The sequence below is a fragment of the Oncorhynchus gorbuscha genome, linkage group LG05 (assembly GCF_021184085.1).
Source record: "Oncorhynchus gorbuscha isolate QuinsamMale2020 ecotype Even-year linkage group LG05, OgorEven_v1.0, whole genome shotgun sequence".
Taxonomy (NCBI): domain Eukaryota; kingdom Metazoa; phylum Chordata; class Actinopteri; order Salmoniformes; family Salmonidae; genus Oncorhynchus; species Oncorhynchus gorbuscha.
This window is the reverse complement of record NC_060177.1, coordinates 54,524,254-54,655,334: the sequence shown is the minus strand read 5'-3', so window position 1 is coordinate 54,655,334 and position 131,081 is coordinate 54,524,254. Positions and strand designations below refer to the sequence as shown.

The 131,081-nt window shown below is 41.9% G+C and overlaps 4 protein-coding genes across 16 annotated transcripts; 1 reads left to right on the top strand and 3 right to left on the bottom strand.

Annotated features, from left to right (window-relative positions):
* Positions 1 to 17,341: 17,341 nt before the first annotated feature.
* carnmt1 (carnosine N-methyltransferase 1) lies at positions 17,342 to 33,121 on the bottom strand. The gene is made up of 8 exons (XM_046350216.1): positions 32,938 to 33,121; positions 31,199 to 31,394; positions 30,557 to 30,723; positions 30,197 to 30,337; positions 20,911 to 21,089; positions 20,433 to 20,546; positions 18,081 to 18,184; positions 17,342 to 17,897 (listed from the first exon to the last, which is right to left on the bottom strand). The coding sequence occupies exons 1-8, from the start codon at positions 33,084 to 33,086 to the stop codon at positions 17,712 to 17,714; spliced, it is 1,236 nt and encodes a 411-aa protein (XP_046206172.1). The 5' UTR covers positions 33,087 to 33,121; the 3' UTR covers positions 17,342 to 17,711.
* A 10,875-nt stretch (positions 33,122 to 43,996) lies between these two features.
* Positions 43,997 to 75,187, bottom strand: LOC124036076 (alpha-1-antitrypsin-like). Of its 9 annotated transcripts, none has more exons than XM_046350206.1 (11): positions 75,144 to 75,187; positions 65,389 to 65,479; positions 64,505 to 64,553; positions 64,114 to 64,273; positions 63,908 to 63,979; positions 63,662 to 63,768; positions 63,413 to 63,496; positions 45,502 to 46,221; positions 44,933 to 45,200; positions 44,662 to 44,809; positions 43,997 to 44,424 (listed from the first exon to the last, which is right to left on the bottom strand). In XM_046350206.1, the coding sequence occupies exons 1-11, from the start codon at positions 75,170 to 75,172 to the stop codon at positions 44,227 to 44,229; spliced, it is 1,926 nt and encodes a 641-aa protein (XP_046206162.1). In that variant the 5' UTR covers positions 75,173 to 75,187; the 3' UTR covers positions 43,997 to 44,226. The 9 variants fall into 9 exon arrangements, with proteins under 9 accessions (XP_046206162.1, XP_046206161.1, XP_046206163.1 ...); XM_046350205.1 differs by lacking the exon at positions 75,144 to 75,187 and adding an exon at positions 71,714 to 71,843; XM_046350207.1 differs by lacking the exons at positions 64,114 to 64,273; positions 64,505 to 64,553; positions 65,389 to 65,479.
* A 633-nt stretch (positions 75,188 to 75,820) lies between these two features.
* LOC124036077 (osteoclast-stimulating factor 1) lies at positions 75,821 to 86,432 on the top strand. Its single transcript, XM_046350215.1, has 10 exons — positions 75,821 to 75,977; positions 82,509 to 82,555; positions 82,652 to 82,702; positions 82,949 to 83,012; positions 83,446 to 83,499; positions 83,737 to 83,844; positions 84,049 to 84,098; positions 84,427 to 84,505; positions 84,851 to 84,949; positions 85,327 to 86,432. The coding sequence occupies exons 1-10, from the start codon at positions 75,944 to 75,946 to the stop codon at positions 85,383 to 85,385; spliced, it is 645 nt and encodes a 214-aa protein (XP_046206171.1). The 5' UTR covers positions 75,821 to 75,943; the 3' UTR covers positions 85,386 to 86,432.
* Positions 86,433 to 92,329: 5,897 nt separating this feature from the next.
* LOC124036074 (calphotin-like) lies at positions 92,330 to 116,407 on the bottom strand. Of its 5 annotated transcripts, none has more exons than XR_006838847.1 (12): positions 116,193 to 116,401; positions 112,423 to 113,001; positions 103,258 to 103,305; positions 102,895 to 103,149; positions 102,587 to 102,628; positions 102,181 to 102,279; positions 96,883 to 96,987; positions 96,656 to 96,760; positions 96,458 to 96,528; positions 94,280 to 94,450; positions 94,081 to 94,153; positions 92,330 to 93,973 (listed from the first exon to the last, which is right to left on the bottom strand). XR_006838847.1 is itself a non-coding variant. In XM_046350201.1 (12 exons), the coding sequence occupies exons 1-11, from the start codon at positions 116,235 to 116,237 to the stop codon at positions 94,091 to 94,093; spliced, it is 1,587 nt and encodes a 528-aa protein (XP_046206157.1). In that variant the 5' UTR covers positions 116,238 to 116,400; the 3' UTR covers positions 92,330 to 93,973; positions 94,081 to 94,090. The 5 variants fall into 5 exon arrangements, 4 of the variants coding, with proteins under 4 accessions (XP_046206157.1, XP_046206159.1, XP_046206160.1 ...); XM_046350201.1 differs by having other exon boundaries at positions 96,458 to 96,532; positions 116,193 to 116,400; XM_046350203.1 differs by lacking the exon at positions 102,895 to 103,149 and having other exon boundaries at positions 96,458 to 96,532; positions 116,193 to 116,407.
* Positions 116,408 to 131,081: the final 14,674 nt, after the last annotated feature.

The window sequence follows — 131,081 nt, the reverse complement described above, 5'->3', positions numbered from 1 at the left end:
TTCTTCTGTCGTTGTTTGTATCATTACTCAACTCCTCTGAAACCACATTAGGGGAGAGGATTGGAGGTTCCTCCCGTTGGGCCTCCTCCTCTGATGCACTTTGAAAGAGAGGTGAGGAATGGAGGAAACAAGGAAAGAGCCGCAAGGATTTGACGGCTAGTGGGTGGGTAAAATGGAACATAACCATAAAGAAAGCATAGTGATACAAACGTTTGTTTGTTTGTGTGTGTGTGTGTGTGTGTGTGTGTGTGTGTGTGTGTGTGTGTGTGTGTGTGTGTGTGTGTGTGTGTGTGTGTGTGTGTGTGTGTGTGTGTGTGTGTGTGTGTGTGTGTGTGTGTGTGTGTGTGTGTGTGTGTGTGTGTGTGTGTGTGTGTGTGTGTGTGTGTGTTTATCGCTCCTACCTGTCATCTGTCATTTTAAAGTTCAAAATTTATATTGAATTTACCATTTTCAATCTACTGATATGCACTCACACACATACTTGTATCAGAAAGGGCTTTATAAAATGCATTTGATTGATACAATATACCAACAGGGCTCAAATGGAATCCAGGGTTAATTGTTGCTCATTACATCTATCTAGTGGAATTCAAGAGATTACAATTCAACTTCATTAAATAGGCCTTTTTCTGAAATGTTGATAAGAACCCTGAACACAATTGTTTCTATCAATACTGATGAGTTTAATGTCTGCATAAGTGAGAGCATGAAAAAGATTGGACATTTCCAGAATAATTTTCTGCACTGTGGCACAAGAGACAGGTGTGAGGAATATGTGTTAGGATGACAGGGTCTGTGTCCCTTGATAGGATAGAGCGGAGAGACCTGTACAACTTGTCTCATGAAAACCCTGTGGTTGCACATCTTGCACAACATGATAAATAGGTTACGTTCCATGACATTCCCTATAATGAATGATAACATGTCAGAAATGGACACAACAATTCAATAGAAAGAGGAAATAATCTCCACAATAATGTATTAAATGGGTCTTTCCTATAATAATAACTCAATCAGGGGTCTGGTCCTTACTGCTGAAACAGCAGCTGTATCTGCTGACCACATGGACAAGGGGGACCTGATCAGTTATCCTAGATCAGCGATGCTACTTTGAGACACTTTGTGAGTACAGGCCTCAATCTTCTGTAAATGTTAGGTGTGTGAGTGAGTAAGTGACAGAAAGGGTTGGTGGCAGGGAGAGGAGTGTACTGCAGGTGTGTGTGTTGGCCTGGCTGGTCATTTGTGGGTGGTCTTTATAGTCTCAGGCCTATGGGTCTTAATCTAAATCTCTCACCCAGCTCTCTTCACTGTCAATCTGTTGAGTGATATCATTATCTGACCCCTCCACTCTCCTCCTTCCCTAAACCCATGCTCTTGAGAGACAGAATAGAAACACCAGCAGAGCTACAGTACCCGTCATTCTGAAACGACACTTCTTCAGGATTGATATAGTCTACGGTGGTCCTTCTGTAGCTCAGTTGGTAGAGCATGGCGCTTGTAACGCCAGGGTAGTGGGTTCGATCCCTGGGACCACCCATACGTAGAATGTATGCACACATGACTGTAAGTCGCTTTGGATAAAAGCGTCTGCTAAATGGCATATATTATATTATTATTATTATATTCAATCTTAGTCCTGTATTGACACTTTGCCTGTTTGATGGTTCGTCTGAGGGCATAGCGGGATTTCTTATAAGCGTCAGGATTAGTGTCCCACTACTTGAAAGCGGCAGCTCTAGCCTTTAGTTCGGTGCGTATGTTGCCTGTAATCCATTGCTTCTGTTTGGGATATGTACGTACAGTCACTGTGGGGACGACGTCCTCAATGCACTTATTGATGAAGCCGGTGAGGAGTGCCGCTTCTGGATGAGCATTTTCTTGTTTGCTTATGGCCTTATACAACTCATTGAGTGCGCTCTTAGTGCCAGCATCGGTTTGTGGTGATATATAGATGGCTACGTATATTATAGATGAAAACTTTCTTGGTAGATAGTGTGGTCTACAGGTTATCATGAGGTACTCTACCTCATGCGACCAATACCTCAAGACTTCTTTAACATTAGACATCGTGCACCAGCAGTTATTGACAAATAGACAGACACCCCCACCCCTCATCTTACGATAGACAGAAAAGCCAGCCAGCTCTATATTATCCATGTCGTTGTTCAGGCACGACTGGGTGAAACATAAGATATTACAGTTTTAATGTCCCGCTGGTAGGATAGTCTCGACCGTAGATCCTCAAGTTTGTTTTCCAGTGATTGCATGCTGGTAAACAGAACAAATAGTTATGGCAATTTACTCACTCGCCTACGAATCCTAACAAAGCATCCCGACCTTCTCCCTCGGTTTCAGAAAAGCAGAAAAGCATTGTACTTCTCTCAATTTCCTCGACCTTACTATTTTTTAACTTGAAACTACACTTGAAACTAGTATTTTTCGCAAACCTCTCAGTTGGAACAGGCTCCTAAGGTATTATAGTAATCGTCCCAAATCTCTAAATGCAACATTCCTACTGGTCAATTCCTTAGACTAAGGTGAAACTGCAGCAAATCAAATGATTTTGAGACTAAAGCTGAAGTAATGAAAAAGAGGTTCCTTGAACACGGCTACAGTGAAAGTCTCCTCAACATGGCTGATAAGCGAGCTCGGGGGACTGATAGAGACGCCCCCCTCACCAAAAAAGAGAAATGCAAGAAATCTGCCAGGGTTTGTTTTTCCACTGAATACAGACAAAAAGCATGATCCTCAAACACTGGCACATTCTCTAGTGATCCCTCGCTCAAAGACTTTGCGTCCAACCCTCCCCTGCATTGCTTTATCAGAGACCGTGTGGTGCACAGTGCTCTCGAATCCTGCACCTGCACCCTCTACCTGGCTCCCAGGTGCCCCTAATGATTTCCACCGCTGCAGTCATTGTACACATTGTTCCAACTCAAGTGAGACAAAAGTATTCTATCACCCATGCTCGGGTAAAGAACACAAGATAAATTACTTCATAAATTGTAGTACAACACATTTAGTTTACATGCTCAAATGCCCAGGTGGGCTAGTTTACATTGGTCAGATGAAATACATGCTCAATTTAAAAATAGCTGAACACAAAACAGCTATCTGCACCAAAAATATTGACTATGCGATCACGCGACACTATGTGAATGCCATACATAGCTCAGCCTCAACCGTGAAATTCTGGGGAATTGAGAAAGTTCTGCTTTGTTCCAGAGGGGGCAATACTTTATCAAAGGGGTACAGAGGTGTAACAACAAATGCTTGTTACCATGTTTGTTACAACTGGGCAAGTTTCACTAAATTCACCAATTTTGTGTTTTTTTTATTCTCAGCTGCATCCGATTCAGTAACAACTGTCACAAAGTTGTAATCTCTCTTGAACAGATGCACTTGGTGTCCAACATTAAAAGGGTTGGGGACTCAATACAGTCTTACTGCCAAGCCTTGAATACACACTCTTCCAAATAACCATTCAATGCTGTTGCTAGCAGTTGCCCCCCAAAAGTGTATCATCTGGGTTAATTTGGTTAAGTTTACAAAAATAGATCAGGTATAGGTCAACCTCACTGACTGGCGTCTACCATACAGGTGTCATCCCAGATTTGTTTTATTTTTAAAGACATAATTAATGTGTATGTTGCCCACAACCTGAACCTCCTTGCCATCCAAATGGGAGGATAAACCCACTTGTACACCACAGAGTGCATGTACCATCTGCATAAGATTTAGATAGTTAAAATGAAGTGTATCTTGAGGGGTACCTATTTGTAATTAATGTGTACTTATATAGTACATTACCCATCCTGACAACCTGCCATCCAAGTGGGAAGATAAACACAATAGTACATGTAATATCTGCCTATGTACAATGTAATTACTAGGTGTTACACATGATTTAGCTAGTTAAAATGAAGTGCATCTTGAGGGGTACATACTTGTAATGATTGTGTACCTGCATAGTATGTTATCTACATATATATAGTTACCTATGAGCAAATACCATATACTTACTTAATACTCATTACCAAGTGAAAACAAACAAAATATGAGCTTGTACTTTAGACAACTTTATTGCAACATGTAAAAATACCTTATATTTCGTCATCCATGATTCATAATATTATATTTTGAAAGAGGAAGCTAAATATTTTAAGCATATGTTTTCTTTTCAGTCTCCTCCATTTCCACTGAATGATGTTAACTGTATGGAATTATTTCTTAATAATAATAATATTAATGTATTATTAACAAATTTACAGAAAGAACTGTGTGAAGGTCAGCTTACAGAAGAGGAACATTTTGAGGCAATAAAATATTTTCAGCCTGGAAAAACACCAGGGCTTGACGGTAATACCAGTAGAGGTATACCAGACTTTTTTTTATATAATCAAAGATTGAACATTGAAGATATCAGGCCTGGTCTTCATAGCAGATTTTGAAAAGGTGTTTGATAAAGTACGACTAGAATTTATATATAAATGCCTTGATTACTTTAATTTTGTTGAATCTCTAACACAATTGGTTAAAGTTATGTACAGCAACCCCAGATGTAAAATCGTAAATAATGGTTACTTCTCAAAAAGTATTGAGCTTTTAAGAGGAGTAAAACAAGGCTGTCCGTTGTCTCCATATCTATTTATTATGGCCATTGATATGCTAGCTATTAAAATTATATCCAACAAGAACATCAAGGGGTTAGAAATCCAGGGGATAAAAACAAAAGTGTCAATGTATGCTGATGACTCCAGTTATTTCTTAAGCGCACAATCTGGATCCCTGTACAGTCTCATTGAAGATCTTGATCCCTTTTCTGGCCTCTCTGGACTGAAACCTAATTAGGACAAGTGTACCATATTACGTATTGGATCGTAAAAAAATTGTGTTTACACTACCTTTTAGTTTACTAATAAAATGGGTGGATGGTGAATTAGACATACTTGGTATTCACATCTCAAAAAATATTAATGAACTTACCACAATCAATTTCAATAGAAAGTTAGCAAACATAGACAAGATTCTGCCACCATGGAGAGGTAAATACTTGTCTATTTATGGAAAAATCACCTCGATTAACTCTTTGGTCCTATCTTACTTACTTATTAATGGCACTGCCTACTTCAGACGGCTCGTTTTCTAAATCGTATGAGCAAAAAATAATTAATGTTATTTGGAATGTTATGCCAGACAAAATTAAACATGCCTATTTATATAATGAATATGAGTTTGGGGGGGCTAAAATGATTAAATATTAAAGCTTTAAACCTCTCACTAAAGCTTCACTCATACATAAGTTATACTTAAACCCAAACTGGTTCTCCAGTAGATTATTCAGAAAGGCTCATCCTTTGTTCAAAAATGGCCTTTTTGCCTTTATACAGATTACAACTTCTCATTTCCGACTAATTGAAAATTAGGTTTTAAGAAAAAATAAAATAAATCGCCCATTTTCAAGCATTGACGTCCTTAGCTACTGTTGCCTTCCAGGTCAAATGCACCGTTAAATAATTCAACAATTAAAACACACAAAAATGATATAAATCCCCCATTTTTGCCCTATCACTCATAAGCTTCCATGCATTAATTTAAAACAAAAGCTGTACCTGGGCCTAGGCATCAGACTCCAGAGTCCTTTATAGCAGAGTTGTGTCAGAGGTGGTTGTTTTTCAATTGGCTAACACTTATAGCATGGTTTGTACTGAAGAATGTTGAGTCCGAATGCTATCAGAAACTTGAACATTTGTAATAAGCATGATAACAAGCATTCGATGTCACACCTCTGTAATTACAGACTGCAATTACCACCTGTTACATGTTGTATTTGAGATTCTTCAAATTTGTCATCCTTTGCCTTGATGACGGCTTTGCACACTCTTGGCATTCTCTCAACCAGCTTCATGAGGTAGTCACCTGGAATTTTCAGTCTGAGAAAGTTATTTCGGAGTTCCCCGTCGTCGTAAATGCACCATCACATACAACTTTAGATATGAACCCGGAAGTATCATCTGTAGCACCACCCATTGACCTTTCGTTATTTTGTGCAAACGTTAGCTATGTAGCTAGCATTTGGAACAACTAATTTGGAGTAAACTTGAGTGCACCGTAGGCCTATGCATGTATCAATTGAAAAGTCACCTGAAGCTTGAGAGGAATGGGAGATGCAATAGAGGACGACTGGTAAAGACTGAACTGAACTGTGTGTGTGGTAAGCTTCCTGGCGCCCAGAGCTGCTGAGGTATCACCCGTGGGTGTCATACATTGTGAAGAAGTCCAGTGGCCACACGACTCAGACTGATTCCCAGGGTAACTAGCCCCCCACTGGGCACACACTGGTTGAATCAACATTGTTTCCACATCATTTAAATTAAATTACATTGAACCAAGATGGAATAGACATCTGTGCCCAGTGGGTCTCTACAAGATTGTCCCCAGACTCCATCTTCATCGACCATCCCCCTGACCACCTTCCTCTGATCAAGCCATGATCAACTGCCCCTCTCCATCTTTGGAGGATGCTGCATGCACTCAGACATGGCATTTATTGGTTGACGTAGCCAACTATAGCTAGGCTACTCATGATGATGTGTTACTAGTTTGTTTTTTGCTTTGAGATAGTTATGAAAAGCACTACAGAAATGTAATCTTGTTATTATTATTGGTTTACTTAGTTTAGTAGAGCGTAATCTTCACACAAAAAAAGTGATACATGCAAGAGCAGTCTGCGGGTTACTTTTGTCTTTCAACTTAATTGTTACCATGCACCTTACACAAGATAGCTCTGATGTGCGAGTGCATTTTTTAAATGTTGGAAGTAAAACACACCAACAGTAGATGTACTGGTATCAATTTTTTATTCATTACAAACAAACACTTTTCAATGAGAAAACAGAAATCCACTTTGAGTTTAAAGGACTTCACCAAAAACAGAAGAACAGAAGAGATGATGACCGGTGGGGTGATAGAGTGAGAGCCCCTGCAGCGCCTCACCCATCCCCGCATACCACTTCCAGGATGTGCTGACTCCGGTGGGGGGAGCTTTCAACACCTGAAAAATATGGTAAGGATAGCTTTCAGCATCAAACATACTACATGTAAAACCCTGTAAAAGGTATTATGCCAATTGCAGTACATTTCTCTGGAATACGTGCACATTTCTAGCATGCATATTTTCACACTTACATGAATGTGCCAGTGAAGCATAGGAAATAGATGGGAAAGTGTTGTTGCTTCAGAGAAAAGGGGAACTTTATTAGCCAAGCACAACAATAAGTGTAAGTATTTTGCTTCAGGTCCTCCCACTTCTTTTTCACCCATGCAGGTGATAGCTGCCCCTCCACCTCCTTCACAAAGATCGTGAAAAGACATAAGATCAAGTACAACATTAACCAAAACATGAGCAAAGTAGAGTTGTGTGAACTTTCTGTTGCTGGACTGCCACATACTTTATCAAATTGCAGTGCCAAGGTGAAACAGTACACTCTTAGGGAAAAAAGGTGCCATCTAGAACATGAAAAGGTTATTCGGCTGTCCCCATAGGAGAAACCTTTGAAGAACCCTTTTTGGCTCCAGGTAGAACCCTTTTGGTTCCCAACCTGGTCTCAGAGTATTTCGCATTATTCTGTATGTAAATCTGAGTAAGTAGCTGAAAAGTTGCTAATTAGCTAAAATGCTAAAGTTCTCCATGATGGTATTCGAACTCGCAAACCTTTGGGTTGCTAGACATTTGCGTTATATGTTCACCCATCCACCCTGACCAACCATCCTACTTTAGTTTTTCATTAAGTAAGCATCTGTCTTATGTAACCATATGGTATGTAATTTATCATACTAAGTTGACCCCGGATATACATTAACTTTGAGACCAGGCTGTGGTTCCAGGTAGAACCTTTTTGGAATCTATATACCTGGAACAAAAAATGGTTCTACCTGGAACTAAATAGGGCTCTCCTATGGGGACAGCCGAATAACCGTTTTGGAACTCTTTTTTTCTAAGAGTGCCACGAGAGCAGCTTACCATTACTTTCACCATAACAGGTTATGTGCAATGAAACTAGCTAGCTAGGCTAATGTTAAATATGAAGTCGTTGCTCAACAGCAAGTAAACTTGTAACTAACATTACTGTTCTAAAGCTAACTTCTAATCCTACTAGCGAAAGGCACGGCAGGCTGCAAATCTGCTTTCAAAGATGTAGCTACAATGAAAAGGTCATGATCATTTTAAATAACAAAACCTACTTACATTTGAGAACCACCGCAGAGGCTTCGGTATTCGCAATCTTCCAAGTTGCTTTGTTGTTTACTTGAAGAGATCTAGCTATTAAAACTTGCTGCCCCATTCTTCCAATGCATTGTGGCTGTGAAATTCCCTAAAAGTATGCAACGAATCCTACTAAATGAAAAGCCAAAATGAGTATAACATCCTGGCATTTAAAACATATTCGATATTGGAAAATTCACATATTATAAAACTTAATTCTATCGCAAACTCAAACAGGCTACTATTTAGGATGTATTAGGGGCATTCGGACACAGCCAAAGAGATTTACCTTCATTATGGGCATCTCAACAACTCCCATGTCGCTCATCATTTATGCAGTGCACACACTTCAAGCTTTTGTTTTGCACACCCCACGTTTTGGGTTACAATTTTTTTTCTTTTAAATCGCATATATAAACTTTGACTTCAGGTTTAGAGTTACTTAACAATTATAATTTTTCACACCTTTTTGATTTCCGTGTACTTATATAATAAGCAATTGTATTATTATCTGATAGTAAAGACTAATTCAGAATCATTTGAGGACTCATAACTTTATCCAAATGAATTTAAAAAGGAAAATAGTGCCAATTTCAGTTAGGCTACAATTTTGCCATTTCATACCACTGATATTCTAATTAGATACTAATTCAACATTTCTGGCTATCATCACCTTTTTTCCAATTATCTCTTCGCATTGTAGCCTCCATAATTTGACAACTGGGCTATCATAGAAACTTGCTAATGAACTGCCTTGCTTATAGGAAGATAAAATACAACGTATTTTTTTACTTACCATTGTAGGAGCTGCATTCATATTGGCACACAAATGGACCTGACGTAGGTCCACACCTTTACCTGACATAAGTGACCTACAAAGTGGGCGGATTCGATTATAATTTGCCACGGGGCACCGGTCTATGGCCCATGACAGGAATGGACTAAAGTCAGTGTTTCCTCTGGAAAGTTTTGTAGCAGTGGGGGGAAAAGGTAGCGGAGTGACTTTTTAAAACAACATTCTACTCCAAAATAAATTAAAATAAAATTATCCTGACACTATCTAAAATATAATTTCCACCTCCAGAAATGAGCCCAATGAACATATTGGTAAAATTGTTTGTTAAAATTATTTTTAATATTGGACCATGCATAACCTATGCATGGTTCAAATGGTCAGGTATGCTATTAGCATTCAGGTGTGTGCCTGTGTGTGTGGGGGGGGCTCCTTTACCTAGGTTGGTAGAGACACAAGGGACCTCAAGAGTTAACCAACCCTGTGAGAGTGTTTTGTGCCTCATACTTTAACTGGTGCAGCATAGTGGCTATAAATAACGTATTTTATTTAACCAGGCAAGTCAGATAAGAACAAACTTTTGTTTACAATGACGCTCTACTCCGGTCAAACCCTAACCCAGACGATGCTGGGCCAATTGTGCGCCACCCTATGGGACTCCCAATCACGGACAGTTGTGATACAGCCTGGAATTGAACCAGGGTCTGTAGTGACACCTCTGGCACTTAGATGCAGTGCCTAAGAATGCTGCGCCACTCAGCAGTCCCAGTGTATGGTGAGCATTGTGAAAGTTTGAGTTTTGCAGGCCTAGCTGTTTTATAGTGTCGCCATGGCTTACATGTGCATTGGTGGGGAGCAGAACCACCCATATGTCTACATTGTATAGATTTATATCGATCGCTCTGATGGGCAGTGTCTGTGGCCCCCTCTTGCATAAGAGTTCCATGGTGGGTAGATACTCCATGGCACCAGAGGAGAAGTCTTTGGCAGGGGGTCGGTTCTCCATTTGGTCCAGAGAGGTTCCCACTCTGCAGAAGTAAAAGGTCCAGCTCTGGCAAAGGGACCCTCCAGTACTGTAATGAGTTAAAAGTGCATAGGTCTTTGCCATCATCAACTCCATCTTTGTGTGTGACCTTCCGAGCGAGATTAATTCACTCTCACACAGTCACAGAGTATCTGCACATGTGCATAGGTTTGCTTCACGCTGTTAGAGCGTAGTAGGTACTAGACCAAAACACCAGAGAAGTTTAGCCTCTCGCTTCAACCACTGAGGTATAATAAGAAATGGAGACTGCGTCCAAGATGTCCGATTGTTGTTTTCAAGATGATCTACTTACGTTCGCATTCGCCGATTCATGGACGGTCTATATGACATGCACACTAACACTCATTGTGCACAGGGAGCAGTGGCGACGTCATCACTTCATCCAAAAACACGACAGACATTGGATGAATATAAAATGTTAATGATGGGGGGGGAAATGGCCTCAGCGACAATTATTAGAATAATTAAATGGATGATTTGTGCATAAAGGGGATGATTAAAGTGTCTTATTAGGAATGTTCAAATTTGACTGCTCTATGTGGCCGTTGATGGTAATTGTCTTTGTGGGCCGTGTGTCAGATAAACTGCAGTACCGAAGCAAAACTGTCGGAGCAGTAGAAACTGTGCTTCTCGACAGGAACCCTGGCCCAGTAAATCACTGGAGCCGAGCTCCCTGCCATGCAGGATTTCTATTCCAGGCAGTGTCAGAGGAAGACCCTAAAAATTGTCAGACTCCAGCCACCCAAGTCATTGACTGTTCTCTCTGCTACTGCACGGCAAGCAGTACCGATACGCCAGTGGTGGAAAAAGCACCCAATTGTCATACTTGAGTAAAAGTAAAGATACTTGAGTCATTTTCTACGGTAAAAGTGACCATTTTTCTGTCCTGCTAAGCATTCAAAATGTAATGAGTACTTTTGGGTATCAGGGAAAATGTTAGGAGTAAAAAGTACATAATTGTCTTTAGGAATGTACTGAAGTAAAGTAAAAGTTGTCAAAATTATAAATAGTAAAGTACCGATAACCCCAAAAATACTTAAGTAGTACATTGAAGCATTTTTTACTTCAGTACTTTATACCACTGCGATGCACCATGTCTGGAACAAACAGGGCCCAGAAACAGCTTCTACCCCCCAAGCAATAAGACTGCTAAATAGTTAGTTAAATAGTTAACCAATAGCAACCCGGAATATTGGCATTGACCTTTTTGCACTAACTCTTGACTCATCACATACGCTAATGTTATTGTTTATTATCTATCCTGTTGCCTAGTCACTTTATCCCAACCTACAGTATATGTACATATCTACTACCTCAATTACCTCTTACCCCTGCACATCAACTTGGTACTAGTACCCCCTGCATATAGCCAAGTTATCGTTACTCATTGTGTATCAGAGAATGGCGCCGGAGAGGATGGCTGACTTTTTACGGGCTCCTAACCAACTATGATATTTTGTTACTTATTTTTAACATAATGTTGCTGCTACCATCTCTTATGACTGAAAATAACTTCTGGACATCAGAACAGCGATTACTCACCTTGAACTGGAAGAAGCTTTTTCCTTTAACGAGTTTGACGCAAATTATATACTGCTTTCTCGGGAACAGGCCCAAATCCCCATAATTTGCATGAAGAAAAGACGGAGAAAAAGGGAACGGAGGCTTTCTGAGAATTTGTAGACGAGCGAGTAAACCCCCACTGCCATCCGTTCTATTGGCCAAAATGAAATCATTGGAAAATAAAATCCATATGATCCATATGATCAAGATTATCCTACCAACAGGACATTAAAAACTATAATATCTTGTGTTTCACTGAGTCGTGGCTGAACAACGACACGGATAATTTAGAGCGGGATGTCCCATACACCGGCAAAACAGAGAATCTATGTCTGGTAAGACGAGGGGTGGGGGTGTGTGTCTATTTGTCAATAACAGTGACTCGCTCAATACAGAAGTGGTCAGATGACAAGGATGCTACGCTACAGGACTGTTTTGCTAGCACAGACTGGAATATGTTCCGGGATTCATCCAATGGCATTGAGGAGTATACTACCTCAGTCATCAGTTTCATCAATAAGTGCATCGACGACGTCGTCCCCACAGTGACTGTATGTACATATCCCAAACATAAGCCATGGATTACAGGCAACAACCGAATCGAGCTAAAGGCTAGAGCTGCTGCTTTCAAGGAGCAGGACACTAATCCGGATGCTTATAAGAAATCTTGTTATGCCCTCAGACGAACCATCAAACAAGCAAAGCGTCAATACAGGATTAAGATTGGATACTACTACATCGGCTCTGACGCTCGTCGGATGTGGCAGGGCTTGAAAACTATTATGGACTACAAAGGGAAACCCAGACGCGAGCTGGCCAGTGACGTGAGCCTACCAGACGAGCTACAGTGGTTTGTCCTTTAAAAGTTGCAGCATAGCTTGCATGGTGCCGCAGAATTCAATGGAACGTTATTTAAGTGTCAGCCATTGTAACCATTAAAGCTAGTTAGTGCTAATTTGACCACCAGAGGGCATCTTTGAGAAGCATTTGATAGCCTTCAATAGTGGCTGTACTAGAGATTTTAAAACCTTTTTTTGTAAGAGCATAGTATATGGGACTGATTTTAAGAAGTTTTGCTTAATTAATTTCATTAATATTATGGTGTTTCTATTCGAAGAAAGTGTTTCCGTTAGGATGGAATGGAAAATATGACGCTGTACAATGTGACGGTCGGGAGTAGGAGCATAACACTAAGAGCATAACATTTCCACACTCTAATTGTATAATTGTAGTCTAACCAATACTCAAACGGAGATTCAGTGAAAATAAAAATCGAATTGATTTATCAAGACCAGTCCCCATGCTTGTCTCAGAGCAGCGCGAAACAGTGCTAAAATAGTTACTACAACGGGTAGGCAATTGCTTCTAACTTCAATATGCTCTTCAAATAAATAAGACCTACACCACATTACTCAACACTTGTGAGTCTCATGTCAACTAAGGTAGGCCTACAGTATATCAATCGCAAATAATTACATATGGGTCTCCCAGGTGGCAGCCGGCATGGGTATTGAACCTGCATCTGTAGCAACACATTTTGCACTGCGAGGCAGCGTCTTAGACCACTGCACCAATCGGGAGGGCTATTATGATACTGTACATGGTGTCCAGGTCAGGATAACCAAAACATTTCTTTATTAAAGACTATCAGAAAGAATGTTGGTACTTATTTATTTTGATCCAAAGCCATGAATGAGTGAGTCACTCAGGTTTATGTAAGTGCCGGGCTATATGATTGTGCCATCAACTTGATAATATATAACAATATTTTGGAGTGTACTTCGTTTTCCAAAAAAACGAGAGTGATCGATTTTAATCTGAATAAAGACCAAACGAATATTTGTAAAGGCCAAAACATTTATTTCTGTTTTTAGAGGGAAAGAAATGCTGGGCCAATTGTGTACCGCCCTATGGGACTCCCAATCACGGTCAGATGTTACACATAATAATAATAATAATAATAATAATAATAATAATAATAATAATAATAATAATAATAATAATACTTTGTTGTATTATTTGTTTTATCTTTTCTGGTGGATTAATCTGAAATTGCAACCAATCACGGCCGGTTGTGATACAGCCAACCTAACTAAGAAATACATTTAACAATAGAATTATCCCCCTACCCTCCACCTAGGCAAGTCCACTGTCCAGCTACCTGCTAATAGCCATAATGGTGCTGTACAACGTGACAGTGTGTGGTTGAAAGAGTATTTTCCAGTAAGCAACAATATGTTTACCTTCATTAGACAACTTTGTTCCAATATTTCTGTAATTCAGGAATATTTATTCCAATAGTAATTCATTATGGATCCATAACTAAATAAACATCTGCATTTTGAAAGAGTATTTTATATATTTTTTTAAATAACCAAAGCATAGAGATGCTGATGAAGAAAGGCAGTACTGTACAGTAAATGCTTTTACATTTAGATAATAAAGTATTTAAAGCATTTTGAAGATATAAGCCAACTGCATTTGTTTATTAGGCTACTGTGCAGTCTGACAAGTAAACATAGCCTTCAGTAGATACTGTAGTAAACATGTGCCTCAAGTACTCATTAACTCTGTCTTTAATGCATTTTCGAACATCGGGTGAGAAATTGTTGCTAATTTGTAAATAAAGCTAGTTTGTTATTTAGAATGATTTATTTCTGTTTTTAGAGGGAGAGAAAACAGACCCGACAGTCATCTCATGGGTCTCCCAGTGTGTATAATTACATATGGGTCTCCCAGGTGGCAGCCGGCATGGGTATCAAACCTGCATCTGCAGCAACACATTTTGCACTGCGATACAGTGTCTTAGACCACTACGCCAATCAGGAGGGATATCATAATACTATACATGGTGTCCAGGTCAGGATAACCAAAACATTTCTTTATTAAAGGTCACTTAGAAATGTCCTTATTTTTTAAAGAAAAGCACATTTTTTGACCATTAAAATAACATAAAATTGATCAGAAATACAGTGTAGACATTGTTAATTTTGTAAATGACTATTGTAGCTGGAAACGCCAGATTTTTTATGGAATATCTACATAGGCGAACAGAGGCCCATTATCAGCAACCTTCACTCCTGTGTTCCAATGGCACGTTGTGTCCCAGATTTGCTGCACCTGTACTGACCTCATGGCTTGGTTTTTGCTCTGACGTCAACTGTGGCACCTTATTTATGTAAACAGTTGTGTGCCTTTCCAAATCATGTCCAATCAATTGAATTTACCACAGGTGGACTCCAATCAAACATCTCAAGGATGATAAATGAAAACAGAATACACCCGAGCTCAATTTCAAGTCTCATAGAAAAGGGTCTGAATACAAACCTGTTTTCGCTTGTCATTATGGGGTAATGTGTTTAGATTGATGAGGAACAAAAATCTATTTAATCCACTTTAGAATAAGGCTGTAATGTAACAAAACGTGGAAAAAGTCCATCTCTGAATACTTTCCGATTGCACTGTATGTTGTCCTTGTCTGTTTGTATACTTCTTGTATGTATACTGGTGTTCTCATCCTCAGACTGCCAGGTAAAAACCGTGTAGACTTCCAATAATTAACAGGTATCAATGCTTTGACTGAAAGTTACTGTAAATTGTACACACACCCGGTCTGTCCAATGAGAGGCTGTATCTGTCCTCTTTTCCCGCCCACCACTATCAAGAATCTTCTCCACCAACAGCGCCACATGTCGGTTGCTTGAGGAAGAGTAATTGAGATAGCCAGATAGGGTGTTCATTCCAATAGGTAGGGCAATCATAGTCAGTGAATCATTTAATGTATGTACTGGATCTCCCTTACATATGCTGTGTGTTAACTGGTGTATGATAAGGGTTCACCACTGATGTCTGTATCCTCTGTAACCAACTGTGACTCTCAGATGTACCTGGCTGTATGAAGACAGTAATTGACAAAAGGGGAGTTGTTGCATACTTTATAACATTGACCATCATTAGGCATAATGCTCCAACTTATTGCAGTGTATAACTTCAAACAGAGGGAATATGAGATTCATATTTAAGTGTTGTTAGGTTTTGTTAGGCCCGAGGCGCCTTCGAGGGCACTATCACTTTTATACAACAGGTAACCAACATATTCTAATAATGATTGACATATTTTCATAAAAAACATCATTTTGATTAATTTATTCATACTATAGTCCCGACACAAATCTAGTGTTGCTAGAGACGCGACCCAGTCGTTCAGTCTTTTTGTTCTGTATATATGGGCGTGACCCCATAAGATACAGAATGTGCCATTGCCATACTTACCGGCAACATTCTTATAACTGGCATAGAAAATGCGCTCACTCGTCAGGACACTGTTGTTCAGAGGATCTAGCCAACAACACAGCTACAGTAACACAATCACTTCAAACTGAAGCTGGAAAGATTGCAAATTAGCTGCGTTTCGTTTGACCTTTTTTCAACTGGCCTTTTTTTTGTATAGATCCATAAAAATAATGCCAGCTGATTCGTGATTTCAACTGGCTGAAAAACGCTGCCTGCTTGTCTGTCTCGTCACGTTCATTACTATGCGATAGCAGGAGATCAAATTTAAATATTGAAGCAATGCTGCAAATGTCGGAGAGACAGACAGCATGGTTTATACAAATCCCCAAAGTTGAAAAACGAAATATTAGTCTAAAAGAAATGTGAGAGAATGTCTAATAGAGTTTTTAATAGAGTTTATAAATTGCCTGGCTGGGCTGGTGAGGTGTATATAGAGGTGCATATAATACTTTTTTTTTTAAACATTGCTTTCACCTAATTTTAACATTCTGCCACAAAGGGCACATATTCTACTTAATAAAAAACTAGTTTTCCCGTCTCAAGGTCAAATTTAAAAAAATGACTAGTAAGTGTCAAATAAAGTAAACAATGGCTTCATCTTAAATCACCCTTTTGACAGAATGGAAGCTTGTGTGCAACTGGGAGTGGCAATTGAATGCAAGCTTCACAAACATGTATTTATTGTTAAATGATTTCTAGAATGTCGATCTATAGGTAACAAGGTTGACGTGTTATTCTCGATCCGCTCAGTTTTTCTCCACAAAACACCAGAAAATGAGAGTTCAGTTTACGTGACCTTAAAATGAGGGACAGACGTAGATGAATCACTAATCACATGAAATCAATTATAATCTTCAGAAATGACTGTCAAAGCAACACAATAACTAGATCTTTACAATTATTGTGAAAGCTTAGAGAAATGTTGGGGTTAAGTGGGTTAAAATCATTCTAGAAGTCACAGAGGGTGTACAGAGAGATTTAAGGAACATGAGTAAGTCTTTATTCATATAAGAAAAATCAGATTTATTGAATTCTCAATGTGGTCTATATTAAAGGGCACTTCATTTAAATATCAGTTTTTTTAAATGCAATATTGGTGCACAATTAATACTTAATATCAAAGGCACTTTTCATGGAATGACCCTAAAGACACTATTGAGTTAGGAAAATTAGACAATCCCTCTCAGTCAATGAAACGTTTTCTTTTTTTTAAAGAATTGTTTTTCTTTATTATGTGAGACAGTAACTAGATCCAGGGTGTAATGCTGAAACTCAATCTGTGTCCAATCATACAATATAGGTTAAAATAACCAACTCCAGCCACTTCAGCAAATTATTTTAAGTGATCATTTTTTTGTTTTACTATAAATAGCCAGAGTTGGTAACTGTATTTTACAAAATAAATACAATGGGAAGACGTAGAGGCGGGTCTCTGACACGCATGCAACTACATCAGGTCACCATGGAGATAGAAACGTCACTTTGCCTCTTTAACTGAAGACAAACAGTCCTGTGCTGACAGATGTAGTCACTTGAGTTCATAATAGGCATCTGTCTCAATCTCAAAAGGCTCAGGGGAGGAAGGAAGGTGATTTGGCAGCTCTGGCGATGAGACAATATAAAGAAGAAGAAACATGAAAGCAAACCTGTCCATTGACTTGTGTTTCTGTCATCTTACAATTTTTTTAATGCTCTTGGTGGTGGCCAATTGCGTTTTTTTTCCGGTTGTTGCTCTGTAATGTCATGACATGTCACGTCAGACTGTCGCAGCTCTCTCGTCGTTGCGACACTTCCGGTCTGTTCTTATGGACCACCTGGTAACCGTTGGCATACAGATGGTCAGGTTTCCTTGCCACAAAGAAAACACAGTCGTACAGGTACTTCAGCATGGACTGATCGTTCTCCGTGTAGGTGGTGGGGACAGACTCTCTCTCCACCTGCAGTGAAAGACAGGATGTTTTAGGCCCAAGGAGGATAGTTAAAACAACTGAAACTGAAAACAATGTTTATACTTTTCTTTTATTTACTGTAAACTGTAATAGTTGTTCATCTTATTCCTCCAATCTGTACACCTGTTTTATATAAAATTTCAAAAATTTAACACAAAAAAACAGCTTTACCTCCAAATGGAATCCATATTTTAAAATTGCTGCCCTGACGTCCTCGTAGCTTAGCTCGATGGAGAGCTCGTTGGCCATGTTCTCAAAGTGGTACAGCAGTGGGCCTATAGACAAGGGAGGAATCGCAGCTTTGGTAAAAGTATTCATACAGTAGTGGAGGCTCCTCAGAGGAGGAAGGGGTGGACCATCCTCAGTGAATTTCATAAAAATACAAATAGTGAAACAATAAAAAAAGTTATACTATTTAGATAAAGCTATTCTAAATATATTCACATTTTGCCAAATAATTGATTAAAACACACTGTTTTGCAATGAAGGTCTACAGTAGCATCAACAGCACTCTCTGGGGTAGCACCAAGGTGTAGCCAGAGGACAACTAGTTTCTGTCCTCCTCTGGGTACATTGACTTCAATAAAAAACCAAGGAGGCTCATGGTTCTCACCCCTTTCCATAGACTTACACAGTAATTATGACAACTTCCGGAGGACGTCCTCCAACCTATCAGAGCTCTTGCAGTATGAACTGACGTTGTCGACCTAATCAAAGGATCAGAGTATTAATCTAGTTCTGAAAAAATAAGCTACAGCTAGCTATCACTGCAGTGCATAAACTGTGGTGTGTAGTTGACTCAAAGAGAGAGAAAGACAATAGTTGAACAGTTTTGAACAAATGAATGTATTAAAAAATGAAGGAGACACAAGAGAGAGCTAGCTGTTTCGTTGTATTTTCACTTCAACTTACCTAGCTAACGAATGCAGCCAGTTAGTTTAGCCTACTCAAATACCCGCTTGCTGTACACTGTACTACAGTGTACTACATTTACATGATTATAGCGGGTGTGGCAAACCGTGGGGTGTTGGGTTGAGCGTGCAGAGATTAACACAGAGATAAGGAGGTTCTAGTCAGAAAACTCAACTTTACTAAGAAACAAAATAAACATAACTAAATAACACGCTCTGTCCTTCACAGGTTTTTCTCCGTGTCCGTCTCGCTCTCTCCCCTCGCGGCAAGCCACGGTGCTCCTTTTGTGGCCTGCACTGCTGGTTGGCACTCTCCCCTAATTACCTCTACTTGGAGCCATCAGCGGCGGGGTGCCTAGCCCGTGTACTCTCAGCAGAGGGAGCCAAAGTTGCGGCACGTACCTCCCTTCTATCACCAACCGGGGTAGACCTCCCGGGATACCACACGTGTTTATTAACAAGTTAGTTCTAGTAGCTAGCTATGTTGACTATGACATTAGTTAAAATGGTGACAAATACGTAGGCTTTGTGTAGCGGTTATGGTATGAAGGTTTGGGTTGGAAAGGTTTTTCTTGTCTGGTCACATACAGCTGTTGTATTGTGCACTGAAGTCCAAAAACAAAGGGAAAAGGTGAGAGGAGGACAGCACATAGATGCAAGAAGGAATTATACATGCTGTTTGTATACTGAACAAAAATATAAACGCAACATGCAACAATTTCAAAGATTTTACTGAGTTACAGTTCATATAAGGAAATCAGTCAATTAAATTAATTAATTAGGCTAATCTATGGATTTCACATGACTGGGCAGGGGCGCAGCCATGGGTGGGCATAGGCCCAGCCAATCAGAATGAGATTTTCCCCAAGAAAGAGCTTTTTACAGACAGAAATACTCCCGTAGGTGAAGAAGCCAGATGTGGAGGAATAGCGTGGTTATGTCCAACTGGTTGTTTGGCCTGTTGGACATACTGCCATATTCTCTAAAACAACATTGAAGGTTGCGTTTATATTTTTGTTTGAGTATATGTGGCTGCTATGAAAGTGAACTGTTTGCGTGTGATCAGGGGTGTATTCATTCAGCCAATTCTGTTGAAAAACATTTCTTAAACGGAATCAAATGGAACGAAACAGGGATAACATACCTGAATTTGTCCAATAGAAAGTAGAAAGTATGCAAAGTCTAGTTTGCAACTGTTGGACTAACGATTACACCCTAGATCAGCTAGATGCAGTCAAGAGTGTGCAAGGCGGTATTAAATGTGTCACTGTCTGTCACCTTGATTACTCAAATGTTTCTGTCGACGTGTGCACCTATGCTGTAAACTTTCATTCGTAGGCTATGTTGTAGCAACCTCATGATGGGTATAGGGACAATTTATGGATATAGGAAGTATCATGTAGTAGTCTAAACCGATGTTACATTGAGCTGGGTGAATGTAATATTAATGACAGTCATCCAATAGAAATAAGGACATGCTCGCCGATCGCCACTGACATACAGTGTATCATACACTACCAGTAAGTTTAAACAGGAACTACACCAAAAAATGTGTAGAGAACCTCTATCACTGGTCAGGAAAGGAGCTCCGTTGAACAGCTCTGTCGCTCACCAAGATTGATCCACACGCCTCCAGGCTTCAGAATGTTCCAGATGGTCTCCACGTAGTCGATGACATTGTGCGCCGTGTCGATGAAGAAGCAGGTAGCCACGCAGTCCCAGGTGTCTGACAGGGAAGACCACAACGATACTCGTCTAACCAGTCTCACATTGTTGCTAAAATACCAACCAACACAGGTAATAAAACAATGATCTGTGTGTAGGACAGAGTGCTCACTTTCACCATTGACTGCTCAATATGTGGCCAATTCACATAACAACCTGTCACTCAACAGAGAGACGAGGCCTGTGTCTAAGAGCAGGAGTGCTGATCTAGGATCAGTTTAGTCTTTTAGAACATAATGAATAAGACAAGGTTGGACCTGATTCTAGATAAGCACTCCTACTCTGAGACGCTTTGTGAACACAGGCCCTGATCACTCATTGCTCTTGTTGATCTTCATACAGCCTGTGTGAAGCTCACCACTCACTAGGCTCTGTGTAGACCTCCTGGAAGTCCCCAGCCACCATGGAGAAGTCCGAGTTTGGAGGCAGGCTCTGGGGGTTGACGTCTGGGAAGCTGATTGGCCGCGTCTGGTCAGATGACCTCTTGTTGTTGCTGAACTGGTGGATCCAGGGGTACAGGGTCATGGAGTTGACCTTTTCACACCTCAGGTGGGACAGAACAGAGCCAAGGTAAGTTAAGCTGAACAACAGTGGTCCGAAGAGGATTGCTTTGGGATAATTTGATATGCTAGGCAATTGATTTGGCCCGTGTTTTCAGGCAGCTAAACACCAGACATTTCAACATTAAATGACACACATATGCAAGGGCTGAATTATTGCATCATACGCAAGGCTTGAGTTAGGGCCAGGGGTGAAAGTAAGGCGGTACGGTCCGGTACGGTGTCACGGCAAAACAAATAGTGCGGGTACGCCATATCGGTAAAACATGAGCCTTTCACAATAATTAAAACAAAATGTAAAGAAAAATAAAAGGTGTAGTAGCCTACAGTTATCATTGCTGTATGTTAGAGAAATGCAAAATGAGCGAATGGACCTGAAAACAGATGGCGACAGAGATGGCCGCCTCGCTTCGCGTTCCTAGGAAACTATGCAGTTTTTTGTTTTTTTTACGTGTTATTTCTTACATTAGTACCCCAGGTCATCTTAGGTTTCATTACATACAGTCGAGAAGAACTACTGAATATAAGATCAGCGTCAACTCACCATCAGTATGACCAAGAATATGTTTTTCGCGACGCGAATTCTGTGTTCTGCCTTTCAAACAGAACAGCGGAATGGATCCCATGCTGCGACCACAAAAAACGACTCCGAAAAAGAGGGAAACGAGGCGGTCTCCTGGTCAGACTCCGGAGTCGGGCACACCGTTCACCACTCCCTAGCATTCTTCTTGCCAATGTCCAGTCTCTTGACAACAAGGTTGATGGAATCCGAGCAAGGGTAGCATTCCAGAGGGACATCAGAGACTATAACGTTCTTTGCTTCACGGAAACATGGCTCACTGGAGAGACGCTATCCGATGCGGTGCAGCCAACGGGTTTCTCCACGCATCGCGCCGACAGAAACAGACATCTTTCTGTTAAGAAGAGGGGCGGGGGCGTATGCCTTATGGCTAACGAGACATGGTGTCATGTAAGAAACATACAGGAACTCAAATCCTTCTGTTCACCTGATTTAGAATTCCTCACAATCAAAAGTAGACCGCATTACCTACCAAGAGAATTCTCTTCGATTATAATCACAGCCGTATATATCCCCCCCCCCAAGCAGACACATCGATAGCTCTGAACGAACTTTATTTAACTCTTTGCAAACTGGAAACCATTTATCCGGAGGCTGCATTCATTGTTGCTGGGGATTTTAACAAGGCTAATCTGAAAACAAGACTCCCTAAATTTTATCAGCATATCGATTGCGCAACCAGGGGTGGAAAAACCTTGGATCATTGTTACTCTAACTTCCGCAACGCATATAAGGCCCTGCCCCGCCCCCCTTTTGGAAAAGCTGACCACGACTCCATTTTGTTGATCCCTGCCTACAGACAGAAACTAAAACAAGAGGCTCCCACGCAGAGGTCTGTCCAACGCTGGTCCGACCAAGCTGACTCCACACTCCAAGACTGCTTCCATCACGTGGACTGGGATATGTTTCGTATTGCGTCAGTTAACAATATTGACGAATACGCTGATCCGGTGTGCGAGTTCATTAAAACGTGCGTTGAAGAGATCGTTCCCATAGCAACGATTAAAAAACATTCCCTAACCAGAAACCAAGGATTGATGTCAGCATTCGCGTGAAACTGAAAGCGCGAACCACTGCTTTTAATCAGTGCAAGGTGTCTGGTAACATGACCGAATACAAACAGTGCAGCTATTCCCTCCGCAAGGCTATCAAACAAGCTAAGCGTCAGTACAGAGACAAAGTAGAATCTCAATTCAACGGCTCAGACACAAGAGGCATGTGGCAGGGTCTACAGTTAATCACGGACTACAGAACGAAATCCAGCCCCGTCACGGACCAGGATGTCTTGCTCCCAGGCAGACTAAATAACTTTTTTGCCCGCTTCGAGGACAATACAGTGCCACTGACACGGCCTGCAACGGAAACGTGCGGTCTCTCCTTCACTGCAGCCGAGGTGAGTAAGACATTTAAACGTGTTAACCCTCGCAAGGCTGCAGGCCCAGACGGCATCCCCAGCCGCGCCCTCAGAGCATGCGCAGACCAGCTGGCCGGTGTGTTTACGGACATATTCAATCAATCCCTATACCAGTCTGCTGTTCCCACATGCTTCAAGAGGGCCACCATTGTTCCTGTTCCCAAGAAAGCTAAGGTAACTGAGCTAAACGACTACCGCCCCGTAGCACTCACTTCCGTCATCATGAAGTGCTTTGAGAGACTAGTCAAGGACCATATCACCTCCACCCTACCTGACACCCTAGACCCACTCCAATTTGCTTACCGCCCAAATAGGTCCACAGACGATGCAATCTCAACCACACTGCACACACTGCCCTAACCCATCTGGACAAGAGGAATACCTATGTGAGAATGCTGTTCATCGACTACAGCTCGGCATTCAACACCATAGTACCCTCCAAGCTCGTCATCAAGCTCGAGACCCTGGGTCTCGACCCCGCCCTGTGCAACTGGGTACTGGACTTCCTGACGGGCCGCCCCCAGGTGGTGAGGGTAGGCAACAACATCTCCTCCCCGCTGATCCTCAACACTGGGGCCCCACAAGGGTGCGTTCTGAGCCCTCTCCTGTAATCCCTGTTCACCCACGACTGCGTGGCCACGCACGCCTCCAACTCAATCATCAAGTTTGCGGACGACACAACAGTGGTAGGCTTGATTACCAACAACGACGAGACGGCCTACACTGTAGGCCCTACAGGGAGGAGGTGAGGGCCCTCGGAGTGTGGTGTCAGGAAAATAACCTCACACTCAACGTCAACAAAACAAAGGAGATGATTGTGGACTTCAGGAAACAGCAGAGGGAACACCTCCCTATCCACATCGATGGAACAGTAGTGGAGAGGGTAGCAAGTTTTAAGTTCCTCGGCATACACATCACAGACACACTGAATTGGTCCACTCACACAGACAGCATCGTGAAGAAGGCGCAGCAGCGCCTTTTCAACCTCAGGAGGCTGAAGAAATTCGGCTTGTCACCAAAAGCACTCACAAACTTCTACAGATGCACAATCGAGAGCATCCTGGCAGGCTGTATCACCGCCTGGTACGGCAACTGCTCCGCCCTCAACCGTAAGGCTCTCCAGAGGGTAGTGAGGTCTGCACAACGCATCACCGGGGGCAAACTACCTGCCCTCCAGGACACCTACACCACCCGATGTTACAGGAAGGCCATAAAGATCATCAAGGACAACAACCACCCGAGCCACTGCCTGTTCACCCCGCTATTATCCAGAAGGCGAGGTCAGTGCAGGTGCATCAAAGCTGGGACCGAGAGACTGAAAAACAGCTTCTATCTCAATGCCATCAGACTGTTAAACAGCCACCACTAACATTGAGTGGCTGCTGCCAACACACTGACTCAACTCCAGCCACTTTAATAATGGGAATTGATGGGAAATAATGTAAATATATCACTAGCCACTTTAAACAATGCTACCTTATATAATGTTACTTACCCTACATTATTCATCTCATATGCATACGTAAATACTGTACTCTATATCATCGACTGCATCCTTATGTAATACATGTATCACTAGCCACTTTAACTATGCCACTTTGTTTACATACCCATCTCATATGTATATACTGTACTCGACACCATCTACTGTATCTTGCCTATGCTGCTTTGTACCATTACTCATTCACATATCCGTATGTACATATTCTTTATCCCCTTACACTGTGTATAAGACAGTAGCATTTCGCTACACTCGCATTAACATCTGCTAACCATGTGTATGTATGTGACAAATAAAATTTGATTTGATTTTGATTTGATAGGCCTATAGCCTACGCTCCGAAATACGATCTGGTTTGAGGAGAACACAAACATTTTGCTACGGCAGAGAGACGCGCACGGACAGCAGTGGAGGAATTCATTTTGGCCTAATGACGACCACCAAATGTCATTCCAGTGTTTTGGTGTCTTGTGTAACGGATGTCTCTTTCCATCCACCACTGTTCGGAGGCTGGAAAAATGTTGCGAGTGGATGAACGTGCACGGGAACCCTTTGAAGTGATTATTTGAAAATCAGATGAAAACATCATGACTGGTTGTATTGATGCCACAAGAAACGTTAAATTACAAATAATTCTGGCTTGTCCCACAGAAAAAGATAATTAAAGTAATAGAAATGTATTTGCAAATATAATTCTATGATTAGGCCCTATGGGTGGCCCACCTATTAGGCAGGATTTGGCAGCCGCCTAGAGCGGCAGTTTGATGAGGGCAGCATTTTCCGACTTAAACTGACCAAGATGCACCTCCAACAACACCTATCATTATTCTGCCCAAAAACAATAACTTCTCTCACCCAGTGGCATGCGGGATCTTTAGGTGAGCGTGATAAGCAGAGCCCACTTTGTCACAGGCAGGGGCGCAAAATATTTTGCTTATCCATGCATAGTGCGCCTCTCCAGGGTGCTGTTGGAGAGACTCTACGCTCCACCACGCTCCATCAAATTAATTTAACATAAATGATGTAGCCTACGGGGTAGAAAGAGTAGCAGCCTATGTGGTGTTTCTGTAGCCCGTGGACTGGAGACTAAATGTATTACAATGTCATGAGACAGACAACTTTTCAATCATTAACTTATTAATGAGGAGCGAGAGTGCAGGACAAAGTCAACTAAAAAGGCCAGCGGGCAAATATCACCTTTGGTGTGACTACGGCATACTCAAAACAGAGGTGGACAGCAAATGGTGCTGAAAGTAATTCATTTCAACAATTGTCTTCATTTTAATTCGACTTCACTAACAACAAGAGGGCTTTGTTGGAGGCTATTTCTTCCAATCCCCCCCATGTTGGCCTACATGTTTGACAGACACAATTATGCTATCCATAGATTTGCCAGTATAGCCAAAGCCTCCAACACTGTCACCGTGCACTCCTTAAATACCTTGGTGTCTGAGAAGGGCTTGGTGTGTTCGGTTTAAACCAGGGCTCAAAATGAGTGAGGGTATGCCATACCATTTGTTAAAGAAAAGGGCAAAAATTATATTATATTATTAAGTTTATATTTAGAAATAAATCAATGAAAAGTATACAGATAATAAAAAGTGTTCTATAACAGTGCTTAACTCTTATTAAATAATCTTAGGGAAAACCCCCCTTTTCTCAATTTTCGTCTAAATGACATACCAACATCTAACTGCCTGTAGCTCAGGACCTGATATGCATATTATTGGTACCATTTGAAAGGAAACACTTTGACGTTTGTGGAAATGTGAATTGAATTTAGGAGAATATATGACAATAGATCTGGTAGAAGAAAATAGAAAAGAAAAAAAAACAACCATTTATTTTACTACCACCATCTTTGAAATGCAACAGAAAGGTCCCACTTCCAGCCATCACTCGTTGTTATTCCGATGATCTCCACAAGATGGCAGCAGTGTATGTGCAAAGTTTCAGACGGGTAACTTGAAGTATGAGCAAACTACCATGACATTTAGTGTGAAGTCACCCAGGTACATTTGGGCAAATCGTGAAGGAGGCATTTGCATTCATATTACATTTTGGAGAAATGGGCCAAAATACCAGCAACAGTGTGTGAAAACCTTGTGAAGGTTTACAGAATAGTTTGACCTCTGTCATTGCCAACAAAGGGTATATAACAAAGTATTGAGATAAACTAATGTTATTGACCAAATACTTATTTTCCACCATAATTTGCAAATAAATTCATAAAAAATCCTACAATGTGATTTTCTGGATTTTTTTTCTCCCTAATTTTGTCTGTCATAGTTGAAGTGTACCTATGATGAAAATTACAGGCCTCTGTCATCTTTTTAAGTGGGAGATACTTTTTTGCCCCACTGTATATGTACATACTACCTCAATCAGCCTGACTAACTAGTGTCTGTATGTAGCCTCGCTACTGTATATAGCCTTTCTTTACCTACCTATTGTTCACCTAATACCTTTTTTGCACTATTGGTTAGAGCCTGTAAGTAAGCATTTCACCTGTTGTATTCAGCGCACGTGACAAATAAACTTTGATTTGATTTGATTTTGATTTGAAATCTGTATACTTGTACTTTGATTTAGCTTTTTCCAGTATTAGTAGCCATATTATAGTTCAACATTTGCAAAACAACCAGTTTTCATAACTGAATATTCTTATATTTTTTGTCCAAAATGAAATGGCATGCTGTCGTACAAGGTTAGTAGCTACATTTTATAACAGATACACGGATACTCCCTTAAAGCCCAGCTTATGGGCTATCTAGCTAGCTTTGTTTGACCCCCGATTGGTGCTTATTTGACAAAGTTAGAGTTGTTCAAGTGAAGACCGAAACGCGTCATCAGTGTGCCATGAAGGCATCGCTCTCTGACCAAATATGGTGTCCTATAGGATATACGACACCCCTAATGATATAGTGAAGTCTCGTTACGTTCTAGGATCTGACTGCGACTTGACTGGTTGAAACAACGTTTAGGGTGAGATTTTCACAGATTCCTGTCTTTGCAAATTGAACGAGTGGAAATACAAAATCAATTTTTTATTTTATTTATTTAACTAGGCAAGTCAGTTAAGAACAAATTCTTATTTTCAATGACGGCCTAGGAACAGTGGGTTAACTGCCTGTTCAAAGGCAGAACAACAGATTTTGTACCTTGTCAGCTCGGGGGTTTGAACTTGCAACCTTCCGGTTACTAGACCAACGCTCTAACCACTAGGCTACCCTGCCGATTGTGAGTGCTATGTGTACCTTTTTAGGATATGAAAAAGGTATGAAAAAAGGGACCCTTTGGATGATAAATCAGAGCAAGATTTCAGAATGTAAGTACACATTTCACATTCAGAGGTGAATTTATCAAACCTATCGTGGTGAAAAGTGTTTTGTTGTTAGAAGCTCTCCTTAAACAATAGCATGGCATTGTTTCGCAGAAATAGCTACTGTAAATTGGACAGTGCAGTTATATTGACAAGAATTTAAGCTTTCAGCCGATATAAGACACTTATATGTACCGACATTTGTTGTTTCTCTAAAATCTGCGATGGTGACACAAGGCACTGCATGATGTACAACTGTCCCGTTGACGGGACACAGATAGCTAAGAAGTTGGGTTTAACATATTCTCTTTTCAGAAAATTAAAAGTTAAATTACTAGAGACATAATAGGCCGCAGCTGAGCTTCAGAATGTCAACAGTTGAAGCTTACATTACTCTGTGTTGGTTGAGCGTCTGTCTGGGTGGAAAGGTAACTTTTGAAAGTGCCATATTTAGATTAATAAGGATGTCTAATGTTTAATTATTTGCAAACAGCAACCGTTTCGTTGCAAACATTCTCTGGTTTGACATTGGAGAAATACACCTATTTCGCTGTCCATTCTTCCCTGAAACTTCTATTTTCATTATCTACTTTTCTTTTGAGGCTTTTTCAGAGCAACATTTTCTCTTGATTGCAAACTGTTTTTCCCCAATCAACGCACAAAGAAAGATAAAAACTAATTTAATAGAGACATTGGTGATTTTATCAGTTTGAAAATATGATATGTTATTGACATTGAACTGACTATATAGCCTATTAACCCAGTGCTTCTCAATTCATTTTTGTTACGCCCCCCCACTAGGAAGAAGTAAACATTTCGCGCCCCCCAACTCTCCGCCGCGACTGTAAATTTATCATTTGTCTATACAATTGTTATAAGTTGCATAACATTGTATCCATTGTATTTGATACTGAAAAATCCAAATGAAATATAATCAATAAATAATACATTCAAATTGATCAGCAACATTAACTCAGGAGCACAATATATACACTTTGACCTATAAAACAAAAATGAATAAAACAATGTGCTGATTTAAAAAAAAAAAATCAAAATGAGAAAGTCAGGATTAATGGCTACAACGAGCACGTTTTGCAGAGCACAGCTTTTTGAAGCGGAGTTTGAAGCATGATACTGCAACTCTCAGCTCCTGCTCAATGTGTAGCTGGGACCTGTACTTGGTCTTCAGTGCAGCAACAGCAGAGAAGCCAGTCTCACAAAGATAAGATGTTGCAAAAGGAAGAAGAATGCCCATGGCCCTCTGCCCTAAGAGTGGATACTGCCTCTCTACACTCAGCCAGAATTCACTCAGTGTCTGTGATGTGAACCTCAGTCTCAATGTGGAGTCAGACGTCATATCAATGAACTGGTCCTCCTCTGCAGAGCTGAAACTAGTTGGAGTTGGTGCATTGAAAGGATCTCTCACCCAGTCATATTGGGAACTGTTTTCAGGGAAGTACTTTTATTTTTGCAGTACTTGTGTCATCCAGCATGACAGAGACCATGTCTAATGCTGCAGGCAGTATCAGCTCCTCTGCTATGGAGTGGGGTTTGTTGCACTGAGCAATTTGGTGCGCCACCTTATATGATGCTAACAGTGCTGGTTTACTGAAGAGGCGTTCACAAAGCGGGACGATTGTTGGCAATATTCTGCACGTTTTCGCTGAAAAAACTCAAGCGGCTTATCAGCGTGATTGGGGTGTAATGTCCTTAAGTGATGCCTTAATTTATTTGGCTTCATGCTGTCCGCTGCCAACATTTTTAGACACAGTAAACATACCGGTCATTCCTCATCCCCCACCGTAGTCACAGTGAAGCCAAGCGCTACATACGCTTCGTCTTAGCTTTCGGGAGACTTACGTTTGTCTCATTATCTCCGTCTCTCTCCACCTTTCTTTTCATCCCTGTTAAATATTTTTGCATGGTGTCTCTTAAGGGTTTGTTATCTGCACTTCATATCTCCTGCTCTGTGCTCTTGTTCGGTGCAAAGAAAAGCGCGCCCCACTATTTGAGAAGGACTGTATAACCAGATGTGTTATGAATAGGCCTATGAATTGGGCTGCATTTATGTTCTGTTCTTATGGTTAACTCACCTTATGGTTCTGATTTTAAAAAATTGGCGGAGGCAATTTTTTGTCTTCCCTAGGGCGGCAGAACATCCAGGGCCGGGCCTGTTACACCCATACATTTTTGAGGTGCACACATAGGAGGTCCCGTAATGAGAAGAAATTAAATCTACTTGCACCCTTGGTTAGGGCTGAGGGTGAGTGTTACCTGTTGAGGACGAAGTTTGAGGAGAAGAGCATGAAGAAGCTCCATTCGTTGCCTTGGCAGGCATAACCCAGACGAGCAATTTCCCATGCCAGGCGACCAAGCCCTGCCCCCGGAACCAGCACGCTCACCTTGGACACATCACTACAGAAACAACCACGCCATCACTGACAGAATACATACGTAATTCAAAATACTAAATCACACAACTGAGTTAGAATTCAAGACTGTGTGTGTGTGTGTGTGTGTGTGTGTGTGTGTGTGTGTGTGTGTGTGTGTGTGTGTGTGTGTGTGTGTGTGTGTGTGTGTGTGTGTGTGTGTGTGTGTGTGTGTGTGTGTGTGTGTGTGTGTGTGTGTGTTCACCACTTGTTGCTGGGAAAGAGTCTCTGGATCTCTTGGATGAGGGGCAGGTAGCAGGAGTCTCTCTCAGCCTGGCCGGCCTCGCTCCAGTCACGCACAAACTGCTTAATGGTGGACTTGAGCTTGTCCATGTCGAACGTGGAAGACGTACCCACCTTCCTCAGGTCATCCTGGACAGAAAACAGATTCACTTCAACTCCTCAAACGTCATCCAATGGTGAAAGGATCATGGAAGCAAATGAATCTTCTAATATAATTTACACTACTACAAGATCTACTGAAATGTGTGCCGGTGTGGTATAGTAGAATAGAAAAACATATGCAGCTCCTCCTACTACTACTGTATTTTTCTTGCACAAAACCACCTAGATGCAGCCTATTCAGCACAGTGTCAAAGCTAGCAAGTAAGACCCTCCCTACTCTGATTGGTTATCCTGCATTTGCATCACTGACCATTTTGCATAGTGTTGGAATTCTCAACTTTGGTAGCGAGTTCTCTAGTTGCCAGTGGTTAAATTGCTAAATGACTCGTGTCTCCTCTTTCCATGAAAAATAACTGATTTCCAGTAGTTTGAGGGATACAAGTAGTGCCTGGTGTGACTGCGAGAAAGCATGAGTGTCACCTTTTCTGACCGTTTAGCTCACCTCTTCACCATACTCCATGTTCTCAAACATGTGGATACAGTTGAGCACGATAGCCTGCAGCACCTCCTGGTTGTGGTCCACACTGCGGCGGATACGGGCCAGGTTGGGCAAGACCCCGGGCAGCAGCAGCTGGTGATGCTCCGGAAGACTCTGGAACTGACGCTCTGCTCGATTCACCCGCTCTTGAACATTTATCCTGAGATTAAGGGGAGGTGAATTAGACAAGGAAAAAGGGAAGGGTGGTGCCATGGTGAAAAGGAGGAAGAGAAGATGGAGGTCCAGAAACACAGAGATTCACAAAACCTTTTTATTCCCTTTTTTCTAAGCAGCTTCCATCATGGTGAACATGGTTGTATAGACTAGGCATAATCATGTATTACCTTCTTGTTTGTAAGTAACAAGATTAACTGTATTGAAATGTAAATGTTTGTCGGCCTGGACTTTATAGCTCTTTCTGGTTTTTTTGCATCTTCTTTTAGTTATATTAGTTATTTTCTAGAGCTAGCTGCACTTCCTGTGCTGCTGTTATCTAGCTACTAGCTAAATAGCGGTGGTATGGGACAATGTAGTTATCCAAAACGGTATAAATCCTGATATAAATACACAATATATCTTAGCTAGCTAGCTATGCAACATAATTAGGGTTGTCACTAGTTACCACAAAGTAAAAATTGACTATTGTAAAAATGGGGTCTTAACTTAAGGGTTACCCATAAGGTCAGCAGGAAGGTTAAGGTTAGGTTTAAAATCAGATTTGGTCCAATGCACCAATGCAGCTGTTGCGAGTTCAAATCGCATTACGGACAATGTTAGCTAATTTGCTACTTTTCAATTACTTACTACATTTTTATCTACTTTTCAACTACTTAGCATGTTATCTAACCCTTACCCTAATGCTAACCTTAACCCTTTTAGCTAACCCTTACCCTAACCATAGCCCTTTAAACTAACTCCTAAACTTAACCTTAATCTTTGTGAGCTAGCTAACTCACCTAGCTAGAATTAGTAACATATCATACGTTTTCCCAAATTGTAACATATCGTACGTTTTGCAAATTCGTTACATATTGTACGTTTTGCAAATTCATAACATATAACAGGAATTGTAAATCGTAACATATCATACGAAATGGTTGACGGACATCCAGCAATTATCACATACCATACGAAACAACACATATCATACTAAATTGAGTGTCTTAGATTTACGTAGAGAATCATACAAAATGTGCTGAGACCAGGTTGCCTAAAAAGGCAGAATTTTCAGGACTTTTCTAACAGCTCTAAAGGTCATTATCATAATTTTCGCAATATTATTCTAACCAGTATTATTGACTGCACTGGGCCTTTAAGAGGAGAAATTGTAGAAATAGGCGGGGTTTAGGCATGACTTTGGGGCTGTGAGAACTAGTCAAGACCCCAAAATCAGTCATCCCTCTTCTAAAATCTTCGGACAAAACGTTACTCCATCAACATAACACACACATCACAACTGCACAATTTAAACACCCTCGATCCCCCTTCCATGAGTCATTTAACGTTACTTCGTGTTTCTATTCTTGATTTATTATTTATTATTATTGTTGCATTGTCGAGAAGGAACCTGCACCGTTAGACGGTGTATCCCGTACATACGACTAATAAAAACTTGAACTAACGATAGCCAGACCGTCTGGGTCAAATTACTTTATGGGTAAGCTAGCTACCAAATACTACTGCTGTTTTGAAACAGTCCGTACCTGTAGTATCTAAACGCATCGATCACTTTCCAAAAGTGTTGCCTTTCGAGCCTTGTCTCCTCTTCTGGTGTACATTTACTCCTTTCTCGGTAAAAATATGCTTCTTCTTGCTCTCCATCATTAACCTGGTCCACCGTTCCTTCCGCCATGTCTGAATGTTGTACTCAGACCCATCCAATCGAAAAATGGAGTGAGCCAGGAAAAGTAATAGACCTTTCATCTGGTTGGCAAGTTAACTATGGCAGTGAGCTAACTATTAGCTACCACTGCTGTATATTTTGTTCAGAAAATGATTTTACCTGTGTATGTGTGTCTGGTTTATTACAAGTTGCAACAGGAAGAAAGCTCCAGCACCAGAGAAAATGTATAACTGAAATCAGACAGCACCATATGTGTAAACACCAACCTGAAAGGCTTGTAAGGAAGTCAAAACAGAATCAGTAAGGCCCATACCTGCGAACATAAGCAAACATTGACATTTCATTCTTAATAGTCTAAGCCGTTGAGGTGGGGGGCTCTAAGCTTACATATGGAATTATTTTAAGAAGGTCATATAATGGATCATAAAGCTATTTGATTTTGAATTTTAGGACCCCTTTAGTTATCAAAAATTATTTAAAAAATATATATTTGATAAAATATTGAGTTTGGCCTTTACTACTATAGCCCATAGAGACGCATTGAATAACACATTCATAAATGTCAATAAAGACTGTCAAAAAATAAATCATAAGGAATATGATTTTGAAGTGTCTATCCTATATCTAGGAGATATAAGAAAGCTCAGGAAGTTATTATTTTTATTTTACACATTTAACCCCTTATTTTTGTTGCCACAAAACTACCTCCATAGTTCCATTAATTTGTATGTGTTACCTTTTGACGAGTCCCTTGACACTTGTGGGGGTCGTAGAGAAAAACTTGTTTGTTTTTAGTCTTTTATGCCAAACCATTCGGATGCTACCAGGGGAGGCGGCTGAGAGGAGGACGGCTCATAAGGGCTGGAATAGAGTCAATTGAATTTTATCAAACACATTGAAACCACGTCTTGGATGTGTTTGATACCATTCCATTGACTCCATTCCAGTCCTTATTATGAGCCGTCCTCCCCTCAGCAGCCTCTACTGGATGCTACAGACTTCTTCGTGCATGTGAATACCGATTATCGGGATAGCACTCACTTCTGTCATCATGAAGTGCTTTGAGATTCTAGTTAAGGATCATATCATATCATCTCTACCCTACCTGACACCCTAAACACACTTAAATGTACATACCGCCCCAATAGATCCACAGATGATGCAATCGCCATCGCACTGCCCTATCCCATCTGGACAAAAGGAATACCTATGTAAGAATGCTGTTTATTGATTATAGCTCAGCCTTCAACACCATAGTACCCTCCAAGCTCATCATTAAGGTCGGAGCCCTGGGTCTGAACCCCGCACGGTGCAACTGGGTCCTGGACTTCCTGACGGGCCGCTCCCAGGTTGTGAAGGTAGGAAACAACACCTCTGCCGGGCATTGGGATGACAACCCAACTCGGGATGAGGAGGACTTTTAGCGGGTGGAATAGTGGTGACCAATTGGAGGTTTACATAGTAGCAATGCAAATATCATGGTACAGCTATATAGACTGTCAATCATCATGTTACTGTTTAATGGTACATTTACAAACATATATTTTGATAAATAGAACTGAAATGTGTCTCATTATGGTAAGTGGTGAAATAAGTATAGCCAGTTATAATTGTAATGGCTTAGCAGAAAATAAGAAAAGACTATCAGTATTTACCCAGCTAAAAGAGTAGGAATATAATATCTATTGTTTACAGGAAACTCATTCAACAATTTTAGATGACGTTTTGTGGGAAAAGGACTGAGTGGGCGAAATATATTTCTCCCATAGGCAAAGAAATTCAAAAGGGGTGGTGATATTAATTAACAGTAATTTTGATCCAAATGTGCAAATTGTCCAAACAGATCATCAAGGTAGATGGATTATTTTAAATATGTTATTGGGCAATAAACAGACATGGCTTATTAACCTATATGGTCCAAATAATGATGATCCAAGCTTCTTTGAAAATATATATAAGAATTCTACAAGCAACACTACACTCTTATTATTTGGTGGGGATTTTAATACGGTTTTAAATACCTCTATGGACCGGAAAGGAAATCACACTACAAACTATCACCCTAGGACACTTAAGGAAATCATGAATGTCATGGATATATTGGAATTAGTGGATATATGGAGGCTTAAATACCCTGACCTAGTGAGATATACATGGCGGAGGCTTAAACAAGCTAGTCGTCTTGATTACTTTCTTATGTTGGTCTTGTAACAAAATGTTGTGTGCTAATATTGCGTTGATGCATCCTTGACTATAGGGTACTAGCTACTACTAAGGTTACACAACATTTCCCGCATATGACAAAATCCCACGTTTTTGTTTCTGTTTCGCACACACCCATGGGCTTTTATGGGAAAAAAATATGGTTGAGGTCCTTACAACATGTACGTTTATTATACGTCGCACACAAGTGATGTAGGCTATTATCGTCATCATTATTGTCATCACTTCCAGGTGGCACACAGCAGATGTGGTTGACTTCAACTGTATAGTGTACTTTAACAATGGGTTCGATCCCCCCTCGCATCAGTATCTTTTGTTGAGGAAAAAACGATTCACTGCCGGTCCTTGATGCTCGATTCAAAAGGCATGTGACGAAGTAAAGTATTCTAAAAGTGTGGTAAGCACAGTTGTGGAAAAAATAACCTAATTGTCATACTTGAGTAAAAGTAAAGATACCTTAATAAGTCAAAGTCGCCCAGTAAAATACTACTTGAGTAAAAGTCTGAAAGTATTTGGTTTAAAAAATACTTAAGTACATTAAGGATCTCATCTCATTTATTCACATTGTATATAGACTTATTTTTCTACTGTATTATTGACTGTTTGTTTTGTTTATTCCATGTGTAACTCTGTGTTGTTGTACATGTATGTGTGGAATTGCTATGCTTTATCTTTCCTGGTTGCAGTTGCAAATGAGAACTTGTTCTCAACTAGCCTACCTGGTTAAATAAATAAAAATATATATTTTAAAGTATTGAAGTAAATGTAATTGCTAAAATACACTAAAGAATCAAAAGTAAAAGTATAAATAATTTCAAATACCTTAAACTAAGCAGACCAGATGGCACGTTTTTTAAATTTATTATTATTTATGGATAGCCAGGGGAACACTCCAACACTCAGACATTATTTACAAGCGAAGGATTTGTGTTTAGTGAGTCCGCAAGATCAGAGGTAGTAGGGATAACCAGGGATGTTCTCTTGATAAGTGCATGAATTGGCCAACTTTCCTGTCCTGCTAAGCATCCAAAAGGTAACAAGTACTTTTGGGTGTCGTGGAAAATGTATGAAGTAAAACGTTCATTATTTTCTTTGTGAAGTAAAAGTTGTCAAATAAATAAAGAGTAAAGTTCAGTATAGATACCCCCAAAAACGAATTTACTAGTACTTTAAAGTATTTTTACTTAAGTACTTAACACCATTGGTTAAGCCTACATGTAAGTGTAGTCTATATAAGAATATAGCCTACACGAATGTCTCCTCGCCAGGAAAGGGTGTAAATGAATCACTCTCAGGCTTTCACCTCACCGGCCTGAAAGCCGAGGCTACATATGGAATATGACCACGGTGGTTAATGGGGTTCATCATGAATTGAGGTGTACCATACTGTCACGAACCGGCTCAAAGCCCGTAACAAAGGGAGACAACGTGGAGATAAGGAGTAGCAAAATCTATATTTATTAAAGAAGTAACTAAGTATAATATACAATGGTGTGTGTAATCAGTAATCAGTAGTGTAAGTGAGTGTTTTGCATGCATGAATGTGATAATGCAGGGTGATGAAAGGTGCCAAAGCAAACAAACAAACGGCCACCAAGAACCACAACACAATCTACAACGGGTGTCTGCATGGAGAGAGTCTACTCCATGAATGTGGAAGAGGTCTATTTATCCTGGGAGACACCTGGCCCAGGTGTTTCCCATGTAGCTGACGACCCTCTCAACTCCGCCCACCGTCATCCTAATAAGGAAACAAGAACAAAGACAGAATACGGCAGACAGAGTGGGAGGGTCGTCACATTCCCCCCCATAAAACCGGGGACCAACAAGGACCCCGGAACAACATACCAGCCTCCCAAATTGACACAGGCCTTTCGCGTCCCAAATTGACACAGGCCTCCCGCGTCCCAAATTGACACAGGCCTCCCGCGTCCCAAATTGACACAGGCCTCCCGCGTCCCAAATTGACACAGGCCTCCCGCGTCCCAAATTGACACAGGCCTCCCGCGTCCCAAATTGACACAGGCCTCCCGCGTCCCAAATTGACACAGGCCTCCCGCGTCCCAAATTGATGAGGGTTTACGTGTTCACACTTACAATTTGCCCCAGCCAACCTCCTCCCCAGACCTCAGCAACCTTCGCACAGGAAGCAACATTTAAGAGGAAAGAAAACAAGACCAGGAGGGAGCAGACAGGACAGAGATTTCACGTGCCCTACTCGTCAGTGGCACCTGCCAATAGCCTTTTAACAGGTCAAATTTGCTCACAAACTTAGCTGCACCGACTTGATCAACACAGTCCTCCATCCGAGGAAGAGGAAATGAATCTGGCTTTGTGACACTGTTTACCTTACGGTAGTCCGTACAAAAACGGTTTGTTCCATCCGGTTTACTGACCAAGATACAGGGAGAAGCCCAACTGGAGAAAGAAGGCTCTGCTATCTTACTCTCCAGCATGTACTTGACCTCAGCATCCAGACAACGTAGTTTCTCTGAAGAAACTCTATAGAACCGCTGACGAATGGGGTCAGCACCTCCAATGTCAATATCATGTTCTATTAAGTTTGTACGTGTAGGTGTATCAGAAAATAAACCTGGAAATCTCTGAATCAGACCAACCATCTCTTTCCGCTCATCAACAGGTAGGTGAGTGAGAAGACTGTCTAAAATATCCAGTGTTTCTGAATTTTTCAATCTACCCTGCAATATACAATCGTCAGGACCAGGAACATCTTCCTCCTCATGCACAGATCTAGCACGACAAGAACCCAAGGAAACAACGGTATCAGCCAAAAGAACAGGTTTACCGTCCTCTGTAGAATCCCACTGTTCAGTCTCAGAGGAACGTGCATAATAGGGTTTTAACAGATTTACATGGCACAGCTGGTGTGCTTTCCTCCGTTCTGGAGTGGCAACTAGATAATTTTGCTCAGTGTACTGGCGCACCACTGTATATGGACCTTGAAACTTGGCTTGAAAAGGAGAACCAACAATTGGCAGCAGAGCAAGAACCTGGTCACCTGGACTAAAGTGACGAGGCTCAGTTCGGCGATCAAATATGCCCTTCATCCTATCCTGTGAAGATGATAACTTCTCTTTAGCCATTTCACCAGCGGCATACAGCCGTCGCCGGAAATCACACACATACGAACACAGGGACTGAGGAGGCTCGGGAGACTTCCAGTCATCCTGGAGAACAGATAAAGTCCACGCACCCTATGTCCAAACACAAGGTCATTTGGACTGAAACCTGTGCTCTCCTGTGAAACTTCCCTAGCGGCTAACAGTAACCAAGGCAACCCCTCCTCCCAATCCTTATCCATCTCAGTACAATAAGCTCTCAACAAAGACTTAAGTGTTTGATGGAAACGTTCCAGTGCTCCTTGACTTTGCGCGTGATAGGCGCTAGACACATTGTGTTTAATATGAAGCTGTTGAAGAACCTGACCAAACAGATTAGAGGTAAAATTAGATCCTTGATCACTCTGAATGACCTTAGGGATTCCAAACAATGAGAGAAACTGAGTCAAAGCTTTTAACACCGATTTAGTCGTGATAGATCGGAGAGGATAGGCAGCAGGAAACCTAGTGGTCTGACACATCACAGTGAACAGGTAACTGCTACCCTTTTAGAATGAGGCAGAGGACCCACACAGTCAATAATTAGATACTCAAAAGGTTGGCTGAGTACAGGAATAGGAAACAATGGTACTGGTTTAATAGCTTGATTAGGCTTACCAGTTAATTGACAGGTGTGACAAGTTTTGATAAAATCAGAAACATCCCTCTTTAATCTAGGCCAAAAGAAATGTCTTAATATGCGATTGTAGGTTTTCCTCACCCCCATATGTCCAGCAACGTCACTGTGAGAAGTTTCCAACACCAACTCACGAAGCTTAACTGGTACAACAACCTGACTAATTGCCTCCCCCAGAAAAACACTATCATGAGACACCCACTTTCTCATCAGGACATCCTCTTGGAGAAAATAGCCATGGGCGACATCTCCCAACTGTTCTATAGGCACAATTTGATCACGCAACTCTTCCAACGTGGGGTCATCCCGTTGAGCATTGATTAGATCTGAGCGGGTTACAGATAACGGGATAACAGGGAAAACAGTGACATACTTTGTATTATTATCATTAGTCGGCGCAGTGACTAGTTCGCCACGGCTCATAGAACGTGTCACTGCACACGCAGAGAACACCTCTGGGAAACTCTGTACACTCTCATCAGGAATCCCAACAAATGACGGCTTAGTGGAAACCACTAGAGATGGAAACACAACTGGCCATACCCGCTCACCTGCTAAGTTATTCCCAAGGATAACGTCGATACCCTCAATAGGCAATGAAGGACGCACCCCCACAACAACTTCACCCTTCACCAGCCCACAATCCAACATCAGTTTATGCAATGGAACTGACAGAGTGTTCAAACCTATTCCCCTAATTAGAACACTATTCCCGAATCAGTCTCAGCAGAAAAGGGTAACACAGACTCCAACACAAATGATTCAGAGGCACCTGTGTCTCTCAGGATCTTCACTGGCACTAGGTCTTTACTTCCTAACATAGACACAAAACCTTCTGTAATGAAAGGTAAATAGTCTGGATCAATATGGACTTTCACATTCTCCTGGGCCTGAGGAAATGAGTCAAGAATGAACTGATGTGGAACAGGTGCAGCTAACGCAGCAGGCTTAGATTTAGCGTAAGCACCCTTTGACCTGAGAAGTGGACATTCGTTTTCCAATGACCTGAACCTTGACAGTAGTGACACTCCTGCCCAAAGTCAGCCTTACCATGGGAGTCAGGTTCAACCCTAGTTGAATAGAACTCTGCCCGAGAATCAAAGTATCTTGGTGAGCGAAGCCCAAATCTATCCGAACACCCCCACTCTTTCCGAATACGGGGTTTTGCAAAGACACTTTTGTGAGTCAACACATACTCGTCCGCCAAAACCGCAGCTTCAGCAACACTCTTTACTTTCTGTTCATTAATATAAGTGGCAATACGATCAGGAATTGTGTCCTTAAATTGCTCTAACATAATCAGATCACACAGCCCTTGGAAAGTCACAACTGCAGAGGCAGAACACCAGCGATTAAACTGTAAAGATAACTGTCGCGCAAACTCAACATGAGTCTGGTTATCGTCCCTTTTAAAGTTCTAAATCGTTGGCGGTAAGCCTCAGGGACCAATTCATAAATCTGTAACACAGCTGTTTTAACTTTATCATAACTGGCACTGTCGTGTACACTAAGAGCTGAATATGCTTCCTGCGCTTTACCAGTCAGCACACACTGCAACATTAAAGTGCGGTCAGAATCAGGCCAACTCCTAGCGTCAGCAACCCGCTCAAACAACGAAAAGAATGTCTCGGGGTCCCTTTCATTAAACCGAGGCAATAACCGCAAGTTCCCAACAATATCAAATGTCTCTGGGGCACGACCAAAAGCGGAACTACCCCTAGGTAAATCTGGGTGACCTTCCCAAAACAAACTCTCCCCTGAGATCTTTCCTTCCCTAACCAACTCTATACGTTCTTGTTGCAACTTGATTTTAGCACGCTCCATATCTTGTTTAAATGCCAATTCCTTTTCATATTTCACACGATCATGCTCTAGCTTCTCACGATCATGCTCTAGCTTCTCACGATCATGCTCTAGCTGTAACAAAAGCAGTTCTTTCTGCTGTTCAAAAAGAAGGCTACTAGGACTAACCGATGGAATGGCCATTGTAACGTTATGGGGAGACAACAAATCCTCAGCAGAGGCTGGCCCGGTGGTAACTTCAAGAATACCACTCTCCATCAGATTGGCTTTCAATATCAACCTAATAGAATTCTTTAGACGTTTATCACTAATCTCAACCTTGTAGTGTTCCGCGACCTTCAACAGCTGTTCTTTAGTACCTAAATCTAACAATTCCTCTGATGGAGAGCGAATGAACTTATCTACATAAGACGCCATAATCACACAAAAAACAATTCTCGCTCTTCCCTTCTGCTGAGCACACCAGAACACAACCCGAGAATTGACAATCACCCTGAGCACCACAGAAGAGAGATGAGATATGGAGCTTCCCCAAAACCTACAATAACTCAACCCTAGTCTTCGTGCAGATTTGCGGTGGGAATTTACGCACTGTAGCCCGCTGGCAAGGAAATAGAACTCCCCAGCATGCTGGCAAATTCCACCAAGCCACGGATGTGCCCCCGAGACAACTGCTCAGTCCACAGACACCACACAAAAATAACAAACATTAACCATGCCCAACATATTCCAAAAAATGAAACACGTCGCTAAACCTATCAGGGGAAAAAGGCTATAGCTCCGGGTAGCAAGTTCCACTACCCTACCCAAATCTCCCACCGAGGTACACAGCAGATTACTCACTTCAGACTGACGTCCCAACAGAAAGTAGAACAAGAGTTCAGGCTAGGCAGGGCCTGGAAACTAACCATTATACTCTCTCCAACGCAGCACATAAACCAAACAACAAAGGCAACCAATACTAGGCCGATCACACTCAAACACTATTCAAACCAAACACGTACCTCCACGGTCTCCCAAACCAATAGTTCAAAGATCCCGGATGAGCCCCCACTTGTCACGAACCGGCTCAAAGCCCGTAACAAAGGGAGACAACGTGGAGATAAGGAGTAGCAAAATCTATATTTATTAAAGAAGTAACTAAGTATAATATACAATGGTGTGTGTAATCAGTAATCAGTAGTGTAAGTGAGTGTTTTGCATGCATGAATGTGATAATGCAGGGTGATGAAAGGTGCCAAAGCAAACAAACAAACGGCCACCAAGAACCACAACACAATCTACAACGGGTGTCTGCATGGAGAGAGTCTACTCCATGAATGTGGAAGAGGTCTATTTATCCTGGGAGACACCTGGCCCAGGTGTTTCCCATGTAGCTGACGACCCTCTCAACTCCGCCCACCGTCATCCTAATAAGGAAACAAGAACAAAGACAGAATACGGCAGACAGAGTGGGAGGGTCGTCACAATACAAAGTCCCATATGCATTAGTAGGTTATAACATAAGCATGACACTATCTGATATGAATGAATGTAGGTTACAGCTGCAGTACGTTGATTGGAGTTCCTATAGTAATCAGAGTGTTAGATGACTTTGTCAAATAGAAGTAATTCCTCATCTGCTACTTCTACAGCCAAGTCCCTTCCTCCATTAAGACTGTCGTTTCAAGTCTTCTGGACTCACGCTAAAACTTCTTAAGAAGAAAACTGCAATACTGCCATCTGTAGGATGATAACCAGAGCGCAACCTATAATCACTGTACACTGTACACTTTGTAATTCTCATCCTGAATCAAATAACTCAGCAGATGATTATAAAAATCCATATAAAATGTTGTAGGTGTACACGTACATGTAATATAGCCTATGCAATATGATTATTAGGCAATAGCAGTGTGTTTGTATACAAAAGGCTGTGAAGTATTTGTAGTTAATCATATCAGTAATGTTAGTTCATATCAGAGCCCTAGCTCTGCCCACCCGGGAAGTGGAGCAGAGCATTCTGGGTGATCACCAGCTCAGAGAAGATGATCAGCTCAGAGTAGTCAAGTGAGAGAAAGTTCCACCCATTCTTGTGTTTTCACCAGTTAGCTTTCGTTGTGTTAGCCAAGGCCAGTGTGGGTCCTTGTTGATATAACACACACACACACTTTGGTTGAAGCAAGTTGCCGGACCACTAAGTGCCTTTGCCCATCCATACTACATACGCTGTGCGGTGCTGATCCGTGCCTGTGTATATTCAACGTTATTAAACCACCTCAACTGGAATCCTACCTGTCTGTCATCTGTGCCCTTACCAGCACAATGGAGCGAACACATGAAGTAAAACCTAAAGAATATACAGTCCAAGTCCTCACTTTCAGCCTTGCACCACAAACTGTAAGAGGTAGCTCTTGATTTAATTCATTCTTAATTTCCAAGCTGTAGGCTACGTCCCTTTTCATCACACTGACACAGTACTTGTGAGATTCGAACCCTTGCCACAATCTGTGACAATTACATGGACTAGGCACTTTAGAGAGCTATTTGAACAGTCAGTCAAATACACGTGAAAGTTGCCTGGATGATCAGAATGTGCTGTTGGACTCAGGTATGTTCAGGAGGCTTCCATGAACAAGTGTTGGAACACGCCCAACTATGTCAACGATTTAAATTTGCTGATGCAGAACTTGTTCCAGTATATAATCACCGACACCTGTTGAGGTTAGCATAGGGCTAACATTTGCCATTTTAATCTGAGGGGACCAGCTTCAATTTAGTGTTCTGTCACGTGCAAGTAAATTAACGATTTTAATTGGCTGATACACATTTTGAGCCGGAGAAACGGTTTCAATTTAAATGGTTGCTTATGTCCGCAAGTATGGCCCCCCAGTACTCACAGAATGTCTTCAAAACAATACAACAGTACCTCCAGTCTGGTGTCAATCACTATCAACAGATATGAGAATAATTCAGAACATTCAGCATCAAGTCTAGTGACCATCAACTGCACCTCAAGTGTCACAAATAGAGTAATTATGTGTATTACAAAAACTCCAAATATGCTAAACATTGTGTTGATCACTTAGCTAAATATGAACTTTGGTCATCTTAAATGTCCCCATTACAGTAAAGATAAAAAGGAAAGACTGGCAGCAAATGGTGATATGCATTTAGTAGTTGTAAAAATATCCACCAAAGTGAATACAGAGGATTTACACGCTTGTTAGTTATAGCTTCCCAGGCTAGATTGAGCCAGAGAAGTTTGGATGGGTTATGTAACAGCAGCACAGGCGAAGCATGCGCTTACGCTTCAATTTGCGATTATAGACCACAGCTTTTATAGAGCACATGTTTTCTACAACACTGGTTTTACAAAGCACTGGTTTTATTTGTTGGCTGGGTTGATGATCTTGCCCATGAAGAGAATACTCTTGGTCTCCTGGTCCATCACAATGACCATGAACGGACGGTTGAACTTCAACACAGGGGTGCTTCGGAAGGAGAGGGGCATGATGACCACACCTGTAGCAGCTGCTGCAGTCGCTCCAGCCTCATCCACATCCAAGGAGGCCTGGTGCGCCACCTGAAAGCAACCACACAATGCAGTCTGATGTACAGTAGATAGGCCTAGTTCACATGGTTCACATACAATATGTTCTAGGGCAGTGATTCTCTTGGGACCCACAGAGAGCTTTCAGAGGCTCCCTGAAAAAGCGAATGAATTGAAAATTAACGGCAATATTGAGGCCAAAATGTATCATATTTCATGGAAGAAATGATTGACAGGCATTAAAACATTGAGAGTGAAAATGTTCCATACCTCTGAAACAGCCACCTTCAGATCCTCTGATATTCCACTGAAGTCAGCTCCATTACTGAATATGTCCGGCATTCCCATTCCACTCAGGACGTCCTTGAGGGAGTATGTTGTGGTGACAGACATCTTGGGAACATGCACCTGGTATTCCCTAAAGACAAAATTGGACAGGAACAAGATTTTACTTGCAATGCTTGTGATATGTGGTTGTTTCACCCACCCAACATTCATTAGTTCTATGAGAGTGATGCGTCCTGATTGAGACAGGTCATACCTGGCCTTCATCCACCTGTGCCACTTGGTGATGTGGTTCTGACCTATGGCCTCCTCCAGACTGGCGAGTCCCTTCTCTGGTAGCGCCAGCATCATTGACACTGACTCGTTGTAGTGGAGCTGCAGGATACTGGTGGAGATCTCCTGGTCGTAGTAGACGGAGAACCTCTTCTTCACGCTCATCATCTGGACCGGAACAGTGGTGTTGTCATCTACATGGAATGTGTCCTCCTTTGTGTCTTTAGAGTCAAATGGAATCTCCCATTTTCCTTGAGAATGAGAAAATCGTCAAATATTATGATGATGATTAAAGGTTACCAGACTAAAAGCGGTAAATCTAAGGCAAAAGAAATCTAATCTGAGGGAGACCTGGCAAGATTCAGCAGGAAATACAGCCAAAAAGTACAGTGGCATCATTAATACCAACACCCAGAGACAAAAATACATATTGGCAGAGTTAGAAGGAATTATATATGTCCACAAGGCCTGCATCAATCAAATACGTGAACTCCATTACATTTTTTGCTTATTGTTTTTTTTTTTATCTTATAGTTTGCAAAATCCTCTTACCTTTGAAGTATATGTAGCTGAGGAGATACATGACAGTGGTTGGGTCCAGATCTTTGACTAACTTGTCTATCTTGCCTCGAGTCTTTTCCCCCACGTATTTATTGATCGTGTCGATGGCCTCGGCCGTGTTGGTGAAGTCGACAGTGAAACCCTCGGAGAGGTAGAAGCGCTTCATGTCCTTGAGGAACTCAGGGTGTGGTTTGAAGGTGTTGTGCAGGAAAAGTGCACTTCCTATGGACAGGTCCACTCCGTTCTTCTGATTGAGCTGTGTGAGTATGGTCTGGAAGGCCTGGTCCACCTGTTCTTGTGTCAGTAGGCTGCTGTTGAAGCCCAGACCAGTGAAGAGCTGCTGGTGGGTCTGACCCCTGGCCCCCACGGACAGAGCAGCCAGGGCCAGGGACACACTCAGTGGGGAGAAGAACACATTTTTGCCCTGGTTGTCAGGCTGAACCACCAGCTGCTTGTACAGGCTGAAGGCAAACCCCCCGTTACCTTGTATCACTGGTTTGGTGCCATTGTCACCGGGCTCAGGGTGATGATGCCCGTGGTTGTGGTCTCGCCTGTGCCCGTGGTCGTGATCGTGGTTGTTATCGCGCCCGTGATCATGATCCTGGTCAAGCCCCTGGCCCTGGTGGTGGTCACCTCCATGACCTTTGACCTCTCCTGGGCAGAGCACTGCCATGACGATCCACAAACACAAGACTGTCCTCATCTTGGTAACTATCACAAAGTTCAAAAACATAGCATTATTCAATCAATTTTGTTTCGATTACACAATAGTCACCACATTTAAAGGTAGATTCAGCGATATGACAGAGGCACTAAAAAATGTGTAAGAAAGGTGTAATAACCAGTGGGTGGTAAATGACTGTTTAGAAATACATGATAGTTCAATTACCAGAGAAAAATTATACTTCCAAACAGATCACATCAAAATATTTCTTGAAGCATAAGCTTCACAGACACCACACATTATTAACAGTCACACTATTACATCACTCTGTACCCATGAGGTGGACAAGTAAACATGGCAGGGTCTAGAACATTCCAGTGGAGACAAAGTCTTCATTGAATCAAAGAACACTGTATATCTCAAACCTGCCATTGAACTAAACTGTGTTTTTATCTTCCCATATCAGTAATCAAATTCTGTTATGTTTTTATTCTGAGGTCTCCAGCACTGGTCCAACAGAGACTAGCTTTTCAAAGTCTTATCATTTCATGTTTCCTGGAAAATATTTGTCTTGTTTTTATTCATTTTGGAAATCAGACATTTTTACTCCTAGTCAAGGTAAATAATACCTTTAGTTTATCAATTAGTGGGCCTCAAACCAGACAAATCCAGTGAACCATTTTTGGAGATAACCATTACAGTGCTATAGAGCCAGTAAAAGTCTTGCAGTGTAGAGATAGATAGCAGGACAGTACTCACCCCTATAGACAGCAGCTATGGGCTCTTTGTACAAAAATCTGTCTATATACTGAGGATCGGGTGGTGTCCTTCATTTGGGATTGTCAGTGGTTGAACTTTGACATGTTTGTTTGGTACTGTCATGCCCCCATATTTGAACAGTGTAATGATTGCCTGCATAGAAGGAGTGCTGACCACAACATTGTTCATTTAGAATTGTCACAGGACACAAAAACTTGAAAAACATTTATATTGTAAACTACAGATATTGGACATCATCAATAATTAGTTGGATGATAACACATTATTCCGAGATGGCATAGCAGTTCAGACGTCTTTTGTCCTCGTCTTGTCGTGTCCTGTATATTTAAATATATATTTACAACTTTTTTCACATACATTTTATTTTTCATCAACTCATCTTCAAAACACTCTCAAAACACTCTCAAAACACTCTCAAAACACTCTCCTGCAACCCGCCTCACCAATTTATATTTATGAATAAGCATTGTTTACCTCAAATCTGCAATCCTCCAAGAAGCTAGCCAGAAACTCCAAGAAGCTAGCCAGAAACTCCAAGAAGCTAGCCAGAAGCTAGCTAGCCAGAAACTCCAAGAAGCTAGCCAGAAACTCCAAGAAGCTAGCCAGAAGCTAATCAGAAGCTAGCCAGAAACTCCAAGAAGCTAATCAGAAGCTAGCCAGAAACTCCAAGAAGCTAGCCAGAAGCTAATCAGAAGCTAGTTCAGAAGCTAGTTAGCTTCTTTACTGGCAAATCGTTAGTATTCAGCTAACCTCGGTTTGTGGTCATCAGCTATCCTTTAGCTCGAAAATCTATCGCCAGTTTTGTACGGCGCAGCGCGGCTCGGAACGGAACATACCGGACCAATTTTTCTCTCCATGTCCCTGGATTTCAACTGCTCTCTGGACATTCATACCCGGATCTCACAGCAAGCTAGCTGCTATCCGTGTGACTATCTGCTTTCGTCGATTCCGGAGCAAACATAAATTACTCCGGAGCTAGCCAGCTCCGTCAATCACTCCTTGGCTGCAGTCACCTATCCGGACCCGTTTTACTGCCTACGCTGAGCCCCACCGGGCCTTCACAACTGGACTGCCGACGTTATCTACCCGAAGGAGATCCGGCTGGCTCCTCCGTCGCGACGTTACCTGAACGCCCATCTGCGGCCTGCTAACCGTTAGCTGTCTTACCGGCTGCTCTCAGAATAGACAATCGGATAATTTATTTATTTTTATTATTATTATTATGTTTCTTCTTGGGCCTCTATAAATATATCTATTGTTTTTATTTTTATTTTATTTTTTATTTTGTTGTGTGATTTGGACTAATTCCCTCTACCACACGGAACCCCACTAATCTACTGACGGAACGCAAGAGGTGGCTAACAACAGACCCCCTTCCTATGCTAGCTTGCTACCGATGTCCTGGCTAGCTGTCTAAATCGCCTTGACCCCGAAACCAACCACTCCACTCTCTGGACTCTTTTGATCACTCGACTAAGGATGCCTCTCCTTAATGTCAATATGTCTTGTCCATTGCTGTTCTGGTTAGTGTTTATTGGCTTATTTCACTGAAGAGCCTCTAGTCCTGCTCACTATACCTTATCCAACTTATTAGTTCCACCACCCACACATGCAATGACATCTCCTGGTTTCAATGATGTTTCTAGAGACAATATCTCTCTCTTCATCACTCAATACCTAGGTTTACCTCCACTGTATTCACATCCTACCATACCTTTGTCTGTACATTATACCTTGGTGCTATTTTATCGCCCCCAGAAACCTCCTTTTACTCTCTGTTCCAGACGTTCAAGACCACCAAATCTTATTGCTTTCAGCCACACCCTTATTCTACTCCTCCTATGTTCCTCTGGCGATGTAGAGGTGAATCCAGGCCCTGCAGTGCCTAGCTCCACTCCTATTCCCCAGGCGCTCTCTTTTGACGACTTCTGTAACCGTAATAGCCTTGGTTTCATGCATGTTAACATTAGAAGCCTCCTCCCTAAGTTTGTTCTATTCACTGCTTTAGCACACTCTGCCAACCCGGATGTTCTAGCTGTGTCTGAATCCTGGCTTAGGAAGACCACCAAAAATTCAGAAATTTTAATTCCAAACTACAACATTTTCAGACAAGATAGAACTGCCAAAGGAGCGGTGTTGCAATCTACTGCAAAGATAGCCTGCAGAGTTCTGTCCTACTATCCAGGTCTGTACCCAAACAATTTGAACTTCTACTTTTAAAAATCCACCTCTCTAAAAACAAGTCTCTCACCGTTGCCGCCTGTGTTGATAAAAGGATATGTAGAAGGGAAAGCCGGTTAAGGATCGATTCAGACAAGGTGGTAGATTGTACGACAAGCGACAGATTTATTCAGAGTGAGAATATCTGGTACACGTATATACGGCTCTCCCATTCGCTCTCACAGAACAGCAGGAAAAAGAGAAAGAGTGAACCGTTACAATACAATTTATACAAAACAGAAAGTAGGTTGATCCTGGGAGATCGGATCTTTTGATTGGTTCAGCTGGGCCGTCCGTCTGTAGTCTTCCGCCATTGGCTCAGCTGGGCCGTCCGTCTGTAGTCTTCCGCCATTGGCTCAGCTGGGCCGTCCGTCTGTAGTCTTCCGCCATTGGCTCAGCTGGGCCGTCCGTCACTCTCGAATCCCGCCGTCACATCCGTTCAGCTAAAGGGGACTGTGTGTGTGCTGGATGGGGGTGTGTGTGCGTGAGTTATCCTGTAGGGGGCCCCACATCCTTTACTGTGAGTTGTAGCCATGCATTTAGCAGTAGGCTGATCACTTGCATAAGAGAATAGCAATTCTTTACAAAACCCTCTCTTCACGTCTCACCAGAGACGTGACACAACCTAACTAGATCCAGACACAAAGAGAAACTTCTCCCTAATGGACTAAGAAATAAGGCACGATATTAAACAGAAATAGACATATGTATATTACCATCATATTCTCCATTCAATCCCACTATGTACTAAGTTGGCTACCAGCCACCTAGGAACTTACAACCCTCATTCAACAGAGCGGAGAACATCTCAAAATAAAAGTAAAATGATTGTCCACATGCCAACTTTTTCCAGCGGGAAAACGCTGTGATTCCCTCTCTTCACATCTCTAAGAGATATGATATAGTCCAGAGACATTACTCCAAGCAAAACGAAAACATAATCCAAAAAGGAAAAATATCCTATGCTAGGTAAGTCTATACGGAAATGGCCCACAAAGAAAAATAATTTCCCCCTCTTCCCATCCCAGATGGGAAGACATACAATGGAGAAGCTTAATCAATATAAGCAACTGGATCCCCCTCCTAAAATGGCTGCAAACTGAAAGATGGGTCTCATGCTCCATACCATTATCTCGCACCTGGCTCCTGTTATCTAACAAAAAGACCGCTTGTTCTCGCAACCCACACTCTGAATGTGCCCTCCCTTCTGTATTTTCCAGCATGAGAAAGTTCCATGGCCCTGATACTTTTAACAATGTTTCAAATCAGCTAGGTAGCATAACACATACATACCTCCACACAAGGCAACAGCAGATAATATTCAATCTTATATATGGTAATGGCTATAATGTAAAATAATCCCATGGGTGTGAACACAAATTCAGCAATGAATCATATAACAGTTACAAAGTTTAAACTACCTTCATGTCAAAAGAGAACAGCTCATTCAAAAACTGAACAAAAGAAAATAGTGTGAAATCTAAGTCCCCTTTTGACACCCGCTAGGGTGTCACTCACTATCCTTTATTTCAGTAGTCATAGCATTTCATGAAAATAATAAAAAGTGTATTATTAATAAGAAGTGATATATGCCTTTGTTGTATGCTTTTGTTTCCCCCTTTTGTCACCCGCAAGGGTGTCACTTATCAAAAGCAGGATAAAACTTTATTGTTATTGACATGTAAGATGTAGGATAAAACTTTGGTCATGGAAAACAGAGTAAAGAATTATTAGAAACCATCTGGTCCTCTCAGCTAATCCTATCCTGTACCAGGTGGGCTCCTTGCCACCCAGGGGCTCCAAACCTTCACAACAGCATATCATGTGTCATCCTCAGTCAGTCCCATCCTCCCTGAATCCTTCATCACATCTGTAACAGACTTCTTAAAACACAGTATGATGCAAGCAGCATATCAATAACAAATAATACAATAATTAGGGTCAGAAATCCAGTAACCATCATACCAGTGTACTTACCAAACCAGGCCAAGAGAACAGACTCCTCCACCCCCCGTGGACCTCATCTTAGCAGATAGTGTATCAAGCCCGCCTTAGATATATCACCATCTGGACTGGTATTATTATGAATATACGTGCAACATTGTTTACCGAACATCTTGCAGACGTCCCCTGACTGGCAAGAAGCATATCCAAGGCAAGTGTATTCTGTCTGGAAACCCCAAATGTGGCCTCAAGCTGTTCAGACATACCAGTGAGTGCATCACGGAGAGTAATTCACCAAACGCTGTTGATTATAGTAGATATAATTAATCCATGCAGTCTGTCTAGCATCCACCATGGCTGGACCCATACTAGGTAGTAAGTGCCAGAGTCCATCATTCCTACCCAAGGCCTGAAACTCATGAGGAACCCCCACTGGCACTCCCAACAGGTTAGTGTATGTCAACTACATCCTCTGTCCATGGAGCACTACGTCTATGTCTCCCATGGGATGGAATGTTCTCAGGTCCCCTGGATACAGAACTCAGCAGCTGTTCAGCAGTAACATCAACAATGGTCAGTGGAATTATCAAACTGGTCAGACCACACGTACCTTGCCATTCTCCTCTAAGAATGGATCTCAGCACTCTTTTGGCTCCACACATCATCCACAAGTGGAATTAATGGTTATGTTACTGCTGCAATCAGCTCCAGGCAATCTCCCATAATCAATGCCATTACCTGTACCCGTGATGCAACTGTAATTGCCCCCATATGCCCCAACACCAAATGGGTGTGTAGCCAGAACAGGTCTAGCATGACTACAAATAATGCAGTCCTTTATTGTCAGGGATTTAGCTGTGTACCTCATATAAGACAGCCACAAATTGTCCCTACCATCAAAACCAGTCCCAGTTCCTAATTGATCAATAGCCGAATAGTCTCTAACATTAATTATCTGAATGGTATTTTTAACACAGTGGTGGTAGAGGAGTGTGTCCGATTACCTCTGGTCTTGGCAGTACCTTAATAGAAAACACACCCATCATGTCTGTCCTCGTCCTTTGTAGTCCGAGGGTGTGAGTGCCTGCATCATAGAGCTTAATATTTTTGATGGTTAGTAGGATTTCATCACCTTTACAAAGTTCAACATTGCTCCCAGGTTTCCCCATATCATGGAAAACCTATCACCCTTGTGGGACCCTTTTTGCTATAAGGATACCCTCTTCTCCAATCCTAGAACAGTCCGAAGTCGGTTATCATGTAATCTCTACTCTAACTTCCTGTCTACCCAGATCTAGGGATCTCTTATGTTCATTTTGGAACAAAATACACATCACTTAGCCAGAGCCAGACACATCCTCACTCCTATGGACAAAAACAGGGGTGATAGGACAGGTAGGGTTACTTCATTCGGGAGTTAGCCCCGGAATTCTGTTAATTCCAGTTCTTCTCCCGAACTCTGTTTATTGTCCGACAGTGAAAAAGTGTCTTACCCTTCCGCCGTGCGATATGAATCTGGGCAGCTCTTTCAGCTAGCTGTCACCAGGGGTCTTCTATGGTCCCCAAGCCTCTGGGACTGGATTGAGTGACTTCACCTGTAGTTCACCTGTAATGCATAAAATCCTGGACATACAGGCTTGGTTAACAAACAATTTCTCATATGTTTTATCTGATTACATCTTTAACTTCTATGCCCAATTGTTAGCTTACATTTTTATTTTATTTTTTATTATTAGTTTCTTATCCAATAGTCCCCATTTTATTTTTTATTATTAGTTTCTTATCCAATAGTCCCCAAGCCTCTTTCATACCGATATTAGTCCCCGACTGAATATCAAACGTATTTCATGCACACGATTTGAGTCTCACAAATCTTCATTTACGCCAGTAAAAACTTCAATTTACACCAGACACACACAGATCTTCATTCTCCCCAGCAAGCAGACCAGTAGGAGATGCAATAGCCCCACCTTCTGTCCATTCTCTGTACAGCTTCTCACCCAGTCTCCTCTACTCTTTGCCCTCTCTGCCTTTATTTAAATCTAGAGTGGACTTCGGCGTTCTCTACACCTTTTCCATTTCCAACGATATTGCATGTACACTACAATACTGCCAACAACCAATGTCTTTACTGAAACCCAAGTGATACCCTTTCCCTACGGCTAAATCGATCTCAAGTCCGAGTAATCAATTTAAATATCCGTCATTCACACTTGGCCCTGCCTAATACATCACGTTCGCATCATATGACTTTCTATTCGCACTTTGGCGATCACACATTGCTCACCACTCATACATGTAGTCCCAGACTATCCATTCAAGCTTTGGTGGCCACCCGTTACCCATCATTCATACACGTGGTAAGTGATCTCTGTTACCACCTACCAACCAGGCATACTAGTACATCCCATACACAATGCACCATTAAGTATGGTTGATCAATAATAAAATTGCAGTTGCCAATGGAGATATTACTTTCTCAACTATTTTCCAATCTCACACATCATAATAGTTTAAATTTAGTAACTTACATCAAACAGGTGTCTCACAAAACTAAATTTGTATAACTCCAATGTGCAGAACTTTAGTTTTCCACAACAGGTGTCTGCTTACCCTTTTTTAGTTGACCGGTCAGGATTTGTGAGACACACCGTCCAACGACAGTACTGGCCAATCGGCTGGCACACCAATGTCCAGCGATATCTTTTTACCAGACCACGTCAGGGTCACCGTTTGTCATGTATTGTATGTTTTAGTAATTATACATGTAGAGGGATTTGGCGCCATCTCCTGGTGGTAGCTCGTCTGTTCATCTGCCCCTCGTGGGGGAGTGGCAACCCCATCATTTCAGGATATTTTTTTTTAGTTGTGCTTTCTGCGCTTCTTCTATGGCCCAAGTTCCTATCTTTAGTTCCTCTTCTGCTCTCTCTCTCTGTTTGGTCCCTTGGTTCCTCAATAAATGGGCCTTGTTTCTTCCTATTTCCTTGTCTCTAGCTTCCTGCAACGTCTCCCTTAACCCACATTCCATTGTTTTCAACTGGACCCCGGTTGGCCGTCCCCCTCCTAGGTAATCCTGCTTGCGTCCATCTTAACTTTACTCCCTCCCAGACTTTCTTTATATCCTTCCACTGTCTCTTTCCCCCTGATCTATATTCTATTTTTTTATCTAGGAACTCATTAAACTTCAGCTTTGGAGTATTGGGGGTCGCCATTGTGAATTTTAAATCGTAATTCAATTTGAATTCAATCGGAAATTAATCGTAACTTAATCGGAAATTTTACCAGACTACTTGAATATAATTAGAATATGCTTAGCCCGTCGTTAGTTAATAACAACGATGTATTCGAGGAGACACTATTGCTCACACTCTGCCTTTTCCTTGAATATTCAGTTCGAGAAAAACGATTGGGTTGGTATAGCTTTTGTGGAGCGCGCAACCAAGGGATCTATTCGACTATATAGTCACAATATTAATTATTATATTCAGATCTTATTTCAATTATACATCAGTCATTTTGTTCCTGATTATACATTTTACACAGAAGTTATAGATACATACAACATGGAAGTTTACATACAACATGGAAGTTTCGGATTATCCAATAACCCTTCTTGAGTTCTCTCTCTCTCTCAAACCATCAACAATCTTGATGGAGACGATTACAACCACATTACATTTTATATGAACAGTTACAAATACACGTGTTCTCTCTAAACATTATCAGCCTATCTTTTGGACTACTTATCAGACTGGACTTCGACCGAGTCGCGGGACAAAGTTGCCAATCTTTTCCCCTATCGGCGCCAGGTTTAATGAATAGTAATTAACTATCCCCTTACTGATTTTTATCCCTAATCTCTACCGTGCTGAATCCAAATCCATGTCCGACCCCTATCAATCAACACCATCAGACTGGACTTCGACCGAGTCTCGGAACAAAATTACAATTTGTCCCCTCGGCGCCAGGTTTAATGAATAGTAATTAACTATTCACTTACTGACATGTTATTAACCCCTATCGGAACTTATCTTATCCAAATCCATGTCCGTGTCCGACCCCTATCAATCAACACCATCAGACTGGACTTCGACCGAGTCTCGGTACAAAATTACAATTTGTCCCCTCGGCGCCAGGTTTAATGAATAGTAATTAACTATTCACTTACTGATCTGTTATTGACCCCTATCGGAACTAATCCAGGCCTCAAAAGTGATACCTCATCATTGAAAGCTATCAGACTGTGCTGACCGGGTCACGGGACAAAATTACAATTTATCCCCTCGACGCCAGATTTAATGAATAGTAATTAACTACCCCTTACTGATATCTCATCAATGATTTAATCACCCGGCCGTCGCCGGTTTGTACCACATATGTTCACTTCACTGTACTTTCAACTTGTCAGCAAATTATAAATTTACACAAGAATTCATACTTACTCGGAAATACTGATCAAAATTTAGACAGACTATACGACAATATGCAAAGTTTGATTTAACAGGTTTTGCTTACCTTATTTATGGTGCACCTTTTAGATCAGTTTCCCGAGTTGAGCAGAATTATTGTCCTCCCCCGAATTTCTTTCACCCGTCTTTTTTGGAACCGTCCTTCCGTCACTCTCCTTCTCACACCCAATCAACTCTCTTCGACCGGACCGTTATTAAACCATCCTCCCGCTACCAAATTCTGTTGATAAAAGGATATGTAGAAGGGAAAGCCGGTTAAGGATCGATTCAGACAAGGTGGTAGATTGTACGACAAGCGACAGATTTATTCAGAGTGAGAATATCTGGTACACGTATATACGGCTCTCCCATTCGCTCTCACAGAACAGCAGGAAAAAGAGAAAGAGTGAACCGTTACAATACAATTTATACAAAACAGAAAGTAGGTTGATCCTGGGAGATCGGATCTTTTGATTGGTTCAGCTGGGCCGTCCGTCTGTAGTCTTCCGCCATTGGCTCAGCTGGGCCGTCCGTCTGTAGTCTTCCGCCATTGGCTCAGCTGGGCCGTCCGTCTGTAGTCTTCCGCCATTGGCTCAGCTGGGCCGTCCGTCACTCTCGAATCCCGCCGTCACATCCGTTCAGCTAAAGGGGACTGTGTGTGTGCTGGATGGGGGTGTGTGTGCGTGAGTTATCCTGTAGGGGGCCCCACATCCTTTACTGTGAGTTGTAGCCATGCATTTAGCAGTAGGCTGATCACTTGCATAAGAGAATAGCAATTCTTTACACCTGTATAGACCACCCTCGGCTCCAGCTGTGCTCTGGACACCATATGTGAACTGATTGCCCCCCATCTATCTTCAGAGCTCGTGCTGCTAGGCGACCTAAACTGGAACATGCTTAACACCCCAGTCATCCTACAATCTAAACTTGATGCCCTCAATCTCACACAAATTATCAATGAACCTACCAGGTACCCCCCCAAAGCCTTAAACACGGGCACCCTCATAGATGTCATCCTAACCAACTTCCCCTCTAAATACACCTCTGCTGTCTTCAACCAAGATCTCAGCGATCACTGCCTCATTGCCTGCATCCGTAATGGGTCAGCGGTCAAACGACCTCCACTCATCACTGTAAAACGCTCCCTGAAACACTTCAGCGAGCAGGCCTTTCTAATCGACCTGGCCGGGTTATCCTGGAAGGATATTGATCTCATCCCGTCAGTAGAGGATGCCTGGATATATTTTTTTTTAAATGCCTTCCTAACCATCTTAAATAAACATGCCCCATTCAAGAAATTTAGAACCAGGAACAGATATAGCCCTTGGTTCTCCCCAGACCTGACTGCCCTTAACCAACACAAAAACATCCTATGGCGTTCTGCATTAGCATCGAACAGCCCCCGTGATATGCAGCTGTTCAGGGAAGCTAGAAACCGTTATACACAGGCAGTTAGAAAAGCCAAGGCTAGCTTTTTCAAGCAGAAATTTGCTTCCTGCAACACTAACTCAAAAAAGTTCTGGGACACTGTAAAGTCCATGGAGAATAAGAACACCTCCTCCCAGCTGCCCACTGCACTGAAGATAGGAAACACTGTCACCACTGATAAATCCACCATAATTGAGAATTTCAATAAGCATTTTTCTACAGCTGGCAATGCTTTCCACCTGGCTACTCCTACCCCGGTCAACAGCACTGCACCCCCAACAGCAACTCGCCCAAGCCTTCCCCATTTCTCCTTCTCCCAAATCCATTCAGCTGATGTTCTGAAAGAGCTGAAAAATCTGGACCCCTACAAATCAGCCGGGCTAGACAATCTGGACCCTTTCTTTCTAAAATTATCTGCCGAAATTGTTGCCACCCCTATTACTAGCCTGTTCAACCTCTCTTTCGTGTCGTCTGAGATTCCCAAAGATTGGAAAGCAGCTGCGGTCATCCCCCTCTTCAAAGGGGGGAACACTCTTGACCAAAACTGCTACAGACCTATATATATCCTACCATGCCTTTCTAAGGTCTTCGAAAGCCAAGTCAACAAACAGATTACCGACCATTTTGAATCTCACCATACCTTCTCTGCTATGCAATCTGGTTTCAGAGCTGGTATCTTAATCGCCATCGATAAGAAACATTACTGTGCAGCCGTATTCATTGATCTGGCCAAGGCTTTCGACTCTGTCAATCACCACATCCTCATTGGCAGACTCGACAGCCTTGGTTTCTCAAATGATTGCCTCGCCTGGTTCACCAACTACTTCTCTGATAGATTTCAGTGTGTCAAATCGGAGGGTCTGCTGTCCGGACCTCTGGCAGTCTCTATGGGGGTGCCACAGGGTTCAATTCGTGGACCGACTCTCTTCTCTGTATACATCAATGAGGTCGCTCTTGCTGCTGGTGAGTCTCTGATCCACCTCTACGCAGACGACACCATTCTGTATACTTCCGGCCCTTCTTTGGACACTGTGTTAACAACCCTCCAGGCAAGCTTCAATGCCATACAACTCTCCTTCCGTGGCCTCCAATTGCTCTTAAATATAAGTAAAACTAAATGCATACTCTTCAACCGATCGCTACCTGCACCTACCCGCCTGTCCAACATCACTACTCTGGACGGCTCTGACTTAGAATACGTGGACAACTACAAATACTTAGGTGTCTGGTTAGACTGTAAACTCTCCTTCCAGACCCATATCAAACATCTCCAATCCAAAGTTAAATCTAGAATTGGCGTCCTATTTCGCAACAAAGCATCCTTCACTCATGCTGCCAAACATACCCTTGTAAAACTGACCATCCTACCAATCCTCGACTTTGGCGATGTCATTTACAAAATAGCCTCCAATACCCTACTCAACAAATTGGATGCAGTCTATCACAGTGCAATCCGTTTTGTCACCAAAGCCCCATATACTACCCACCATTGCGACCTGTACGCTCTCGTTGGCTGGCCCTTGCTTCATACTCGTCGCCAAACCCACTGGCTCCATGTCATCTACAAGACCCTGCTAGGTAAAGTCCCCCCTTATCTCAGCTCGCTGGTCACCATAGCATCTCCCACCTGTAGCACACGCTCCAGCAGGTATATCTCTCTAGTCACCCCCAAAACCAGTTTTTTCTTTGGCCGCCTCTCCTTCCAGTTCTCTGCTGCCAATGACTGGAACGAACTACAAAAATCTCTGAAACTGGAAAATCTCTGAAAATCTCCCTCTCTAGCTTTAAGCACCAAATGTCAGAGCATCTTACAGATTACTGCACCTGTACATAGCCCACCTATAATTTAGCCCAAACAACTACCTCTTTCCCAACTGTATTTAATTTATTTATTTATTTTGCTCCTTTGCACCCCATTATTTTTATTTCTACTTTGCACATTCTTCCATTGCAAAACTACCATTCCAGTGTTTTACTTGCTATATTGTATTTACTTTGCCACCATGGCCTTTTTTGCCTTTACCTCCCTTCTCACCTCATTTGCTCACATTGTATATAGACTTGTTTATACTGTATTATTGACTGTATGTTTGTTTTACTCCATGTGTAACTCTGTGTCGTTGTATCTGTCGAACTGCTTTGCTTTATCTTGGCCAGGTCGCAAATGTAAATGAGAACTTGTTCTCAACTTGCCTACCTGGTTAAATAAAGGTGAAATAAATAAAATAAATAAAAACACAGAAAATGATAGCTATTGTGCAATATCGCTCTGTTGTAGGCTCTATGTTGTTCTGTTACATTTAGTTATTTTATAGGACTGTGCAATTCATCTATGTTGTGGATTTTCTGTTATGCATGGTAATATAACGTATATGTACCACCTTTCAAAAGTTTGGGGGTCACTTAGAAATGTCCTTGTTTTTGAAAGAAAAGCTACATTTGTGACCATTAAAATAACATTAAATTGATCAGAAATACAGTGTAGACATTGTTAATGTTGTAAATGACTATTGTAGCTGGAAACTGATTTTTAATGGAATATCTACATAGTCGAACAGAGGCCCATTAACAGCAACCTTCACGCCTGTGTTCCAATGGCACATTGTGTTAGCTAATCCAAGTTTATAATTTTAAAAGGCTAATTGACCATTAGAAACCCCTTTTGAATTATGTTAAAACAGCTGAAAACTGTTGTCCTGATTAAAAAGCAATAAAACGGGCCTTCTTTAGACTAGTTGAGTATCTGGAGCATCAGCATTTGTGGGTTCGATTACAGGCTCAAAATGGCCAGAAACAAAGTCCTTTCTTCTGAAAATCGTCAGTCTATTCTTGTTCTGAGAAATGAAGGCTATTCCATGCGGGAAATTGCCAAGAAACTGAAGATCTCGTACAACGCTGTGTACTACTCCCTTCACAGCACAGTGCAAACTGGCTTTAACCAGAATAGAAAGAGGATTGGTGCACAACTGAGCAAGAGGACAAGCACATTAGAGTGTCTAGTCTGAGAAACAGACACCTCACAAGTCCTCAACTGGCAGCTTCACTAAATAGTACCCGCAAAACACCTGTCTCAATGTCAACAATGAAGAGGCGACTCCGGGATGCTGGCCTTCTAGGCAAAGATGCAAAGAAAGAGCTGTATCTCAGACTGGCCAATAAAAAGAAAAGCTTAAGATGGGCAAAAGAACACAGACACTGGAACTCTGAAACTCAGTCTGTTATTGTTCGGAGAAATGAAGGCTATTCCATGCGAGATACTGCCAAGAAACTGAAAATCTGTACAACACTGTGTACTACACCTTTCACAGAACAGAGCAAACTGGCGCTAACCAGCCATTGAAACAAATGAGAGATGGTTGCTGATAATGGGCCTCTGTTCGCCTATGTAGATATTCCAATAAAAAAAATCTGCCGTTTCCAGCTACAATAGTCATTTACAATATTAACACTGTCATGGACATTTCTAAGTGACCCCAAACTTTTGAACGGTCGTGTATATACACAGTACCTGTCAAAAGTTTGGACACACCTACTCATTCCATGGTTCTTTATTTTGACTATTTTCTACATTGTAGAATAATAGTGAAGACATCAAAACTATGAAATAACACATATGGAATAATGTAGTAACCAAAAAAGTGTTAAACAAATCAAAATATAGTTTATACTTTAGATTCTTCAAAGTAGCCACCCTTTTCCTTAATGACTGTATATAAAGTTGAAGTCAGAAGTTTACATACACTTAGGTTGGATTCATTAAATCTCGTTTTTCCACCACTCAACAAATGTCTTGTTAACAAACTATAGTTTTGGCAAGTCGTTTAAGACATCTACTTTGTGCCTGACAAAAGTATTTTTTCCAACAATCGTTTACAGACAGATTATTTCACTTATAATTCACTCTATCACAATTCCAGTGGGTCAGAAGTTTACATACATACATACATACATAAGTTGACTGTGCCTTCAAACAGCTCGGAAAATTCCAGAAAAGAATGTCATGGCTTTAGAAGCTTCTGATAGGCTAATTGATGTCATTTGAGTCAATTGGAAGTGTACCTGTGGATGTATTTCAAGGCCTACCTTCAAACTCAGTGCCTCTTTGCTTGACATCATGGGACAATCAAAAGAAATCAGCCAAGACCTCAGAAAACAAATTGTAGACCTCCACAAGTCTGGTTCATCTTGGGAGCAATTTCCAAACGCCTGAAGGTACCACGTTCATCTGTACAAACAATAGTACGCAAGTATAAACACCATGGCACCACGCAGCCAATCATACTGCTCAGGAAGGAGAGGCGTTCTGTCTCCTAGAGATGAATGTACTTTGGTGCGAAAAGTGCAAATCAATCCCAGAACAACAGCAAAGGACCTTGTGAAGATGCTGGAGGAAAAAAAAGTATCTATATCCACAGTAAAACAAGTTCTATATCGACATAACCTGAAAGGCAGCTCAGCAAGGAAGAAGCCACTGCTCCAAAATCGGCATAAGAAAGCCAGACTACAGTTTGCAACTGCACAAGGGGACAAAGATTGTACTTTTTGGAGAAATGTCCTCTGGTCTGATGAAACAAAAATATAACTGTTTGGCCATAATGACCATCATTATGTTTGGAAGAAAAAGGGAGAGGCTTGCAAGCCAAAGAACACCATCCCAACCGTGAAGCACGGGGGTAGCAGCATCATGTTGTGGGGGTGCTTTGCCGCAGGAGGGCACTTCACAAAATAGATGGCATCATGAGGCAGGAAAAGTATGTGGATATATTGAAGCAACAACTCAAGACATCAGTCAGGAAGTTAAAGCTTGGTCGCAAATGGGTCTTCCAAATTGACAATGACCCCAAGCATACTTCCAAACAAAGTCAAAGTTTTGGAGTGGCCATCACAAAGCCCTGACCTCAATCCTATAGAAAATTTGAGGGTATAACTGAAAAAGGTGTGCGAGTAAGGAGGCCTGCAAACCTGACTCAGTTACACCTGCTCTGTCAGGAGGAATGGGCCAAAATTCACAACACTTATTTGGGGAAACTTGTGGAAGGCTACCCGAAGCGTTTGACCCAAGTTAAACAATTTAAAGGCAATGCTACCAAATACTAATTGAGTGTATGTAAACTTCTGACCCACTAGGAATGTGATGAAAGAAAGAAAATCTTAAATAAATCATTCTCTCCTATTATTCTGACATTTCACATTCTTAAAACAACGTGGTGATCCTAACTGACCTAAGACAGGGAATTTTTTACTAGGATTAAATGTCAGGAATTGTGAAAAACGGAATTTAAATGTATTTGGCTTAGGTGTATGTAAACTTCCGACTTCAACTGTATGTATGGTGGTCCTCTGTGGCTCAATTGGTAGAGCATGGCGCTTGCAACGCCAGGATAATGGGTTTGATTCCTGGGACCACCCATACAAAAAACATCTATGCATGACTAAGTTGCTTGGGTTAAAGCATTTGTGAAATGGCATATTATTTATACCCATGTCTGGTACATTATACTGTTTAACAATGCAATAGTGAGCTACTATTTCATTGGCATGCTAAGAGCCAAACCACACTTCAGCAACCTTTTAATCAATTAATTTCCTGCCATGGCACTACTCAGGAACTCAGGAATTTCATAATGCCCATAATATGTTTGTAACACTGCAGTATAACAGAGAAATATACAGTATATATATATATATATATATATACAGTATATATAAACCTTTATTTGACTAGGCAAGTCATTTAAGAACAAATTCTTATTTTCAATGAAGGCCTAGGAACAGTGGGTTAACTGCCTTGATCAGTGGCAGGACAAAATCATGTTTTGCCTTGTCAGCTCGGGAATTCGATCTTGAAACCTCTCGGTTACTAGTCCAACGCTCTAACCACTAGGCTACCTGCCGCCCATATTAACTTTAGTCAAGAGTCTGCACTGCTTATAGACTTTGCACTCCTTAACTATGTACATAACCATTATAGATTGAACAAAACAAATGTACTGTAGATTGCAGAAATACTTTCTTAGTTAAAAAACTATGTAAACAAGATTTACCTCACTGGAGTAAAAGTAACATGGATTTAACATGAAAGTTTGTTCTACACTGCGTGTGTGTGTGTGTGTGTGTCCTGTCTTTCTCCTGTGGCTGTAAACATTAGTCTAAGTTTCAACACATCTGTTTCTGAACACATTGTCTCTTTTACTCTTCCAGATTCCAGCAACCGTTTGAGAAATCAGACTGCTTAGTCTTTCCCTGGGAAAACAAGACAACAAAATAAAGTAAGATTTTGGAACATTAAAATATTGATTGCCCTTTCGTTCAGTTCCCATTGGCCCAATCATTCTGGTGTCTAATCACAAATCACTCTTTAAAAAAAACAGTTTAATTTTGAGTGGGTAAGTAACATTTTTTGTAGGAGCAAACATACCCATGAGACTCTGTATTTCCATGGTTACATCCCCATACACATAATCCAGCAAGTCCTCCTTTGACTTCAATCCATCCAAAAAGACTGGAAACAAAGCATGAGTGACAAAGAAAAAAACCTTATGGTAGCATCAGATAGAATGATCTAAGGCAATAGCATTTTAACAGCAATGGAGTGAGGAGGAACAACGACTATCAGAAACAAACCTAGCAAAGGAAGATCTTTATATCTTCTAAATGAAAAACTCACCAATATCCGATACCATGTCTTCCATCTCTTGCCGGTTTTTCAGGTACCTTGGCCACACATATCCGTCAAAGTACCCTGGCAGGTCAGGGGGTGTATACACCCTCGAGCTGTCAATCACAGGAAAGGTGGGCCAAAGGCTTGTTTTTTTCATCAGCCACAGGTTATACAGTGGCCTATCTGAACATACCATAATTATATCCAAGCATTGCAATTATATCAGAGTTTAAAAAAAAATATTAGCCCCACCCTCTCCTCTCTTTGCAGACATCATAAGGAATTTCAAGGAAGTATCTCTTGTCCATTAATTCGTTCAAGGGCCTGCCAATCAAAACATGAAACAAAAAGCCAGACAAATAATTATTCTCATCATGTAGACAACAGACAAAGGGCATACCGAGAAAGGGAGAAGGAGAGCGACACATAGGAGGAAATGTCCATTTTCTCTTAGATACCCGTAGTTGAAGATCAAGAAGCCCTCGACGATGAGCACAAACACTTCCTCTCCTACAGAGCATTGTGTTCTCAGACTTTGAGATGCTAGGAATGAACCGGGGTCCTTCCGCCATGATTCAATCTTGCTCATCATTCTGTCCATGTGGAGCGCATCAAGCACTACAAATGTATCAGACAGTCAAGTTAAAAAGTGTTGAGTTCCAAATGAACACTAAGTTTCACTGACTCATGACTTATTTGTAAATGTAAACTTTGGTAATAGGTCACATTATTGTTTACATTTACAAATAAGTCGTAACTCGATAAACTTACACTCAATGAGGTTAAACTTTTTTGATATTCTGAAATGTATCTTCTTGCTGATAAAATAGAAAGAAACTCTTCCCCTACCATCATACTGCTTGAAGCCATTGCTGTCCACAGCTATCACAGAGTCATCCTAAAGGGAGAGAGAGAAAGACATGACCACTGACACTGAGCCTCTTCTTCCCTATCCTCCTTAAAAACTGACAGTCAAGAGAAGACCATGAAGAAGTGGAATTGAGGAGACATGAGGGAGAGGACCATGAAGAAGTGGAATTGAGGAGACATGAGGGAGAGGACCATGAAGAAGTGGAATTGAGGAGACATGAGGGAGAGGACCATGAAGAAGTGGAATTGAGGAGACACGAGGGAGAGGACCATGAAGAAGTGGAATTGAGGAGACATGAGGGAGAGGACCATGAAGGAAGAAGTGGAATTGAGGAGACATGAGGGAGAGGACCATGAAGAAATGGAATTGAGGAGACATGAGGGAGAGGACCATGAAGAAGTTGAATTGAGGAGACAGGAGGAGGAGGAAGAGGACCGTGAAGAAGTGGAATTGAGGAGACATGAGGGAGAGGACCATGAAGAAGTGTAATTGAGGAGACATGAGGGAGAGGACCATGAAGTAGTTGAATTGAGGAGACAAGAGGGAGAGGAAGAGGACCTTGAAGAAGTGGAATTGAGGAGACATGAGGGAGAGGACTGTGAAGAAGTTGAATTGAGGAGACATGAGGGAGAGGACCATGAAGAAGTTGAATTGAAAGAAGTGAAGAAGTGGAATTGAGGAGACATGAGGGAGAGGACCATGAAGAAGTAATTGAGGAGATTGAGGGAGAGACCATGAAGTAGTTGAATTGAGGAGACAAGAGGGAGAGGAAGAGGACCTTGAAGAAGTGGAATTGAGGAGACATGAGGGAGAGGACTGTGAAGAAGTTGAATTGAGAAGACAGGAGGAGGAGGAAGAGGACCTTGAAGAAAGCATCCTGTGCTATGATGCAGCTGTTGGGGATCCGCAGGTGCAGACTACTGGACATGGTCGACTTCCCCCCATTGGTCATCCTGGAGACATGACAAGGTAAGATTCACAAATGACTGGAATCTTAAAATCAGGTGAAGATTTGAGATTCCAGCCTGACATACCAAGTGCAGGTTTCTCAGACACAGATTAAGCCATTGGCATTCAGTTGGATTTGTATACTAGGACTGGGTTTAATCTGAAGTTTACATACACTTAGGTTGGAGTCATTCAAACTTGTTTTTCAACCACTCCACAAACTTCTTGTTAAACAAACTGCAGCTTTTGCAAGTTGGTTAGGACATCTACTTTGTGCATGACACAAGTAATTTTTCCAACAATTGTTTACAGACAGATTATTACTGATGACATCAAATAGATGGCATCATGAAGCAGGAAAATGTTGTGGATATATTGATGCAACATCTCAATACATCAGTCAGAAGTTAAAGCTTGGTCGCAAATGGGTCTTTCAAATGGACAATGACCCCAAGCAAACTTCCAAAGTTGTGGCAAAATGGCTTAAGGACAACAAAGTCAAGGTATTGGAGTGGCCAACACAAAGCCCTGACCTCAAACCTATAAAACATTTATGGGCAGAACTGAAAAAGCATGTGCAAGCATGGAGGCCCTTCAAAACCTTTTTTATGGCGGTTTTGGAGCAGTGGCTTCTTCCTTGCTGTGCGGCCGTTCAGGTTATGTCGATATAGGACTCGTTTTACTGTGGATATAGATACTTGTGTACCCGTTTCCTCCAGCATCTTCACAAGGTCCTTTGCTGATTTGCACTTTTTGCACCAAAGTACGTTCATCTTTAGGAGACAGAATGCATCTCCTTCTTGAGCCGTATGATGGCTGGGCGGCCCCATGGTGTTTAAACTTGCATACTATTGTTTGTATTGATGAACGCGGTACCTTCGGGTGTTTGGAAATTGCTCCCAAGGATGAACTAGACTTGAGGAGGTCTACAATTTTTTTTCTGAGGTCTTGGCTGATTTCTTTTGATTTTCCCATGATGTCAAGCAAAGAGGCACTGAGTTTTAAGGTAGGCCTTGAAATACTTCCACAGGTGCACCTCCAATTGACTCAAACAATGTCAATTAGCCTATCAGAAGCTTCTAAACCCATGACATCATTTGGGAGAATTTTCCGAGCTGTTTAAAAGGCACAGTTAACTTATGTATGTATGTAAACTTCTGACCCACTGGAATTGTGATACAGTGAATTATAAATGAAATAATCTGTCTGTAAACAATGGTTGGGAAAATGACTTGTGTCATGCACAAAGTAGATGTCTTAACAGACTTGCGAAAACTATAGTTTGTTAACAAGAAATTTGTGGAGTGGTTGAAAAACAAGTTTTAATGACGCCAACCAAAGTGTATAAACTTCCGACATCAACTGTAGCTTGATGCTACCCTCAACAGGGAAGTAGCTTCCTTTCACTGTTGTAACGCAACACACACACACAGAGTTTGGATGTTTTAGCTACAGTATTATTTTGTTTAATTTCTAATCTGAATGAATGGACTGGCAACCTATTACTGTGTAATATAATTTACAAACATTGTGAATATTTAGTTTGAGAGAGTATTGAATGCTGGCATACACGTGTGTACAATTGTGAAGTGTTGTCACTACAGTAAAACTCAAAAACTTTTCTCAGGTTCCTAATATTATCCTATAGCTAATTGACCTTGGAATCTGTCATTTATTACCACAAATAATACCATTTGGATTTTCAAGTGTTTGGTACCCAAGTTGTACATATTATCTGCAAAAGTTCTGTGTCCCCCCACTCTACAATTACAATACAGGCCTACTGCTAATGTGAGTTTATGCAGTTCCAACATAATTCAAAAGGATGGCAGCCTACCCAATCCTGCTATATTGCACGTAACCAGAACAGTATTACCTGCAAAGCATGTGATCTAGGCTGCCACCCTTTGGATTATGTTGGAACTGCACAGTGTGCACAGCATGACAAGCTCACATTAGTTAGCAGTAATGTGACTAACATCAACATTAGGCTTTTTGTTTGTTTTTATTGCCAATGAAATCCTGTACATTGTTTATGAAAACATTGCAACAAAATAATGATACAAATACTTTTCAAAAATGTTTCTTCATGGAAAATGACCATCTAGTTATGCACTTGTCATTTGTATTGCTAGTAGATTTGTTTTATTAACAGTAGCTACGAAATTACCTAACACCATATCCCATTGGTTTACTGACCCCAATCCATTTAAATAATATTAAGAAGTGTTTATTATTTGGTGTCAGAAGAGCACAGCGCATGAAAGCACCATGTCTTCAGGGCTGAGCCCCAGATGTTCTGGAAGTTCCTGCTTGTATAGCTACACCTTTACTGTTTTTCTGCTCTGAGCAAATAAGAGTATCTGCTTTTATGCCACGTCGGTAGCCATGAAGTGCTTTGAAAGGTTGGCCATGGCTCACAACACCATCATTCCGGAAAACCGAAACCCACTCCAATTCACAATGACAAAGCAAAAACAGTTTAGAAATGTTTGAAATGTTTACGTAAATGTGATGAATTATCACATTTACGTAAGTCTTCAGACCCTTTGATCAGTACTTTGTTGAAGCACCTTTGGCAGTGATTACAGCCTCGTGTCTTGTTGGGTATGACGCTACAAGCTTGGCACACCTGTATTTGGGGAGTTTCTCCCACATAGCTATTTTCAGGACTCTCCGGAGATGTTAGGTCGGATTCAAGTCAGGGCTCTGGCTGGGCCACTCAAGGACATTCAGAGACTTGTCCCAAAACCACTGCTGCATTGTCTTGGCTGTGTGCCTAGGGTCTTTGTCTTGATGGAAGGTGAACCTTCGCCCCAGTCTGAGGCGTTCTGGTGCAGGTTTTCATCAAAGATCTCTCTGTACTTTGTTCCATTAATCTTTTCCTCAAAACTGACTAGTCTCCCATTCCTGCCACTAAAAAACATCCCCACAGCATGATGCTGCCACCACCATGCTTCCGCGTAGGGATGGTGCAAGGTTTCTTCCAGATGTGACACTTGGCATTCAGGCCAAAGAGTTCAATCTTGGTTTCATCAGACCAGAGAATCTTGTTTCTCATGGTCAGAGTCCTTTAGGTGTCTTTTGGAAAACTCCAAGCGAGCAGTCATGTGTCTTTTCCTGAGGAGTGGCTTCCGTCTGGCCACCCTACCATAACGGTCTGATTGGTGGAGTGCTGCAAAGATGGTTATCCTTCTGGGAGGTTCTCCCATCTCCACAGAGGAACTCTGGAGCTCTCTCAGAGTGACCATCGGGTTCTTGGTCACCCCCCTGACCAAGGCCCTTCTACCCCGATTGCTCAGTTTGGCCAGACAGCCAGCTCTAGGAAGAGTCTTGGTAGTTCTAAACTTCTTCCATTTAAGAATTATGGCGGCCACGGTGTCCTTGGGGACCTTCAATGCTGCAGACATTTTTTTGGTACCGTCTCTGAGCTCTACTGACAATTCCTTAAACCTCATGGATTGTTTTTTATCTGATATGCACTGTCAACTGTGGGACCTTATATGTGTGCCTTTCCAAATCATGTCCAATCAATTGAATTAACCACAGGTGAACTCCAATCAAGTTGTAGAAACATCTCAAGGATGATCAATGGAAACAGAATTCACCGGAGCTCAATTTCGAGACTCATAGCAAAGGGTCTGATTACTTATGTTATTTACATGTTTTTTTTAATCTTTAATACATTTGCTAATATTTCATTATGGGGTATTATGTGTACATTGGCATATGGTTCTGCTGTTTTGGGGGATTGGTATAGTTTACCACACTCACTCCTTATAGATTATGTTATATATTGACACTTTCTTAGGCAGTGAGCTAACATGAAGGAGCAGAGCCTAATATATATATATATATATATATATATATATATATATATAATTAAAAATGTATATTTGCCAAGACTTGCATTATTCATTCCTTAATAAATGGCAAAACATATATTTCTATGTGGCGTTTCCTTTCTGAAATAAAATTATTCCTGTTCGGAATGGGAATCGATTTCCCACCTCAGCCAATTAGACGATAGTAGCAATCACGCCTGCCTTATTTGGCGGTCTATTTAAAATGACCGGTTCTGGTCACACATCCTGCTTCTAGAATGCATTTGCTTCTTTTACTCCCACCATCACCCCAGCCTCCACCTGTTGTTTTCCTGTTGGGGGATTGTTCTAGCTTACTGCGCTTGCGGTTATGTAATTTTAGACATTTACGCTTTGATTGGGCAGTGAGGTAGCCTGAAGGAGCAGAACCTATGTTGCCAATACTTGCATTGTTCATTCTTTAATAAATGTTTACATATTTTTACAGGCTGTTTCCTTTCTGAAGAATGATTAATGGCAGAAAGAGGAAGTCTGTTCTGTATGTTTTATGTGAAGTCTCTCCCTACTCAAGTGCAGCTGGGGCATGTGTACTATCTTGTCAGAGCTTTTGTAAGCGGTCTTTACAATGTTCTGCTGTAAAATGTTTGTACATGTAAGAAGTGTCTACAGACGGGAAAAGCTGAGATGTGGGGGGAAAAAAATCACTATGAAAGAGATTTCACATGTTTAGTGTTAGAGAATGACCAGGAAGCAAAATGTTGTAATTATGGTGGTGAACAAAATCAGGGAAGTTGAGAGTCTCCTATGGGGAGGCTGTCAAAAAGGTAGGCCTACACTGCAAGCCTGAGTATCACCGGCAGGACCCAGAAATTGTTCATGTGAAGAAAGTAGATTGTGTCATTTATAGAAATGGTGAAAAACCGAACTGCACTAGTACGAAAGAAGTCAAGAAAGCTCAATGATCAACATTGTTTCTGCAGCTGAACTCTGGGATTAAAACTATTTACATCTGAGGAGCTACATGGAGTCTTGTCTTGTGCGGTCACACCCTCTCAGACCCCAGAGCCTGAGCAGGGTATTTGAGTTTCCTAATTACTTAAGGAGTGGGAATGTATATTTTTTGGGTTAATACTTTATTTGTAGTTGTGTGGATTAAAAGGGAACTGCGCACCCGCTGATTTGGCCTGGTCTTTTGGCTTGCTCCTCAAGAAATGATGACGCCATGACAGAAGCCAAATGTGAGTTGGCTTGGGGGTGTGGTTTGATTTGGGTGTTTATTGGGTGTGTCCTTACTATCACCAAGACACATCCATCTGTCAGCACCTTGCCCGCAAAAAGCGGTTTTCCCCACTCAATAGATGGATTAGCTGACGTCACGAAAACGATGCACTCACTTCAATGGGGCAGAAGTCGGAGTTTTTGTGATTATGGATGGCAAGATAGCTACCAACCATAACAAGAAACTCCCATGTGGGGAATCGTAAATTACTTGTTTCAGCGAGTAATTCAGCAGTTTTATCTTGTTCTTGATAACATGTCTTGTTGAGGTGTTTTGACAGATTTCATGTAAATGCTAATATGGCAAAAACTCACTAGCTAACCAACAACTAACGATGTATTAATGTTTTCAATAAACATTGGAGACTAAATAGTTTACATGTGGTCAACAATCTAAAACAAAGCCGTCTGTTTTGCCCCACAGTTGAGCACGCCTCGGTTTTGTTGTTAAACACCCATCCCTGTACAGCACTTTTCTGTACAGCACTTTGAGATATCAGCTGATGTACGAAGGGCTATATAAATAAATTTGATTTGATTTGATTTGATCCCGTCTATCACAACAAAAAAGTAAGTGTTTTGATATCTTTCAAATGTAGTAACAGGTCCATGTATAACAAATAACCCTTCGCATAATACCATAGAAGCCATGTTCTGCTAATATAAACGTGTACCAGTCATCTTTCATTGTCTTTCCCAGCCGATACAGATACTGTGCCTATCGACATTTTGTCCGGTGGTAATGGGGCCATCTTGGCAAAGATATCAGAGTGGTCATACCTTCCTGTATAGTGTCCTGTATACAACAGGAGTTCCCTGATCCTGGTGAAGAATACAAAGGGTTTCTTCCTACCATTCAATTCAATAATCAAAAAAGACAATACAAGTAAACGATGGTATTATAATTTTACAAGACACGAGTGCCAGTTCTCTCTCTCCATTCAGAGACATCAGTATCAAGCTCATTTGTCCGTCTGGACCTCATCACATCACCTTACAAGTCTCCATGTACTGGTTCCATACATGTTTCTGTGAACACATACACAGTTTTCTATTACCAATGGCAGTTAGTACATGTTTGTGTGTCAGATATTACCTATCCTATGTTGAAGTCTGAACAAGTCAGATAAAACCTACCTAATTCTGACCTCCCCATCGATGACCATTGGTGAGCAGGCAAGAGGTGAGGCTGGAGTTGAGGTATTTTCCAGAGCCGCATTGATGGGCATAGCAACGTAGATCAGCTCCTGGCCTCTCATCAAAGATACTGGTCGCACGCACGCACACACAGAAATGAAATCGAATGGTGAACACAGCAATCAGGCTGGTTCCACCAGGCTAGGTTATGCCCTGGACATTATATGCATCTATGTAAATAAGCCACAAATAATGTCAGTTTACATAAAGTATCTATCAAATGCCAAGTGGCAAATTGAATTTTGTTCTTTAGAAATGGACAAAGCTTTTCTCTAATGCACTCCACAACAGAAATTACTACTAGTTGTATCTGCTTGGCTGGGGTTATTAGCCTAATTGTTTATCAAGATGGGTATATTTGAATACAACTTTTCACATAATTCACATTATTTGTCATTGTTGATGAAGCCGTCAGTATCATCAGGGCAGTAACTCAAGTCACTATCAGAGGCCTCCTGTCATAGGAGTCGAGATAGACTGACAACCGAGGAAAGATCACAGGAATACTACCTTTTTTAAAAACTAGGCAAGTCAGTTAAGAACAAATTCTTATTTACAATGGACAGCCTATCCCGGTCAAACCCAGATGACACTGGGCCAATTGTGCACCGCCCTATGGGACTCCCAATCATAGCCAGATGTGATTCAGCCTACTTGTGTCGCATGACACACTTTTATTCCAAGATCTTGCTGACAAGCTGTGAAAATAGAAAGTGAACAGTGAATGAAACATTTACATTAGATTACATTTAAGTCATTTAGCAGACGCTCTTATCCAGAGCGACTTACAAATTGGTGCATTCACCTTATGACATCCAGTGGAACAGTCACTTTACAATAGTGCATCTAAATCTTAAAGGGGGGGGGGATTACTTATCCTATCCTAGGTATTCCTTAAAGAGGTTGGTTGCTAAACCATTGCAATCACATTGCTGGACATATTACGATACCCACCTTTGCTCCTTCTGGTAGGTCCCAGCATCCGTTAATGACCAGGGGATCAGTCTGGCACCCAACTGTGCACTTTGTCTAAAAGACAAACAGTGTCAACGATTGTCATCATCCCTCAATTATAAACATAGCTCGAGAAACAACTTAAATCTTGTTTGGAAGCTAATGTTGTGCTTTACAGATGTAGATTGACTGACTCCAGATTAGATTACATTCAGGCCAGTGACACCATTAGACTATGCAACCAACTGTGACATGTTTTGCTATGGCCTTGGGTTGGTTTGAGTTTGTTGCTGCTAGTTAGTACACTGTTGTAGTCAGACATGAGTATCACCATAACTTCAGCCAATATTTATTTGTGCCCTAGAGTCTAGGCATGGGTCGCTTGTGACTAATTTCCTCTAAATTACACAACATTAGAGTGCATTGGAAATACGATGAAATTGCTAAAGTAGGCATATAATTTGTAGGAATCAACTTTGCCATAGTATGTAGTCGTCAATTTTACCTTAAAGACAAAAATAACTAGCAATGCTAATGTTAGCTAGCTAAAATACAGTGGTCCCCTCAATCTTTGCTTGCTGGCTAAAGTCAATCGGGCGACAACACAATCATTACTTATTTGAAATGTCATCGTTTTTCCATGCCAAATCAAAGTTGCATTGAGGTAGGCTAACGTTAGCCAGCTAGCTAGTTGGTAGCCTGCTGCTAGCTAACTTCAGCTACATAACCAGCAGTCTGTGGTCTAGCCACCGGTATACTCACCACCACTTGGGACCAACGAACTCCAACCACATATCCCGCATGATGATAGGGTCCTTCGGCAGGGCATGCAAACAATGGTTGTTGGCTGTGCATCCTGCTGGAATTATGCATCACATGGTCAATCCGTATAGGGCTTTTACATCTCAAACCAAAGGCCGTGATCCTTTGACCGCGTTGTTTGGGGGCGATGAAACAACAACAGTGCCCCATTAAATGAAGGGAAGCGAAGTGGGCGTAGGGGCGATTTGCACGTGGAGCTTCGCAAAAGGGGGAATGATTTGTTGACATAATTGTAATCCAATCCCAACCTTAATTTACTCATTGTGGTCCACTGAGGATCAAAACTCCGTTTGATACGAGACTGACTATGACCAAAACTATTTACACTTTGGTTTTTAGGGGCAGACGCTCTTTAAATGAAAATTTCCCCTTCCTTGTATGGAATTTGCTTTTCATTTGTACATTTTTTCACCCCTGTCCAGTTAGTGGTGACAATATACATTTTGCGTGTAGTTCTTCATACAGCTGAAAGAAGAATCACATAGAGACCAAAAGTAATGGCTTCTTCTTGTAGTCACTAATGGTGACTAACTCCACTATGGCTAGTTGGCCAAAGCCTATGGGGAAATGAACGGGGGATTTGTAGTTTTTATTATTATAAACCCCGAAAATATGGTCTGCATTTAACACACGTTTAGAATATTTTATACATGTTCTATTAGATAACCTTCGTGAGTTAACGCCTCTGTGTGCATTTTGAAGCGTTCATGTCAACAAAATAAGCACATAAAGCAAAAAGGCTTCATAATTCAAAACGTATAACATATCCCCCCAAGCCTGTATTATGCTGCGTTCAAGTTGTCAGAAACTCTGTGTTAAAACGAACATTAAGTTATTTGCGTAGATAGAACATCCTATTGATTGATTCTGATAACGCCCAAGTGGGAACTCGGGATCCGACTCTTCCGCGTAAGTTATTAAATCAGAAGTTTCCGACATAAACTGAATGCGGCATTTTCAACGTTTTTCCCAAAACCCACATCATTTTGACCATAGGAATGGCTGAACGAAGCAGAGGTTTCATGTCCGGTTTTTAGGACTACATTGTGTCACACGATGTGGACATTGATTTTGACGATAACATGTAATCAATCAGAACTATTTGGAAATATCATGAATGGACTAGGCCTACTGTTGGGGACTAGGATTACTGTTTCTTGAAATAGATGTCATAAATACAAGAGTAGGTGAAGGAAATGTTATTAAATGTTTTCATTAAGTCACATAACCTTACATGGGACAGTCAAACCATTGCATAATTACCGCGTTGGTTCAAAATAGTAAGAAAATAAATACACGGCATGAAGTGTAATAAACACACAAAGCTTTTAGTAATATGTCACAATTAAAATAAACACACAAAGCTTTTAGTAATATGTCACAATTTTAACCAATGTAAATGGTTTGCCATTGTGGACCAAAAAAAGGGGGCGTCACGTCAACTACCCCAATGGCCAAAAGAAAAGCCCAAAAGAATGCAGCTACATTTCACATGTAATGGTCAGATTGAATGGTCGTGATTCTGAGATAAAAAGGTTTCGTTTTACACAATTTCAGATCAGATTAAAATAATAGCACTTACATTAACACTTACCCTCCAATTCCAATGACAAGGGTCCTCATGGCTGAAGCTAGTTGGGAGGTTGTGAAATTGTCCCGTTGAATGCTGACAAATGCGGGTAGCTGACAAATGCGGGTAACATAAATCTCCTCTTGTAGAATTGAGAGAAATTATAAAAACAGGGCTAATTTTAGAGTACTTTTGTTAAAGTACTGATAGTGGTTCCGCTATTCCACAGCAGGACGATGGATTCGCGATCCCGCATTAATACGTCATCATTTAAAGGGCTCCACGATGCACGACCCCTGGCTGCCCTGTCCTGGGACAAAATCTGTAGTGGGTGCAGGGAAATATTAAATGAATTAACATTTCAAAATAAAACATTTGCTAGTAATATGCGATACATTCCTTAGGATCGTTAAATACGCTAAATATACTACATTAACCATGTTTTAAAGTGTGCCGTTTTAGTTCTGTTGTCATCAGTCCATTTCTACTTGTTGATAAAGATACGAGCTAAGACATTAGAAGCCATTTTTTCAGGGCTGATAATATTTTTGCATTTAGCTGTGAAAAGCTCGTTTATTTGTGTCTAGGCTGTAATACAACTCTATCCAATTATATTACCTAGCTATTATAACATATTTTACCTCAGACTAACCAAAATATTAGTAATTTATCAGTGGGCATGCGCACTTCTAGTTTTCCGCCTAGCTGGTTCTGTCAGACAGTAGCCTACTTCCTTATTGGAAGTGAGACAGTACCTCTTATTTTAGGACGGTAAGCAACTTTTTCAGACAAGATACCGCGTAGCTACTCTTTAACGTCTGAAAATGTCCAAACCGCCTCCCAAGCCAGCCAAACCTGGTAAGTATTCGGTTAACTGCGTGATAATGAGCTAGAAAACGTTAAGCGAACTAACGTTAGCTACTTGAAACTTCCATCCCGGCGTCAAGCAAGTGTAACACACCTAGCTAGCCAAATGTTTGACCAGTAATCTCCTTGAATAATTGAACATTTCAGTCATTTCAGTTGTCTCTGTCCTTTTCTCACTGTCGTCCTTATTGTTTATCTTCACGAACTAGCTAGATACAAAATTATCTAGCTAGCTAGATGTAGATCCCATGGCTATGTCATCATGGCTAACGTGACTTCCCCATTTCACAGAAATGCAAGTTAACTAGCTGACGTTATCAGGCTGGCCACACACAAAATGCACAGTTGCTTGCAATGTGTGCAGCCCCATCCTAAAAACTTACAGAAAGTTGTATGGAGTTGCTTAAGCCAATGTTAAACATTTTATATGGTTAGCTACATATTGCACTTGTGGTTCAGTACTGGAAACCTGCCCCAGTGTCTGTGCGAAATGCCGCAAATGGTTGAATGCGGCACGTGTATAACTACAAACAGTTAGTAAATCGGAAATGTCAGATTCCTAGTTCCGATTAGTACGTGAACGCGGCATTAGAGACGTCGACGATGAGCATGACTTGACTCTTATCTATCGTCTAAGGTCCGATACCCCCCAAAATATATTTAGGCTAAGTTAATTGTTTGAACTATGCTCATACACAGGTTCTATCTCCGAGATGTTTCCAAAAACCATCGTTATTAAAGTTAAACGCTCGTAATCTAATGTCTGCCTCAGACCAGTCGTAGAACATCAAAGCTTTTGCCCTCACTTTATACACTGAAGATCTACGCTAAACATATAATCACGTGCTATAACTCTTTCTCTGTGACCGCGGATAACTTCAGAGCAAAGTTGACTACAATTAAAGTTGCCAATGGGCGTGTTCGATTATGCTGAGCCGCGGGGCCCCGGTCTATGGCCCGTGACGTGAACGGGCAAAAGCGGTGAATGAGGAGCGCCTATCTCAAATCAAATACAATTGTATTTGTCACATGCGCTGAATACAACAGGTGTAGGTAGACCTTACCGTGAAATACTTACTTACAAGCCCGTAATTAAACAACAATGCAGCTAAGAAAATATTTTATTTTTTTAGTTTGGTTTTATTTAGTGACACAAAATAACAATAACGAGGCTATATACAGTGGGTTCCAGTACCAAGTCAATTTGCAGGGGTACAGGTTAATCAAGGTAAATAAGGTAATGTAAGGGTAAAGTGACTATGCATAGATAAAACAGTATGTCCATTTTTTTTAAATGAAAATAAGCAAATAGTCCAGTTAGCCATTTGATTACTTGTTCAGCACTCTTATGGCTTGGGTGTAGAATCTTTTTTCGACCTCAACTTGGCAAGTGGTGCCGGAGCGACCATGCGGTGCAGAGAGAACAGTCTGACTTGGGTGACTGGAGTCTTTGAATTTTTTGGGGGCCTTCCTCTGACTCCGCCTAGTATATAGGTCCTGGATGGTAGGAAGCTTGGACCCAGTGATGTACTGGGCCATACGCACCACCCTCTGTAGCGCCTTAGTCGGATGCCGAGCGGTTGCCATACCAGGCAGTAATGCAACCGGTCAGGATGCTCTTGATGGTGCAGCTGTATAACTTTTTGGTCGATCTGAGGACCCATGCCAAATCTTTTCAGGCTCCTGAGGATGTTGTCATGCCCTCTTTACAACTGTCTTGGTGTGTTTGGACCATGATAATTTGTTGGTGATGTGTACACCAAGGACCTTGAAGCTCTCGACCCGCTCCACTACCGCCCCGTCGATGTGAATGGGGGCGTGTTCAGCTCTCCTTTTCCTGTAGTTGAGGGAGAGAGTGTTGTCCTTGCAGTCTCTGACCTCCTCCCTATAGGCTGTCTCTTTGTTGTCGGTGATCAGGCCTATCACCGTTGTGTCGTAAGAAAACGTAATGATGGTGTTGGAGTCGTGGGTGAACTAGGACTACAGGATGTGACTTATGGGAGGGAAATTAATATTAAATTATCTGGCAACAGCTCTGGTGGACATTCCTGCAGTAGGCAGGCCAATTACATGTTCCCTGAACTTGAGACATCTCTGGCATTCTGTTGTTGACAACTGCACATTTAGTTTTTTTAGGCCGTGTAAGGTGCACCAGTGTAATGATCATGATGTTAATCAGCTTCTTGATATGCCACACCTGTCAGGTGGATGGATTATCTTGGCAAATGAGAAATGCTTACTAATAGGGTTGTAAACAAAATTGTGCACAAAAATTGAGAAATAAGCTTTCTGTGCATATGGAATGTTTCTGGGATCCTTTATTTCAGCTCATGAAACATGGGACCAACATGTTGCATTTTATATTTTTGTACAGTATAGTTTTCACTGGGAAGACAGATGAAGAATTTTTATCAAAAGCAATCACACTGAGATATATCCCCATGGGGAAATTTTGGTTGTGGCTCTGTGCACACATAACAAATTACATAATATACAAGTTAAATAAGTGCAATTCGTCATCAATGGTTAACCTGTACACAACACTCTGTCATCCACAATGTTAGCTGTAGGCCAGCCTGCTGGTCCTACTTGTAGTTTTAAACATTCAGGAGCCTTATTGCTGCTGAGACAAAGGATCGTTTGGCCCTATTTCTTTTGTGCCCTGGTACCATGTACACTATGCTAGGGATCCTGGGATTAAACACTTCCCTCTGCAACTGAATCCTGTACTTCCTGACGGGCCGCCCCCAGGTGGTGGGAGTAGGTAACATCACATCCGCCGCGCTGACCTTCATCACAGGGACACCTTAGGGATGCGTGCTTAGTTCCCTCCTGTACTCCTTGTTCACCCAAGACTGTGGCCGAGCACAACTACAACACCATTAATAAGTTTGCAGATGACGGGCGGTGGTAGGCCTGATCACCGACGATGATGACAGCCTACAGGGAGGGAGGTCAGAGACCTGGCAGTGTAGTGTCAGGACAACAACTACCTCAACGTCAGTAAGACAAAGACCCTGATTGTGGACTACAGGAAACTGAGGGCTGAGCACGCCCCAGCCACATCGACAGGGCTGTAGTGGAGCAGGTCGAGAGCTTCTAGTTCCTCTCTGTCCGCATCACTAAGGAATTATCATCGTCCATACTAGAGTTCGACTGATTAATCGGCAAGGCCGATTACTGATTGTTATGAAAACTTGTAATCAGCCGTTTTGGACGCTGATTACATTGCAATCCACGAGGAGACTGCGTTGCAGGCTGACCACCTATTACACAAGTGCAGCATCAAAAGGACCTTGTGGCTGCAAGGAGCCAAGGTAAGTTGCTAGCTAGCATTAAAGGTATCTTGTAAAAAAACTAGTGATTGTGAAGATTGATTGTTAACTACACATGGTTGATGGTTAACTAGCTTGTCCTGCGTTGCATATAATCAATGCGGTGCCTGTTAATTTAACATTGAATCACAGCCTACTTCAACTATGCCAAACGGGTGATGATTTAACAAGCGCATTCGTGAAAAACAGCACAATCGGTGCACAAATGTATTTAACATCAATGCCTTTCTTTAAATCAATACAGAAGTTGTCACCTCTCTTGCATTCAGTGCAAGCTGAGTCATTATATGCAGCAGTTTGGGCCGCCTGGCTCGTTGCGAACTGTGTGAAGACCATTTCTTCCTAACATACTGTAATTAATTTGCCAGAATTTTACATAATTATGACATAACATTGAAGGTTGTGCAATGTAACAGCAATATTTAGACTTATGGGTGCCACCCATTAGATAAAATACAGAACAGTTCCGTATTTCACTGAAATAATTTACATTGTGTCTTCTAAATGATAGTTTCCGGATTGTAAGGCTCGTATTTCTGTGTTTTTATTATATAATTAATCCCTACCTACAGTATATGTCCATATCTACCTCGTACCTCTACACATCGACTTGGTACTGGTACCCCGTGTGTATATAGCAAAGTTATCGTTACTCATTGTGTATTTATTCCTTGTTATTTTTATTTATCTTTTTCCCTCTTTCTGCATTGTTGGGAAGGGCCTGTAAGTAATCGTTTCACTGTTAGTGTACACATGTTGTTCATGGAGCATAAGACGCATACAATTTCATTTGAATCCTACTCATTGCTCCTTGTGCTTAATTACATCACTTTTGTTTTGAGCCGAATCCCCTCAAGGCGAAGAAGAAACTAACATCCGTGGGCGTGGCATAGCGTTTGGCCAGAGCAAGGGGTTTGGGTAACCAGGCAAATTAAAAACGTTATTAAAATAAACAGTAGGCTATAGGCCTATTTCAATCATATTTAAATACATTTGTTCAATCAATTGTTCTATTTTGCAACTGTCTGTAATTTGGCTCAATACATTTCATGATGTGTAGCCTAATGTGCGCAATGATTTGTCAAATCTACGATTTAGTGCATTTTTATCTAAGCATTAGAATAAGCCGCCTCAATATTTGCAGCTATAGGTGGTAATCTCTCTCTAGAAGTTGATCCGTCGTCAGTATTGTGAAATAATTATAAAATAAAATTAATGGAGAAGCTGATCCGAGAGCAGCGCTCCCTTTCATTTGATCCTATCGGTATTGACACATTCTCTAACACCACACACATAGCGACCGTTCTCTCTGCGTTGTGTTTTGGGAAACGCATGCTACAGCTTCGGTCATTGTAGGAAAGATGCATAATTAAAACACACGTAAGGCTAAATTCAATCGCTAACGTGAAACCGGGCCCCGGAAGCTCAAATTCAAACTGAAGCACATACCCGCCGTAACGGGAATAGTTGAAGATAGTTGAACAGCAACACTCCATATTCGGCGAGCAACGAAAGTTTTGTAACGTTTGCAGAGCTGTCTAATGGGAGTTTGAATCAGAGCACCCTGGGTGTTGGAGAGGAGACACGTGATACTCATCGTCGACATGTCTAATTTACAGGCACTGGGGCACTGGAAATACCATGGTGGTAACATGCACAAAGCAGTTGACCCCTTGACATTGTATAAACTCACTCACCAAAGTTTTGCTTTTTGTTTTTCAATTTTTTTCTTTTAACCTTTTTTTAATTCGAGATTGTTACTAACATGAAGACTGTCATTCTGATTTAGGCCTTCTTTTGGGGGTTTTCCTGAACCAGGAATGAATCATTCCTGAAATGCAGAACCCCACAAGCCTGTGCCTGCCCAAAGCTGCTTAGCCCCCCCCCCGCATTTAATTATCCAGGTGCTTGCCCTACACAGTACTAAAGTTACTTAGAAACATATATTTAAAATAAAAATAAAATGTAAATAGAGTTGTAGCCTCTCAGCTAGCCAGCTGTCCTGGGTTCTGTCTGTTGTGAATTACCGCTGCATAGCAAGCTCAGACTGTGAGGCTGAGAGTATTGTGGGCGGGCTAGTCGGCACAGGCCCCAGAGTTTTCACAGGGGCAGGATGGGGCCTGCAGAACCACTCCGGGAACAGAGCTGAATAAAGCAGGGTTTGTCTATGAACTCAACTGCAGCTTCTCTCTGGAACAATGAGTGGCTCAGTCAGGGTATATACAGAGAGAAAATCTCTGGCTCATTTCCATATAAGATTTACCCCAGTGTTTCACCCCAAAAGGCTCAGACTTTTCTGTTTTCATCTACGTGGGTTGGCACCCATGTCTTCCTGGGCCATGGTTCTGGTGGACCTGCTCTCATTTGGGGCCAAAGCCAGGCCACTGGTATTTTTCAGCTTTCATTTACGTAATGGCTAACTGTAAACTATAACGCCTTCTCACAAAGTAACTTTTAATTATGCAGAGGTTGTTGATTCTGCTCTTCACAAGTCCTCACTGTTAGCCCTAGCTATGGAAACACAATTTCCCAAGTATAACATAAGGGTGTATACACTAGTGTAAAACAGGTGTTACACTCAGAAAGCAGTATAAAGGCTTGCATACTCCAGTGTTTTCATTTCGCTAATTGATTCCCATTTCGATCAGTTTCTGCATAAACAGTGTTTCTTTATGCCTGAGTCGATGTTCATTTGATGTTTATTTTTGGACAAGAAGGCCTGCAGGTATCCCCTTTACTCAGTTTTGTGCCTAATGAACAACACCCTGGTTTCTCTGTGCCTATGAACTAGTTTAGCTTTCTCTTAACACCAATCTGGTAACATTCTACCCCTGGGATTGAGACAAGCTAGTACAGTGTGTCTTCAGAGGCCCTAAGGCCTGTAGCCTTGGAGTGTGTGGATGAGGACCCAATGTCTGTTCACTGTGTAAATGGATCTCATAGACCAAAATCTGAAATGTGTGTGATAGCATGTCTGGATCTTTTTGTGGCGTGTGTGTGTGTGTGTGTGTGTGTGTGTGTGTGTGTGTGTGTGTGTGTGTGTGTGTGTGTGTGTGTGTGTGTGTGTGTGTGTGTGTGTGTGTGTGTGTGTGTGTGTGTGTGTGTGTGTGTGTGTGTGTGTGTGAGACCCGCTGCACAGTTGTATACGTTCAAACTCATGTTCCTTTCCCTCTCTGTTCTCTTATAGGCCAGGTCAAGGTGTTCCGAGCCATGTTCACCTTTGACCCCCGAACGGTTAGTGTTTCTTTTCCTAATGGTTGGTCTAGTCCCTTCACTCCGCCTCACACCAGTCCAAATTAAAGATGGTATTATTTATTTTTTGCTTTTCAGCCAGATGAGCTCTACTTTGAAGAGGGAGACATCTTGTATATCTCTGATACGGTAAGTTACCGTCTCCGCCTGTCCACTTTTCTCCCTTTCACTCATTTATTCTGTCTGTGTGGCACTCTTAAAAAAATAAAAAATAAAATGTCCTCAATCTTCCACTCCTTTTTCCCTAAATCTCTTGTCTTTCCTGTATCCCATACTCTTTCTCTCTTTCTGTCTGTCTTTTCTCTCACCTCTGAGATACTGGATGCAAGCATTCTGTATTGTTATTGGCTCTCACTGCCTGTCTGTCATCTTTAGAGTGACAGCAATTGGTGGAAGGGAACCTGCAGGGGAAGAACTGGCCTCATCCCAAGCAATTATGGTGAGTAAACAAACCATTCACTGTATGTGATATGTCGTATGGCAAGTTTCATGGTAAGGTTGAAGTTGTATCGCAAAAGAGGTGCCCATCCATGTCAGTAAATGTGGTCCTTCTGTAGCTCAGTTGGTAGAGCATGGCGCTTGTAACGCCAGGGTAGTGGGTTCGATCCCCGGGACCACCCATATGTAGAATGTATGCACACATGACTGTAAGTCGCTTTGGATAAAAGCGTCTGCTAAATGGCATTTATTATTATTATTATTATTAAATGCATTATTCCATTAACTTGTCTTTAGATTGAGAAAACAACATGTTCTATGTGTTTGATTATTCTAGGCACCCCTTAATAGATTCGTGCCCTAACTGTGGTTTTCAAAGGAGCATGTTGCTCTGTTGAAATCACACTTTTCTCTTTGACTTCCCCAACCCACAGTGGCCGAGCAGGCAGAGTCCATTGACAACCCAATGCACGAGGCAGCTAAACGAGGTGAGGCACCAAAAAGAGGCCCGCTGCGTCACTCACTCTTCCCAATTAGCAAATATTGTGCACCGCACCACCAATAATCTAAACCTACTATATAGTTAGATAACAAACTACGTTTTTATTGTTTGTTTGCTATACACCTTCTATAACCTGTATGAATTTGAATGGTGTGATGCTTGCTTCATTTGCATACCCATGTTTATTTGTGTGTAATTACATTTTTGCGTCTGTGGGACGCAGGCAATCTGAGTTGGCTACGTGAGTGTCTGGAGAACAAAGTGGGAATTAATGGACTGGACAAAGCTGGGAATACTGCCCTCTACTGGGGATGCCACGGAGGACACAAAGGTAACAGATCTGTCTACTACACGCATGCCACAACACATGCATCGTTGCACAGACGCATGCACTCACACAAATGCGCCAACGCACACACGCACTCAGCTTCTTTTTTTTTCTTGAATGACAGAGCAAATGCATGTCAGCCTACACACACACGCGCTGTTGTGAGATGTATGACAGTTTTATGTTGTGTTGTAATTTTTGTGATAGATGTGGTGGAGATCTTGCTGGGGCAGTCTAGCGTTGAGTTGAACCAGCAGGTGAGAAGAACAGTTTACACATTTGGAAAATGCGGTTTCAGGCAAATTCTTATGATTGATCCCAAAACAAATGTACAGCCTGGTTGGGCTGTATGCGATTGATGCATACAGTATTAAAGACGAAAGACTCTATTTAGACTCAAGTCCAGGACTAGATTAACCTCATTTTTTATATAAGTATTTCAAAGGTGATTCTTTATTGAGCATGCATTTTAGTCCAGTGCTTGGCTTAATCTGTGTCTGGGAAACTGTCCCTACATGGTGAGAATTATGCAAAAAATGTGATGGGTAAGGTCTTTGACATGTCGGCTGTTCTGTTCCGCTGCAGAATAAACTGGGAGACACTGCTCTGCATGCTGCCGCCTGGAAGGGATACTCCGACATAGTGGAGATGTTACTGAATAAGAGTAAGCCCGTCTGTCTACCTTTCGTTTCAAGTTCCATCTCTTTTTGTTTGTTGTTGCTCTTTTCCTGTTTCGGTTCCCATCTCTGTGTGTGTATGAGCCAGGGTTTGGGGCTCAGTTCACATCGAAGTCAGTCAATTCAGAAAGTGAATTTGAAATATAAAATTAGACACATACCTTCTCCTGTTTTAACTGATTAAAAATGTATTCAAAATAAGCCTTTTTTTTTACTTCCTGAATTGACTGAGTTCCATTTAGAATTGACCATAACCCTAGTATGAGCATGTCTGGTTGTTTGTATGTTAATCATTTTCTATATTTGTGTTTATTTCTGTATTTGTGTTTCAGATGCCAGGATGGATATTAAAAACAATGAGAAGAAGCTGGCTCTGGAGATGGCCACAAATGCCCAGTGTGCCTCTCTCATCAAGAGGAAACAAGGAGGCAGTGAGTCATTTAGGCCAGAACGTGGAAGCCTTACGCTATTTCGTTTTCCCGGAAACTGATGGAAGCCCTAGTTCCGAGACTCAAAAGTACTTTCAGTGGGGAATCTCTATTGCACATGTTTCTTGGTCCATGACCATGCTTAATCTGTATCTGTGAAACGGGCCCTTATTGTCACACATAACACTACTAAGAATGCAAGATGACAAAACGAGGAACCCCCAACAAAGAACTGTCCAGTCCATACTGGAACATAGTTGTACTTTTGCAATCATGGGTCTCTTAATAGAGGAAATGTTTTTTTAATTCCATGAAATGTAATTGAATCTCCTACCACTGTCACTGGCCTAAGCTCTTCTTTCCGATTTGTTCTATTACAGATATCACACGTACACACAGCAACGCCGATGAATACCTTGACGACGAAGACTCTGACTGAGCCCACTCCGAAAGGGGAGGAATATCTCAGGCCTGTCTCTCATGGGATGGGGGGAGTTTGCAGTGTGTGGGACATTTATTAGCTGGGTGGGGAGAAGGAGAAGAAGTTCGAATACCATTCCAATTTTTCCAAATATTTTCTGAACATTTGTTCAACATTCTGAAAAACAATTGTAATTAAAGTAATACAAGACATATAATTAACAATGTGAATGGAACATGGAATTTATAAAACCTTAGGGCTGTGGAGAGGTGACGTCTTTATTATTAAATTCTGGTAGATGATTGGCTGTTCTAAGGGAACTAATAGCATGGGTTTCACTGTCGCGCTATCTGCGGGTGAGTCGGTGATTGCTGACACCAGAGAGATTGACATGTGATTGATTCCTACAAATATCTCCTGGATCAATCATATCTCCCATTGAAGGTGGTATGAACCTGCATCGCAGGTGTTGCAGGAAGTGACCATGTTGAGTCAGATTTATTTCTCTCTGGCACTAGTAAGCACAGAGATGATTTCCAGTATCATGCCATACTTCATCCTGCCTTAACTTAACCTCATTCTAAAACCAACTTCATAGTCATTAGAATGCATGCATTTGTCTGTCAAATAATTGTCTGCATTGTCAAATGTGAACTTTCAAATAACCACGGGCTGGGTTTTACTGTCGCAAATCATGTCATCTCTCATGAAATACTGTAATATTAGATGTGCTGTGCAAAACATTTTCTTCCCCAATGTCTTCACTTCACTGGGGATTAGTAAGTTGCCACTGCATTTTCTATCTATATTGTAGAAAGAAAATGACAGTGCATTTTCTTCATGTACTGTATGTTGTTCACACTGACCCACTGCTCCACTGTTAAAAGATATGTCACTAAAAGTGCCTTATGTGAAGCTGTAAAGATATAATTTGTCTACAGGTGTGTATGTGAATAAGTCACCTGATCTGATGTCTTTCATAAAGATGTGTTCACTGTTGATCTGTTCTGTCTATCTGCTTTGTCTTTCCTGTCAGCTATGCAATAAAATTATCTAATGATTTGACCTGCCTATGAAAGATGGATGATGGGATTGTTTTAGAGAGATAGAAAGGTGAAGTTTGTGATTTTTGTAACAGAATGCACATTTCAATTACCATGTCCCAGATCTATGGTCATTGTCATACCAAACATGGTTACAGGCTGAAAGTCGATCACACTAGTGAAACGTCTACATGAAGCTGAAGCGCTTTACGTGCCCACAGAGGGACATGCATCATTTGAAGTATCACAAAGTTAAACACACGAGACCTGATATCGATTTATTACATCATTTACTAATTGCAGACTATTTAAAGCTGGGATCTGCCGTTGAAACCATGAAGCATTTACCCCCACCCCTTTTGGTAAAAAGCTGAGGGATGGGCCTGGAGAAATGTAACCACTCTCAAATTCATAGAGCTATGGATGCAAAGACTGAACATACATGATATCAAAATTATAGCTGAAATTACAGTTTGAGGCCAAACAGATGTGGAACTGTTCATGTTTTTTTTGTTTGCAAATGCAAATGGGGCCATGTAAATAGTCTAATTGTTAGGCTACTCATTTTGAATCAATCGGTGGCACCTTGTGTGACCATAAAAGTCTGCAACTGGGCACAGTAAAACAATTTGTTTGCAAATGTCAAATCCAATTTTATTGATCACATACACATGGTTAGCAGATGTTAATGCGAGTGTAGAGAAGTGCTTGTGCTTCTAGTTTTGACCGTGCAGTGATATCTAACAAGTAATCTTAACTACCTTATACACACAAGTGTAAATGAATGAATAAGAATATGTACATATAAATATATGGATGAGCAATGGCCGTGCTACGTAGGCAAGATGCAGTAGATGGTATAGAGTACAGTATATACAGTGGGGCAAAAAAGTATTTAGCCACCAATTGTGCAAGTTCTCCCACTTAAAAAGATGAGGGAGGCCTGTAATTTTCATCATACGTACACTTCAACTATGACAGACAAAATGAGAAAAGAAAATCCAGAAAATCACATTGTAAGATTTTTAATGAATTTATTTGCAAATTGTGGTGGAAAATAAGTATTTGGTCAATAACAAAAGTTTGTCAATACTTTGTTATATACCCTTTGTTGGCAATGACAGAGGTCAAACGTTTTCTGTAAGTCTTCACAAAGTTTTCACACACTGTTGCTGGTATTTTGGCCCATTCCTCCATGCAGATCTCCTCTAGAGCAGTGATGTTTTGGGGCTGTTGCTGGGCAACACAGACTTTCAACTCCCTCCAAAGATTTTATATGGGGTTGAGATCTGGAGACTGGCTAGGCCACTCCAGGACCTTGAAATGCTTCTTACGAAGCCACTCCTTCGTTGCCCGGGCAGTGTGTTTGGGATCATTGTCATGCTGAAAGACCCAGCCACGTTTAATCTTCAATGCCTTTGCTGATGGAAGGAGGTTTTCACTCAAAATCTCACAATACATGGCCCCATTCATTCTTTCCTTTACACGGATCAGTCGTCCTGGTCCTGGTCCCTTTGCACAAAAACAGCCCCAAAGCATGATGTTTCCACCCCCATGCTTCACAGTAGGTATGGTGTTCTTTGAATGCAACTCAGCATTCCTTGTCCTCCAAACACGACGAGTTGAGTTTTTACCAAAAAGTTATATTTTGGTTTCATCTGACCATATGACATTCTCCCAATCGTCTTCTGGATCATCCAAATGCTCTCTAGCAAACTTCAGATGGGCCTGGACATGTACTGGCTTAAGTAGGGGGACACGTCTGGCACTGCAGTTACTGATGGTAGGCTTTGTTACTTTGGTCCCAGCTCTCTCTGCAGGTCATTCACTAGGTTTTCCCGTGTGGTTCTGGGATTTTTGCTCACCGTTCTTGTGATTATTTTGACTCCACGGGGTGAGATCTTGCGTGGAGCCTCAGATCGAGGGAGATTATCAGTGGTCGTGTATGTCTTCCATTTCCTAATAATTGCTCCCACAGTTGATTTCTTCAAACCAAGCTGCTTACCTATTGCAGATTCAGTCTTCCCAGCCTGGTGCAGGTCTACAATTTTGTTTCTAGTGTCCTTTGACAGCTCTTTGGTCTTGGCCATAGTGGAGTTTGGAGTGTGACTGTTTGAGGTTGTGGACAGGTGTCTTTTATACTGATAACAAGTTCAAACAGATGCCATTAATACAGGTAACAAGTGGATGACAGAGGAGCCTCTTAAAGAAGAAGTTACAGGTCTATGAGAGCCAGAAATCTTGCTTGTTTGTAGGTGACCAAATACTTATTTTCCACCATAATTTGCAAATAAATTCATAAAAAATCCTACAATGTGATTTTCTGGATTTTTTTCCCTCATTTTGTCTGTTATAGTTGAAGTGTACCTATGATGAAAATTACAGGCCTCTCTCATCTTTTTAAGTGGGAGAACTTGCACAATTGGTGGCTGACTAAATACTTTTTTTGCCCCACTGTACATATGAGATGAGTAATGTTGGGTATGTAAACATATAAAGTGGCATTGTTTAAAGTGGCTAGTGATACATTTATTACATCCAATTTTCTATTATTAAAGTGGCTAGAGATTTGAGTCAGTATGTTGGCAGCAGCCACTCATTGTTAGTGATGGCTGTTTAACAGTCTGGTGGCCTTGAGATAGAAGTTGTTTTTCATTCTTTCATTCGCTTTGATGCAGCTGCAATGACCTCGCCTTCTGGATGGTAGCGGGGTTAACAGGCAGTGGCTCGGGTGGTTGTTGTCCTTGATGATCTTTTTGGCCTTCCTGTGACATCGGATGCTGTAAGTGTCCTGGAGGGCAGGTAGCTTGCACCCGGTGATGCGTTGTGCAGAACTCACTACCCTCTGGAGAGCCTTACGGTGGTGGGCGGAGCAGTTGCCGTACCAGGCGGTGATACAGCCCGACAGGATGCTCTCGATTGTGCATCTGTAAAAGTTTGTGAGCGTTTTTGGTAACAAGCCAAATTTCTTCAGCCTCCTGAGGTTGAAGAGGCTCTGTTGCACCTTCTTCGCCACGCTGTCAGTGTGGGTGGACCATTTCAGGTTGTACGTGATGTGTACGCCGAGGAACTTAAAACTTTCCACCTTCTACACTACTGTCCAGTCGATGTGGATAGGGGGGTGCTCCCTCTGATGTTTCCTGAAGTCCACAATCATCTCCTTTGTTTTGTTTCACGTTGAGTGTGAGGTTATTTTCCTGACACCACACTCCGAGGGCCCACATCTCTTCCCTGTAGGCCGTCTCGTCGATGTTGGTAATCAAGCCTACCACTGTAGAGTCATCTGCAAACTTGATAATTGAGTTGGAGGCATGCATGTGTAACCGATATGAAATGGCTAGCTAGTTAGTGGGGTGTGCTCTAATAGCGTTACAATCGGTGACGTCACTTGCTCTGAGACCTGAAGTGGTTGTTCCCCTTGCTCTGCAAGGGCCGCGGCTTTTATGGAGCGATGGGTAACGATGCTTCGTGGGTGTCAGTTGTTGATGTGTGCAGAAGAGGGTCCCTGGTTCAAGGGGACAGACTAAAGTTATACTGTTACACATGGCCACGCAGTCATGGGCGTGCTTTTACACCTGCATTGTTTGCTGTTTGGGGTTTTAGGCTGGGTTTCTGTACAGCACTTTGAGATATCAGCTGATGTACGAAGGGCTATATAAATAAATTTGATTTGATTTGATGGGTGGACAGGAAGTACAGGTGAGGGCTGAGAACACAACCTTGTGGGACCCAATTTCTTTGCAAATGTTACTGGCCTGCCCTACATAGAAGGCAAAATTGCCATGGTAATTTGGAATGCCCAATCAATGAGCATTATGGGTAATGTAGTAATTCTACAGATTCGAAAAATGCTTACATAATTTACATTGTGGCAGCATAGTATCCCAAAGATATAAGACATTCCAAAAAACAAAATCGGACACAAATAAAATGCAAAACACAGTGGAATATAAAGTTTACTGTGGCATGTAAGAGGACGACGCACTTCTTTTCAGAATAAAATTAAGAACATTGGCTCAAAATTGTAAGAGATCCTCCCGCAGTTAGCCCTTGATCATGACTCAGTTCTATTACATTACATGAGTCATTGGACAAAGGTGTCTTCTGTAAAGGGGAGTTTTGTGAAGATTCCCAATGCTCGGTCTGAACATTTAACATGCATCACTTGTGGTACGATTTTCGAACAATAAGTACCTTATCTTTCATATGAGAGATAATTTTCTAAAAACAAAAGGCTAAATTGATACACACCTTGATAGGGTTAGGATTAGTGTTCCCACACGGCCATATCTCCATGATACAGCGCTTGTTTACGGAAGACAAGAAGCGACCACCTGTGCTAATTAGCTAGCTAGCATGCTCCGAACACCTGTGTGTAAGTGTAGCTCAGGAAGCGTAGTTTCATCGGATGGAGGCACCCATAGCCGAATGGATGTGCAAAACTGCTACAGTAAGTGTATATTTTTTATTTGAAGGATTTCTGGCTGATGAAAAATAAGAACCATATGTTTCGAAAGCCGTATCGCAAGCAATGATTATTGATGCTTCTAAACATTAAAAGACCACGTCGGTATTGTAGTTCAAATGATGCAGTTGTGGGCAAAACCAACGGCTGAGAACTGTAGTGAGAAGGCAGAATGCCATGTAGAGTTTGAGAGCTACCCCACAGTTAGAGGCGTATAGTATTGTAATATAGATATTCAAGAATCAAATGGGTATATATATATTTCATTCATTTATAAGTCAAAAAATAGATGTAGCAAGTGCGGATTCTAGCTTTATTTATATTTATTCTGCATTTTATTTTACTCATGATACACTTGCTAAAGTAGCAGACATCTTTGGATCTGTGGAGATCTTTCAAATACATTTAGAAATGACTCAACTTGGCAAATGCTACCAGTCTCCTAAATTAACATCCTAGATGCATAGAACTAGAGCATGGTGATTTTCCTAGGTAGGTTACACCGACAGAACTAGTTGTAATAATGTCCCTTTGCTGCTACCCTTATGTTGTGCCTTGGCATGTAACGTTAACTCTTTTCAACTATTAAATAAATACTTGTGTGGTATTATTAAATTAAAATATTGAAAAGGGATTATGAGCTAATGAAAACTCTGTATTACATGCCACAAAATGTAGTTAATATAATTGATTGGTTCAACTGTCTAAAAGCTTGTATGGTAGTGCAAGTTTCAAACATTATGCCAATGTTGAAATCAAGCTGAACATTTACACTGAACAAAAATATAAAACGCAACATGTAAAGTGTTGGTCCCATGTTTCATGAGCTCAAATTAAAGATCCCAGATATTTTCCATACATACAAAAAGCTTATTTCTCTCAAATTGTGTGTAAAAATGTGCTTACATTCCTGTTAGTGAGAGTTTCTCCTTTGCCAAGATAATCCGTCCACCTGACAGGTGTGGCATATCAAGAAGCTGATTAACCCCATGATCATTACACAGGTGCACCTGGTGCTGGGGACAATATAAGGCCACTCTAAAATGTACCGTTTTGTCACACAACACAATGCCACAGATGACTTAAGTTGAGGGAGGGTGCAATTGTCATGCTGACTGCAGGAATGTCCGCCAGAGCTGTTGCCAGAAAATGTCAATGTTAATTTCTCTACCATATGCCACCTCCAATGTCATCAACCGGCCTCACAACCGCAGACCACGCTTAACCATGCAAGCCCAGGACCTCTGTCTGTATCAAAGCACTTTTGTGGGGAAAAACTCATTCTCATTGGCTGGGCCTATGTCATGGGAAATCAATAGATTAGGGCCTAATGAATTTTTTCAATTGACTAACTCAGTCAAATTGTTGAAATTGTTGCATGTTGTGTTAATATTTTTGTTCAGTATACATCTGATTACTACATTTAATGTAGAATAAACAGGCCAACAACTGGATCACGGTGAGTAACATCTTTATTCAAAAAGGTGAATGAAATCCAACCCAGCATATTCATTACATAACTCCTCATGGTATCTTCCAGAGCACGGAACCGTGTACGCAAACTGCGGTTGTACCACATCTAATGGTCTATACAAAACAAAATTAGAAAATATCATTTTAAAAAACAAACACGATCTACAAGCCCCCATTTTCAGTGGCCAGATTTGAGTGTAGTTGATTGAACGTTAAAGCTGAACTCCAGTCTCCTTTTCACCTCATTTAACACCTGATTTACTTAAAAGGCTTAAAAGGCACATCTCAATAGGTGGTCCAGGTAAGTCATAACGTAGCATAAGTAGGGGGGGCTTTCCTCTTTCGTTCCTCTATTATTTCTACCCTTTATTGTGTGTACTTTACTGTACGTATATATACTTGGGATATCGCTTTTCAACAGTAAAAGTTAGAAAATCGCCAGAGGACGTCTTTAAGATAATCTGGCCAGAGGGCCTGAAAAACTTCACACTCTTTCTCATTGCCCAGGGCAGACTTTCTCCAACAGGACTGTAGACACATTGTCAGTACACAGTGAAGAGGATGGGTATGCTATTCAATCATCCAAACTGCTCGCAAGCGTCTGCGTAGCCAGGCGCTAAACTAGAACTTGGTTTTATTTTTGGCGCGTGACACGCTGTAAATCCTGCATCTCCCAACTCCTCATTGGTTTTTAGGAGTATAGATCCACGCGGGTGATTGAAAGCAGAACTGAGATCGACACTCTAGTCCAGTTGATAGTGGTAATGCACCTTAAAGTTGGTTACCAACCGCCATATAAAGTCCACAGAAGAAGACTGAAGAAAGAGAGATTACTAGAAACTAACTAGGTTTCCACTTTTACCTGTGGATTAATTGTCAGAGTAGAGGACACACGATTTTGTGTGACTCAAAATGGGTCAAAATTCTACAAAGATCCAGGGAAAAAAAGGACCTTGTGCATTTCAGGTAAAGTAACAACCCAATATTTATATCCCAGGACAAATTAGTTTGCAACAGCGAGCTCGCTAGCTAAATGTCCATGAATGTTTCATGTGTTTCAACCTGTCCCCAAATTAATATAGTTGGTTCAGAGTTCGTTTTGATATTTCAACGTGCATGTCCTGATCGCGTCTGGTGTGGATGGACAAAATCAGCATGCATGTGATGGAGCACGCAGACACACGCTCGTGCCCGGTGTAGTCAGCATGTAGAAAACACGTACAAGGAAATACCCCTCCCATCCATACAAACATGGTCCAAATGCGAAGACAAGTAATTTCCACATTCATTAACTTTACAGTATCCATACACAATGTATGCCATTTACAATCGATGCAAATCCACAATACATGCATTACGATACAGAAATCTATGAAAGAAGCCATAATTTGTTCATTCCAAATATTCACATTCTGATCCAAAGACTCTTATTCCCCCGCCTTGATGCCGCATTGAAATGTGTTTGTTTGATTTTCTTTTGGTGAGAACCTAAGCAGGAAAGGCACTGAGTGTTGGATGTTAATAAATTCCCGGCGGTCCCTTGAAGCCCTAAATATTGAAAAGTAAAATTTGCTGGTCGGCTCCCCGTGAGGCTCTCTTCAGTCCTCCATACTGACTGAGGAAATCTATGGGGAGACAGAAACAATAACAGAATGTTAATGCCAATTTAGACCCAACGCAAGTGCGTGTGTTCAAACGAAGCGTTTCGGGAGATTAAACAACAAGTCCTCACCTGCAGAGATCTATCCCTCAATGGCCACCTCAGTTGCAGTATGTCCATTCAATGCTGCCTCTGGTGGGATATCCTAAAGAACACGGGAGGGGTTTCGATGGGAATGTAAGAAAGGAGGTGGTTGATTTACAATACGCGTAAAGACAGATCGTAATTGATTGGGAAAGTTGGATACGGTCGTGTCACTATATGCTCTTACCACGGAGGCGAGCTCTACGGGCGCAGAGGCGAGCTGTGTGTGACACTGCAGTTCTGAGATGACAGGCTGGGGGGCTGAGAAATGTCCAGAGAGGACATCCAGGGCAGTATTCTCATCTGTGGCGTCCTTTTTGGATTCGATTTCCATCTGGGCTTCAATTCCCTCTTTAGCCTGCAAAGGCAACACACCCAGTCAATGTTGAGCGCACAACTAAAATCAGTAGTCCCACCCACTAGATGACATTCCTGATGCAATAAAAGGAGCTGGAGGAGCCCACAGCCCAGGAAATGAACAGAATTTAAAAAGGAAGACCACAAGGGGGGAGGATTGATCCAAAGATGGGCGAGAGAAACTCACGAGGAAGCAAGAACTCCTGGATGGGCACATTTCAAAATGTGCGAGAGAAACATTCAGATGAGAGGATAGCCTGCACCAAAGTATTTGATCATACAGTGCCTTGCGAAAGTATTCGGCCCCCTTGAACTTTGCGACCTTTTGCCACATTTCAGGCTTCAAACATAAAGATATAAAACTGTATTTTTTTGTGAAGAATCAACAACAAGTGGGTCACAATCATGAAGTGGAAGGACATTTATTGGATATTTCAAATTTTTTAACAAATCAAAAACTGAAAAATTGGGCGTGCAAAATTATTCAGCCCCTTTACTTTCAGTGCAGCAAACTCTCTCCAGAAGTTCAGTGAGGATCTCTGAATGATCCAATGTTGACCTAAATGACTAATGATGATAAATACAATCCACCTGTGTGTAATCAAGTCTCCGTATAAATGCACCTGCACTGTGATATTCTCAGAGGTCCGTTAAAAGCGCAGAGAGCATCATGAAGAACAAGGAACACACCAGGCAGGTCCGAGATACTGTTGTGAAGAAGTTTAAAGCCGGATTTGGATACAAACAGATTTCCCAAGCTTTAAACATCCCAAGGAGCACTGTGCAAGCGATAATATTGAAATGGAAGGAGTATCAGACCACTGCAAATGTACCAAGACCTGGCCGTCCCTCTAACCTTTCAGCTCATACAAGAAGAAGACTGATCAGAGATGCAGCCAAGAGGCCAATGATCACTCTGGATGAACTGCAGAGATCTACAGCTGAGGTGGGAGACTCTGTCCATAGGACAACAATCAGTCGTATATTGCACAAATCTGGCCTTTATGGAAGAAAGCCATTTCTTAAAGATATCCATAAAAAGTGTTGTTTAAAGTTTGCCACAAGCCACCTGGGAGACAAACCAAACATGTGGAAGAAGGTGCTCTGGTCAGATGAAACCAAAATTGAACTTTTTGGCAACAATGCAAAACGTTATGTTTGGCTTAAAAGCAACACAGCTCATCACCCTGAACACACCATCCCCACTGTCAAACATGGTGGTGGCAGCATCATGGTTTGGGCCTGCTTTTCTTCAGCAGGGACAGGGAAGATGGTTCAAATTGATGGGAACATGGATGGAGCCAAATACAGGACCATTCTGGAAGAAAACCTGATGGAGTCTGCAAAAGACCTGAGACTGGGATGGAGATTTGTCTTCCAACAAGACAATGATCCAAAACATAAAGCAAAATCTACAATGGAATGGTTTAAAAATAAACATATCCAGGTGTTAGAATGGCCAAGTCAAAGTCCAGACCTGAATCCAATCGAGAATCTGTGGAAAGAACTGAAAACTGCTGTTCACAAATGCTCTCCATCCAACCTCACTGAGCTCGAGCTGTTTTGCAAGGAGGAATGGGAAAAAATGTCAGTCTCTCGATGTGCAAAACTGATAGAGACATACCCCAAGCGACTTACAGCTGTAATCGCAGCAAAAGGTGGCGCTACAAAGTATTAACTTAAGGGGGCTGAATAATTTTGCACGCCCAATTTTTCAGTTTTTGATTTGTAAAAAAGTTTGAAATATCCAATAAATGTCGTTCCACTTCATGATTGTGTCCCACTTGTTGTTGATTCTTCACAAAAAAATACAGTTTTATATCTTTATGTTTGAAGCCTGAAATGTGACAAAAGGTCGCAAAGTTCAAGGGGGCCGAATACTTTTGCAAGGCACTGTATTTTAGTGCTTAATATACCAAGGTGATTGCGTAAAGAGCTGTTTGAGTCATTATTATAAATTAGTCTGAGTAGATGAAAAACTTGTAGGTTATTATGGTTTAACTCTGACCAGCAGGTCCTCCGGAGAGTGCCGGTAATCGGGTGGAAGTGTGTCGTCTCTCTCTCCCCCATCTTTGTCACCTGCCTCCAGAGACCAACCAGACAACGGGGTTACAGGAGTAAGCATGTGTCTCATGTCTGCTCTACCAAAACTACACCTGGCATTGGGCACCTCAGTCTCTGCATAGCAAAAAGTAGGAAGACTCACGGCGATGACTTTATCAGCTGTGACAGGGGCGGGCTCAGATACTGGGGGGACGTTGTTCAGCGACTCCGATAGGGCCTCAAGTGAATCTGTTGGGACTGCGGGCACCTGAACAAAGATGACACGCAGTCAGACTTGACGGGATGCCAGCAGGTGATTAAAGGTGTGCCAAAACGACATCCTTGTGTGTATGTGTTAAGAGTAGGTATGATTTGGAGCCCGAGTCTCACCTGCTCCTCAATGGCGGGCTCAGCCATGGCTGCCTCCAGAGTGGGGACAGATTCTGTGATGATAAAGTTGTCGGCCACTGTATCGATGACAGGGTCGACTGGGGCCTGGAGAGCATAGGACTGTTACACAATGTTCCAATTCTAACTTAACTTCCATTTCTCCTTTCTTACTGAGGAAAGTAAAGGGACTGAGTAGGGATGTGACAGATGGGAAAACAAATCTTAGTGTTTAGACGGCCATTTATCGGTTTTCCGTACAAATTTCATTAAATTCCATGTGAATTCACAATGCAGAATATGGTCCTATTGCGTATGACCGCTATAGGGGGCAATGAAGTTTTATCTACCGCAGTCATAAACTGAATCTCAAACCGAACACTTGGACCCTAAGCCTTTTGTCGAGTGGCCATTTGTTGTGTTCGATAGTAAACCACTCGAGTCTGCAAGCGTTTTGTCAAAAATTAGCATGCATACATGTTTCATTGGCTGAAATAAAAGTTCATAGAAATGTTCCATACGCACAAAAAAGCGTATGTTGTGCACCAATTTGTTTACATTCCTGTTAGTGAGCATTTTTTCCTTTGCCAAGATAATCCATCCACCTGACAGGTGTGGCATATCAAGATGCTGATTAAACAGCATTATCATTGCACAGGTGCACCTTGTGCTGGGGACAATAAAAGGCCACTCTAAAATGCGCAGTTTTGTCACACAACACAATGCCACAGCTGTCTCAAGTTGAGGGAGCGTGAAATTGGTATGCTGACTGCAGGAATATCCACCAGAGATTTTGTCAGAGAACTGTACTACCATAACCCTCCTCCAACTTTGTTTTAGACAATTTAGCAGTTCGCCCAACCGGCCTCAACCACAGATAACATGTAACCACACCAGCCCAGGACCTCCACATCCAGCTTCTTCATCTGCGGGATCGTCTGAGACCAGCCTCACAGACAGCTGATAAAACTGTGGGTTTGCACAACTGAAGACTTTCTGCACAAATTATCAAAAACGATTTCAGGGAAGCTCATCTACGTGCTCTCCGTTCAGTTCGGCATTGTAACCTGAATTCTGTGGGCAAATGCTCACCTTCGATGGCCACTGGCATGCTGGAGAAGTGTGCTCTTCACAGATTAAATCTACAGAGCAGATGGTGTGTATGGCGTTGTGTGGGAGAGCGGTTTTCTGATGTCAACATTGGTTGCGGTGAGGTTGTGGTATGGGCAGACATAAGAAATAGACAACGAATACAATTGTATTTTATCTATGGCAATTTGAATGCACAGAGATACTGTGACAAGATCCTGAGGCCCATTGTTGTGCCATTAATCCGCTGCCATCACCTCATGTTTCAGCATAATAATGCACAGCCCCATGTCGCAAGGATCTGTACACAATTCCTGGAAGCTCAAAATGTCCCAGAACATCCATGGCCTGCATGTCCAGACCAGTGGCTGTCAGTGCCCTTTAAGATGAGGGAGGATGATTTTTTAATTTTTTTATTTCATGAGCATGCCCTTAATTCTATTACAGCATATAGGATGACGGTCATTCATATGTCATTCATCCAGTTAAATGTAACATCAATAGGTTTAGGCTACTATATGATACTCAAATTTCCACCTTCACCCATCTTGAGGTTGATACAACCTAGCCTATGAATGAAAGTTTACAACGTAGGTGCACACAGGTCAAGAGAACATTTTGGAGGTAACACATGGACAGACAGTGACACATTCAATACTGCCTTGCATATTCTTGCCTGCATCAAGCTGATATAGGGTGTAATCATTAGTCCAACAGTTGCAAACGAGAGTTTCTATTAAACATTCAGGTATGTTTATCCCAATTATTTCAGTTTAAGAAACTTTTTTCAACAGAGTTGGCGGAATGAATACACTGCTGATCACACGTAAACACCGTTCACTTTAATAGCAGCCACGTTGTATTCCTTCTCGCATCTATGCACTCTCCTCCTCTCACCTTTTCCCTTCGTCACTTGTGGATGTCAATGCACAACACATCAGCTGAATGTGACCAGGTGAAAAAAAACTTTCCAAGCCAAACCATATCATAACTGCTACACACAGCCTACATTGTTGTCACCATATTAGCTAATGTAATGTCATAGTCAACACAGCCAATAGAACTAACGTGATAGTAAACCTGCTACAATCAAGCAGTAACGTTACAGTGTACAGTCAGTAACCAGTTTAGGTCAATAAATTACTAAAACCAAAAGGTACCTTGACTTGGAAGAGTTCCAGTGTTGTGCTAGATAGTCAGTCAGCTAGCATAGCACCCCTCTTTTTGAGCGGGGTGTTTGAGAAGGCTAAACTAGCTAGCTGCATTTGCTAGCTAAGTAAGTGAAACTGAAAAAGAATGACCCTCTCTCTCTCTCTCCATTTTGGAAGGAATGTATTTGTTCAAAACTGTTCAACTATTGCCTCTCTTTGAGTAAACTACTCACCATATTTGATGTACTGCAGTGCTAGCTAGCTGTATCTTATACTTTCAGTACTAGATTAATTCTCTGATCCTTTCTGAGTGGGTGGAGAACATGTCAACTCATGCTGCAAGAGCTCTGATAGGTTGGAGGACGTCCTCCAGAAGTTGTCCTAATTACTGTGTAAGTCTATGGAAGGGGGTGAGAACCATGAGGCTCATAGGTTTTGTATTTGTATTTATTATGGATGCCAAAGTAGCAGCTACTCTTCCTGGGGTCCAGAAAAATTAAGGCAGTTCATACAATTTTAAAAACATTACAATACATTCACAGATTTCACAACACACTGTGTGCCCTCAGGCCCCTACTCCACCACATATCTACAGTACTAAATCCATGTGTATGTATAGTGCGTGTGTGTGTCTGACAATGTTTGTGTTGCTTCACAGTCCCCGCTGTTCCATAAGGTGTTTTTTTTATCTGTTTTTTAAATATAATTTTACTGCTTGTGTCAGTTACCTGATGTGGAATAGAGTTCCATGTAGTTATGGCTCTATGTAGTACTGTGTGCCTCCCATAGTCTGTTCTGGACTTGGGGACTGAAGAGACCTCTTGTGGCATGTCTTGTGGGGTATGCATGTGTCCGAGCTGTGTGCCAGTAGTTTAGACAGACAGCTTGGTGCATTCAACATGTCAATACCTCTCATAAATAAAACATAGTGAGAAAGTCAATCTCTCCTCCACTTTCAGCCAGGAGAGATTGACATGCATATTATTAATATTAGCTCTCTGTGTTCATCCAAGGGCCAGCCATGCTGCCATGTTCTGAGCCAATTGCAATTTTCCTAAGTCCTTTTTTGTGGCCCCTGACCACACGACTAAACAGTAGTCAAGGTGCGATAAAACTAGAGCCCTGTAGGACCTGCCTTGTTGATAGTGTCAAGAAGGCAGAGCACCGCTTTATTATAGACAGACTTCTGCCCATCTTAGCTACTACTGTATAAATGTGTTTTGACCATGACAGTTTACAATCTAGGGTTACTCCAAGCAGCTGAGTCATCTCAACTTGCTCAATTTCCACATTATTTATTACAAGATTTAGTTGAGGTTTAGGTTTTAGTGAGTGTTATGTTCCAAATACAATGCTTTAAGTTTTAGAAATATTTAGGGTTAACTTGCCACCCATGATCTCTGTTAATTGCAAACAAAGGTTGCTGTACCAAATATTAAGTTCTGCTTTTCTGATGTATCAAATACTTATGTCATGCAATAAAATGCAAATTATATACTTAAAAATCATACAATGTGATTTTCTGGATTTTTGTTTTAGATTCCGTCTCTCACAGTTGAAGTGTACCTATGATACAAATTACAGACCTCTACATGCTTTGTAAGTAGGGAAACCTGCAAAATCGGCATTGTATCAAATACTTGTTCTCCCCACTGTACCTTATCAAGCATTTCATACATATTATCCAGATACTGACTGTTAGCACTTGGTGGTCTACAGCAGCTTCCCACAAGAACGGGCTTTAGGTGAGGCAGATGAACCTGTAGCCATATTACTTCAACAGTATTTAACATTAGACTGTCTCTAAGCTTTAGAGGAATGAGGTTCTGAATATAGGTTGCAACACCGTCTCCGTTGGCATATCTGTCTTTTCGGTAGATGGCATAACCATGTATTGCTACCACTGTATCTAAGTGAGTTTCAGAGATAGTCAGAATATGAATGTCATCTGTTACAAGCAAGTTATTAACTTCATGGACCTTGTTTCTTAGGCTACATATGTTAATATGGGATATTTTTAGCACTTTTCTTGGTTGCTTGATTGTTTTTAATGCTTTACTGGGAGGCTTTTCAGAGGTAGACTTACTCATGTTATTTACATTGGAGCTGATAGTGCAGGGTGAGCTGCATAAAGTGCTCTTCCTACTATTGCACACCGCCTCAGTGCTAACAGTGTTACTCTGGATTATAGGCTCATGATTACTGCTTACAATAGCTGTAGAATAAACAGATGTATTTGGTGCAATTAGGGCTACATAAATTAAATGACTTACATTGTGTTTGCCAATGCCCCTAAGATCATGTACATTTGATGCAGCCTTATGATGACTCATTGTCACAATGGTAGGGATTAACTGAACTGGTCTTGGATCATTTACCAGTCATTGTTTCCACGCAGCCTTGAAATGCGTGGACAGAGTCCAGGAGCCAATGTACGCAGAGGAGGACAAAAGCTAGCTGTCCTCCGCTAACACCACAGTGCTACACTAGAGAACGGTGTTGAGGCTACTGTAGACCTTCATGGTAAAATAGTATGTATTAATAAATTATTTGGTGACGTGATTATGTTTAGTATGGTTATCTAAAAAGTATAACTTTTAAAATGTTTTAGCATTTTTAATTTTCTGAAAATCACTGAGAATGGTCCTCCCCTTTCTCCTCTAAGGAGCCTCCACTGATCAGACATGTCACACATTGAGCATGTTTGGAATGCTCTGGATCGATGTGTACGACAGCGTGCAGAGCAGGCTGTTCGTTGCTGTTGCTTGCCTTTCTCTGACATTTTTCAAACTTAGCGATGATGAGCAAAGTGCTTTATATCCAATCATTTAAAGATGCATCTCTTCGACTAACGTTACATCATTGTTGCATTAGGTTGTTGTTTATTATGCAATTTTCCCTTTATGATGATAATTTAGTGATAACTGCACTGTGATTACAATTTTGTGGACGCTAACTTCTTCGGTTATGTATTTTTTCTTAACGTTAACATCCCAATTTTGTTTAACATTCACACCCTTAGGACTGAGAAGGCTTAATGTCATGCGTTGGTCAGCCTTACCTCTACAAGGGGCTCTGAGGGAGCGACGTTGGCTACGGGGGCTTCATGAACTGGGGCTACCACGGGCTCCGACAGCGTTTCTGGGATCATTTCTGTTTCCTAGAAGAGAGAGGTTGGGGACAGGTCAGTTTGATTCCAAAGCAAAAATTAGGCGACACATAAAAATCGACCATTGGTCAATACAGGCACGACAAGTGGAGCAAACACTGAAGTGTAACATTTGTGAAGTGTTCCAGCTGTCCACTAGGTGGAGCCATAACCTTACTAATAGGAGCAATTACTAGCTCAAAAGCCCAGGCTACAATGAGCTGATATGAACACTTAGGAAATGGATCTAGTGGCATCTAAATATTTCCCATGTAAAAGAAGTTGCACAATAATAAAGTAGAGAGAAATGTCTGCTTACAACTGGAACCTCTTCAGGTGCCTCTGTTGTGACAGGCTCATCCTGGAATGAGGAGAAATGACTCATTAAAGACTCATCCAATCAAACAGAAAATAAATATCAGATGCTTTTTCAGAACGCTGTTTAAGAGAAAGAGGAAGGGTAAGGAACAGAGCAAACCACACATGATCACGCAGTACATGCACCACCACACAAGACAACATCAAGCAAAAGAACAAAGGACTTGAGTTGAGCTTTTTCAGGAAAGGCAGAGGTGTGAAAGCAGAGAAGGGTCGTTAGCGACGTAGCACGTTAGCATGATGTAGCACCTCTGTGACGACTGGGGCCTCCTCTACTTCGACTTCTTCAGGAATGGCATCTGCATTGACCATAGGAATGACCTCAGCTTCATCCTCAGGACTGTCCTCGGTGTCGATCACCACCTCTTCAGTTTCCACTACTGGGGCAGCTACGGCCTCGACCACGGGCCCGGATTCTGGCTCGACTACTGCCTCGACCTCCGCTTGGACCGTGGCAACTATTTCAGCCTCCACTTCGGCCTTCACCAACGGCTCGTCATGTGTCTAAACATGCAGTAGAACACGGTCAAAGAAGCCACACACACACACAAAAAAACACCATGCAACAGAACTATGGAACTATGGGTGATATACACTCAGTACTAGGTTTACCTCAAATTGGTCAGGAGCTGACACGGGAGCCTCAGGGATGGATGCGGCCTGCAAGTGGTAGAGAGAAAGAATGAGTTATTAATATACATATTGACTGACTACTATAAGTAAATAGATAGTACGTTTGGGATATAATGTTCATTTCGAGTCTAGGATAAAGCAATTCAGACTTGAGTTCTGACAACCACATGATGGCAGTTTATTTTAGAAACAGTGGTGGGTGGGTGGTGCCCAATTGTTGCGTTTTTCAACCCATGTCTAAAAATGGGCAAGGTTTTGAAAAACACATACATTTCAGAGATCATAAACCTTCCCTTGGAAAACACACTAAGGGTGCAAACACGCAAGACAAGCTGCCACGCCCCCCTTCTCTCCATGTCAGGCAGAGAGAAGAGAACAAAGTTCAAGAACATAGTTTCAGTGAGCAATTCAAGATCATTTATGTGAGCAATCCGGAGTTGTGGGGTCCACACTGTTATTGCATTCCCCTCGTGAACTGCGCCCCAGTCCATGCGTGAGGAGTTGGTCGTCACCACTTTCCTCATTGCCCCTACCCTTAGGGGAGTGCCAAGAATGAAGAATCGAGGGGCTCTTTCAGTGGCAGAGAGCCAAGAGACATGCAGAGGTCGCCTTTATCTGACGATTGAAGAGATGCCGTGTACACAGACTTGCGCAAACTCCCAGTGCTGGAAGTTTCATTCTCAGTAGGCCAAGATGTACTACTGAAATGGAGGCCATCAACCCCAGCACTCAGAGGCATGTCTTGATCATAACCGAGCACTCCCTGTGGAATAGGGAAAGGCACTGTCGGAATGACTCTTTGCCTGGTAAGAGCGAGAATGTATTTTATTCTCTGTGTTGGCACCAAACAAAAAAATTTCTGATTGATCTTGAACCCTAGCTCTGAGAGGTGGGTTACACGGGAAGTCGTGTCTTGAACCCCTGCATGGGGTGCATAGCAGGTTTCTCAGGGGTGTGAGGGCTGTCTCTTACACACTTGCTGAATAATCTAGCCTGAATGGGACAGCAAGGCTGTGCCTTGAAAATAAAACCTTCGAAACCTTGTGTGCTGGCAGCATGCTTATGTGAAAATAAGCATTCTGCAGGTCAACTGAGGTGAACCAGTCACCTCTACGAATAGAGCGAGACAGCACGTTGAACATACACCGAGTGTACAAAACATTAAGGACACCTTCCTAATATTGAGCTGCAATCCCCTCCCCCTTTTGCCCCCAGAACAGCCGCAATTTGTCAGGGAATGGACTCTACAAGGTGTCAAACGTTCCACAGGGATGCTGGTCCTCGTTGACTTCAGTGCTTCCCACAGCTGTGTCAAGTTGGCTGGATGTTGTTTCGGTGGTTGACCATTCTTAATACACATGGGAAACTGTTGAATGTGTAGAACGCAGCAGTGTTGCAGGGAACCAGGAAGTACCGGAAGTAAAGCAGAGGTGGCTCTCTGCCGCTTGTATGGCCCTGATAGCCACTTTGCGTAATAGAGATTTCCTCAAGTATGCGTGCCGAGATGCCAGTCGCTACTGATTCCAAAGTTCTGCACGAACTGCAGTCGTAACGCTTCGTAACCATGGACTAGACCCAGGGCTGGACTGAACATTCACTGCAGTTCCCTGCTCTGGTGACGAGTAGCCAGCAGGTCAGTAGACTCTCTCTCACCAGTGGTGCCGGAGCACCCTCTGGTCGTGATGGAGCAAGTCTCCTTTTTATTGTATTTTTGCTCTGTGTCCTTGGCATGATGCCTGGATACAGCAGACTTTTTTTATTGGAAAAGGGGAGTGTTAACACACTGGAACTAGGGGACAGTGTTGGTGGCGACGGACAATTAGTCGATACCCAGGGCTACGGGGCAGGCAAAAGTTGAAGGCTTTGCCCTCCTCCTTTCAAAGTTTGCACTTCTGCCGCATGGCCGGAGACAACCGGCCCAAACAGTTCCCTCTGGTTGACGGGAGCGTCAAGATAATCTGCTTTCTCCTTTTCCGACAGGCTGGACAATTTGAGCCACAAGGCTCTCTCTTCTACCACTGTCTCATGGTGTGGCCACAGCATTGAATGGCGCTCCTGGAGGCTCGGCGGTTGAGGTCTGTGACGACACAGATCTCATCTCAAAGGTCTGGGTTAGGCTTACCGATAGCTTGGAGATTATGCATTTCTAACATCAAATCAGCCTGCTAAGCCAGCAGTAGGGACATAATGTTCAATGCCAGTACAGAACGTGGAGCAGACAAGTAGAACTTTTGGTAGATGGACACGGAAAAGCGGTCCATCTTACCAAGGAGAGAAGCGTCTGTTAGTGATGAGGCATTGGGGTTGACGGAACATTCATGCTGGCAAAAAGTCTGGTTTGGATCTTGCCGATCAAGAGGCTGTTCCAATTGCGTTTGGCTTCTGCCACGCAAGCTGGGATGGCTGAGAGGAGTTTCTCTCATGGGATGGTGCGGAAGGGGAGGTCCCTGCCATCGTACCAGTCTCTCAGCGCTGCCACCCACCTCGAGTTCGGGCCACTGAATACGTATGGTCGCTGCCCGTTTGAAGATATCAATGAGTGAATATCTGTCATCCGCCATCGATGCCCCACTAAGGGCAGAAGAGGACCTAGAAGTAACGGTGTGTGCCTCTTTGTCCTGTTCCTCTATCTGGAGGAGATCATCATGCCATTGTATTCTTCGATGATGAGGAAAACTAGCTGAAGGTCCTCAGGATAGCCATCCATGGTGTCAGCCCATGAGGTCTGGGTCTGGATGGTTCTCTCCCCGCTCGAAGGCAGTGTGGTGGAGGAATCACTGCTCTGCACACTCTCTGACAGAGGGTGATCGCAGCAAAATCCCCACAATGGATACATGACCGGGCGTCCTCGAATGCTGCATCCTTGTGTTCAAGACCCAGACAGATGACATGCCCTGCATGGGCACGGATGTACCGGTGCTGGAGCCAGGGCCTGGGCCTTGCTCGGTACCCCTTGGCCTGAGCTAACAGGTGCAATGGCTCTAAAAAAAACAGCTAATCCGAGAACAAAGTGAAATGTAGCTAGCATTCACCACTTGGGCTAGTAGCCTAGCTAGTTAGCACAAAGTTATCCAAAGGAAGCTAGCGCTATGTTGGTCATGCGATGACTAAAAGCGTGGCTCTCAACTGATAAGCTGGGAAGCTAGGACAGTCCGTTTAGTCAATGCAGCACGGTAGTGGGTTGAGCTAAACGAGAGAGCGAGCTAGTAATTCCATCTTTCCAGGTAGAAAAAGTTGGTAGGATAGCTAGCCAGACTAGCTAAGCCGTGTAGCTAAGCTAGCCATGTCCCGTAGCTAACTAGCCAAGTCTCAGCAGCTACCTATACCAGGAGACAGAAGCAAAAGCTCATTCTTAACCCAAACAAAAACTTTCCTTTCGGTGAAGTCACCAAACACAAAAGCTGAAAAACCTGCGCTCAGCAGTGTAACCTCAAAGGCACACCTGTGAACAGTTAGGTCCAATGCAGCCATTTTTATTTCAATAACAAATCATTTCTGGGTAACAAGTACCTTACTGTGATCGTTTTCTATTAAAACGGTAAAAAAAATATATTAAAAAATGCAATTTCTCAATACATTTTTTTTTCGCTAGGACTGTCTGGGAGTGGTCTAACTGGGGAGAGGAAAACTGAAAATTAGCTGTTATTGGCAGAGGTTTGGAACTCTTTATTGGTCTATTAACAAACGAAAAGCATGGTGATGTCACCATGGAAGGCCAAAACACCATCCCACCAATACAGATTGAAATTTCAGGCGGTCATTTCAAACAGCCTTTTCAATAAAAACAGCATTGTCATAATTTTCACAATATTATTCCAACCTCATTGTGGAAATTATATATATATACATATATACACTACATTCAGAAAGGTTTTGTCCCCCTCACCAATCCACACGCATTACCACATAAGGACAAAGCATTTTTAGACATTTATTAAAAATAAATCACATTTACATAAGAATTCTGATCCTTTACTCAGTACTTTGTTGAAGTACATTTGGCAGTGATTACAGCCTCGAATCTTCTTGGGTATGATGCTACAAGCTTGGCACACCTGTATTTAGGGAGTTTCTTTCATTCCTCTCTGCAGATCCTCTCATGCACAGCTATTTTCAGGTCGGTCCAGAGATGTTCAATCAGGTGGTTCATGCGCAGGCTCTGGCTGGGCCACTCAAGGACATTCAGAAACTTGTCAGAGCTCTGTCAGGGTGACCATCCGGTTCTTGGTCACCTCCCTGACCAAAGCCCTTCTCCCCCGATTGCTCAGCTTGGCCGAGCGGCCAACTCTAGGAAGAGTCTTGGTGGCTCAAAACTTCTTCCATTTAAGAATGTTGGATGCCACTGTGTTCTTGGGGACCTTCAATGCTACATAATGTTTTGGGGGGGTACCCTTCCCCAGATTGGGCCTCAACACAATCCTGTCTCGGAGCTCTACGGACATTTCCTTCGACCTCATGGCTTGGTTTCTGCTCTGACATGCACGGTCAACTGAGGGACCTTACATGGACAGGTGAGTGCCTTCCCAAATCATGTCCAATCAATTGAATTTACCACAGGTGAACTCAAAATCACGTTGTAAAAACATCTCAAGGGTGATCAATGGAAACATGATGCACCTAAGCTCTGAATACTCATGTAAAAAAAGGTATCGTTTAAAAAAAATTATACATTTGCAAAAATTTATGAAAACCTGTTTTTGCTTTGTCATGATGGGGTATTGTGTGTAAATGTTGAAGAAGTCAAGGAGTCTTAATACTTTCAGAATGCACTGTAGCTCGGCTACAGCTGTGTAGGGTGAGGAAGGGGCTATGGGCTACAGGTCTTCCATTTACTACGAAACAGCAGCCTATATTCACACAGCTACAGCCAGTAGCCCCCTCATATCCCTAGCTGTGTACCAAAATGGTCGGATCGCAGCTCGTCTCGCAGGCCCCATAAATACTCAAGGAACAAAATGTACTGAACTGATCCAAGTGCAGCCCTTTCTATCTGACAGATTAGTTTAACCTATTCAGAGAATATTATGTACATAAAGTTCCTAGTACACATCCCCTTCCCCCTCTTTCTTCCTAGAAGCCAAGTTCCTGTTTTTACTCTAAAAATTTAATAGGGAACAATATAACGTCAAGGTAAAAAACTAGAAATCACCACAGAAATGCTAACAGAGCTAAATGTGACACCCCAATGCCAATGGAGGGGAACTTCTGGAGAGCTAAACAGAGAAAAGATTCAACACACGTGGGAGAGATAGCCTGTTCTATTCTGAAGAGGCTTTCCCCATATGTTAAATGTGTCCACATGTAGGAGATGGGAAGAGAGAGACGGCGGGTCTGAAATAATTTTCTAAGATAATCCATCCACCTGACAGGTGTGGCATATCAAGAAACCGATTACACGGCATGATCATTACACAGGTGCACCTGGTGCTGGAGACAATATAGAGCCAATTTTAAATGTGCAGTTTTGTCACACAAAATGCCACGGATGTCTCTAGTTTTGAGGGAGCGTGTAATTGGCATGCTGACTGAAGGAATGTCCACCATAGCTGTTGGCAGAGAATTTAATGTTCATTTCTTTACCATAAGCTGCCTCCAACATTGTTTTTGAGAAATTGGCCGTACGTCCAACCCGGCCTCACAACTGCAGACCATGTGTAACCACGCCAGCCCAGGACTTCCACATCCAGGTAGTTCCCCTGCGTGATCGTCTGAGGGGGTTAGAGGGGGTGAGGGACCTGGCTCCCCAATGGGTAGACCTGGCTGCCATGTGGGAGGGCCTATGCTCTACAAGGCCCACCCATGGCTGCACCCCTGCCAAGTCATGTGAATTAAGGTTTATCATGTGAATTTAAGATTAGGGCCTAATGAATTTATTGACCGATTTCCTTATATGAACTGTATTTGTATTTAAGGCAGCAGCTACTCTTCCTGGGGTCCGGCAGAATTAAGGCAGTTATACAACATTATAATACATTCATTACAGAATTCACAACACACTAAGTGTGTGCCCTCAGGCCCATACTCCACTACCACATATCTACAACACAAAATCCATGTGTACAGTACATATGTTATCATGTGTGTGTATGCTTGTGTGTGTGCCTATGTTTGCGTTACTTCACAGTCCCCGCTGTTCCATAAGGTGTATTTTTACGTGCTTTTTAAATCTGATTCTACTGCTTGCATACGTTACCTGATGCGGAATAGAGTTCCATGTAATCATGTCTCTATGTAGTACTGTCTGCCTGTTCTGTTCTAGACTGGGGGACTGTGAAGAGACATCTGGTGGCATGTCTTGTGGGGTATGGATGGGTGTCCGAGCTGTTTGCTAGTATTTTAAAGACAGCTTGGTACCTTCAGATTTTCAACACCTCTTACGAAAACAAGTGTTGATGTCTATCTCTCTTCCACTTTGAGCCATGAGAGATTGACATGCATGTCATTAATGTTAGCTCTCTGTGTACTTTTAAGGGCTAGCCGTGCTGCCCTGATCTGAGCCAACTGCAATTTTCCTAAGTCCCTCTTTGTGGTACCTGACCACACTACCTGACAGTAGTCCAGGTGTGACAAAACCAGGGACTGTAGGACCTGCCTTGTTGATAGTGTTGTTAAGAATGAAGAGCAGCGCTTTATTATGGACAGACTTCTCCCCATCTTAGCTACTGTTGTATCAATATGTTTTGACCATGACAGTTTACAAAAAAACTTAGTCAAATCTTTGAAATTGTTGCATTGCGTTAATATTTTTGTTCAGTGTAATTAAAATACTGAGCTATATTGTATGCACATTTTTTATGGGAATGTATATTATTTCATACTAATACAATTGCTCAGAGAAAGAGATTTTGTTTAAACAAGTAATATCATTTTTTTCTCAAAACGGTAGAGGTCCAAAATGACACGTTTTCAATACCTCACCTTGCGAGAATAACAGCACTGAGCCTTTTCCTAAAATATTTTATGAGTTGGAGAACAGAGGGATCTTAGACCATTCCTCCATACAGAATCCTCCAGAGTTTCTTGATATCCTTTGTCTGCACCTATGGACTGCCTTCTTCAATTCAAACCACAGATTTTCCAATGGGATTCAAGTCTGCAGACATGTTGATTTTGTGGCCAAGTAACTATTTCCTAGTGGATTTTGATGTGTGATTGGGGTTATTGCCTTTCTGGAAGATCCACTTGTGTTCAAGTGTCAGCCTCCTGGCAGAGGCAACCAGGTTTTGGGATAAAATATCCTTGTACTGAGTAAAGTTCACGATGTCATTGACCTTAACAAGGGCCCCAGGACCAGTGGAAACAAAATAGCCCCATAACATCAAAGATCCACCATATTATACGGTAGGTACGGGTTCTTTTCTGCTTATGTTTTCTCATTTCGACACCAAACCCACCACTGGCTTGGGAGGCCAAAGAGCTCGATGTTCATATCATCTAACCAAAGCACCAGTTCCAATCCAAGTGTCAATGCCGTTTAGCAAACTCCAGGCGTCTGCCTCATGTGCAGAAGCACTAGGTGATCAAATCATCTGCCAGGCAGCAAGAAGGCACCGAGACTTCCATACCCCCACACTCCTTTTGTTTAAATACTCAAGGGCTCTCCATCGACAGTACCCCTTCCAAAAACTCTGTCTGAATATGAGGCCCATGGTGAAGACACCACGACCGACTGACCAGAGCCACCAACTGTCCACTCTTTATATACCAACACCTGTGTGTGTGTGTGTGTGTGTGTGTGTGTGTGTGTGTGTGTGTGTGTGTGTGTGTGTGTGTGTGTGTGTGTGTGTGTGTGTGTGTGTGTGTGTGTGTGTGTGTGTGTGTGTGTGTGTGTGTGCGGTCTCAGCGCTCCTTTGTTAAGAGTGTAAGGATTTGCAATCTCATCAACTCAATAAAACTATCCTGATACGGGTTGTGTATAACACATCCGCTATGCGTGTGGTTGCGCCTAAAGTACTTTAATGAAAGCTTGTGCCTATAGGGCTAAGGAGCATCTGACATGTCCATGGTATGTCCAGCAGCATGGGGCTGGGGAAAAGAGCCATTTTGAGCAAGAGCCAACAATCGTGTATTTAAAAAAAAAAATGTTTACCTTTATTTTACTAGGCAAGTCAGTTAAGAACAAATTCTTATTTTCAATGACGGCCTAGGAACAATGGGTTAACTGCCTGTTCAGGGGCAGAATGACAGATTTGTACCTTGTCAGCTTGGGGATTTGAACTTGCAACCTTATGGTTACTAGTCCAATGCTCTAACCACTAGGCTACCCTGCCATAACCACCCGCTCATCCCGTGCTCCACACACATGTCAGCACACACACGTCATATGTGGTCATAGCTTAGCTACAGCGAGGGAGGCACTTTAGAGACACTATAGCAGCTGAACAAGTGCCAACAAGCACTGTACACATTTCCAACACAGGACACTGAACAAGACAAACAGCTGCATAAACTAAACTATTACGATGACACTACCAACATTTAACTTTCATAAGATTGAAACTTTCACACACCGAAGGATAAAGCTACTTGCGACCCGCAAGTACAGATGATTTGGTGTTTATTGCGGGTCGCAAGTAGCTTTATCCTTCATTGGCTAAGATGATTCATCACTAAACCTTAATACAGATGTAGGATCTTAATTTGATCGCCTTGTTACAGGAAATGTTAAACACGTTTTGTAATTTCCACTTCATTTTCCCGTATGGAAAATGGATCAACCCCTACAAAAATGTCCATTAATTATAATCCACATAATAATTCAAATGTCCTCTTGTTGCAGGATTATTTTCCTGCTGTAGCAAACTGGCTCAAATTAAGATCCTAGATCTGTACAGCTCCAGAGAAATGTAATCAATCTCATTTTATCCAATTACTCTCACCACAATCTTCTGAAAAAAACAAGTGAAATCAGTTTTAAAACAGACACAAATCATTTACACTGTAGACCATGTTAATGTACCCGGCAATATATAGTGACTGCAACAGAGGCCCTGCCCACTCTCTGTGTACATGTACAGCCTATTAAATAGAACACACTGTTCTCTTACTGCCCCCTCTCAGTCCCTTCCCAACACGCCAGAAACTGCACCTGACCCCATATACTCTCCGTCCGCAAACAAATTCAAAATGGGAGAGGGCCTTTACCTCCATTACTAGCTCCGTCTTTGGAATGAAGCTTTCTTCAACCTCCTGCACTGCTGCAGTTTCTTCTGTAGGTGGCCCCACTGCAGTTTCTTCTGTAGGTGGCCCCACTGCAGTTTCTTCTGTAGGTGGCCCCACTGCAGTTTCTTCTGTAGGTGGCCCCACTGCAGTTTCTTCTGTAGGTGGCCCCACTGCCGTTTCTTCTGTAGGTGGCCCCACTGCAGATTCTTCTGGGGCTTCAACTGGGCCGTCGACCACATCTGGGGTTTCAATTGGGGCTTCGACCTCCAATGTGGCTTCTTCAGCCTCTACTGGAGCTTCGACTGGCGCCTCAACTTCAACCTCTGCTGCAACCACTTCAGCCTCTAACGCCGCCACCATAGGTTTAGGCTCCGGTACCTCGACTGGGGCCAGCAGCGCTACAACGGGGACGTTTACTACTCGAGTCTGTATGGGGACAAGCTTTGGACACTTTGCCACTTCTTTGACTTTAACAGGGGGGGCCGCCACAGCAGCCACTCCTGGGGTCCCTTTGCCAGTGCCAGCAACATGCTGCTCCTCAAGGACTTTCCTCTGGGCCTGCTGCTCAACACACAGAGCGAGCGAGCGAAAGACAGAGAGAGAGAAGGGTGTCAGATTAACTTTACCTTGAATCACTCCACTTTGATTAAACATTGAAAGATGTAGAGAAAAAAATATGGGGAGAGGCTGCTGAAGGTAATCCAGCCAGAGGGCTGTTAGTTATTGAATTCCTCATCTAGTTTGGGTTTGATGGGGGGGTATTCTATTCGATGAAATACCAGGGATGCCAAATTAGGATCAACATGTTTTCCCAAAGGGGACAGAGGACTAAACCTTTGAGCTATGGCGCCGATCAATGGGGCAGGGCGTGGGGGGTGCAAACTAGTTAGATAATGGCAGTAAATTAGCTGAATCGGAATGATTCTGACAGGTCAAGTCAGGCGGGACCGAAACCTGCGAGTCAGCAGGGCTCAGGGCTCCGGATGGGGCCCCGCATAGCAGACAGTAAACTAATCGCATTATAATCCGGTTACAATCATACCCTACGCCTCGTTAGCTGCAAGAGACGACCGGCCAGCCAGCAGAGTTTACACAGCCCACCAAGTGCATAAGCCCAGTGAGTGTGCATACAAAAACAGCTCTGCCTTTGGTCTGTCCGTCAGACCAACCCCTCCCTGCCCCTTTTGTAATGGTACGATTTCGAGGTTTTTTGAAACCCGTCATCAACAGGACTAGTCTGAAGGACATTTACTAGGCATCATCATCCTTTGGAAATAAACTAGAAAAACTGTTTTGAAAAGGCATGAGCCCTAGTTAGTGCTCGGAGTGTCAATCAGAGCACAAAAAAAGCACATGTTATGGAAGTCAGTAAGCAGAACATGAGCCCTAGTTAGTGCTCGGAGTGTCAATCAGCAAGAGACCTCCCTTCCACGCACCTCCGTAGATATCTAGAGCACGCAGAGGTGATAAGGCTAACTGATTTGGGATACGTTTTTATTTGGGCTTCTGTGAAAGGTTTCATGGCACAGGCCCTCCTAAAAAAAGCAGTCTGGTGGAGGGCATGCCTACGATTCATTACCAAATACAGGCTTGGTTTGAGTGGAGTCTTGCCAGAAAACTAGGGGGAAGAGAGTGTTTAGGAGAACTTCTTTCTCACCATATTGAGAAGTATTTGCAAGGGATCGCTAGTGTAGTGCATGTACAATGTTAGGCCTACTGGCTTATTGCTGAGCTATGACAGAGCTCTGGATAACATTACAACGGAAAGTCACAAAGGGAATTGAAATGTTGTGATTTGTAGAATACACATTCAAGTCAGTTTATGTGAAAGAAAGAATACATTTTGAGAAGGGTTACAGAGAACTGTCCTGTTGCTGCGTTACATTATCATGCTGTAAATGGAGGAGGAGCACGTTCTAAAATGGAGGATACATGAAACTCCTGGACTCTCATCACCCCCCCCCCCACACACACACACACACACACACACACACACACACACAAATGAAAGGATCACCCACCCAAGCACAGAGTGTGCAAAGCATTGTGTCAGTTATGTGCACGTTTGTAATGCCATCCCACCTCTGAAAAGACAATTGCGAAAGATGGTTGAATAATACAACCAGTATTCCTAAATTAAAATGCTCTAATCCCGTGCATGACAATTAAATGAATAGGTGACAGTTTAGGCCTTAATGACTGGCCAAACAATTGCCGCAAACATAGAGTGCAACCCACTGTGTTGTTCTGCACAATTTGCGCCAATAATGTGTGCTAGTGATAAACCTTCAAATCAGATTTACAACAAAATCTCAGAACCAGCATGGCCATGTCACAGATTCTTTATGACAATTTATAGATATGGCATCCCGAGAGGTGCAGCGGTCTAAGGCACTGATCAGTGCTAGAGGCGTAACTACAGATCCGAGGTTCGATCCCGGGCTGTGTCGCAGCCGGCCGCAACCGGGAGATCCATGAGGCGGCGCACAATTGGCCCAGCGTCGTCCGTGTTAGGGGAGGGTTTGGCCAGCTGGGATGTCCTTGTCCCATCGTGCTCTAGCGACTCATTGTGGTGGCCGGGTGCATGCACACTGGCTTCGGTTGCCAGTTGTACAGTATTTCTTCCAACACATTGGTGCGGCTGGCTTCGGGCTAAGCGAACAGTGTGTCAAGAAGCAGTGCGGCTTGGTGGGGTTGTGTTTTGGAGGATGCATGGCTCTCGAGATTCGCCTCACCCAAGTCCGCACGGGTGTTGCAGCGATGGGACAAGACTAACTACCAATTGAATATTACGAAATTGGGGAGAAAAAAGGGTAAAAAGTACAAAAAAGTTGATAACCTACTTGGCCAAGTACACAGCGAGATCAAACTTTATGCATGGACCTTAATCATACATTGCCAACTAGGCGCGCCGTGCCTGGTACGTTACAGAGCCAGGAGTAGACTAAATAAAACAGTTCGACAGGCAGGGTGCTGGTCATGTAGCCAGACGAGCTACATCCAAAGCCCATCATGTAGCTGGGTGGATTGGGATATATGGATTGTGCAACCTGAATCAGGTTTAGGATGTAACAAAGTAAACAAAAATCAGGGAGTTTAAATTTGTTTGTTACGTTTGGTATGGTATTAATTTGTGGATGTCCATCATTCATTTCGTATGATGTTACAAATTACAATTTGTATGATATGTTACGAATTTCAATTTGTTGTGGTTTAGGTAGGTGACGGCTAACGTTTAGGGTTAGGAGTTAGAGTTAGCCAACGTGCTAAGAAACCTTCGGATTGCTAGATGTTCGCGTTATACACCCACCCATGCACTCCAACATCCAACCAACTCAGACAGCCATAAGTAACCTTCATTCTTATGTAACCATACCAAACACAACATATCATACTAATTTGATTGTCCTGAATTATCGTTTACCATGTTACGTCTCGCCTATGAGACCAGGCTGATGGATTGGAAATTATATTGGCAGTAGTTTCTTCGCATGCTTCAACCAGTCTTTTTAAAAACTATCAGTAATTTAGAATGTGAAAAACTATTTAGTTTGCCTAAAAAGAGGATCATTCATCCAATGATATATTGTTTAATGTTTGGTGAATTTCAATGGATAAACTGTTCAATGCACTTCGACTACCAGAGTGGAGGGGAACACGTGTAGCACGGATTACAAAAAATAATAATAATAATCAAATCATAATTAGCTATAATATGGAGGAACTGAAGGAACCCTGGTGTGCGCACTTACCACCCTCCTCATGCGGCGCTTGTTCTTCTTCCTTTTGCTGGGCATGTTCGTGTTTTTGGTTGAAGCTACAAGAAATAATTAAGAACTTTGATTTCTGTCCTCCCCGGAGATGGAGAAAGTGTTCGTCGGCAAAGCGGAGACTGTCACAGTAGCACCGGTCTGATGACCAGATGATACTGATGGACGGAACATTGTGCATCTTTTTAAAGCACTCGTTGTTGTTGTTTTTTCCATCTCTGCCTGGACCTATCGGGAGGAGGATGGTGGAGGGGGCGTTAACGATAGAGGGGTGTGTGCGCCCTTTGTTTGATAGGGTCCAGTAGGCTTGCCTTGTCCGCAAACTGGCGTTGTTTTCTGATGTTATGTAACGGTTTTGTCAAGAAGTGATACAGCTTTTGTCAAAATGTACTTTTCGTAGTAAGCTTAGGAAAATTTACGCAGCAGGTATGGATAATGAATGTAGCAAGTTAGGATAATAAGGTTAAAGTTAGGAAAAGAGTTAGGGTTAGCTATAAACCCACCAAAATCTAAAACTGTATCCATCTAGGCATACCTCCATCGTTTTGGACTGCTTCCGAAAACGTAGCCTATCCAGACCCCTTTTTCGAGCTCGAATGTGTCGATTCTGTTTGAAAATGTGCGGTCACACTCACGCTTGGTTTGACTGCCTTGATCTCCTCACTGTGCGTGTCCCATTTATGCATCTCCCCATTTAGAACATGCATACACGAGCCTACTCCTCATGCCAGTGTTTTAGCTCGGGACAAACAGAGTTGTCCTAACTTGTCAAGTGTGTTTGTCTCTGTTGCGTTTATGATCTTCACATGCGCTGAAAATAGATTTAAATCATCTGAGCAAATATAGCCTAGGTGGGTCTTCCTAAAAACACGCCACTTCGATACAAGTGACCTTTCGTAGCAGTTTAGGAGAGCATTTTCGCTAGCTAACCCGAACCATTTTCATAACCTTAACCTAATTCTCTTAACCTGCTACGAAAAAGTCGTAGCTGTATCGAAATGGCGTGTTTTTAGGGAATCTCGTCCAGGCCTTGCAATGATGTACTGTATTCATCAGACAGCACATTACACAAGTTGGATACATGGAGGCGTGTTGTATGTCAGTCTGTCAGGCTCTTTGTTTGGGTTAGTGAGCACTGAGCAGACCCACTTTAATACGATAGAGTAGCCTAGTGGTGTGCCCTAGCCCAGGGGTTGTCAAAGTGTGGTCTGTGGAGGAGGTACTGCAGGGGGTCCACGGCCAGATAAAAAAAATGGATATGTGCAATAATTGTATTGGGTGTAACACAACACTGAGGTCCTCTGTAGCTCAGTTGGTAGAGCATGGCGCTTGTAACGCCATGGTAGTGGGTTCGATTCCCGGGACCACCCATACGTAGAATGTATGCACACATGACTGTAAGTCGCTTTGGATAAAAGCGTCTGCTAAATGGCATATATATGCAATACAATGTAATAATATGAATCTACAATTTATGTTTTTAAAGGTCCAATATCTCAATATCAAATAATTTCATTTCGGATTAGAAATTAAGTACCTTACTGTGAATTTTTCAATGAAAATGGTCAGAAACAAACACAAAAGTGATCTTAGCAGTGAGAAATTTCTCAAGCAAAAATTTTGCAAGGACTGAAGGGAAAACTGAAAATGAGCTGTTTATAGCAGAGAGGTTTGGAACTTAAATGGAACTCCCATATGGCAGCGCACAATTGGACCAGTATTGTCCGGGTTTGGCCAAGGTAGGCCGTCATTGTAAATAAGAATTTGTTCTTAACTGACTAGCCTAGTTAAATAAAGGTTACAATGGTCTATTAACTAATTTCACCAGGTAGGCCAAAACTCCATCCCACCAAAACAGGCTGACATTTCGGGTGGTCTTTTCAAACAGCTCTTACACTAAAAGGGCATTATCCAACCTGGACTCATGTTATGGTATGGTATGTATTAATTTGTGGATGTCCATTAGGGCTGTGCTGACTAGTCAGACAAAACTAGTATCGTAACGGATATGGGCAATTTTATGGATACGATTATGAACCGACTATTTTTTTGTATTATCCTTGATCTAAAAAATAACATTTTCCGTAGCAGCACGCATCTTTCTCATGTCAATCAGTCATTGTGCAAGGTTTTGCATGGTCTAAATTACTCAACTGGCTAGTTTGCGTCACTGTAAAGAGAAATCCTGCTGCTCTGATTGGAGAGAGTGAAACTGTATTTCTCCGTCCACTAAATTTAACTTGATCACTTTTCTTGGCATGTTTTCGGTCCAATCGTTTAGATTGCTGCTACCTGCTACTATGGTAAATCACATGGCAAGGACGTTTGCTAACAATGTGTATTATATCTAACAGGTGGGACAAGGGTAGGAGAAAAGGACGAAACGCGAATTCGCAATCTGACTGAGTGACAGCAAATTTGGCTGCCTGCTGCAAATTGAGGAAACACAGACACATACAAACACACCCCTCAGCGCGCTGTTCCAAATCTGTAGTTTTTTTTTTGCAGAGAGAATGTGCAGGAATGTATTATGCGAACACCTATCTCGGCATATTAAAACAATTCATTTTTTTCCGATCACGAGTATTATCCGATCCGATTATCAACTGTCAATGGCCATGTCAGCACACCCCTAATGTCCATCATCCATTTCGTATGATATGTTACAAATGTACAATAGGTACGATATATTTCAAATTCCAATTTGTTGTGGCTAACGCTAATGTTACCTGGCTGGCTAAGGTTAGCTATGTTGGGGGTTGCGGTTGGGGAAGGGTTAGCTTATATGCTAAGTAGTTGCAAAGTTGCTAATTAGCTAAACTGATTAAGTTAACAATGATGAGGTTTGAACACACAACCTTTTGGGTTTATAGTCGTTCACTTCATACGCCCACCCATCCGCACCGACTAACCACCCTCTTCGTTTTTGCCTTATTAAGTAACCTTATGTCTTTTGTAAACATACCAAACGTAACATATCATACCAATTTGAGTGTCACGGACTTTCATTTACTATGTTACATCTAGTCTATAACTCCATTTAGGTCCCTACTTGACAAGAAAGAGAAGAAGTTATACAATCATTCTTTATCTCTTTGTTGACATAACACTGGTTCAATTCTAAGTGACTTGCCCATGGTTGTTTCTCACGGAGAGAACGAAGTGAAATCAGATGACACAAGGTACAATGCCGCTCTTAAAACTATGATAAAATGTAACAACATTGCGCACCAGTGGCACAAATATAGCCTAATTTTGTATTTCGATGTAACTACATGGTCAGACTGGGGCCTCTGAAATGTGGGTTTCCCTTTGGCATGGCACAGAATGGGGGAGATTAAAGTTTGAAAACTTTTTTACTCAAAAAAAAAATAACGTTACTTATAAATTACAATTATATGTACCCATTGATTCTTGAAGATTACAACTTATTAATGCCTCACGATTTAGTTGAACTGTCGCACCCCATCCGAACCCAAAATATGAGTTTTTTTTAGGCTATTCCAATATTTGTGAACAATATAGCCTACATGTAAACAAACACTGTATAGCCTCAAAACATGATAAAAACTATAATTTTGATATCATGGATGGTCAGTCCTTGTCAATTAATTAGAAAGTGGTTACATTCCTCCAGGCCATCCCTCATCTTTTCACCAAAACAGGCTGGGTGACCACTTTGTTATTGATTTTAAAAAAAATGCTTTCTAGAGTAAGGCAGCTCCAAAATACAGGTGTTTCAGCCTAGTTTAGTGCTTTCTGAGGGGATGGGGCAGCCAGCGGAAAATACTGAGCTTAGAGGTTGGTAATGTCCTCTAGTTGTGCTGTGATTGGCTCAGTGTTCTGTTACTCATGGGGACACTACGTCCCCGCAAAATCTATGTGGAGAGCTCGAAAATTCAAGCCCCTTGGGTGCTGCCATAGAGTTACATCAGAAGTGCCCATCCAAGAAGGCTCAAGGTCATTAGCCCCAGATAAAATGATGTCAAAACACATTATATCTACTGTAGCTTTGATTGGACTGATCATGTCAACATCTTACTTTCAAAGTCTTAGCTAGCAGTCATCATCATGAATCAAGACAACAATATACTGGCACATCATTTTCAATCCTTGTCATATGAAGAGAAATGATAGATAAAACGTGTCGGTGCTCATTGGCCATTGAACATAAACATTACACAACAAGTTGGAAATTGCAAATTCAACAATGAGTGTTTTGGAAGGAATCAGTGGCTAACTGCAGGTGTTGCAAAGCAATCACTAGCCTACTATTCAGTGGAGTGGGTGTGTGGTCCAAGTCTGGATTTATGGGCTCTTTCCCAAGCTTAATAAAAGGATGAGCAGTCACATGGAACAAAGTTCAGTGAGTTCAAGACAACTGGGAACTCTGGAAAAAACTAGTCCTGACTGGGAAAATGTGTTTTGAACGGTCATCCAATTCGGAATTCCAAGTCGGGAACTCGGGCCTCTTTCTTGAGCTCCGACATGAAGATCACTGACATCATGAGTTGACCTTGTTTTTTTTCTAAGTTCCAAGTTGTCTTAAAAGCATCATAAATGCAGAGAATGACAGAATTTGATGACAAGGACCACCGCGCCACCTTCCTGTTCAAGTGAGCACAGAACAAAAAGGTGAGTCTAAAAATGTATTTTATGCTATTGCATAAATTATGCAATATGCCAAATAGATATGTATACTGTAGCTAAGAAAGTAATAGTAAATGTATGTTGTGTAGTAAGCTGTTTGTTAGTATCCCATGTGTCTCACCCTAATAATTTGGTCCCTTTCCCCCTCATAACTTAACCTACTGTTCTGACTTGGTGATTCACATGTAGCCTGTTTTAGATAAATGTATTCATCAAATATTGTAAGAACTTTCATTGTCTGCTTATATGCCCCCTTTATTTATCCATGGATCTGACTTGGTGTACAGGGAGAATACTGTAAGAATGGCCCATGTTTCTAATTCTGTCGCTGTACATTTCAAAAGTGCTGAACAAATAGTTATGACTACATCCGTCCTAGCTCGCTCATTAATGTCTTTATCAAAATTACGACTTGCCTCTTATCCGCTCATCGTCTCCTTATGCCAAAGTTAACAGCTCAATTGTCAGTAGTAACCACATTTGTTTAAGCAAGTTAACTATCTCAGCTATATATATTTTTAAAGGTAGTAAATGAGGCTGAATGAACTGTTTCGCTGCCAGACAAGGCTCCGCTGATAGCCAGGTGTGGCAGTGGCAAGGATTCACTCCATGGTACTGAAAATAAAACTATGCTGTTGGGGAAGCTTTATGTAGACCCTAAAAGTTTGTGGGCACAGTTTGTCATCATTATAGTGCAAGTCATGTATTATTTAGTGTTGTGTAGTGGCTTTGCCCCGCCAAGATGTACATGCTACTATTACCACTGGACAGTTCTAAGATCTATGACGTATTTATCATATTCATATTCTAAGTTGGTGTTGTTGTACAGTAGGTTGCAGGTTCATTCCCTAGTTGGGGCAAGTACAGAACCTACTCTGTTACAGTAGCGCTACGTGACTCAGAACCAGATTTGGAAAGGGTTGAATTCATAATTGTGACTACCCTCTAAGTCAGAGGCGGTCGGTGCCATTTAAGATATTTCTTTTACAGCATATTGGATGAATGTCATTCATATTTCATTCACTCAGCTCAATGTAACATCGATAGGTTTAGGCTACTACATGATACTCACATTTTCCCTAAACCCATCATGAGGTTGCTACATCCTAGCCTATGAATGAAAGTATACAATGTAGGTGCACAGGTCGAGAGAAATTTGAGTAATCAAGAAAGATAGACATTGACATATTCAAAAACGCTTTGCACACTCTTGTCACACCTAACTGATCTAGGGTGTTATCATTAGTCCAACAGTTCCAAAGAGAGTTTCTATTGTACAAAATCAGGTATGTTTATCCATGTTTCTTTCTGTTTGCTTTTGTTTAAGAAACATTTTTCAAAGGAATTGGCTGAATGAATACACCCCTGATCACGCGCAAACACAGTTCACTTTCATAGCAGCCACATACAAACAGCATGATCCCTTTAGTCGTTACTCTTTCCCTCTCAACTTCTTCAGTGCACAACACCTCAGCTGTCTGTGACCAGGCGAAAAACAACTTTCCAAGCCAAACCTTCATATCGAAACAGCTACACACAGCACACACCATTGTCGCCATATTAGATAACGTCATAGTCAACATATCTAGAACTAACATGTTAGAAAACCCGCTACAATCACAGAGTACAGTGTACAGTCAGCAAGCAGTTTAGTAGTTACACTGGCGGGCCCAGTGACAATAAATGAATAAAACCAAAAGCTAAACCTTGACATAAAAGACTTCCAGTGTTGGATAGCCATATCCAGCTAGCTAACATAGTATCCCTCTCTGTTGGGTGTTTGAGTAGGCTAAACTAGCAATCTGCATTCGCTAGCTAAGTGAAATTGGAAAAACAATACAATGAAATATAGCTAGATCTCTTGCTTCTCCTTCACTTTTGGATAAATTAAGTTGTTTTTCAACTATTGTCTTTCTCTGAGTCAACTACTCACCACATTTTATGCAGTGCTAGCTAGCTGTAGCTTATGCTTTCAGTGCTAGATTCATTCTCTGATCCTTTGATTCGGTGGACAACATGTCAGTTCATGCTGCAAGAGCTCTGATAGGTTGAAAACCCTTTTGCAATTATGTTAGAACAGCTGAAAACTGTTCTGCTGTTTAAAGAAGCAATTAAACTGGCCTTCTTCAGACTAGATGAGTATCTGGAGCATCCGCAATGGTGGGTGCCCACAAACGGAACTTGTGCCCACAAACGGAACTTGTCATAATTACTGAGAACCACAAGCCTCCTAGGTTTTATATTGAAGTAAATATACCCAGAGGAGGACAGAATCTAGCTGTCCTCCGGCTACGCCATGGTGCTATCCTACAGAGTGGTGTTGAGGCTACTGTTGACCTTCACTGCAAAAACAGTGTGTTTTAATAAATTATTTGGTGACGTGAATATATTTAGTGTAGTTTTATCAAAAAAGTATTTTTCTGAAATTCACTGAGGAAGATGGTCGTCCCCTTCCTCCTCCGTGAAGCCCCCAATGCTCTAAGTGTTCTACATTATAAAGAATGAGGTGTTTCGCAACCAGACGTGACCGGGAGGTCCTTGTCCCTTCGCGCTCTAGCGACTCCTGTGGAAGGGCCGAGCACATGCACGCTGACACGTCGGTCAGTTGTACAGTGTTTCCTCCGACACATTGGTGCTGTTGGCTTCCGGGTTAAGCGAGCAGTGTGTCAAGAAGCAGTGTGGCTTGGCAGGGTCGTGTTTTGAAGGACGCATGGCTCTCGACCTTCTTCTCACCTGAGTCCGTACGGGAGTTATAATATGTTATAATATGTAATATGAATATACGATTATTAAACATATCAATAGCAATATGCAAAATCCCTATACAGTGCATTCGGAAAGTATTCAGACCCCTTGACATTTTCAAAAATTTGTTACGTTACAGCCTTATTCTAAAATTGATTAAATTTTCTCTCCAGAGATGATCAGGTTCAAGTTCAGGCTCTGGCTGGGCCACTCAAGGACATTCAGAGATTTGTCCCGAAGCTACTCCTGCGGTGTCTTGGCTGTGTGCTTAGGGACGTTGTCCTGTTGGAAGGTGAACCTTCGCCCCAGTCTGAGGTCCTGAGTGCTCGGTAGAAGATTTTCATCAAGGATCTCTCTGTACTTTGCTCCATTCATCTTTCCTCGATCCTGACTAGTCTCCCAGTCCCTGCTGCTGAAAAACATCCTCACATCATGATGCTGCCACCACCATGCTTCACCGTAGGGATGGTGCCAGATTTCCTACAGAAGTTGATGCTTGGCATTCTGGCCAAAGAGTTCAATCTTGGTTTCATCAGACCAGAGAATCTTGTTTCTCATGGTCTGAGAGTCCTTTAGGTGCCTTTTGGAAAACTCCAAGCGGGCTGTCATGTGCCTTTTACTGAGGAGTGACTTCTGTCTGGCCACTCTACCATAAAGGCCTGATTGGTGGAGTGCTGCAGAGATGGATGTCCTTCTGGAAGGTTCTCCTATCTCCACAGAGGAACTCTGGAGCTCTGTCAGAGTGACCATCAGATTCCTGTTCACCTCCCTGACCAAAGCCCTTCTTCCCTGATTGCTCAGTTTGGCCAGCTCTAGGAAGAGTCTTGGTGGTTCCAAACTTCTTCTATTTAAGAATGATGGAGGCCACTGTGTTCTTGGGGACCTTCAATGCTGCATAAATGTTTTGGTACCCTTCCCCATATTTGTGTCTCAACCAAATCCTTTCTCGGAGCTCAATAGACAATTCCTTCGACCTCATGGCTTAGTTTTTGTTCTGACATCCACTGTCAACTGTGGGACTTTATATAGACAGTTGTGTGCCTTTTTCCAATCAATTTAATTTACCACAGGTGGACTCCAAGTTGTAGAAACAGCTCAAGGATGATGGAAACAGGATGCACCTGATCTCAAATTCAAGTCTCATAGCAAAGGGTCTGAATACTTATGTAAATAAGGTATTTCAGTTTTTTTTAAATACATTTGCAAACATTTCTAAAAACTTGTTCTCGCTATGTCATTATGGGGTATTGTGTGTAGATTAGGACATATATACATTTGATCCATTTTAGAATAAGGCTGTAAAGTAACAAAATGTGGAAAAAGTCAACGGGTCTGAATATTTTCAGTAGGCACTACCGTTCACAAGTGTGGGGTCACTTAGAAATGTCCTTGTTTTTTAAAGAATAGCACATATTTTGTCCATTAAAATAACATTGAATTGATCAGAAATACAGTGTAGACATTGTTAATGTTGTAAATTATTATTGTAGATTGCTATTTTTTTATGGAATATCTACATAGGTATACAGAGGCCCATTATCAGCAACCATCACTCCTGTGTTCCAATGACACGTTGTGTTAGCTAATCCAAGTTTATGGGGGCCTCCCACTCCTCTTTCTATTCTGGTTAGAGCCAGTTTGCTCTGTTCTGTGAAGGGAGTAGTACACAGTGTTGTACGAGATCTTCAGTGTCTTGGCAATTTCTTGCATGGAATAGCATTCATTTCTCAGAACAAGAATAGACTGACAAGTTTCAGAAGAAAGTTCTTTATTTGTGGGCATTTTGAGCCTGTAATCGAACCCACAAATGCAGATGCTCCAGATACTCAACTAGTCTAAAGAACGCCAGTTTAATTGCTTCTTTAAACAGTAGAACAGTTTTCAGCTGTTCTAACATAATTGCAAAAGGGTTTTCTAATGATCAATTAGCCTTTTAAAATTATAAACTTGGATTAGCTAACACAACGGGCCTGTGGAAAACAGGTGTGATGGTTGCTGATAATGGACCTCTGTACGCTTATGTAGATATTCATAACAAAATCAGTCGCTTCCAGCTACAATAGTAATTTACAACATTAACAATATCTACACTGTATTTCTGATCAATTTGATGTTATTTTAACAGACAAGATGTTTTATTTTCTTTCAAAAACAAGGACATTTGACCCCACACTTTTGAACGGTAGTGTATGTATATATATTGTAATGAACCGCAAGGTCGCCGAAACTTGCACGTTGTTTGTTGACCAGCATAAACAGTCTAGGACACAAATTTTCCATGGAATAATCAGGTTGTATTTTATTTGAATGAACAGACAGTGCACCCCAGCACTGACCAGCTGCTCACAAAGCATTCCCAAAAACTCTCTCTCAGCATGCCTCTCGCATCCTCACATACAGAAACTCATTTGCATAACATTGTGTGATAGGCTGAGAGACTTTCGAATGTGTACAACATTACAATATATATTTACCAACAAAAAATGGGGGATTGGAAAGGATGCAGACAGTTACATTGATGGAATCTGCAATCTATCTGCAATATTAAGGCTGATCTACCCCCCCAAAAAAATCTTGAAAAAAATGAATGTATGTCCTGAACACAAAGTGTTAGGTTTGGGTAACATCCAACACAACATCTCACTGAGTACCACTGTTCATATTTTCAAGCATGGTGGTGGCTGCATCATGTTATGGGAATGCTTGTCATCGTCAAGGACTAGGGAGCTTTTTAGGATAGAAAGAAATGGAATAGAGTTAAGCACAGGCAAAATCCTAGAGGAAAACCTGGTTGTCTGCTTTCCAACGGACACTGGAAGATGGGTAGCCTAGCGGTTAAGAGTGTTGGGTCAGTAACCGAAAGGTCGCTTGAATGAACCCCGAGCCGACTCTGTGAAAAATCTGTCGATGTGCCCTTGAGCAAGGCCCTTAACCCAAATTGCTCATGTAACTTGCTCTGGATTAGAGCATCTGCTAAATTACTCAAATGTAAATTTACCTTTCAGCAGGACAAAACCTAAAACACAAGGCCAAATATACACTGGAGTTGCTTACCAAGACAATTAATGTTCCTGAGTGGCCTAGTTACAGTTTGGACTTAAATCGTCTTGAAAATCTATGGCAAGACTTTAAAATGGCTGTCTAGCAATGATCAACAACCAACTTGACAAAACATGAAGATTTTTAAAATAATAATGAGCAAATATTGTACAATCCAGGTGTACAAATATCTTAGAAACATACCCAGAAAAGCTCACAGCTGTAATCGCTGCCAAAGATGATTCTAACATATATTGACTTATACTTATTTAAATGAGATATTTCTCTATTTCATTTTCAATAAATTTGCAAAAATGTCTAAAAACATGTTTTGACTGAGATATTGTGTGTAGATGGGTGAGAGAGAAAAAATCTATTGAATCAATTTTTAAATTCAGGTTGTAACACAACAAAATGTAGAATAAGTCAAGGGGTATGAATACTTTCTGAGGGCACTGTATGTGGGTATGTATGGGGGGGTGAAGAAACTAGCAGTGGTCTTTGGTCACCAAATCTGGTGTGCGCTCTGGCCAGTCAGTCAGGAGAGATTATGCCTGGTTCCAGTTTTAATGGCGAGAACTAGGTCCACATATGCAATGGACGGGAGGAAGTCTAGAATGTGAAATGCAACATAGATCAACAGGAGTAACCATATCAAGGAACACAGTGGAGAGCTGACTGCTCAGTAGGACACATGATGGACAATGGGGGGCAGGTATAGAGTGTGAGAAGGGCTTTTTGGTGAGTGAGAAAAGTGTTTGCACGTGTGTGTGTGTGTGTGTGTGTGTGTGTGTGCGTGCGTGCGTGCGTGCGTGCGTGCGTGCGTGCCTGCGTGCGTGCGTGTGTGTGGTGATAGTGTAGATAGTTAGCATATCTTCTCTGTATTCCTGCCCTGATTTCTACTAACATGAGCCACTTCCACTCACCACAACCTGCTTAGCAGCACAAGGGACCTGAAGAATGTGATCTGTCAAACAAACCTAACCACCGAAACCATGGCTCCCAGCTCACCATCCCTACCACCTGTAAATACCCCACACCTCAATCTCTGTCAAACTCCCTCCTTAGTTTCTCACCACAGTGATGGTGACCCTTGACCACCCTCCATAAACCTACCGCATCAGTGATAATAATGCCCCTCTGTTCCCTTGGGCTGCATGGACAAAGATAGTGCCACCCTGACTCACATGGCTGAGCATGTTCGACATTAATCTGAGTGGCTCCTCTAGGAATTCATATTATGGAGCGGAGCGAGTGATGAGCATAAAGCAGTACTTCAGTTGGCCCATCGCTCAATCCCCCCATATAGGGAGCAGCAACTGCTGTGTCCAGTCATCAGTCAACAGCAAGCATGAAGACACACGTGTATATTTGCTCTCTCTTCCCTTCCTTCCTTCTTCCCCCCAACTTGTTCTGTCTCTGTTTGTCTTTCATTATCTGGGTTTCCTTCTTTTTAGTCGGCCCTCCAGGCATGTGGCTTGAGCTTATTTCCGCCATGCCAAAGTCCCAGATGTGGTGGTCAATGAGAGAGAGGGGGTAGATGGTGACATGTAACAGGAGTTTTTCATTGGAGTGCTATTGGCCTCAATAGCCCGACTCCTTGATCTAAATGTGCCAAATGCATAAGAGACGTTTGAAAAAGCCTAACTTGGCAAACTTGTCTTGTTGAGAATTAATCTATAGCAAATAGCATCATTAGTGTGAGTTTATGAACCTTGGAATCACAGGAGGCTGCTGAGGGGAGGACGGCTCATAATAATGTCTGGAATGGAGTGGGTAGAATGGTATCAAACACATAGAAACCATGTGTTTGATGAGTATGATACCATTCCATTTATTGTTGCAGCCATTACTATGAGCCCGTCCTCCCCAATTAAGGTTCCACCAACCTCCTGTGCTTGCATCCTCTGAATATACACTAACTACCAAACTCTATTGATCAACTGTGAAGTCAACAAACCTCCCATGGTCAGCGTATATATATTCTCAGATGGACTGCTATATATCTCACCATGAATCCATAACAATAGTGTAACAATTGGCAAAAGGCCATATTTGAAGGTTAGATCTAAAGATCTGTGTTAGACAGGTTCATGTGATGGATGATACTTAGCAATATAATTATTATATGTTTGGAATATGTCGAGGTCAGAGAGAGAATGAGATAGAGGGGGTGTCACGTTCGTTGTAAGGAGGAGACCAAGGCACAGCGTGGTAAGCGTACATTCTTAATTTATTAAAGAAATGCAACACTGAAAAAACTAACAAAACAACAAAACATAAAGCTAATACGAATAGTGCAGACAGGCAACTAAACATAGAATAAGAACCCACAAAATACCCAAGGGAATATGGCTAGCTAAATAGGGTCCCCAATCAGAGACAACGATAAACGGCTGCCTCTGATTGGGAACCAATTCAGACCACCATAGACATACAATAAACCAAGACTTACAAAAAACTCTAGACAAGACAAACTAACATACCCACCCTAGTCACACCCTGACCTACCCAAAATAATAAAGAAAACAGAGATAACTAAGATCAGGGCGTGACAGGGAGAGGTTCTTCATAAAAACAATACATTTGCATTGTGGCGCTAACACCCTGGTGCTTTGATAGTGTCATGACACTCAATTCACTTACTCATAAAGAAAACCGACTGACAAAGGGGATACGTTTCTTCTCAAATGTTAAAACATTTAAAACCTCTAAAACATTTCTCGAGAAACCTCTCATTAGTGGTACTGGCCTCTACTCCCATTTCACACACTCACACATGGGGGACCAGTTGCTGTCCACACAACTGGCCACTGTCTGAAAGGTGAGCACAGGGGAGATGTGTGAACTCTATTCTGGGCAATGCTATGACATTCGTTGAAAAACACCAAACACCACACCCCTGGTCTAAAAACAGGAAAATAGCCTCTGTCATTATATTGGATTACATGAGTGTGAGAGCCTGCCATGTAGACAACATGGTACATTTGTGAATTGTCATATTATCAGTCTAATGATTTGTATTATAGACATAGTTGCAGTGTTTTATTAATAGACTACAGCAGGACTTGGGGTTGGTCTGGACACTCCCAAGGTCGTCTCATGTTGGATTGTCGGGGCTCAGGGAAAGGCGGAGGTGTCAAAAAGGCAGCCACACTGCACTGTAACAACAATGATACATGACATAGTACATGAGCCTTGACAGCAATGATACATGAAGACTGCCTGTGTCATGATGTGCCACGTTTCATCAGTGAATCAAATATCATCTTGCGAGCTAAAAACACTAACTCAACAGATGATGTGTGAAAAGTGCACCTTTTCAACGTGAATCCACTTGAACACACTAGACAACACCATGTATTTGGCTACACATGTTATTGTGTGTGGTTATGTAAAGGCAATGCTCTATGATTTCATTACATGGGCTTCCTACTTCATTGAGGATGCATAAACCGATATCATTTCTTTACATTTCAGCATCTGTGCCACAACGTATTTTAGTAAGGAAAACAACAACGAAGAGGGATAAAGTGCTGTTCTTACTGGAGATTAGCATTATATTAGCATAGTATGCCTCAAACTTAAATTGCCCGCATTAACGAGGAGGCGAAACGCCTCGATTCCAAACTAAAACTGTTGTTTGAAAATAATTTCAAATTGACAAGTTGAAACAGCCTATAGATAATTAGCAGGCAGCGTGCCTTGGTTTGAGGGAGGGGGGGAAACGGGTTAATTGTCCTGTTGTGTTTACAATCACATTTTGGAACAGTGAGCACATTCTGACATCATGTGCATAAACAAACTCCAGCTGGGGGGGGACTGTTAAAGATATTTGGAACTGACACATGAGAAGGTTAACAGATGGTGAACAACACAGGGCTGTGAGATTTTTTTCATTTATGAAATCACCAATGTTGTAGTCTTGTACTCGGTCTTGACTCAGTCATGGAGAATTATAAATGTATATGAAATAGTGCATTATTTCCTGTGATTGCAGACTACTGATTGCAATAATACATCTAGGCAAATTTGGTGTTAGAAAATCACTTTTTGGAAATCCTTAATACTTCCTGGTCTCACATTTGACTGGGCTTACTCTCTTGGTCTTGACTTGGTCTCAACCCCCCACCGTCTAGGTTTTGAATCAGACTCGAATAAGGTGGTCTTAGACTCTAGACTAAGCCTACTATTACAAAACTTCAACCTTGCTGTTGGGTAGGGGCGTACTCTACTGGACAAAAGTGAAAATATATAATGATGGAGGGGGAAATAAACGGATGCAAAACAGTGAGATTATTGATTGATGTTTATAATAATTATATTTATTCAAATGAGTTAAAACTTTCTTAAACAAAGAATTGGCCTAACGGTCACTGCACCACTTACCTCGTGATATATGATATTGTGATATTTAACACACCTGACCCCATAATA

Excerpts from the sequence above, each read along its gene's own strand:
- carnmt1 (XM_046350216.1), bottom strand. The coding sequence starts at position 33,086 with ATGGCGGAAGGAACGGTGGACCAGGTTAATGATGGAGAGCAAGAAGAA. Across the intron at positions 21,090-30,196 it reads TCAAACTTCGTCCTCAACAG|GTGTGAAAAGGTCAACTCCA; the intron begins GTAACACTCACC and ends GTCCCACCTGAG. Across the intron at positions 18,185-20,432 it reads AGGCGTGTGGATCAATCTTG|GCCCACTGCTGTACCACTTT; the intron begins GTGAGCGACAGA and ends CCTTGTCTATAG.
- LOC124036076 (XM_046350205.1), bottom strand. The coding sequence starts at position 71,835 with ATGAGAGGCCAGGAGCTGATCTACGTTGCTATGCCCATCAATGCGGCT. Across the intron at positions 45,201-45,501 it reads CAGCTACATATACTTCAAAG|GAAAATGGGAGATTCCATTT; the intron begins GTAAGAGGATTT and ends CTCATTCTCAAG. Across the intron at positions 44,425-44,661 it reads TGAAGGTGGCTGTTTCAGAG|GTGGCGCACCAGGCCTCCTT; the intron begins GTATGGAACATT and ends GGTTGCTTTCAG.
- LOC124036077 (XM_046350215.1), top strand. The coding sequence starts at position 75,944 with ATGTCCAAACCGCCTCCCAAGCCAGCCAAACCTG. Across the intron at positions 82,556-82,651 it reads TCACCTTTGACCCCCGAACG|CCAGATGAGCTCTACTTTGA; the intron begins GTTAGTGTTTCT and ends TTTGCTTTTCAG. Across the intron at positions 83,500-83,736 it reads GCACGAGGCAGCTAAACGAG|GCAATCTGAGTTGGCTACGT; the intron begins GTGAGGCACCAA and ends TGTGGGACGCAG.
- LOC124036074 (XM_046350201.1), bottom strand. The coding sequence starts at position 116,237 with ATGCCCAGCAAAAGGAAGAAGAACAAGCGCCGCATGAGGAGGGTG. Across the intron at positions 96,761-96,882 it reads AGCCCGCCATTGAGGAGCAG|GTGCCCGCAGTCCCAACAGA; the intron begins GTGAGACTCGGG and ends ATCTTTGTTCAG. Across the intron at positions 94,154-94,279 it reads CCGTAGAGCTCGCCTCCGTG|GATATCCCACCAGAGGCAGC; the intron begins GTAAGAGCATAT and ends CGTGTTCTTTAG.